Source organism: Rosa chinensis, chromosome 4 (assembly GCF_002994745.2).
Source record: "Rosa chinensis cultivar Old Blush chromosome 4, RchiOBHm-V2, whole genome shotgun sequence".
In the NCBI taxonomy this organism is placed as follows: Eukaryota; Viridiplantae; Streptophyta; class Magnoliopsida; order Rosales; family Rosaceae; genus Rosa; species Rosa chinensis.
This window is the reverse complement of record NC_037091.1, coordinates 44,656,219-44,798,474: the sequence shown is the minus strand read 5'-3', so window position 1 is coordinate 44,798,474 and position 142,256 is coordinate 44,656,219. Positions and strand designations below refer to the sequence as shown.

Below are 142,256 nucleotides of genomic sequence, written 5' to 3'. Positions count from 1 at the left end.
AACATGTTCTTAATTCTTTTAAGACTTGTTTCCTGTTCTGTGATAGGAACAAGCTAGGTTTCACATGATACATTGTAATGCCTCCCAATTTCTTTTGAAAGGAGAGAATGCAAATACATATCCCATTATGACCCAAGGTTGGTCATTAACAGGCCTGAATTTTAAAAGTTAATTAAGTGCCAAATAGCAAGTTGCATTTCTTTTTGCTGAACTATATAAAGAAAAATTCTGAACCATTCATCAGCATAAACCAAGTTCCTAGAAGAACAACGTAAAAACCAATTTACTGGTTCAAAAAAAAAAAAACTAAAAATCAATCGAAATAAAACAAATGTATTGAACGGTGTGTGTTGCTAACTTTCTAACGCTAACCTCCCCCAATCAAAAAAAAAAAAAAAAACAGATATATTGGAGTTCTTTCCATTCCATAATTAGATATTAGACCTCCACATTGAACAATCACAGTACAACTTCAGCATTTCAATAAGGAAACCAATTTAATACTCTATTAATTAGCTGCAGCTGCCTCTTCAACCAGCCTGGTGCCCAGAGACAAAACGAAAAACAAATTGTGACTTTTAACAAGGCGTTCGACTATGAATGTAATTTTATTCATGCGAAATGACAAAACTCTCTTACTCTTGTAAACATTTATTTCGATTTACAAACAAGGAACATATGTAATCCAAAGAAAGAGAGAGAGGAAAAATAAAAAACAAGAAATATAATTTATACAGAAAACCAAGCAAGGTTACTCTTATACTTAGGAGACAAGGATTTGGCTCCAGATGTCTTCTACATATCGTCCTGTTCTTGTTCTGGATTCAGCAAGCCAGCTTCAGTGGACTTATATAACTGGAAGTGGACTTTACAGGTCCACACAAAGATAAGGAATTATAGAGCCAGCCCTCCTTTTGGTCCTCTGGCTAACCTAGCTTCCACTTCTCAACCAGGACTTTCTTTATGTTGGGACAGCTTGAAACCACGGTGGCTACTCCAGCAGAAGTTATACCTTGGCAATAAACCATGTGACAGGATGCAAGCATTGTGCAGTTTTTGACAAGATGGTTTAAACCAACATCTGTTATTTGACGGCAATGTGACAGCACAATGTCCTTGAGGTTTGCTAGTCATCGATGAAATTATTCATTAATGGCTAGTTATTTTAGCCTAATGCCACGAGTAATTACTTATTTCCTACTAGAGGTGGCAAACGGGCCGGCCCGGCCCATTTTAAGCTGGCCTAGTCGTGTTTCGTGCCGTGCTTGGACCGGCCCATTTATTATCGTGCCGGCCCATTTACTTAAACATTAAGCCCGGCCCGGCCCATGGCCTGAGCCCATATCTTACCGGGCCGTGCTCGTGCCTACCCACTATAAAGCACGATTTTAAAATCTTAATTTGAACAAATAGAAATTAATTTTATTTAACTATTTAGAAAATTAAAATAAATTAAGTTCTACAACGTTTTTCTTAATCTTAGTTTTTTAAGATTAGATTTCTAATAATTTTTTATATTTCACTATAAGAAGGAAAGAAGAAAAAAAAACTCAAAATATATTGTTTTTAGTATATTATTGTGAGATTAATCTTTATTAATATAATGAAGATTTAGTATCTATTATTCTTTCCTTCATTCTATAATTGTATTATTATGAGATTAGTCTTTATTAATAAATATTAGAAAAAATACTTATGTCAAAACAAGGATATAATGTTTTGTTTCATTATTTTGACAATATAAAAGAAAGTATTGATGTGGTTACGAGATGTTTGGAATTTCTTAATGGGCAGGGCTCTATTAAGGAGCTTAACCACACTTTGATTGCTCTGATTCCGAAAGTTGCAGGTCCAAAAAAGGTGGCGGAGTTTAGACCGATCAGTCTATGTAATGTGATGTATAAGTTGGTGTCGAAGACTTTGGCAAACAGATTGAAGTTGGTGCTTCCGGATGTCATCTCGGAATACCAGAGTGCGTTCATACCCAATAGGTCTATTCATGACAATGTGATCGCAGCTTTTGAGGTGATTCATAATTTGAAGAGACGTGGTAAAAAGAGTCGACAAAAGGTAGCAGTGAAGTTGGATATGGCCAAGGCCTATGATAGAGTGGAATGGAATTTCATTAAGAAGATGATGGAGGTATTGGGGTTCCCCAGTAGATTTGTGGGTCTGATTATGGAGTGTATTGAGACTGTTACCTATTCTATTCTGCTCAAGGGTAGACCTTTTGGTAAAGTGACACCTGGGCGTGGTCTTAGGCAAGGTGATCCAATCTCCCCGTACCTATTTATTATTGTGGCAGAGGGTTTCTCTTCCTTGATACGTAAAGCGGAGGTTGACAATCATCTTCATGGGGTTGCTATTGCTAGAGGGGCTCCTTCCATTTCGCATTTGTTCTTCGCAGATGATAGTTTATTATTCTGTGATGCTTCAAAGGAGGATTGTATTAGGTTGAAGGAGATCTTTGGGAGGTATGAATTAGCCTCGGGGCAAAAGATTAACACAGACAAATCTGCTATTTCCTTTAGTCCGAGGACGTCGACTTGGGTGAAGGAGGAATGTAGTGGTGTGCTTAACATGAAGGTTGTCCCTTGCCATGAAAAATATTTGGGTCTGCCTACGATTACCGGTAGAGATAAGAAACGTACGTTCCGTGGCCTAGCAGATAGAGTTTGGAAACGAGTACAGGGTTGGGAAGGTAAGATCCTGTCAAAGGGTGGTAAGGAAATACTCATTAAGGCTGTCGCTCAGGCGATTCCTACGTATACTATGAGTGTTTTTCAGCTACCAATTGGTACTTGTGAGGAAATTAATAAACACTTAGCCCGCTTCTGGTGGAGTAAGCCGGGTGGTAAAGGAATGCATTGGCGAAGTTGGGATCGTATGTGTTTGAATAAGAATGAGGGGGGTCTGGGGTTCAGGGAGTTCCAACAGTTTAACAAAGCCCTTGTGGCAAAGCAAGGATGGAGGTTATTGCGTAGTCGGGATTCTCTAGTTGGCAGAATGCTCAAAGCTCGTTATTTTCCAAAAACCAGCTTTCTTGAGGCTGAGGTGGGTAAGAATCCTTCTTCTATATGGCGTGCCATTGTTTGGGGTGGTGAGTTACTGAAGCAAGGATTGAGATGGAGAGTAGGTAGTGGTGAAGACATTAGGGTTTTCCTTGATCCGTGGGTTCCTAATGTGGACGGCTTTAGTGTAAGTTACAAAAGTGGTTTGGATATGTCTATGAAGGTTTCAGAACTGATCTCGGATTCAGGAGTGTGGGATATTTCAAAACTGGAGCAGATTGGTACGGCTCATGAAGTTGATGCAATTCTAAGTATTCCACTTGTGAGATTGGGAGGCCGAGCTCAGCTTATCTGGAATCAAAATCGGCATGGTAAGTATTCAGTGAAGAGTGGGTACTGGTTGGCCCTTAAGGATGTACGAGATCGTAGTGGGTATCAAAACCCGGCACCAGTAGCTTCTGATTACTGGCGCCATCTCTGGAAGCTCAAACTCCCTCCGAAGATGCTGCATTTCATTTGGAGGTGCTCAACCGGAACTATACCATGTATGAGTGCTTTGTGTACGAGGCGTATTGTGTATACTCCTCTATGTACTAGATGCCAACAAGCAAATGAAACGCCTTTACACGCAACATATTGGTGTCCTTCAAGTGTTGCGGTGTTGGAAAAGGTGAGTTTTTTCTCTAAGTTGGGTCATGGTGCATGGGGAAGTTTTGTGGATTTTCTAGAAGATGCTAGAAGGAAGTTAACAGTGGATGAGGTATGTTTCTTAATTGTACTTCTTTGGCTTAATTGGAAAGAACGAAATGCTGTTCAACATGGTGAGCAAGTCAAACCCACTATGGTGATATATGAAATGGGTATTTCCATATGGGAGAGTATAAAGCATGCTCGGGGTCGCAACCTTGAGGGTCAGGTGGATGATTGCGTCATAGCTGGGAATGATGTACATTGGGCTCCACCCCCAGGTGGAAGTCTAAAGTTAAATTGTGACGCATCGGTGGCTGCAAATGGAGAACAGGTTGGGATCGGCAGTGTATGCCGCGATAGCGATGGGAATATGGTAGCAGCTATGGGAGAGAGGGTCACTGGAAGATTAAAGCCATGTGCAGCTGAGTTGTTCTCTGTGATGAGGGGTGTTGAATGGGCTATGGAACGAGGCTGGACTGGACTCGTGGTTGAAACAGATTGTTTGGAGGCTGTGAGAATGGTAAATGGAAGTGATGAATGCCTTGCAAGTGAGGGTACTATTGTGGAGCGAATCAGAGAGATACTAGGGGCATTGGATATCCACAATATTCAGTATGTTCCTAGAGCGGCAAATATGGCGGCTCATGCTGTTGCTGGAGTTGTAGCCCGGGGTAATGGGCGGAGTAGTTGGTTAGGGGTTGGGCCTTCTTGGCTCATGGATGTCATTGGTAATGACGGACCCGTAACTGGTTCTTTTTATAGGGAGGAGAGTGGGGAGTTCTTGTCCACCACCGGTCATTCCCATGTTTTGTAGTTTTGGTCAAGTTGAATAAAACTTTTTCATTCTCAAAAAAAAAGAAAGTATTGGTAGAATTGCCATGACTTTGGAACTAATTTGGATCAGTTCCACCACATTTTAGATGTTAAAAGACCTTAATTATATTGATCGAAAAGATGAAATCCGGCCCATGCCATTATTTAGATGACAGTGTCAATCACTTTACGACCTCTTTATTATTTCCAATTAGTTTTGCTACTTTTATATTAATTTTAGAGTTAATTTGATCTAAGTCAACAACTCACAACCTGTATTGAATGTAGTCCGAATGAATTTTTTTGTTAATCGCGGTCCTATGACTCAGCTGCCACATTGAATTTATTTCATTTTCTATCTTGCTGACTCAACACCGAAATTTTTCATTCCTAATAAACCCTTATTTAATATCTATTACACAAGAGTTAGTAAAAATCAATATATTAATTGTAATCCTAAATACTTTTGATCTTCTTTAGAAAAAGAAGATGGGTGAAACAACCCTATTCTCTCTCGCTACACTTATTCTAGCACTCACTCTAACGCCGTCTCCTATCGGCGATGCATACGGTGGTTCCAACCGGCTCCCCAAGCCCAAAACTTTTGGGTCGGATCTATGCTACCTTTGCAGGTGGTGGTAATAATCCTTCTTGGAAGAGCAGATTTCTTCTTGATGAAAGCCTGAAGTGGTGGCCTAATCTCCGGGGCTATGGTAGGGGCGGCGGCAAAACAGTATGTTTGCTAAAGACTTCCCAATCTCTCTCTATGTCTTCAATGGCGTCATCGTCAGTGACTGAGGCGCAGATGACAGGGGGCGCTGAACGAAGTTGCAACGCAGAGGTTATAGATCTGGAATGGTTGGCTTGGGTGTCGCTGGGGACGTGGTCAGAATTTCCGATGACTTGCCAATGGATTTAGGAGTCCAAATCAATAGGGCAGGACTGTTTTTTGGCTCATACCCGAGCCCAGTTCTTGCTAATTATGATGATGGTGGTGTACTCTAAAATTTGCGTTGGTCTCAGGTGGTGGTCCATGTGGCTGGGTAACTCCCTGCGACAAAGATGGCGGGGCCTGTAGCAGAGAGGCTACAACCTTCGTGAGATTGGGTTTGTGCTCAAATGAGCTAGGGTAAACTTTTGGGCTCTTGCTTAAGGCTGTTGTGGGCTAGAAAATGAAGATGCAAAAAGAGGGTGATGGGCTCAAGCTTTTCCTTTCAATTCGGATCTTTAAGAGTTTGGGCAGTTGTGGGGCCCACTTCACCCTGTTGTTAGGTCCAATCTCTCTACGGACCAAACAACTTTTGTGTTCGAAAAAACTCCTAGCCCGAGCTTGATGGGCAAGGAAAAAATATAGATAGGTGTGGTAGGGGCCTATTTACTATGTCTTACTATTCTCTATAGTTTATAGGCTCACTTTAAATAAGTGAGCGGTTAGTTCGAATATAGGTGGTATGTTTCTATGTATCATAGTAATTCTCTTACTACAACTTCTTGATCTGTCTAGTCAAAGACAGCAGAAGGATATGTAGTGGGCATCATGGCATGCGTTAATGAAATCTAAATTTCTTTTTAAAATTTTGATCTTCTTTAATGTAAAATTAACAAACTTAATATGGTCACTTTATATTGTATTATTAGTTTCTTGATTTTTGAATCAAGGAAATAGTATATTCATCACAAGCCAGAATAGGCTGTTACATACCCTTCTGCTGTCATTTAAGGACATAGACAAACAAGAAGATAGTGGCAGTACCCACAAATGATACATAGAAATAGACCTACTCATTTTATATTCAAATACGTAGAAGTAGCGGAAATCCTCCTTTGGTACTACTCTAGAGGCGCTAGAGAGACATTGGGTGCACATCAGTGCTTAGGTTCCTAAGTACAAGGAAATTATTGTAAAAGACAAAGCTAAAACATATTAAAGGCCTAGGGCAACAAGCCCAGCCTAAAATAGTAAGCCTAAGAGCATCCAAAGGAGTAGTCCAACTCTAGAGCCCATCAAGCCAGCCTGATCTCAGCCCATCCTCCCCTGATGACATGTCGAACGCAACAAACCTAGCTGCTCCACCCAACCCGCTCTGCTCCGACCCGTGCCTCCTCCCCCCCCCCCCCCCCCCCGATCTACGCCGCCGCGACCTCCTGCCACTTGGACCCAAACCGTGCCACCGCACACGTCGGTCTGAAGCATGTCGGTCCACCGCCTCACCCTCTGCCCACCTTCGATGTAGAACCCATGTTGTCGATCTTGATAAGGACAACCACATTACCAGTCGAGATGCGGCCAGAAAACACAAGACGAAGCTTTCTGCGACTACTTCGAGCACAACCACCCATCGAATGCCCTCGAACCATATTGGATCGAATACCTGTCCTACAGCAAGACCCCAAGATGTCAGTGAGGCCGGAGGTCAGCACAGGTCGGGCGCCGCCGGACGAGATCGAATACTCAAACTGAAAAGAAACCGGTCTTTGGGTTTTAAGGGTTTCTCTCGAGGAAGAGAGAAAACTATAGGGGTTATTAGTTTCTTCAGACGTCGAATAGAGGGTAACCTTCTATCAAGATGTCAAATAGACATTATTCTTCCTTGATCTTGTCTATTACATATTTCCTTCTTCTCTTTCCTCTTCTTCTTCTGCTCCATCTTCTTCTTTCTCTCATCTCCTATGAATCTTGTCTCATCTTTCTTATCACCATCACTTTTCTTTTCACCACCATTGAGGTAAATATTATTATTCCATATTTGGAATGATAGAGGTAAATGCTACATGTGTCTTTTCATTTTAATTCGATGAACCATTTCTATCTTATCAATGGATTGATGCTTTGTTGTTGTGTAAATATAATTTATGTTTATGTATCTTCATATGAGTTATAGTACATGGTTAAACTCTTACCTTTGTTTTAGACATATATGGTGAAAAACTTACCTCTTTATAAGGTGAAAATAGTTATACCTCTATATGAGGTTAAACATTCTAGTATGTATTTTGTTTTTTATGTTCATTTCGTATTCTATAATTATATATGAGATATTTTAAATACACACCCCTAGCTAATTAAAACACATCCATATTATTTTATATTTCAAATCAGATAAGAAAGTAATAATCCCTATAGTTTTCTCTCTTCCTCGAGAGAAACCCTAAAAACCCAAAGACCGGTTTCTTTTCCCTTTGAGTATTCGATCTTGTCTGGCGGCGCCTGACTGGTGCTGGCCTCCAGCCTCACCAACGTCTTAGGGTCTTGCTGCTGGACGAGTATTTGATCCAATATGATTCGAGGGCATTCCATGGGTGGTTGTGCTCGAAGTAATCACATAAAGCTTTGGATTGTGTTTTCTGGCCGCATCTCGACGGGCGATGTGGTTGTGTTGATCGAGACTGACGACATGGGTTCTACATTGACTGTGGGCGGAGGGTGAGGTGGTAGACCGACGTGCTTCAGGCCGTCGTGTGAGGTGGAGTGGTTTGGGTCCAAGTGGCAGGAGGTCGCGGCAGCGCAGATCAAGAGGGCACGGGTAGGAGCAGAGCGGGTTGGGTGAAGCCACTGGGCTTGTGGCGTATGACATGTCATCAGGGGAGGATGGGCTGAGACCAGGCTGGCTTGATGGTCTCTGAAGTTGGACTACTCCTTTGGATGCTTTTGGGCTTACTATTTTGGGCCGGGGTTGTTGCCCTAGGCCTTTACTGTGTTTAGGTTTGTCTTTTACGATAATTTCCTTGTATTTAGCAACCTAAGCACTGTTGTGCACCCAATGTCTCTTTAGCGCCTCTAAAGTAGTACCGAATGAGGATTTCCGTTACTTCTACATATTTGAATGTAAAATGAGTAGGTCTATTTCTATGTACCACTTGTGGATACTACCACTATCTTCTTGCCTGTCTATGTCCTTAAATGACAGTGGAAGGGTATGTGACGGCCTATTCTGGCTTGTGATGAATATACTTTTTCCTTGATTAAAAAAATATAAATAAATAAAATAATATTTCAAATCAGATTTTAATGGTAGGTTAAATGACGAAAAAAACATCTATGTATTAGAAGAAGAAGAAAAAAAGTCATATTTCCTTTTATTATTCATAATTATGTATAAATAGTTAGATAAACACAACAAATTTTCTATACATGGCCTCCCCATTTAATACAAGAAGTCAAGAATAAAATTATACACCATCTAGTTTAAGTTTTCCTTAAATAAATTGTAATTAAATGGGGTGAGAAACCATTTAATTTAGAATTTAAAATTCAATAGCATTAAATATTTTTAAAACATATTTTTTTACACTCATTTTTTAGTTAACTTCCTTTTTTTTTTTGTTCTAAAAGTCATGATTAGTCAATTTTGTTGTCTAATACAAAACATCATAAGTATAAGACTTTATAATTGTTAATTTTTTTGGCCCTTCCAAAGACAACTTTGTAGTTCCGTCACAGTGAAGAAACTACTGATATAGCTAATTTTGGCATCTATTGAACGGAACAATAAATCTTTATGAATTTTCTAATAACTAACACAAGTGATCAATATGGTCATTTACAAAACGTCAATATACTAATCATATTAATTATAGATTTAATATAGTCATATTTTAATGGTTTTTTGAGATTAAGGATATTTTAGGTTGTGTATTTAGCAAATGGGTAGTGTATTAAGTAATTAGGGGTGTGTATTTAAAACTTCTCTTTATATGTACCTTGTAGTTAGGTTGATTTAATGTTCTTCACTTTCTGCCTTTTGGTTAGGTTCATACTAGACATACCGTAATTTATCTTTGAGGTGAAAATATAATCTCTTTATAAGGTGAAAATAATTATACCTCTATATGAGGTAAAACACTCATGCATGCTTGCATGCTTTTTGGTTAGGGAAAATGTCCATTTACCTAAATTTGAGCTACACTAACCTCATTTACCCAAACATCTTATAAGATTGTCCACTTATCCAACAAATTACATATTTTTTGTCCTAATACCAAATTAAGTTATTTTTTTAATTAATTTTTGTTTATTTTTGGGATAATTTTGCCCTCTCTCCATTTGTCACGTAGAGAGAGAGAAAGAGACTTCACGGGACTTCGGTTGCTGGAATCCGGTGACTGGCCACCGGAATTGGATCACTAGTTGCCGAAATCTGGTGACTTGTTATAGTGTCTTTTGTAAATTTAGGGATCAATCACGCCTTGGTTTGTTGGAACTCTATGATTAAAGACTGCACCTTGAGCCTCGGATCTCGGGCTCTAAGCACTTGAGCATTTTCTTTTGTTTCAAATAAATACGACAGCAATTACAAAGAACACTTCTGTTCAAAATTCAAATAAAAAAGTTATAAATTCTCATACAACGGTTCAATCTGAACTCTATAAAGGCACACAAAGACCAATACCCAAAATACATCTGTTTTGAGACTCATCTTCCGTGAAATCATTTGAGAGTGACCACAGATTGATGTATGCAATAGATTCTAAGGCAATAATACTTACCTTGGGAGAGTTGTATCCTATAGGACAGACGTCCACAAAGATCTACAGTAAGTGTGTAGGGACGTATTTCTTTCACTACTACACAAAGTGAATTAAACAACAGTCAAAAGTCTATTGTTTGAATGAAAATGGAGTTGTTGTCTAGTAGCCTGCCATCTGATCTCCCCCATCAGACAACATTCTTTTTCAATTGTCTCTCTGGTCATTCACACAACATATGTACCAAAATATGTGTTGTCTAAATTTACCAAATTTCTCTTCATGATAGTAGTCTGTTATCGGGTATAAACTCAGACAACAGCTTATTGGTTAGGTGTTAAGTGAAATTTATCAAACAGAACAATCTATCCAAAGCTGTGTTGTCTGTCAAATATCTTCAACGACAATAATGTAAGAAACTTGATGTGTGAAGTAAACCTCAAACAAGCATTTTTCATTACCAGATGTTCTGCTAAATGCATTATAAATATCAATTTGCTCGAAATGGTGTTGTCTTGAATGAACCCCATACTACACTTTCAGTTACCTTATGTTGTCTAACTCTTATCTAAGATAACAGTTAGATGGATTCCGGTGTTGTCTGAAATAGAATTAATATAACAATCTTTTGGATACATGTGTTGTGCGGGATAAATTTCATATCACACATTTTATTTTTCTTGTTTTCTGAATCTAACATAAATGGTGTCTAAATGTTATTTACGATAGCATTGACGTTGATGCATTTGTTGTCTTGAATGAACCTCAGACCACACTTATTTTTTCCTTCTTGTTGTCTGTGTTCCTCTTAGATGACAAATTGATGGACGCCATTATTGTCTGAACTAGCTTTAAGATGACAAGTTCATAGATGCCATGTTGTCTAAATAGCATTAAGATGACAAGTTGTTAAATAAAAGTGTTGTCTGTATTTTCCTTAGACAATACACTTTATTTTGACCTTTTGTGTTGTGTGATAGTTAGCACTACAACAGTTACTAGCTAATCCTATATATGTTGTTGGAATTGAGTTTGCACAATTGATCTGGAAATAGGCAGATATGAAATTCAAAGTTCCAATGTCATTTACTTCATCATTCTCACAAATCTTATATTATCAATTCAAAGTACAAACATCACTCATGTCCAACTAAATCCATAGAACAAAGTTTCAACTGAACTGAAAAAAATACATCTCCACAAGTACCAAGCACAATGCTTACATATGTGTCTTGACCATATATAAACTTTGCCCACTCATTTCTGACCACATCAATATCTTCCTAAGTATATGATGCTTTGCCTCTTCTCTCCCACTGAAATAAATTGGTTTGCAGTTAGTAATGGACAAAATTGCAGAAAAGAATCTATAGTTGTCATTGAGCATTATGTATTCTGCACAACCTTGATAAAGTTTTGTAATTTGAGCATTACATATATGCCACTTAGTAATTGACAATCAAATTTTCAATAACCATAATTCAAGCAACCAACAACAACCAAAATTATATATATGACATATTCACCAAAACATATTCAAAACAACAGCAACCAAAATTTCCAGCAACCAAAATTTCAAGGATTTTGGACTTTCTTGACATAATCCAAGCAACCGACAATAATCAAAATTACATATATATGTCATCATTCAACAAAAGACATGTAAAACAACAACAACCAAAATTTCAAGCATTCTGGACAACCTTGTTATAATCGAAGCAACCAACAGTGTGTGGACCATTTTAGAAATTTGTACGGTACTGCGTGAGCAATATCCATTACTATTATCTTTTCAAAACCAAAAATTAGTTTGCACAGTTATCTACTGTACCTTCTTCCCTGGTTGTCTTGTGTCCGAAACAGCCTCTTAACCAAAGAATGCCAAAACTTAAGAAGATGAGGCAGAAAGCTGAAACAACTCCAACCACAATATAAATCTTCCTTTTGCTGTCAGCAGGGGTAGTGAAATCTAGAAGCCAAGATAAGGGATCATAAGATTGTAGTTCACAAAAGGTACTGCAATATAGCTTAAGAATACTTCTTGTATGGCAATAGGTGAGATAAAAAAGTTTACAAAAGGTAGTACCACAGAACTTAAGAACATTTCTTATATGGCAATATATGAGATATAAAAGTGTTAAGATCAAGAATTTAAGATAGTCGTTGAGATACAAATAAGGCACAAAGAAAGCAAAGGTTAACGTAAGGAAGTTGTGGAGTCGATCTGTTTGTCTCCCAACTCCTCTAAGCGAAAAGGCATGGGATATGCCGTTTGAAAAACTAATTAAACATATGCCTACTGACTCTTTACCAATATATAGAGAGGTCATCTTTTATTTAAACTTCAGAAATTTAATTTTCAATTGAAAAAAAAAAAAAAAACAAAGTTTGCAGATTATAGTAAAATATTCACACCACAACAAAGTGTTCATGGGTAAAACCTTGCAAGAGAAGAAAAATGATGATACAAGGAAAAAAGAACATATAATTGTTAAAATAAGAACTCCAACAAGTTGCAATATCAATTGATTCAATTTTGCATTTCAAAATCCCAGCTATGCAAATCAAGGAAAACAATTTGCTCCAGTTGGACAACCACTGAACCCAAAAAAATTGACCAATAATGTATATATATATCAAGTTAAATTAATCCTCGTTTTTTCACTATTAATCTTTTTAGTTTACATGTAATTATGATCACATGGCCATGATTAATTGAAAGGCTTCTCCCAGAATTTTAGAGCATCTCCAACAGATTCCGTATAATTTCTCTATTATAGGGAAGCAAAAATTAAAATCTCTAAAAAAAATTATGCTCCAACTCCAACAGATTCTTTCTTTTACAAATTCCATAATTCTTCCATAAATCCTTCCCTAAAATTTTACAGATTGCTGTAAATATAGGGAATTTTGTTTTCTCTTTCATCACTCTCTCATCACTATCTCTATTTTAGGGATAATTATAGGGAATCTGTTAGAGCAAAATAGCTAAATTTTTCCCTAAAATAGAGAAAAATCAAGATATGGAGAACCTGTTGGAGTTGCTCTAATACAACGCAGTACGTATAAAGAGAAAACTCATAACTAATTACACCTGACCAGCAGGCCCGCTCACCTGCGGGACTACTTTTAAGAGACAAAAAGGGACAGATGGTTTATAGCCATTAGATTTAAATGAACCAGATCCGAGGGGTGAAAGAAACTTTACAAACCTTCATGGATTCCACCCAATCCGTTGCCCATCTTCATTCGCTGCTCTCTCTCTCTCTCTCTCTCTCTCTCTCTCTCTCTCTCTCTCTCTCTCTCTCTATTTCCCTCCCTCCCTCTATTCTTTCTGGCTCACTCGATCACTGGGGTTGGTCTCGTTTGAGACTAATGAACAATTAAACATTTATGAATAATAAAATTCATTGGAATTTGAGTTTGAGTCAAGGGTGCAAACTATTATGAATTCAAGATTTCTAATACTTTTTGTATTTTGAGTTGAACCAAAATCTAGGATTCATTCTTTTCTAATTTACGAATATCCAAAATTATTGCTTTTTTATTTTAAGACTAAATTCTGCTTACTACCCTGTATTTTCAAGGGTTCATCAGTTCAGTCCCTACATTTCTAATTTAATCAAAAAAGTCCTTGCACTCTCCAATTTCATCAAATTGATCCAATCGGTCACTATTCCGTCAATTTTTGGGGAAAATTTCCAAAACTACCCTCTGTATTCACAACACTTACGCGTCTACGGGCTGCCTAGCGATGGGTAGTTTGAGAATTTTCCCTGTGAGAAGGTCTCACGTCAGCATTTTAACAGCGAAAATTAACGAAATAGTGACGGATTGGATCGATCGATTTGATGAAATTAGAGAGTGCAAGGACTTTTTTGATTAAATTAGAAGTGCAGAGACTAAACTGATGAACCCTTGAAAGTACAAGGTAGTAAGCAGAATTTAATCCTTTATTTTAACTTATGCAAACTATGGTATGATTCTTTGAGGTTTCTTCAATTTGAACAGTAAAGATCCAAAATTTTCAATTCTCTAGTTTGATTCTCTAAATGATATCGAAGTTTAATCATGACTTTTGCTGAATGAGTTTTCAATTGAGCAAGAGACTAAATAAGCAGGAGTTAAGAGAGAAAGAGAAAGAAAACAAGCAGTAAGGCGAGAGTTTACCCTTCAAAAGTAGAGAACTGGGTTTTTTTTTAGTAGAAGTAGAGAACTAGGTTGAAATGATGAACATACACCGAGTTCTATGTAAATGATTGAGAGCCATTGGATCTAAAGTGACAAAATTATAAGGTTGATATTGTTTTGTCCCTGAAAAGTAGTCCTGCAGATGAGCAGGCCTGTACTTACCTGACTGCACTGAGATGGCTGATATAAGAGAACCATATTATCCTCCTAGTGGAACATTAGTTGTCCCTTTCCCAGCCCACTGAAAGCGGATCAGTAAAGTCTTAACATTAAAAACTGCTTTAAATACCTTGATCACGTCCTTATCAACCCCTAATGCTTCCTTTGTAATATCAAAATCCTTCGATACCAGTTTGTCCTGCAATAAGTTGGCGGATAATAAGACAGACCAACAGTGATTATGAAAAACTAGGTAAATTAAAGAATGTATAGGAAGTTAGGTTATGACATAATAACTTCGGAGAACAGTTAGATTTATCCAAGTGATTAGACAGTAAGTAATATAGATATAAGATTTACCTATTATGACATTTTGGTGGATAAATGGGCTTTATATATATAGAATAATCCTACTTTTCACATCTCTACTTTATTCAAATGATGCATGCGTTACTCATTCCATATGAAATGTGATATTATATACATAAGTGTAAAATACTACAAATGGATACCTGGATATTAGGGCTGGGCATCCAAAACTGAAGTCCCGGTACAGTTCCGAAACCGTCCCGAAATCCACCGATATGGGCCGGGATCAAAATCTGAAATTTACTATTTGGGCCCGTCCCGTCCCGTAGAAACGGGCCCGGTACTGGTACTAGCCCAGTGGATCCCGAATGATCCCGTCCCGTCCCGTTTAAATTAATTAAATTAAATCTTTAATATTTTATATTACTTGGTTGATTTTGATTAGGTGGTTTAGGCAAATATGTGAGAACACAGAGGAATGACCACACCTGATCAAAACATTTTGACCTAAACTAAATGGCCTAAGGTCCTAACCTGCTAAACGAACTAACGAAGACCTCGATCGAGAGCTTAGAACTCTTCTCCACTCTCCAGATCTTTTTATGTTCTTCATCTAAATCCCCGATCCCCCTCGATCAGTCGATCCCCAATTCACTAACCCTAGTTCTAAGCTCTCTTCTCCACTCTCCAAATCTTCTTCTACATGTTCCTCATCTAAAATTCTAAATCCCCGATCCCAAATTTCTTTCCAATTTCCCTTCATACAACAAGCATGATGAGATGAGAGTGGAAGTAGCCTCAAGCCCTCAACTTACTTTATTGTGAGGATTTGATTTTCAGCTTAAGCTTGTTCAAGCACCATCCAAGACTCTAACTCTCTTAGTAAGTAGCCTTAACCATACTTTGTTGTGTTTCTTGTTGGGTTTGATGGATATTGAAATTCACAAAAAAAATCAGAAATTTCCTGTTCTTAATCATCTGTTTCTATCGAATTTTATTTTGAATCATATGATAGGAGCGATGGTTGTTGCTATTGTATCATATAAAATTATAAATGGTAGATTGGTAGGAGCGATGGTTGTTGCTTCCAGATTTAGTTTGCTGTGTGCTGCGTAAATTACCCTTGCTTATGTATCCGTTGATTGGATTGTGTTTATAGTCGAAGAGGAAGGTCAGATAGCCGAAGGAGAAGCATGTCACTCTTGGACAGTTGGACCTGCTGTTCGTGATGGAGAGCATGTTTTTGGTGTCGCTCACATAATTGCCTCATTAAATGATACCTTCATTGTAAGTTATGCATCCACTTGAATTGAACTGTCATTCGTAATTTGCAAAGTTTGGAGTTGTAAATGAGTTTTGTGTATTCTAATTGCAGCATGTGACTGATTTGTCTGGGAGGGAAACTCTTGTTCGCATCACTGGTACAGTGTTCTACTCATCTCTTTGTTGATAATGGAATAATATTGGGTACAATTTTACTGAATGGTGTTGAATTGCCTAGTAAATTTAAAGACTGACTGATTCGAGTGCTCTTTGTTATGATGGATGTTTATCAATTATATTTTTGGGTTAAATACTTGTTACTCCCTGTACTTTTCTAGTTCAGTCCCTCACCTTTTAAATTAAACAAGTTAGTCATTATTCTCTGGAATTCTCACACAACAGGTCCAAAAAGACTATTATACCCCTCACTTCCTTTTTATTTTATTTTTCCTCACTCTTTTTCTAATTTCTTCCTCTTTTTTTCTCTCTTTCTATTTTTTTAATCCTTTTTTATTTATTTTTTCTCTCTCTCTCTCTCTCTCTCTTATTTTGACGAGACTCTGTCTCTCTCTCTGAGCCCAGATCCATGATCCCTGCCGATCATCCTCGATGATGTCGTCACCAGTAGACAAGACATTCGATCACGCCTTGATCGAAGGCAACCCTAACCATAGCTCTCGCCTCGTTCACTCTCTCAAATTCTCATGGAGATTTCCAGAAGCCTCGCTTTTCCAGATGCCCATCCCATCGTCGCCCTCCTTCAATTGTATTCCTTCTTCTTCTTCTTCTTCTTTTTCTTCTCTGAGAACGAAACTATATCAGACATGAACACACATCCCCGCCTTCTTCTTCTCTTTTAGACTTTTCAATTTTCTTCACCAAATCAATCTCCTTCAAAAATCAAAAACCCTCTTCGTCTTCTTTGTGATTTTGTCTCTGATCTTCGATCAACGAATTACGATTATCGGAAAACCTCATCCTACGGCCCCCAGATCCAGCCCTATCACCTAGCCGCGTCATCACAGCTGATGTACGGACCGCCAAAGCAGTCGCCGGCATCAACTGGAACTAGTTGAAATGTGTTCCGAGTCAAGAGGCTGTTGAAGCATCTCAGTACTTGGGGCATTAGTGGCCCTTGTAATAATTTCATCCAAGTATTCGATCAGACCCAACTTGTTTATGTTTTTAGGTTCTCTTCTGCATTTCATTTCTAGTTAATGTTAAGTTTTGGAAACTGATTTCTGGGTTTTGGAAAAGTGTTAGAGACATAGCTTTGTCAAGAACTATGACCCTAAACAGTTTCTGAAAATGGGCAAGACATTAGCTATTGATAAAGACATAGACTTGGCTTTGAATCATGAACTAATTCAGTAAAATGCTCTTGCGTTTTTGAAAACAATGTAGATACTGTGATAAGCATTCAATCCGGTTCATTGTCATTGGCAAAGGCTCAAATTGTTTGTTTGATTACTTGGGTATTGGGTATGATCCAGAGTGAGATGGCAGCGGCTTTGGAGATGGACAAGTTTCTCGTCTATGCCATGCAACCTTCAATTTCATTTTTCAATTATCAATTATTTTAATCTGGGAAATTTGCATTGCTTTCGTGATTGGATCTTGGTTTCGATTCAAGGATCTGGGTTTTAGGGTCTCGTAATTGTTTATGTAATCATGTGAATTTGAAAGTTTGAAGTTTTGTTTGATGGGTTCGATGGATTATGGTTGTTCTTTTTGGGTTTGTAGCTATTTTGTTGCTGAAGGGCTTGGAAGAGGAAGTAGATAGGGGAGAATCTGGCCAGGTGGAGGCGGAAGACGCATGAGGTGCAGAGGCCGCGGAGGGTGGCTTGGTAGAGAGAGACAGAGAGGAAGAGGAGGAGGAGGAGGAGAATAAGAAGAAGAAGAAATAAAAAAGAAAGGAAAATTAAAAAAGACAGAGAACAATTAAAAAAATTGAAAAAAAAAGATGAATGAGGGTATAATAGTCAATTTAGGTCTGTTGAGGACTTGTTGTGTGAGAATTAGAGAGAATAAGGACTATCCAGTTTAATTTAAAAGGCGAGGGACTAAACTGTTTTTCAGGCAAAAGTTTGAGGAGTAACAAGTATTTAATCCTATATTTTTCTTTGTTGATTGAACTGTATATTATTTATCAACTTTGATGTTTATCAATTATATTATTGTTGATATGAGAGAATGGATTGGCCATGTTGCTGTGATATAGAGAAAAGTACTTGTTGGGCTGAGAAAGGTACCTTGATCAGTTTCAATTTTAATTTTTGTTTTCTGTTTTCTTACATGTAGTTTCTCTATTACCGACTTTAAATGCTTGCTTAGATCATGAGAGCACTACCTCTTGTAGAAATATGCGTTCAACAATCCCGAAAGCAAAGGGGAAGGGAAAGGCTGCAGTGGTAAATGTTGACTAATGAGTTTATGACGTTGTGAGACTGAGTGTGATGAACTAATGAAGGTTTTTTCAAATGTGTTTAATACTTCAAGACTTATAGTTAACTAGTTTTTATCATGTAATGGTTTCTAGACTTTAAATTTCTTATTTCAGACTTTAATTTCTTGGTTAAGACCTACTGGACTTATTGTTGAATTCATGAATTGGTTTCTGTGTTTATTCATTTATTGAACTTATTGTCGGTCTATTGAATTGGCTATTTGTTGTGTTGCAGTGTTGCACATTGCATTTGTTTTCTGTCATAATATGCAATTTGCATTACTGCATTACAGCCATTACTGCAATCTGCAATTTGCATTACTGCAATCTACAAATTGCATTACTGCATTTGTTTCCTGTCATAATCTGCAAATTGCATTACTGCACCTCTTTCCTATCATAAACTCATAATATGCATTACTGCACTTTGAATTCATAATCTGCAATCTGCAGTTTTGCACATATTGTATTATTGTCCATCTTCACTAGTTCATTTCTTCTTTTCAACAATTCTTCAATTCATTTTAGTATTTTACATTGTTTGATTTGGTTTAAAGCAAAATTGATTGTGTAGATTTATAAGTTGCAGTGCTAAGAGGGCAGTTGCATCCTAGAATGATTGAAATCTAGAAATTTTGGATAGCTGTTAAAGTACTTAAGTGTGGGGAAAAAAAAAAAAAAAATGGGGCCCGAGCCCGACCTGATCCCTATCGGTTTCAGTACCTTCGGTACTAATAAGTTTGAAAAAACGTTGTCCCGTCCCGTCCCGTCCCATATAAAATTTTCAATACCGGGCTTGGTATCAATCAATAACCGGCCCGTCCTGGCCCATGCCCAGCCCTACTGGATATAAACATCAAACATTCGTCTTCCAACACCATAATAAGACATGTTGTCTCTGAGAACTATCTCTGCGAAGTGTAGTTTTAGTGTAATTTCCATTTACTAAGCAATGGGCATAGTAGGTGAGAGAAAGAGGAAAAAGTCGTGCAGTTCTGTACAATTTGGAGTTGTTCATTTTGAGTATGGAAACATTATTGGCAATATAGTCCTTGTCAGAACTCCAAGCATCTACGAAATCACCAGTGCTACTAAATCCCCAATTGGATGTGGCCTGAACAAATGTTGCTGCATCTCCAGAGGCTTCATCTCCTTCATACTTGATGCTTCCGATGGTGGTTTGTTTTCCATGCCACCACAATTTATATGCAATGAGTACTGATCTATTCAAAGGAAATGACATATACAATAAGACAAATCAACAATATGTTATGTGTTCAAGTAAATCCAGAATATGTGTCTAGCCCAACTCTAGGTTACTTGCTCTAATTGTATACGGTTTATGTTAAAGATATTCTAAGAGATATTCGTAGATGTCCAATCATTGTACCATTATGTTTCCATATACAACTCTATATCTATACTTGTAATCCTATATATAAAGAGACATCTATTATCAATGAACGCACGACTCAATTATCTCCCAATTCCAGTTTTCCTAAAACACTTTATCAGCATGAAACCCTAACTCTAAAACCCTAAAATCGTAGCCTTCAAACCCTAGCAACCACCGCTTCATAAATTGAAGCCCTCAATCCTAGGAGTCCAGAACCGGCGGTACCACCCCCAGAACCAGCCAGAAAAATACAGAACCGGCCCCTAGAAGAAACAAAAGGTTCCCTACCTGGTTCGCATTCTTCCAGCCCGCCCCCAATAGTCATTTTTCATCCTCGTCGATGCCTTTACCCCAGATTCTAGGAACAGGAAAAATAATTACCAAAACCTGCCTTTAAGATCCCGAGCCGGCTAGCAGAGAGGTTGACATCCTTGAACTGCTGGTCTCGTCCTTCCACTGATCCCTGCACCTGCATGCCACTAAGCCCAGCCATTATCCAGACGAGCCCAACGCTAAAAGTGAGTGCTGCCCAGAAAAGAGAAAGAAAAAGGCACGGCCCAAGCCAGAAGAGAGAGAGAGAGAGAGAGAGAGAGAGAGAGAGAGAGAGAGAGAGAGAGAGAGAGAGAGAGAGAGAAGGAGGAGGAAGACCCACAGCCCATAAGGAGAAAGAGGAAAGCTTGGCCTAGAAAAAAAATAAAAAGGGCTGGCGCAACCCAAGTCAGGAAAAAAGAAGAAGAAGAAAAAAAGAGAAGCAGGCCTAGGCTGAGAAACAAACAAAAAAGGGGCTAAAGAGACAAAAAAAAAAAAAAAGGGCAGTCCACCAATGAAACAATTCCGGCCAAACACAGCCAAGCTCCGGCCACCTCCGGCAACCAAATTCAGGTGACGATCTCCGGCCACCTCCGATGACCAAATTCCATCCACTTTTTCTTGCAATTTTCTAAACTTTTCAAGGTATGTTTTAAAGGTTCTATTAGTTCCCATTTTTATAGTTTTTTTTATTGTTTTACTCTTCTTTTTCCTCAGGAACTTGCAACCTCCCTTCTTCTACCCCTCTTTCTTCTTCATAGAGGAGACCAAAAGCTGAACTATGGGGGTTCGTGCTGACTCCAAGCTTGGATCTTGTAGAGTCCTCCAAACTTAGAGTTTGTTGAGAAGTTATGATTGACCACAGAAGCATCATTGTTTCGATCTAATCCAATACCTCTTGGAATCGGATTTCTTGGAAGCGACTATGCTCAGAAATCCCTAATTTCTTGGGAGTAATTACGCTCAGAAATTTTATATGTTTTCGTGGTAGCCTTTTTCACTCCGAAACTAACCTTTTTTCTTGTTCTCTTTCAAGATGAGTAACCTGAACAAACTGGACTTCGCACCATTGGGAACAACTGGCTCTGGATATCACAATTGGGTTCGTGATGTCCGCCAGAATCTCAAGGCCGATGGAATTCTGGATACAATTTTCGATTCTAGCCAGGACGTGCTAATTGTTGAGCAACCTGAAGCTTTGGAAGTAAATAGAGCAGCCTTGGAGGCAAATAAGGGAAACCCATTATCTTAATGATTCGTCATATGGATGATTCACTCCAATCGAGTATATGAATGAAGAAGACCCCAGAAGGCTGTGGGTCTCACTCGAAGAAAGATTTGGCAACGTCTGTGACTCCCTGCTTCCTAAAGTAGTAGTGAGATGGCATAGTCTCCGCTTCTGTGATTTCAAGTCAGTTATTGACTACAACTCAGAAGCATTTTGCATTAAATTCTTAATGAAATTTTGTGGAAAAGTTATCATAAATGTGATGTTGATTGAGAGGACTCTCTCTACCTTCCCCGTCTCTACATTGATGGCTGCTAAGAACTATCGAATCAATGTTACTACAGGACAGATCACAAGGTTTCATGAGCTTATTGGAGCTATGAATGTCGCTAAAAAGCATGACAACATCCTTGTGAAGAATTATAATTCGAGCCCATGGAAACATAGCATATTCCGGAGTCTGATTATAGTCGCGGCCCTAGGTCGCGCCCATAAGGGGGGGCGCCAAGAGCGAAACCCTAAATTTAGGGACAATTTTGGACGTTGTGGTTCATATTCTCACTCTAATAAGGAAGGTAACAGCCAAAACAGGCGGACATGGAACCAAAGAGGTCAACGTGGAAAGAGAGAGAGAGAGGCAATGCCTCTGGCCATGTTGGTGGCGCCACCAACACTAAGAGCCATCCAAATGACATTTTCAAAGCGCCTCAATCAATGGAGTCTGAGCACAGAGATGAATGTTCTCGATGTGGAGTATCCGGTCATTAGGTACATATTTGTAGAGCTCGTGAAGATATTGTCACTGCCTACAAAGCATATTGTGAAGCAAGAGAAGCTCGCTATATGGAACAAGAAGATCAAGAAAATGATCTAGAATGAAGGGTTGAAGACTTCAAATCTGGTTGGGATTAATAGATCGTCAATTCTGTTTAAGTCTTTATTCCTCTAAGAGATGTTCTAATTTTCTGGTTTTATAGATTCAAATACACCAAATATTTCAGTTAAAATCTTACTAGAAATGATGGATTCAAAGGGACTCAAATGATCACTGAACTCATATTTTTCTTCCATGTCTCGATGACAAATCAGATATAAAATTTTCTCCAAAGATGGGTCTAAAGTTTTATTGATCAACCATGATTGAACTTCAAAACTTCATATTAGAGGGATAGAATAACTATGCTAGAGGAGTTTTTGATAGAATTGAAAAGAGAGGATCAAAAAGAGTTTTGAAGTCCTCTATGTCTGTGGGAAAATAAGGGTTTAGGATTTGTGGATGATTGACTTGCCAAATAGGAAAAAAAAAAAAAAAAAAAACATAATTATAAGGAAGGGTAGCCTAGTACCATTTGGTCTAGTGGCATAGTCTCCCCTTTGAAAGTGGGAGGTTGTGAGTTCGACTCATGAAAGAGTAGTTGTAGCATTCGAGTTGTTTATCTGATAAAAAAATTTATAAGGAAGGGTATTTAGGGTAATTTATGAAAAGAATTAAATTAAAGTAATAGAAAAATAGATGGGTGTGTGAATAGAGAAAAATGGTGTGTGAATAACACCACCATATATGTGTGTGTGTGTGTGTGCGTGTAATGTTTTGTTCCTTGAGGATTGATCTGTTAATTACTACCCCAATTTCTAACAGGTCCAAACCTCATAATCTTTTAGCTGAAGCAACAAAACAGACCTCATTGTGCCACAATGACTCGCCTGCTTGAGCTCTCACAGACTCACACCATCATTCACCTCACATGAAATGATGTAGAGTGACAAGAAATTTTGTGTGCTTGACCTTTTTTTTTTTCTTTTAATAAATAGAGGACTAGCCTGGACTCGACTCGTTCCTTATTGAGTTTTATTTCGAAGAAAAAGAAAGGGAAAAAAATACAAGAGAAAGGATGTGATATAAAAACAAACTCCTCGAGAAAAAGCAACCGGAAAAGAAAACAAATGACAATTACAAGAAGAAAGTGAACTTAACGAAATTGAAAATTAAGTAGCTCCAAGTAATCCCTCCTACAAAAGTGCCAAAATAAAAAATTAGTAAACAACATGAAAAACAATTGACATCACTAAATATCATACATTAGGAACAAGTAACCAATGAAATTCATAGCATAAAAAATTAAAAATTAAATAGAAAGGCAGTAGGCATTAAATTTTTAGAACATGGAAGTCACACCTACTACTTTATAGTCATGACTTAAACATATCTTATAGCCATAACATTAAATAATATACCTCTAGAATAGTTAACCACATAGCAATGAGATATCTACAACTATATACCTCTTGTCAGAAGAAAAAAAAAAAAAAAACTCATAGTATAATACAACCTACCTCATAACCGTGAACATCACTAAATATCAAATATTTAAAGTAAGTAACTAATGAAACACATAGTAAAAAAAAACATAAAGTAAAATAAAAAAGTTAGTACGCATTAAGTATTTAGAACTTGAAACTAACTCCTACTACCTTTTTTTTTTTTCTTTGAAATGCGCCTACTACCTTGTAGCCATGATGTTAAACAAACCTTATAGCTATGACATTGTGATGCCCCAGAAATTCATATTTATTTTTCGAGGATTTTCTCGAATTTAAATAGTGGGTATCGGACGGTTTCGTCGCTCGTGGATGGAGCGGAAGTGTCTCGGGCGAATAATAATTTAGGAAGCGTCATTTGGGGGGGGGGGGGGGTGGGGCGCAAAGGTTGATTTTTTATTCGTTGGGATTCTCTGAAAACTTCCTTCACGAAAGTTGTAGAGCGCGTTGATACGAGTTCATGGACATACGGAATGCGAGAATCGGAGTTTGTATGAAGAAGTTATGGGCTTCGGAAAAACTTTCCATTTTGGTATAAAATGACAAAAATTTCAGAAATTGCAAAAGAGGCCAGATTTCCCAAAATGGAAACCCGAGCTCGGTCTCTACCTCCCGAGCCCGTGCGTAGCATCCATTTTCACCGGCGTCGTTCTCCTTCATCCGGCCACCTTTGGATGCCATTCAAAATGGGTTCTTGTTGCCTCAATCCCCTCTTGAGGTCTGTGGAAGAATTGGAGCATGAAACAAGCTGTGGAGGGCGGTGTACGGCCGAAAAGTTTGGCGGCAGTGATGCTTCGAACCCAGATAGGAACTTCCGATTCTGGCCACCTTTGCCGGTGATTCTTGAGGGCTTTTGAAGCCCATAGGATGTTGATGCTTCTCCCAAAGCGGCTTGGGACGATTTCACTTGTGGAGGAGGAATTGAAGCTTTGAAATTCTACGGTTCATCGAATTTCAGATGTTGTGAGGTAAATTCCGGCCAAATGGCTGTGATTTAGAATTTGTGTTAGTTATGAAAGTTTAAATTGGAGTTGAGATGAAGAACTTTGGTGTTGGGAGTTTTGTCAAATTCCGACTATGGTCCGACGGCGGTGCCGCCACTGTGGTGGTGTTTTCCGGTGGTTTTGGGCCACCTCAGGGATAGTTTCTGTTCCTGAGTTCGATCTACTCGTCGATACGAGCATTTCGATATATTGTTTGTAATTTTTGGAGATCGTATGAGCATGTTAGGGTTTTTACTGTTTCGGACCGTTTGATGTTTTGATCCATGAGGATCTGACTATCCGATCGACTTGTGGTTTTAGCATATCGATCGTAGAAGTATTTGGAGACATTGGGTGGTCTCGGATGTGGTTTCACCTCAATTGGCATCACTTTGGGGATTTTAGTTCAAAACAGGGGTTTCAGATTTAAATCGTTTGTAGATTGTTGCTAAGTTGAAACTGTATGTGATTAGGTACTTGACGAGGTATCCTTGGATGGTTGTTTTCTGGTGTGGCTGCCTTGTTCTGTATTGAAGACGCAGTGGGAGTTTCGAGGTGAGTAATCTCACGATGTTCATTCACGAACGGGTTTACCATATTGTTTTAAGAGTTATTTAGTTAACTACAAACTATTGTTGGTATTAGTGGTATTCCTGAGTGAATGACCATGCGTGTGTGTATATATATATATATATATTTACGTGAAATATGTATATTCTTGTGGGTTGACGGGTGATTTATGCAATAGGGATTGAGGGGTTTCATTCTATTGCTTGAGGCTTGACTTTCGGGAGATAATTGTTAGGAATTGGGAATTCCTACTGTTTGGGAAGTGTCAAGATTTGTGTGGGTTGGTTAATATTTTGATCTGATGACCTGGGGAGGTCTGAGGATTCGGGGTTGCTGGGAGTAATCTGTGTCATGATTTGTGATGATCTGTGTAGTTATCTATGTGATGATATGTGTTGTGTGTCTTGATTAGACTAATTTGTTATTGGTACATCATGGGGGGTAGCGGGGAGCTATCTGATGCTCATGAGTACGTGTTTTAAAATAGAGTTTCGGGGATTCTTTCTTTTAAATGTCCGGGGAGGACTTGTGTATCATATTTTATTGTCAGAGTTTCAATTAATATGATTTCCGTCACGGGGTGATTTGAGTTGTTTTCTTTTGGAAAAAGAATGTGTTGTTTTGGGAAAACAGGGTGTGTGTCCCTTTTTACGAGTTGATGGGTTTCCTCGTTGGGCGAGTTGTGCATGTGTGGTTTTGAGTTACTCATACTGGCTTGCAAAAGCTTACCGGGTTTGTTGTGTGGCAACCCTGTACACCATTCCAACGGTGTAGGGGTTATTTCTGCAAGTCAGGTTAGTCGTCGCTGATGCTGAGGTAGCGTGCTTACAGCTTAACGATAAGAAGTCAATTTTGTGACTTTACCGTTATAAAGACTTCTGCTTGTGGTGAGCTCTGAGGAGCATTTACGTTTTATTTTGTTGTTGACAATTTAATTCGTAAGCTTGTGTAATATATATGTGACTCTGTGGAGCGACTCAATATTGAAATTGTGGGTTCAGGGCATCAATATGTACTTGGGTTAAAAAGGGAATAAGTTTCTAAGTATTTTGTATTGATGGCTGAACGTTTCATGCATATATAATTATGGGGTTATATATTGATTTTTATTGTGTATAAAATCAGGGGCGTGATAGTTTGGTATCAGAGCGTAAGGTACATATTTGGTGATAATCAGTACTACTCGAGTGATGGCCAGTCTGCAGCGGATCCCCGTTTGATACCTTGTCAAGAGTTATACCCTCACTTGTGGTTTTGTCAAGAGTTATACCCTCACTTATCTCCATCACTTACACCCTCACTTATACCCTCAAGTTATACCCTCATAGTCTATTACCTTTAGTGATGTCAATGAGTATAATGTAGGTTGTTATATGCTATGAGTTTTTTCCGATACCTTGTCAAGAGATATTTAGTAGATACCTTGTTGCTTTGTAATTTATTATTTACCTATTCTATATGTAAGTATTTAATGTTATGGCTATAATAGATATGTTTAATGTTGCGGCTATAAGGTAATAGACTATGAGGTAGGTTGTTTTATATATGCTATGAGTTTTTTCCGATACCTTGTCAAGAGGTATATAGTTTTAGATACCTACATTGCTATGTGATTTATTAGTTACTATTCTAGATGTATGTTATTTAAGGGCTATAAGGTATGTTAATCTTATTTAATGTCATAGCTATAAGACATGTTTAACGTCATGGCTATAAGGTACAAGGCGTGTTTCAAAAAAAAAATGTAGTAGAAGTGAGTTTCAAGTTCTAAAAATTTAATGTGTATTGACTTTTTTATTTAAATTTATGTTTTCTATGCTATAAGTTTTATTGGTTACTTACTCTAAATGTATGATATTTAGTGATTGTCACGCCCTGAATTTTTGATAAAGAAATTCAAAATCAGAAACGCGATAACTCAATCATATGCCCAGAAAACATATGAACTTTTTTCAATTTAATCTAAGCAATAAACAGTGAGGGACTAAAATGTCGAGACATAGGAAGTATAGAGTATAAATAGTATTTAGTCATTTGGAAAAATAACCAATGAAATTCAAAGCACAAAAAATAAAATAAAATAGAAAGTTAGTAGACATTAAATTTTTAAAACATGGAAGTCACGCCAACTACTTTATAGCCATGATGACTTAAACATATCTTATAGCCATAACATTAAATAATACACCTCTAGAATAGTTAACCAATAAATCACATAGCAATGAGATATCATAAATTATATACCTCTTTACAAGGTAGTGGAAAAAACGCATAGCATAAAACAACCTACCTCATATCCATAAACAACACTAAATATAATCCCTTTGGAATAGGTAACAAATGAAACTAATAACATAAAAAGATAAATAAATAAATAAAAAGTTGGTAGGTGAGACATAAAAGGAAATTAAATGAGATGGAGATAAACAAAAAGAGGGAAGAGAGTTGGAAAAAGAAGAGGTAAAAAGAAAAAATAAAAAAAGAGAGAGAGAAAAATATCAAAAAAAAAAAAAAGTGAGGGTATAATAGATATTTTGGCATGGAAGGGATGTCATGTCAGAGATTTAACTGAGATTTTGGCGGAGAATTAACGGCTATGACCTATTGCATGAGATTTGAGAGTCCGATGAGTATTTTGTTGAAACTAGAAAGTGAGTGTTAACATTTAAAGTTCAGCGGTGGCTAAACCTTTGCTAACGCTGGTCCGATGGGCGGACCGCTATCAACGATACTTGGAATTCCCGCTACCTGTCAAGTAAAATACAGAGGGCATCAGAGGGAGATCGCGTTGGGTGGTCTTCTCTTCTCCGATGCCTAAGTTAGTCAATGTATTTATGTTGACAAAGTAACAATAGGTAAGTATTAATTGCGTAATCAATGAGGAGAGAGGAGAGAACCTTTTATAGGTAGGGAGGGAACTGATCTTCTCCATGTTTTTGATGTGGAACTGATGTGCTTCATTCCCCAGCTTCTGAAGCTACTGATGCAGACTTGGCGTGGCACGTGGCGGCGCGTCAGCTGCGTTCTGGAGGCGAGCCAGGGCTCAGACGATAGCCTGTTTGGCTGTGTTTCTGTGGGTCACTCCTTTGGCAGGAGGTGGTACCGCTAGTTGTAGCATAAGCGTGGCTCATTGTAGCTAATTATTCTTGCGAATGCTTTTGTAAGTACAGTGAGGGACTGAATTGTCAAGACATAGGAAGTATAGGGTATAAACAGTATTTAGTCATTTGGAAAAATAACCAATGAAATTCAAAGCACAAAAAAAAAAAAAATAGAAAGTCAGTAGACATTAAATTTTTAAAACATGGAAGTCACGCCTACTACTTTATAGCCATGATGACTTAAAACATATCTTATAGCCATAACATTAAATAATACACCTCTAGAATAGTTAACCAATAAATCACATAGCAATGAGATATCATAAACTATATACCTCTTTACAAGGTATTGGTAAAAACGCATAGTATAAAACAACCTACCTCATATCCATAAACATCACTAAATATCATACCTTTGGAATAGGTAATAAATGAAACTGATAGCATAAAAGATAAATAAATAAAAAGTTGGCAGGTGAGGCATAAAAGGAAAATGAGATGGAGATAAACAAAAAGAGGGGAGAGAGTTGGAAAAAGAAGAGGTAAAAAGAAAAAATAAAAAAAGAGAGAGAAAAATATATTAAAAAAAATAATAATAAGTGAGGGTGTAATAGATATTTTGGCATGCAAGGGATGTCATGTCAGCAATTTAACAAAGATTTTGGCGGAGAATTAACGGCTATGACCTATTGCATGAGATCTGAGAGTCCGATGAGTATTTGGTTGAAACTAGAAAGTGAGAGTCACGCCTACTACTTTATAGCCATGATGACTTAAACATATCTTATAGCAATAACATTAAATAATACACCTCTAGAATAGTTAACCAATAAATCACATAGCAATGAGATATCATAAACTATATACCTCTTTATTACAAGGTATTGGTAAAAACACATAGCATAAAACAACTTACCTCATATCCATAAACATCACTAAATATCATACCTTTGGAATAGGTAACAAATGAAACTGATAGCATAAAAGATAAATAAATAAAAAGTTGGCAGGTGAGACATAAAAGGAAAATGAGATGGAGCTAAACAAAAAGAGGGGAGAGATCTTGAAAAAGAAGAGGCAAAAAGAAAAAATAAAAAAAGAGAGAGAAAAATATATTTGAAAAAAAAAGTAAGTGAGGGTGTAATAGATATTTTGGCATGGAAGGGATGCCATGTCAGCGATTTAACAGAGATTTTGGCAGAGAATTAACGGCTATGACCTATTGCATGAGATCTGAGAGTCCGATGAGTATTTGGTTGAAACTAGAAAGTGAGGGACTGAAATGTCGAGACATAGGAAGTATAGTGTATAAACAGTATTTAGTCATTTGGAAAAATAACCAATGAAATTCAAAGCACAACAAATAAAATAAAATAGAAAGTCAGTAGACATTAAATTTTTAAAACATGGAAGTCACGCCTACTACTTTATAGTCATGATGACTTTAACATATCTTATAGCTATAACATTAAATAATACACCTCTAGAATAGGTAACCAATAAATCACATAGCAATGAGATATCATAAACTATATACCTCTTTACAAGGTATTGGAAAAAAACGCATAGCATAAAACAACCTACCTCATATCCATAAACATCACTAAACATCATACCTTTGGAATAAGTAACAAATGAAACTGATAGCATAAAAGATAAATAAGTAAAAAGTTGGCAGCTGATACATAAAAGGAAAATGAGATGGAGATAAACAAAAAGAGGGGAGAGAGTTGGAAAAAGAAGAGGTAAAAAGAAAAATTAAAAAAGAGAGAGAAAAATATATTAAAAAAAAAAAAAAGTAAGTGAGGGTGTAATATATATTTTGGCATGGAAGGGATGCCATGTCTACGATTTAACTGAGATTTGGGCGGAGAATTAACGGCTATGACCTATTGCATGAGATCTGAGAGTCCGATGAGTATTTGATTGAAACTAGAAAGTGAGGGACTTAAATGTCGAGACATAGAAAGTATAGGGTATAAACAGTATTTAGTCATTTGGAAAAATAACCAATGAAATTCAAAGCACAAAAAATGGGGTAAGTGGGATTATTTTTCCCACCCCATTAAGTTTTTTTAATTTGCCCTTACCCAAAACACTCTAAGGAGGTCTTCCTTAATACCCCATTAAGTCTTTTTTTTTTTTTTGAGACTATTTTACCCTCACCCCTTTGTTACATAGAGAGAGAGAGAGAGAGAGAGAGAGAATGGAAGAGAGAGAAACTATAGGAGACTTCGCCGGAGTCCGGTCACCAGCCGTCGGAATCCCATGACCGGCAGCCGCCCACTGGATTTATCTGAAAACCTCGCTGGAGATCCCTAAAGAGGTTGTCGGAAATCTCTTAGGTCACCAGTAAGATTTATTGTCCGCAATAGACCTTTATTGCCCCCAATAGACATTTATTGCACCTCAATAGACCTCTATTGCCCTCCAATAGAACTTTCGGTCCCCGGAATGGGAACTAATATTCCTTGAATCAGACAAATAAAATTTTTATTAAAGAAAAAAGGAGATTACATCAATTCAAAACATCTATTGCCCCCCCAATAGAACTTTCGATCGCCGGAATGGGAATTAATCTCCCTAAATTCAGACAAATAAAACTTTGATGAAAGAAAAAAATGAGGAGATTACATCAATTCAAAACGTCTATTACCCCCCAATAGACGTCTATTGCCTCCCTAATAGTTTTTTATTGTCCCCCGATAAAACTTTTTTTTTCTTTTCTTCTGGGCTTCTACCCCCATTTTGAAAAAAAAAATGGGCACCCAGATGCATACTCAATCGCAAAATTGTAAACAAGAAACAAGGTTGTTGGGAATATGATCATGTCTTTGCATCATGGCCAACATGCAAGCCCCTTCTGAATTCTCAAATATGTAAAAAGACACAACTTGTAGGCAAATTATAAAGGTCACAGAATGAGACTTCCATACTTTGCAGACATGTAGATTTACTCAAATTATTCATTCACTGCCTATGATACAACGAATAGAAAAGCTAAAGCTAAGGCTAGCCATCATATTGCTGAAAGAAGGAAAGTCTAGAGAGATCAAGCTGAAATCTTTCTGAAGCAGCACAGCAGCAGCAATCTCATGACAAGTACCAACTAATGAAAAACCTAGGGGTGGGCGCGGTGCGGTTCGGTTCTGTTTGAGGCTCAAACCACAACCAAACCACTTTTTTCGGTTGGCCTATATATCAAACCGCAACCGCATTACAAAAGGGCTGAACCTATTATTTCGGTTACACCATTTTTCGGTGCTGTGCGGGTCGGTTTCGGTTTGGAGCGATTTATTAATTTTAACTATAACGAGAGGGCCAAAATCAGGCTTATTTTTACCTAACAATTTTAATAAGGCATAAATAAATTTTGAATGCATTTAGAGTCCACACAAATCAGTAAATGTCACCCAAATATCAAGCAACTTGCAGAAAGACTATAGCAACTTATTACACACACAGATATATATATATATATATATATATGTATATATATATCAATGATCAAGCAAACATAGCAACTTATTACAAACTGAAAACCTAATCAAAAATGGATTTCTTATATATTGAAAACCAACATTTCCACCAATAGAGAAATAATAAATACATAAAATGTAATTAAAATAAATTCGGTGTGGGTCGGTTTAAATTAGGCGGTTTATGACTCGAAACCACAGCCGAACCGCTTTTATACGGTTCGGTGCGGTGTGATCATAAAATGACACCGTTTTAGTTCGGTGCGGTTGTCGAACTGTTTTTCGGTGCGGTTCGGATCGGTAACCGCATTTTCTGTACAAAATGCCCACCCCTAGAAAAACAAAAACCATAATTGTAGAAAGAATGTCCAAACAACAGCAATTGTTGGTGAGAGGCCACTAGAATAACAATCTCAAAATTAGACCAATATATCCCATTATTACTTGAAAACTGAACCCATTATTCCCTCCCCCTGTATCTCCTTCATGATCATATGCTTAAAAATTATTCCCATATCTGGGGAATCGATTATTGTCAATAGTGGTGCCAGGTATCCAACATGATGGGCCCTGCAATCTTGAAACAAAGCAACTCCAAAACTGCAACAAAGCCAATACATAATAATTCAATGGTAGCCAGATCACTGGAGGCGAGAAATCAAACCACTGCAATGAAGAACTCAACCCCAGATCTCCACCACAGAACCACCAAAACCCTTATTATCAACACAATTGAAGTCGTCGCAATCAGCACCGCCGTGTCCGTCATTGAGCCTCCGACCGAAACCGCAAGAGCCAACTCCAGCTTCCGCACCAAATCTGAATTCGAACTCATCGTGATCTTCGTCGGAAAATCTCTGGCTTCCTACGATGCTTCAATTCCGACGAAGAGAGAGAGAGAGAGAGAGAGAGAGAGAGAGAGAGAGAGAGAGAGAGAGAGAGAGAGAGAGAGAGAGAGAGAGAGAGAGAGAGAGAGTGTGTGTGCGCGCGCGCGCAGATCGGAGGAATGAGAGACACATGGGTAATTGTTTAATTTGGTTGAAGATAAAATTATCTTTTTACATTATATTGGATTGGTGAGAATAAAAATCTGTTGCTGGAGTAAGTGAGATAATTTTAGCTCATTTTTGTACTTTGGGTCAAAGACCCTTATTTGTTCTTTAGTTGATAGGTTTTTACTCTATTGTTGTATAATTAGATCTTTTCAATTCCCAAAGATCTATGTCTTCTTAATTTTCTTCAAGTTTTCTTGCAAGTGGTTAAGAATTTTGAATATAACAAAATGGATTATGAATATAACAACAACCATATCGACCAATTCAATAAACTTCGTGCGCAACTCTTCACCTGTATTAAGCAGTACCAGTCGTTATTTCTCAGTTATTTAAGAAGTCTTCACAACAAGAAATCAGATTTGATACTGCAAGATAATGTGACTACAAATAATTTTCACCCACTCATAATTTCCAATTTCCCATAGTGAAATTCGCAAGTCTTATATGTGGGTCACATACTTGGACAAAAATAAAATAGTAATTCAATTATGAATTAGGCAGATGGTGTGCTTGCTCAGTTAGGACTTGGGAGCAGCAGCTCTTATATATACAAGACCGACATAGAAATTAAGAGACATCAAGGTAATCACTAAAGCTCCGTTAATGGCTGACAAGACCCTCCTACTAGTCTTATGGATTCCATTTCTTCTCTTGCTCCCTTTACTACTGCTTTTACTGAGAAAGCAGATCAATAAGCCACAAAAGCACTTCCCACCAAGCCCTCCTAAGCTTCCCATTATAGGCAACCTCCACCAGTTTACTCAATCTGGTTCATCACTTCATCAAAACCTATGGAGACTATCACAAAAATACGGACCACTCATGCTCTTACACATGGGTCGCAGACCGACCCTCATAATCTCATCAGCTGAAGCAGCAAAACAGACCTTGAAAGATAATGATCTCCACTGTTGCAGCAGACCGGCCTCCTCGGGATCTCGCAGAATCACATTTAACTATCTAGACATAGGATTTGCGCCTTACGATGAATATTGGCGAGAGATAAGAAAGATATGTGTGCTTGAGATTTTCAGTGCCAAAAGGGTTCAGTCGTATAGGTCTATTAGAGAAGAAGAAGTCGTGAAGATGATTGATTCAATCTCTGACGCATCAGCTTCATCTTCTCCTGTTAACCTTACTGAGAAGTTGTTTGCTCTCATGGGCAGTATAATTTTCAGGATTGTTTTCGGGATAAGTTTCCAAGGGAGCAATTTGGAGCATGAAAGATTTCTTCGAGTGCTTCATGATAGTCGAGATATGGTTATAGGCTTCTCATCATGCGCAGCTGATTTCTTTCCTCCATGTATAGGGTGGATCATAGACAGGATCTCCGGTAAACATAGAGAGTTTGACAGAGTTTCCAGGGAAGTTCATCGCTTTTTTCAGCAGGCGATTGATGATCATCTCAGGCCTGGGAGGACACAACAGGAGCATGAAGATATAGTTGATGTGCTGCTTAAAATGGTCAAGAAGAAAACTGGAATTGGAGCTGCTCAGCTTGGTCATAATAACATCAAGGCAGTTCTCTTGGTAAGCTACGAACTAATTCAAATCACGGCCTCTTAATTTTTAATTAATGACGAAATAAGATTAGCTAGGTAGAAAATGTAGAATCATCTGTGTGTTGTCATGTGTAATCCAAAACTAAATGATTTTGTTTTAAACATCGTACCAGTGCGGACAAGTATTTGCGTCATAATTAGATCCAATTTGAACCAATATGCCCAATATAACTCACTTTGTACTATATAAAACTTGGGCATCCCAATCGAATTTATTTGATTATCTAAAAAATAAAAATCGAATCTACTTGTTTGCCTTAGCTATTTGTCCATAAGTATACTGAACTCAAGATCACACTAGACCAATATGATTATGAACCCTCAACCCTTAAATGTTGATCACTAAGAGCATGTATACTTTTCAATAAATATTTTACTCAGCTGAACTTAATTGGTATTATATTTTAATTCAAAATTAGGGAATAATGAGGAAGTTGGAATGAGTTTAACTGAGAATGTGAACGAGATTTTATCACTAATGATCTATATATAGTTATATGCAGGGAAAATTTCGCAAACAGTACACCAAGTAAAGGCCACTAATAATTCTTATACATAAAGTTCCAAACCAAACATTTCGGTACACGAAATCTGAAACTTGACCCACTATCAGTACACGACGTCAATTTTTGACACCAAAATGTCCATTTTTCCCTCAGTTCTTTTTTTTTTAATGAATTTTTTTTCTGTTATTTTTTTCCTTCGTTTTTATCTCTTTCTTCTTCCTTCTTCCGGACTCACTCCCCCACTTCCAACGCCGCCTTCCTCACCTCCACGCTCACTCCCTCGCTTCCAACGCCACCCTTGCCCTCCAATTTGTGAGATTTATGGTCCTACAACTTATATTTGTAACTCAGCCAATATTTAGTCATGTGAAAAGAAAGAAAGAAGAAAAAAAATAATAGAAAAAATAACAGAAAAAACGAAGGAAAAAAAATAACAGAAAAAAAAAATTTATTAAAAAAAAAAAGAACTGAGGGCATAATGGACATTTTGGTGTCAAAAATTGACGTCGTGTACTGATAGTGGGTCGAGTTTCAGATTTCGCGTACCGAAATGTTTGGTTGGAACTTTATGTATAAGAATTATTAGTGTCCTTTACTTGATGTACTGTTTGCGAAATTTTCCCTTATATGCATGATGGTTTTTCTAGTCCGACCAAACCATGCCATACTCTATGAGTCTATGTTAAAAGTTGTCTTCATGTTATATTGCCGATTGATTTTGAGTTGAATGTTATTTCAACTTTAATAGATTTAAAATTTTAATAATTAGTATGGGCTTTATTTTGTTTATGCTGGGTCTATGTGCTTCTTTTTACTGGGGTCTTTTGTACCTCTTGTATTTGGATGTATCATTTGGACCATCTAATACATATATCTTTCATTGACCAAAAAAAAAAAGGTTAATTACTATGGTATTTGTGAATCAGGATTTGTTTATAGGAGGAGTAGATTCCCCTGCAACTGCCGTGGTTTGGGCAATGGCAGAGCTAGCTACGAATACAAGAGTGATGAAGAAAGCACAGGAAGAAATTAGAAACTGTATTGGAAATAAAGGAAAAGCCACTGAAATTGATACAGAGCAGCTGCAGTACCTCAAGATGATAGTGAAAGAAACACTTCGACTACATCCACCAGGTCCCCTACTTCTTCCAAGAGAAACCATGTCCCACTTCAAAGTCCTTAGCTATGATGTTGACCCCAAAACAACAATTCTCGTTAATGATTGGGCAATCTCACGAGATCCAGAATTTTGGAACGACCCAGAAAAGTTCATTCCGGAAAGATTTGATGATAGTTCTGTTAATTTTAAAGGGCAACACTTTGACTTCTTGCCGTTTGGAGCTGGTCGAAGAATCTGTCCAGGGATTTATATGGCAACGACGACAATGGAGCTTGTACTTGCCGAATTGTTGTGCTGCTTTGATTGGAAAGTGCCTGATGGAATGAATGAGGAAGATATGAAGATGGAAGAAACAACCCATGGGGCAGTTATTTCCTTAAAATATCCTCTCAATCTTGTCCCTATGAGATATTCTTGTTAGGAATTATGATCGTGAAATAAACGTTTTCGATCCACCCACATCCTCTCCTACCACCCACGTCCATGTCTTTTGCCTCCCTCCTTTCCAAATGCCCCCTCACCCTCACCCATAATAATTAGCCCCTTGTACACCCTCTGTGGTGGTTGCACACCCAATGTGGTGTTCATATATGGACGATCTAATTTCTATTTGCTTGATTTCTTGTCTTTTCCTTATTGTTTAAGAATAAAGAATTCGAGAGAAATTGATGAGAGAATTGTGTATTTCATTATTGAGAATAGGAGCCCTATATATAGGGATTATAAAGTACATGTTCTAATGATACAAGGAAACCTATTTTGAATGCGACTAGGAATTCTAGAACCTTCTCTCATATTACAAACATGAAACTAATCCTAGTTTGATTAGGCACACATAAGTCAATTTCCTTCAACACTCCCCCATGTGCCGCTCAAACTTGGTGGTGACACTTCATCTGTTACCTCGTTAAAAACCTTGCTCAAGTGAAAAACCCTGTGGGATAAAAACAAGCTCGAAGAGGAGAAAAAGAGTACAACATGTCCTTCACTCTTCAAGGTAGAACATGTAGACATCATAACTCCCCCTGATGTCGATATCTCCCCCTGATTGCTACAATCGTGGGAGTTCGGATAACTTTCTCAATCCGATGCTCTTCACATGTTTCTCGAAGGTGGATTTAGGTAACGACTTAGTGAATAAGTCCACTAGATTATCCTCTGATCGGATTTGATTAACTTCAATCTTTAAAAGTGATTGTTGTTGCTGATTATAAAATAACTTAGGCGATATATTCTTGGTGTTGTCGCCCTTGATGAAACCTAACTTCATTTGCTCGATACAAGCTGAATTATCTTCATAAATGCCTGTAGGTTCATCCGTGGTAGAATTCAAACCACAACTTCCTCGAATATGTCTAATTACAAACCTTAGCCATATACATTCACGCACGGCTTCATATAGAGCAAAATTCTGCATGATTTGAAGAAGTAGCAACAAGGGTCTATTTTGTAGACCTCCAAGATATCGCAGTGGTTCCCATGGTAAAGACATAACCCGTTTGGGAGCAATCTTTGTGAGGGTCAGAGAGGTACCCTGCATTAGCAAAACCTATCAAAACATCATTGTCGTTTTGATGGAGGGAAGGAGGAGGAGGGCTTCGCCCACCATAGACCGCGCCGGAGCCGGCGCCTGCAACTTGGCCAACGGTTACTCCATTGACGGCAGCAACTTGCCTTATGGGTTCCGATCCCAATTTTCAGTCATTCTTTTTCTCTCTGTAGGGATAAAATAGGCCCATATAAATCGTACCTCTTAAGTATCGAAAAATTGTCTTTACACCAATCCAATGATGGCGTGTTGGCACAGAGTTATGTCGAGCTAACAAGTTCACTGCGAATGAGATGCCCGTTCTTGTGCATTGAGCTAATTAAGTATAATAATGCGCCTATTGCACTTAAATAGGGCACTTCAGCCTCTAATAATTCTTCGTCCTCATCCTTTCAATGAAACGGATCTTTTCTGGGTTGAAGACCTCCGGCCAATCATGGGAGTACTCATAGGCTTTACTTTATCTTCATTAAAGCACCTTAGAATTTTCTGGGTATATGCAGATTGATGGATCAAAATCCCATCACTACGGTGCTCGAGTTCTAAACCGAGATAAAACCGTGTTTTCCCAAGATCTTTCATCTCAAATTCAGATTTCAAATATTTAGTAGTTTCCTTTAACTCATCTAGAGTTCCAATTAGGTTCATGTCATCGACATAAACTGCTACAATTGCAAATCCAGAACTTGTTCTTTTAATGAACACGCATGGGCATATTTCATTGTTAATATATCCCTTCCCAATCAAGTAGTCACTTAGACGATTATACCACATTCGTCCGGATTGTTTTAATCCATATAGTGAGCGTTCTAATCTTATTGAAAACGCTCTCCGTGGTTTAGAACCACTTGATTTGGGTAATTGAAGTCCATCTGGAACCTTCATATATATCTCCGAAGATCCCCATAGGGATATGCTGTAACCACATCCATAAGCTGCATGTCAAGTTTTTTGGAAACTACCAAACTGATAAGGTGGCAGAACATTATAACGTCCATTACGGGAGAGTATGTCTCCTCGTAGTTGATTCCAGGGCGTTGTGAGAAACCTTGCGCCACGAGGCGGGCTTTATATCTAACCACCTCATTTTTCTCATTACGTTTTCTAACAAAGACCCATTTATGACCAACAGGTTTTATATCTGGGGGTGCCTGTGTTATAGGCTCAAATACTTGTCTCTTTGCTAGTGAATCTAATTCAGCCTGGATTGCTTCTTTCCATTAAGGCCAATCCTCTCTTCGTTGACATTCTTCGACAGAGTGAGGTTCGATATCATCATATTCTATAATTCCTTTTGCAACATAATATGCAAATGCATCATCAATAGCAATAGAATTTCTATCCATCATCTCATGTACACTAGTGTAATTCATGGAGATCTCCCTATTCTCTGGAATTGGTTCTAACATTGGAGCGTCCCCCAATGATGTCTCTTGGACATAACCATAATCCGGAATATTCTCATGAGATGGATTATTTACATCGATGATTAATGGATTATTTTGAGCCAAACTCGCTTTCTTTCTTAGGCGAGAATCCATTGAACTTATGGGCTTCCCGAGCTTCCTGGCAGGAGCCGTGGGCCTAGCCACAACGTCACCAAGGGAGGGGACGTTGGCGCCATGCTCAGGTATCTTTGAGATGGCGTCGTGTCCTCTAATTTTAGGGACATTGATTTGATGCCTAAAATGCAACTTACGCGCAACAAGAACACGGTCATCAAAGAATTGGGAAATATTTAAACCTGGGAATATCGTACCTCGGGGATCTTGGGCTAACTCAAATCCAATGGTTTATGGGTCACAAAAGTCACTTGCTAAACTAAAAAAAATATTGTAAAATGGCTAAGTGAGACACCAAGTCTCACACATCCATGGCTTAGGTCTCCCGAAGCTAAAAAGTAGTCAAGAACTCACCAAAATAAATTAGTGGGTTCAAGGCCTTATGGTACTTACAATGAGGCCTTATGGTACTTACAATGAAAAACGTGAGCAAATATTTGGGGGAATTGATTTTTGACATGTAAATTAAAAACTAGGAAGTTAAAATTTGCAAAAAGTAAAGTGTTGGAAATTTAAAGGTTTGGAAAACAATGGAAGGAATTTGGGTACTAAGGCATCCACTCTAGCAATCGTACGTTTACCATAACAACACAATTTTGGCACACAACAAAAGGGAAATGGCGCAATCCCTAACTCTAAGCCGCACTAGGGCCTTAGAGTGATGATGCAAATCTAGACTAGGGCATTCACATTCTCATAGTACAAAAATAAAGTAAATCTGGGCTAGGGCATTCACATTCTCATCACACACACATTAAGACCGGACTAGGGCTCCTAACATGCATAAAATGGCATTAAGTCAAATTTTAGAGACTAACAATTTGCTCAAGACAACATGCTCATTCATAAAATCAAGCCACTAATTAAATGAATTTCATGATGAGGACAAGAACTAGTCATAAAATTGGCTAATTTCTATAATAAATTCCCATCGAAAATTACGCAAAGTCATGAACAAAAACCACAACACACTTTCATTAAGCACAAAAAATTAATGTCATTACATGGTAAAAATTGCTAGGGCTTCAAGCCCTAAACCCAAATAAGAAACTACTCACAATCCATCAACATACCCACAAAGAAATTCATCAATTATAAAAAAATTAAAGCAAGAAGAGAGTTAGAAAAGAGGAAGAGACCAAGACTAATCACAACTACACTAGAGAGTGAGCATGACTAGCTTGGACTTATACTCTCTCTTGTACCTAAACCCGGATCCTTGCAAAAATGTTGGAATTTAATTGAGGAATGGTGATGAACTAGTGATAAAAAAATGGGTTGTGGTTATAGAGATAGAGAGAAGAGGAGGAGGTCGGCTGTAAGGAAGAGAAAGAAGAACGGAATCTATAGATGGGTCGGCTACTGTTCGTCTCTAAGAGAGCAAAATGGGAGAGTAGGATAAGCGCGACACGTGGCAGCAAGACAGAGGAAGAGAGGAAGAAAAGGAAAAGAAAGAAAAAGATAAAGAAGAGGACGTGCTGCACAAGGATCAGTGACAACATTAATCGACGAAAAGGGCATTGTCAAAGGGGTGATTTACAAGAACAAGGCTGGAGAGGAGATGAGAACATATGCTCCACTAACAATCGTGTGTGATGGTTGCTTTTCAAATTTGCGCAAGTCTCTCAGTGCACCAAAGGTAACAATGGGGTACCAACCTTGGGAAAATCAATAATTTTGAACTCAGATTTATCACGCACAGGAGTGTTTGTTCTTTCGTGAGACCAACAGATTTATTTGTTACTGTTGCAGGTTGAAAGTCCCTCTTGTTTTGTTGGTTTGATCTTGGAGAACTGTGACCTTCCACACGCAAATCATGGACATGTGATTTTGGGCGACCCTTCACCCATCCTCTTTTACCCTATCAGTAGCACCGAGGTTCGTTGTTTGGTGGATGTACCTGGAACAAAAGTACCTTCAGTAGCTAGTGGTGAAATGGCTAACTATTTGAAAACCGTGGTGGCTCCTCAGGTATCTTTCAATAACTTTCTTGACTTGATTAGTTTACACTTGATAGTTGATACACATACCCACCTGGACTGAACTAATCTGAGGACTACTTGTATTTTAGATTCCCCCACAGCTGCACAATGCTTTTATGGCCGCAGTAGAGAAGAGAAACATCAGAACAATGCAAAACAAAAGCATGGCTGCTAATCCTGTCCCTACTCCTGGTGCAATTTTATTAGGGGATGCATTCAACATGAGGCACCCTTTAACAGGAGGAGGAATGACCGTTGCTCTTTCAGACATTGTTCTTCTCCATGATCTTCTTAGACCCCTACATGATCTCAATGATGCACCTGCTTTGTGCAATTACCTTGAATCATTCTACACACTGCGCAAGGTAACTAAAGTGTCTTTTTTTATGCCATTGTTTGTTACAATGTGACATTGTTTTTGATTTCTTCTTTGCTGATAGTGTGCTTGGTTTTGCAGCCTGTATCATCTACCATAAACACATTGGCAGGTGCTCTGTACAAAGTGTTTTGTGCATCACCGGATCCAGCAAGACAGGAAATGCGTGAAGCATGTTTTGGCTATTTGAGCTTTGGAGGCATCTGTTCATACGGACCAGTATCTCCTCTCTGGTCTTAACCCTCAGCCACTGCACTTGTTTCTCCATTTCTTTGCTGTTGCCATCTATGGTGTCGGCCGCTTAATGCTTCCATTCCCTTCACCTAAACGCATGTGGCTTGGGATTCGATTGATCTTGGTATGGCAATGAAAATAATTTCCACCACTTTCTTATAAACATGTTTGTCAATTACACATTTTCATGTACACATAACTGGCTGCTTATACAAATCTTTCTGGTCTTCTACTTTCAGAGTGCAGCTGGCATCATATTCCCCATTATTAAAGGTGAAGGAGTTAGACAGATGTTCTTTCCTGCCACAGTACCAGCATATTACAGATCTCCTCCTGTTCATTAACGAAATGGAAACTAGTATTGTGATTATATCTAAAGAAAGAAAAATTGTTAGCCAGATCTTTTTATTTTATTGCAGCACTAGTTCCACCCAAAAAGTATAGATCAAGATGGGGGGTCAATGCTAATATTAGAAGATAGCCAAACATGTTCTTGATTCATTTAGGGTAATAGGAATTAGCTGGGTCTCACATGGTACTTTGTAATCCCTCCCAATTTCTGTTTAAAAAGTAGAATGCAAATACAAGATCCCATCATGACCCAAGATTGGTCATTAACAGGCTTGAATTTTAAAAGTTGACTTTACATAGCAAGTTGCACTTCTTTTTGCCGAATCATGTAAAGAAAAATTCTGAACCATTCATCAGCATAAACCAAGTTCTAACGAAAACAATGTAAAAACCGATGTATTCAAGTTCTTCCCATTCCATAGAGATATTAAGTCTCCACATTGAGGAATGGACAGTACAACTACAGCATTTCAAAAAGAAACGAAAAGAAAAACAAAAGAAAGAAAAAATTGTGTTTTTGAACAAGGTGTTTGACTTTCATAGCTGAAGAAGATATAATGTTATTCATGCCAACTGACAAAATTCTCTTATACTTGCAAACATTTATTTCGATTTACAAACAAGGAACATATGTAATCGAAAGAAATTAACAAAAAGGAAAAAAGAAAAGAAATATAATTTATACAGAACACCCAAGCAAGGTTACTCTTATACTTGGGAAACGAGGATTTGGCTCCAGATGTCTTATACACGTCTTCCTGTTCCATGTTCTGGATTCAGCAAGCCAGCTTCAGTGAATGTAGATAACTGTAAGTGGACTTTACATGGACTTTACAGGTCCACACAAAGATAAGAAATTATAGAGCCGGCCCTCCTTTTGGTCCTCTGGCTAACCTTCCACTTCTCAACCAGGACTTTCTTTATGTTGGGACAGCTTGAAACCACGGTGGCTACTCCAGCAGAAGTTATACCTTGGCAATAAACCATGTGACAGGATGCAAGCATTGTGCAGTTTTTGACAAGATGGTTTAAACCAACATCTGTTATTTGACGACAATGTGACAGCACAATCTCCTTGAGGTTTGGACAGCCTTCACCTAATTCAGCCAATGACATATCCCCCAAATTCTTGCAAATAAAGAAATAATACAACAGGATGAAATAAATGCCCAAAATACATATCTTGCATAGATACTACGTGCATCAATACATAAATGCAAGACTTCTACTGTTACTATCAAACTAAAGATGCCTCCAGGGCTTCACAAACAAGTAAATTAAATAATACTTCTCCTCCACAAGAAATGGTAAGGAGCATATCATTGGGAATTTCAAACCACTAGTAGCACAAAGAGCAAAAAGACTACTAGCCAAAATAGAATGTATGAAAGAGAATAATATAGTTGCCGTGTGTGCATGTGGCGCATGCAGAAAATGAGCAGGGTGAAGAGAGAGAGAAAGAAAGGGAACACACCTGCAGGACACTTACATCTAGGTAAGTGAGTTCTGCACAACCTCTTGCAATAGCTATCAATCCAGCATCACCAATTTGGTGGCAGCCACTGACATTTAGGTATTGTAGGGAGCTACACTGACTAACAGCAATGAGGGCCTCATCCCCCACTCTAGTAGTAGAAAGAAAGAATATGATATGTTAGAGACACTAATATTCAATAAATGGATACACAGAGACTTTGAAACAGCGAATTCCCAATTAACAGACTAAACAAGCATCAACTTGAGGTTAAAGAAATAGTATGTTAACAAGAACTAAAGAAAGAATATACAAACGTTGCGAAGAAAATTTTACCTGTCACAAAATCGGAGGCTAAGGTCGGTTAGAGACCTACAATGCTCTCCAATTGCTACAACTCCCTTGTTTCCAATCTAGACCAGAAAAAAAAAATGTCAAATGTGACCGATCAGTCAAAGAAGTCCCGAAGAAAATATATCAGAAGTAAATAACTCAAAAGTTTCCATACAATATCTTTAAAAAGAATTGATTACACAAACCCTTCTCAGAAAATTATTACATTTTTGAAAAGGAAATATTATTCGAAAACAGAACCAAACTTATGTTCTAAACTTTCAAATTTTTTAGCACACCCTCAACCTAAAGTGCAAGAAAATTAACTAAATCTACATTGAGTAACCAGGAAATCTTGGCAAGATGGTTAATAGCATATGTGGTAAATGAATGGTTAATAGCTTCTGTATGGATATGAACATACAGAAAGTGAATGGGGGAGAGTACCTCATAACATCGACGAATATGAAGTTTCTTCAAATTCCTGCAGCCTTTAGCAATACTGCAAATGGCTTCATCTCCGATACTTGAGCAATCTACCAAGTGAAGAACTTGCAAGAACTTACAGCCACGTCCAATCTCACTAAGCGCAAAGTTGCCTATCCTCTGGCAGTACAACAATGCTAATTCAGTAAGACGCCTGCACACATTAAAGAGTTGTGGATTAACCAGTCATTTCAGAAGGAACCAACAAAAGTGTAACTAAGTATGACCATTGGATTGCATGAAATTACTCTGATGATGAAGCAGAATATTGCAGAATCTAACGGAAAATTCAAGAACATATGACTGAGTTTATGAAACCCTTGCTAATGGAAGACGTGGTATGGCAATTTACTCGGCATAGTTGAAACCATGTTTACCTCATTGTACTTAAAAACATAACCATTAAATCCCCCAACCGAAATGAACATATAGTATTAACTTTGCAGGATATAACTGCTGGACGTAGATAATTTTCCAGCACGAGGATTACCAACTGTTGAATGTTCACGCAAAACATATCCATACGACATCATCAATGAAAACTACTCAAAGCATCTATGTATTACCACCTAAAATACCAATTTGAGTTCAGTTGTGAGGGGAACATACGGGCAAGATTTCCCTATGGATTCTAGACCCAAAGTGCCGATATTGTGGCAACCGTTCACTTCAAGATGTGTAAGTTCCTTGCAGCCAATTGCAATTGATTCCAAAGCCTTGTCACTCAGGAAGTAGCAGTCACTTAGAGTAAGATTTTTTAGCTTCTTACATCCATTCCCAATAGCACGTAACCCTCTGCATTGTAGCATATGCAAAATAAATAAAAAAGAAATAGAGTTACTTAACTGTATCAGCTGAACTGATAAAATGAAAAAGACATAAGAACTCCATCATGTTCCGTTCATGTTGGTTCTTATCGCATGCATTTAGGTGGAATTAGTGTAAACCTAAGCAGGGGTTCAGCACTCTTTTGAAAAACAACTTATTTTAAACTCAGAACAGAAAGAAAATAACAAACTCATGTCTGATTTTCAAAGTAAGTTCCATTTCTATCCAAATGAACGACTAAATTTGAAAACATCATCACGAGGAATAATAAGTACTAACTTATCGGTAAACCGCTGGAAGGTATACAGAGCCAAAAACTCCAAAGACGAACAACAATTTCCCACAGCTATCAAAACCTCATCCGTGACATTTATACATTGTAGCTTCAAAACTTTCAAAGCAGGACATCCTCGGACCACAGCAAGCACCCCTTTGTTGTGAATGGACTCTGCATCCAACGACATGCTCTCGAGAGACTTGCAGTGCAACCCCACTGCTTCCAATGCAGTATCAGTTATCTTTACACAAGCTGCAATGCCAAGTGACTTCAATGACTTCCCAACACCACTGGCTAACTCTACCAAACAAACGTCAGTCAATCCCTCACAAAACCGCAAATTCAAATCTTCAAGCTGCTTGCAACACTGCCCAACAGCAGCCACACCCTGATTTCCCACATAGCAACCCTGCCCGATAAAAAGTACATAAAAAACTCAGCTTCTGCCGCATTTAGTTCTCTAAATGTACATCAAATACAAAGCGTCAAGCAAGAATTGATCCTTAATACAATGAGAAGCCGAAAGCATTGGAATTGAACTCTAAAACTAAATACAGAACAATGCCAAGAAATATTTACCTGCAAATCCAATGATTTCAACAGCCTACACTTATCAGCCAGCGAGGTCAATCCGACGCTGGAAACATTAGAGCACCAGATAAGGCTCAACTTTTCGAGCTTCGGAAAGCCTTCACCGAGAGCAACCATCCCGGCGTCGGATAAGCTATGAGTCTCAATCCCATCGTCCTCACTCTTACTATAACTCGAAGAACTCCCGCGCCTCCTCGCCAGGCTCCCCTTCAGAAACAAAACCAAAACCAAAACGTTTCGTCAGAAAGAAACGATTTCCAGATTGAAACTCGAAATTAGGGATTCGATTGGGTAAGAGCCAATAATTACGAGGTGAACGGGGAGAGAAATGTTGAGGCGCTCGTCAATGTGGACGTGGCGGACGTTGACGAAGCGGCGGGAGAGGAGGTTGACGAAGAGGTCGGGGTTGCCGGTGGCGCCGATTCGGAGGGTGGTGCGGCTCAGCCGCTCGAGTCCCAGCCAGCGCTTGCAGACGAGAGAGCAGGAGTCGCGGCTGGGCTTGGAGTCAAGGCGCCGGAAGATCTCGACGACGAGCTCGTCGGGAAGATACGTGTTGATCCGATCACGGCCTCGGCCTCGCATCGGTCGCATTTGATCGGAATTATTTTCCGGGTTTCCGATTTTGATTTTGATTGATTTTGGAATGAAGAAAGTGAAAAATGCGCTTTATATATTGATGGGTCGAGGGGGTATTCGGCGGAGTCGGCGGTTAAGCTGGGGGAGTGAATTGTCGGGAATGCCCTTGCGGTTTCGGAGTAAACTGCCATTTTCTGTGAAGCCAACGACCTTTTCACTTTTGACCTTCTTTGCTTTGGCACCATTAATTGGCAAGGTACTTTTGTTACTCTCCGGATTTAAGGCAGCTGTGGAAACGGGTCGGGTTTCCTTTCCTATTATCTTGGTGGCAGATTTCTTATCTAGGAAAGCTATTTGAATGAAGTTATGAAAGAAGAAAGTGCACGTGTCAGATGGATATAAAAGTTTCAATTTTTGTAAATATTCAAGAACTCAAAAGTTGACTAACTAACATTTCAAAAAAAAAAAAAAATTTTCCTAAATAAATAATGAGAAAAATTTAGCAACCGTCTCCAAATTATTGTGTCAAGACCAATTTGATACTCAAACTCTCAAATGTATCAATGTGATACCCAAAGATTTATATTGACATCAACATGATATCTCCGTCCAAATTCTGTAACGGCTCCAACTATTTTCTGACGTAGCAAGTACGTGTCACGTATGTGATATTTTTATCAAAGGCAGAATAGTCTTTCACTACTGACTAATTAAAAAAAAAAAAGACGAAGCGCATAATCTCTCTCTCTCTCTCTCTCTCTCTCTCGGTGAGACCCATCAACATATTTCAAAAAACCATGGCCACGAAGGTCGTGATGCATCTGAAAAACCCAAATGTGATAATTGGTTTCATCGAGTCGAACGGAAACAGCAGTATAGGCTTTGATTTGGAGACGCCATTGATGAAAAGCTTGAAGATTGAATCTTGAGAAAGAATTGCTACGAAAAACTGGTATGAACAAAACTTGAATCTTGAAAAGAAACTGCTACAGATTGTGAACAAATCTTCAATTGCCCGATTCTTGTGGAGAAGTCGAGCGGCGGCGATGGATTGGATTACGATGAGGATGATGTGTTTGATATTGGGAGGGTTGAAATTGATGGGTCCAACTCATTCTTGGTTTGCTTTGCAGTTTCTCTTTTCTAGTTTTACAGTTTCTTTCTTGAACTAGGTCACTGCTCTTTCAGTCATCGGACTTGACCCGTTTCCGATAATCAGAGTTCAAACAAACTAATCGATCAGCTTTTCTTTAGTAGCCATTCAAGTTGCACGAGTTGTCCCGGAATCTCAAGTTCAGTGTAGATCTTGTGCATAGCAGCAACTATTGCTAGTCAGTAGGCTGTGATCTATATTTCAGAACCCCTCCTTACATGTATTTTTCGAAAGTTTACATGTTTGTTGCATGGTCTGCAAGTATGTTTTTACTTGTTAGTGAATATTCATTTGCTGTCTATCAAGAATGTATATATTCCTTTCACCAAGTAAAGAATCTGTAGCAAACATGATATCGTAGTTAATGTTCACATGTATTGAATCATCATCTATATCTGTAATGTGACAAGGGATCTTTGGGTTGTAAGGTATGTGTGCACTTGATCAATCAAGGGTCTTGCTTGGCTTTGTGGAATTCTGCTAAAGTTTGTGTCTTTTTGGTTGGTTCTGGTTTTTGGGTTTTGGGTTTCTGGGTTTTGGAGGTTTTAGATGAGCTCACCAAGTCAAAGTGATCAGAAGATCCTTAGCTTCGTTAAGGATGACGAATCCCAATCCCTAGCGCCCGTCCCAACTATGTAGTAGATGGACAATTATAGCTTCCGTTTACAAATGAACAACAAAACCCAAAAAAGCAAAAAAAAAAAAAAACAATAGAAAGAGCCAAATCCCCAAATCCCTCCTCTTATGGTTTTCACATACCGCCTGATTCAGGGCTGTGTTTGTATTCAATCTCCATCTGTTTGCTTGTTTGGTTTTTGCGGCTATCAGTCTCTAAACCCCTTATTACAATAAGCATAATTCTGAAATAATGTCATGCGTCTCTACGTACCAAACAATTGTATTCAACTAGACACCAACTAGCAAAGAGCGCACTACTGGCTGCTTTATTTTCTTTGACATAGCGGTGACATAACGGAAAGATAACTCGAATGTAACTCAATTACAACATAGCATAATTACCGTACGCACAACTTTCCTACTATGTTGCCGCCGGAGGATAAATCCGACGACACTTAGTCTCACCCTGCCACTAGGAGGCAGCGACCATTTGACAAAGCAAGGTACTCGCCACCTACTTAGAGCAGACAAGGCACATTGAGTGCATACATAGACATATAGCCCAACTTGCCCTACATGAAAACAGTAAGGACTTATTGCTCGCAAAAAGCGCCACCAAATTAAACAACATAAAAGAAAGGGAAAATTCCATAAATAGTTACTCAACTATGACTCATTCGACACTTTGATCACTCAAGTTTTAAATATATCACTTTGGCCACTCAACTATTACACTGTCAATTACTTTAGTCACTTTGTTAATTTTTTTTAAGAAAAAAAAATTATTTGCCACAATATTAATGATATTTTCATCCAACCAATTGTGAAAAATTGAGAAATATGTATTAGAATGATTGGGAGAAGTGATTAAAATGAGGAAAAAAACTCCTTGGGTGACTAAAGTGATTGACAGTGTAATAGTTGAGTGACCAAAGTGATATATTTGAAACTTGAGTGACCAAAGTGTCGAATGAGTCATAGTTGAGTGACCATTTGTGGAATTTTCCCTAAAAGAAATAACAGCATTTAAGTAAAAATAAAAAAACTGCCAGGTCAAAGCCCAAGAGATGAGCCCAAACCCACAGACCAGCCCTGATTGGGCCCAAATTCTAAACTTAGGCCCAAACCCGAGCACCAGCCATTCTGCCAAGAAAGTGAGAAGACCACAGCCCACCATCGAAGCCTGTCTCCAACCCAGCACGGCCACCCCCGACCTGCCATCTTCTCCGCCACACGACCACCTCAGCCAAATCAAATCCAGATCACGCCAGATCCTTCCCCATATCAGAATCTTTCCTAGATTGAAACCGATTCCAACCCAGATTGAGCCACCAGGAGCACTCCAGATCAGACACCAAAGAGATCGGATCAGCCACGGTCGCCGGTCCAAACCTAGTTACGCCACGCCACGCCACCACCCCCGATAGCCGCTGTGATCTCTCCCATTCCTCAACTCACACACCGCCGCAATCTCCTCAATTTAGATGATCAATCGAGGAGGCCGGCCTCAAACCCAAGCAGGGACGACAAAGACCCGTCCAACGAAGGCAAAAAGGCTCGCCGCCGGACAAGGATGAAGATCTCTTTGTTTTCTTCAGGCGCGTGCAAGCGCGTTCTTTATTGAGAGATATATTTCATGGTTTTAGATTTAATAAACCCTGAAATTTGGCCTTATATGGCTTGATTTAGAAAAGAAAAGAGTTAATTACTGGTTACTCCCTATACTTATAGAATTTTGTCGTTTCAGTCTCTAATCTTTGAATTTCACCTAAAAAGTCCCTGAACTCTCAATTTCCTCCCATTTCGTCCCTGCCATCAAACTCCATCCAAATTAACCGTTAAATTGCTGATTTAGCATCCATTTCACGCCAAAATGTCTATTTTACCCTCAATTACCTTTTTTTTTTTTGCCCTTTTTCCTTTTTACCTCTTCTTCTTCCAGGCTCTCTCTCTCTCTCTCTCTCTCTCTTCCCTAAACTAATGTTAACGTCCCATGTGGGTAGTCCTCGGCGGCGTGACGCTATTTTGGTGGATCTGAAGTGCTTCTGAAGTACTTGGTTCCATTCCAATCAGTACAACAGTACATAAACTATGCTTCTCAAAATCATAACAACTCAATTTTGCATGTTATAACTAGTTATCCAAGATTGAAACCAAGTCCAATTCCTCAATCTCATAACACGAATTACAGTAAGCATCAACATGAACAACCAGAATTTCAAACACTCTCATGATCCTCAAAATTTCCAAACATAACCCAACTGACCTTAATACTAAATGAAAGCCAAGCAGTACTTCAATTTACCTTCAATTTCAAACACAAACTCATAGCAAAAGCATCATAACCAGAAATCAAAAGCTCGGCTACTCTTCCACTACCCAAATCGTGAGATTAATTGGACCAAGCACCGATTAGTGTTTTAGGACGAGAACCATCATCAAAAACAAAGCCCAGACGTTCCAGAATTCGTTGTCGTGCACGGCAACGCCAACGAGGCCGAAGACACCCAAAACATCAGTCCATCAAACCCAACCAAAATCGAAAACTAATTATACACAGATGCAGAAATCGTCGAGAGGATTTCGTTTCGTACCTCAGACAACCTAGAAGAAGGTGGCCGGAGTCGCCGGAAAGTCAGAAATTGCCGGAAGAGCTTCGCACCTTCTGAGCTTTGAAACTCCCTTCACGAATCGTGCATGGATGATCCATCACCATAGGCACGTCGGCGATGACGAGCCGAGAAGAATGCCAGTGGTCCGGCGTGGAGAGGTGGCCGGACGAAGGAGTTTTGTCTGGGTCGTGGCTTCGGGTATTCGAGGTGCAGAAACTGGTCAAGAGCTCTGATCGTTTCTGGAATGGGTAGTCCGCCGAGACAAGAATGGGTCGGGATTGGTTTTGAGGCAGGACAACACCAGGAGTTCTCGAGAGAGACAATCGTTGGCGGGTCGAACTTTCGGGTCAGGTTGTTATTGTTGTTGTTGTTGTTGCAGCGTCTGGGTTTGGTGGTTGGCTGTTGATGGGGGTGAGCTTTGAGAGTAGTAGTAGTAGATATGGTTGTTGCCATGAAATTGAATAAATTAATGCGAGAAAAACATAGTGAAATCCGGCAATGTTTGTCAGGCATATTCATCTCCAAAGAAGAAGAGATAGAGAGAGAAAGACATAGCTGAGTTTGGGTTTGCTTTTAGAAGAAGAAGATGGAGATAAACAGAGGAGGAAAGACAGCCTGGAGGAAGAAGAAGAGGTAAAAAGGAAAGAGAGAGAGAGAGAGAGAGAGATAGAGTTTAAAAAAAAAAAAAACAATTGAGGGTAAAATAGACATTTTGAAGTGAAATAGATGCCACGTCAGCAATTTAACGGTTAATTTGGACGAAGCTTGACAACAGGGACTAATTGTGAGAAAATTGAGAGTTTGAGGAGTTTTTAGGTGAAATTCGAACGTCAGGGATTGAAACGACAAAACTCTATAAGTATAGGGAGTAACTAGTATTTAATACAAAAGAAAAGTATAAGAGGAAGAAGGAAGAAAAGAAAGAAAAAATGAATTAACAAAAGAAAAGGGTAAATTGGTCATTTTATCCTTTTTTGGGGGCTTACGTGCTTGCCACGTCAGCAAATAGATGGAGCCGTCACGGAATTTATATGGAAATATCACATCGTTGTCAATATAAGACTTTAGGTATTACATTGGTATGTTTGAGAGTTTGGATATCAAATTGGTCTTTTTTTTTTTTGAAGGACGTCAAGCCTTTTAATAATCAAAAGTAGGTAATTACAATTCATGACTTGCCCGTAAGGGCCACGCCAAAATCAAGCCATGGTTACCATACAACAACCTAAATGTGAATACCCTAGGAAAACGCGCTAGTAACCCAAGTAACCAAGACAATGTTAGGAGTAAAGAAGAAACCCATCCTAACATATCTAGAGAGTAACCAGAACCCCTCTGTGGAGAGGGGACTCCCCCAGGATCCCAAATGCGAGCCCAATGGTGAATAGGCCTAATAATCACAGCTCGCAGCAGGACCATTAAAGACAACACAATGATCCAAGCCAGGCATAATCTGCTCTGGGCACCCAAACAGGCTGCAACTTGCCGCCACCCATTACTCCGCGCTGCTGCCTCCTCCAGCATCCAACCACTCGGAACCGCCATTCCACCTCTGTAGGGTGTCGCCACCCCGCTGACTGGAAGTCCCAATGTTGGGAACAGAAGAGAACCATCGAGATAGGCTTGAAAACTGGAACATTACCCAATGCAGTCACACCGGAGCCGCGTCCCCACTCCGCTGAACAACAATCCCGCATCATCGACGTAGCATGGCATATTCCAGATCGGGAAGGGTTTGACCATTCCATAAATCGCCGGAACAACTCAGAGGCAATCTCGCTGCAACCCAGTTCTCCCTGCCGACCCAAAGATTGTTGTGGAGTCCACCCCACGGATCCGGGATCCCAAAGTCGATTTGGATCCACCAATACATGGAGTAGCAGCCTCCTTCTGCGACCTGCCGGAGTACAAACCACAACACGCCAAACAGTAGTGATGAAATCCCATCGACGAATCGACGAGATCTGGGTGCAACAACCAAGAGGTTGGACAGAGGAGATCCACGAGTTCGGAGAACTCGACAGCCAGGTACCATGAGCACCATCATTGATCGGAAGACGCAACCCTAGGGTTGGCAGCCGCCGTAGAGAAGAGAGAGCGAGAGCTCTCATTGTTCTTGCTAGGGTTAAGACTTATCATTAATAAATCTTTGAAAAATAATTATGCGCATGAATCATTTGAACTTTATGTGCTCTCTGATATCAAATTGGTCTTGAAACAATAGTTTATGGACAATTGCTAAATTTTTTCTCATAAATAATTTGAAAATTACTATTTTAACCTAATAACTTTTTAGGACAAACAGAAGCAGTTCACATGTGCAAAATGTCATTTCTAATGTGATGATGCAAATGCATATTTTTTTTTTGATTGAATAGATGAAAATGCATACGTTGCGACATTTTTTCTTGCTGGGTTTTCATCGATTTTATATAAAAAGGAAAAGTAAATCTGGTAAATTAACAAAGAAATTTACTATATACTAAAGGTGGGTTACTGTTCATAGGCACTATTCCTAAGCATTGTTGAAGTGACGGCTCTAGCCGAGCCGGTCATGGATGAAAAGCCGATTTTGTCCCTGCTTCATCTCTGTTGCCCGACACCTGTTTACCGTCTCAAAACTCCCGCGTCTTTCTTCTCGACACCTGAGATAGCGAAGGAGATGGTACTGTTTGTTGGCATCTACAATTCGGATTCGATCTTCCCTGTGTAAATCTGGAAGTCTCTATCTACACGGAGAGAGGTGTCTATCTACAGTAATATTTGCTGAGCCAGATTATTGGGTTTACTGATCGATCAAAGCTAGATAGAGTTTGGGTTCTTCTTGATAACGTTCAGCCTTCCAGATTATCAGGTTTGGTTATCGATCAAAGCTTGATAGAGTTACAGTTTCTTTTGATAGAGTTTGGGTTTCTATTTCATATTAGACCTGATGAATTTTTTTTTCTTTTGGGATTTTGTTGTTCGTTGAGCACACAGAAAAAGAGAGGGAGAAGAGGACGGGGGAAGAAGGAAAAGAAGCAGAAGAGAGAGACCAGAAACTTTAGCTTGCTTGCTTGAGAGAAAACAAGTGGAAAATATTTTTTTAATCTTAAATTTTCTGATTGAAATTGTTTCTGGATTTGATTGTAGTGTGTTTCAAACAAGGAAAAGTTAAGTTTTTGTAGTTTGTTTGCTTTTGATTGTTCACTTTTGATCTGTGAATTTGGGTTTGATTTATTGTTTTCTTATCAGCATCTTTTGTCATTTTGATTTTGTGATTGCTTTTTGATGTAATTTTTGTTGCATCTTTTAGATAAGTTTCTTTATGATCAGTTCGTTATAGTTTGAAAAAGAGTGAGAGGGTTTCTGACTATTTGATTTCTCTAAATGAATTTTGGTTTATGGTGTTTAATTGAACTGATTTGCAGAAAGTGCTGGATTATTCAGTTTTGTTTTGTTGGTCAGGAAGCTGGATAAGCAACATGTCCACTGCTTTATCGTTTCCGGAAGCCAACATCACCCTTTTCTCTTCGCCGACATCAGGATTACCCATCAACATCAGCACTGATCAAAACTTGGTAAGATTTTAACTTGATACAATCAGCACAAATATGTACTTACTGACGCGTATGCTTACACTTGCAATTGTGTTATAAGCACAGAGCATTACATGTTCATGGTCTTGGCTGGGTGGATCTATAATTATACGTCATCAAAGAAGAGAAAGTGACCCCTTGATATATGCTGGTCCAATTTAAAGTTACGAGGTTGTCTTTTTGAAGCGGTTTTCTTCTGCCATACCTTTGATCACTGGTGAGTTTTGTTCATGTGTCTTTTTGAGCTATTTGATGTACTGATCTGTGTATTTAGTGCGGTTATGATGTGGATTTTGATATATTGGTAACATGATGTTTAATCTAGCAGGTTATTTTTGTTTATGAGAGGATAAGTGCTTATCATTCACCAATTGCAAGAGTGGGTTTTTATTTGCATTTGAGGATTTTCGGCAACATTACTTGCAACCGATTTGCGGCTAATTCCATTTCTGATGTTGCATGTCATGATTGTGTCTGTGTTCCTTTGATTTACGGTTTCTTTGTTAGGTGGTTTTTGGATTTACATGTGCTGTTGTGTTCAATTTCTGTCTACATTTTCAAGTTATGTAGATATCTGGGTTTCTTGATTAAATTCATCCATGATGGTTGCAGATGTTCTTCAAAGGTTGATGAGTCCATGCACAATAAGTGACATGTCTTCTTCGTGGTAATAGGTGCGAAACACCGAGGCAATTTTTTTCCCTTTTCCTCTGTTTTTAGTTGATTCGTTTTTCACTTTAGATTAATTGTTTAAAGCTTCAATTTTTGTTTTGATTTGTTTGTAGTATTCTTTGCCTCCTCAAGTGGGAAGGAGTTGGGAAAGTGGAAATCCCCATGAGGCTGTAGACTTCTGGGGTTTGACCAAAACCTAGGTGAGCAAAACTTCCCAAAGTTTGATTCTTTATCTCTCATATTTTCATTTGGTTGTGGAAACAGTTTGTTGGCATTTGATTCAATTGGTCTGTTTTGGGTTTGATTGTTGTGTGTGAGTGGATTGATTGTCACAATACTTCAGGATCTGAATTGGGTGTTTTGGTAAGAGAAAGTTTGAAAATTCGGTTTATAGAAAGGGAAAGATTACATTTTTATGCCATATAATTGAGAGCTTAGAGCTTCATTGAGGGTCTGAATTTGTTTTGTTTTGCTATTTCTTTTGTCTTACTTTTTGTTTTGTGGAATTTCTGAAGTGCAAGGTGTAGCAGATCAGATTAGTTTATAGGTGTCTTCAGATTAAGCTACTCTGGTACAAGGACTAGGACTACCCTGAGAATAAGTTAATGTGTTGAAACCATTATAGATTAATGTGTTGAAACAAGGTCTATGTTGAGAATTTGTTTTCAAAGATAGTGATATGTGTGTGTGTCTGTGTGCTGTACTTTTGTTGGAAATTAAAGGTTATAATTTAGAGATAAGTTAGCTAGGTATATATATATATATATATATATATATATATATATATATATATATATATGCCTTGAGAATTAAGACGCATATTTTTAGAACAGTAATTAGCTCTACATATTTGAGTAGAATTATGGAGAAATCAGGTAGAATTGGGTGGGGCATATATGTCATTCAGATCGATCATCCTCTTGATCGAACATATAATTATGCAGTTTCCTACCACAAAGCTAGAATACTGGACTGTTCAAAAGAAAAAGCATGTGAATTTGATTCAGTAAATCTGTGCATGATCCAATTATATTATGGTCAATTTGTCCAATTAACTCTACAGCTATCACTATGATCATTATGATTGAGTCTGCCAAAAATTGCATGTGATCAGATTATTGCTATCACCATATAGTTATACACATTACTCATGACTAGCTTAACAATAATCATCGAACCAGTACTACTTGAAGCTCAAGTTCATATGCCATATGATTCCTGTGTATACATTCACTACACACACACATATATATATGCTGCATCATACATATATCTCATATATAAATAATTGTAAGTAACTCTACGTGAACATTAGAACCTATGTTTTTCATATTAATTATCATGGAAAACATGTTTATCATAGTATCAAAGAGTGGTTTGGGTTGATGAGAATATTCAAGATGGCTCCGTCATCCTAACAGAGATACCAAAGCCTCGATGTATGAAAATTATATATATTTGCATCAACATATTAGATGCTATTACCCATCTAAATTCCGTTTTTTTTTTTTAGCCTAATAAAGATAAGATCAAAAGAATCACTGTTAATTCATATCTAAATATTTGGGGCAGCATGTATTATACAGCTTTGCTTAATTATCATGAAAAACCATTTAACTTTCTGCCAACATATTAACTGTCTGTGTTGATTTGCTTCTGTATTTTCAGTTTAAATGAATTCTAGCCTTGCTATTTAATGTAGATAGGCTACATACATTTCAACTCCATTTTTCCACTCATAAATTCTTTCACACCTTTTATAACTTCTTGCTTTCACAGTGATAGAGAGACAAGCATTGAATCAGCAGCCTCAACACCAGACACTCTGAATTTATTTACTATATACTAGAGCTCCTGTAACTGTACTGTTCTTAGGAACATTACATATCAGCAGTGGAATGACGGTTTTGCCCCCGAAGAATGTAGCGAGAGAGAGAGAGAGAGGCTCTAAGATACAGGTGTGGCGGCCATCAAGCTGTCCGATAGAAGTGAGTATCGACTGCATCAATCAGGATCTGAGATACGTAGGAGAGGTTGGTTTTCTATGCTTATTTGCCAGATTTGAGATTTTCAATTTTTGATTTGATGTCGTCGTAGGTTGCTGGGGGGTGGGAAAAAGAAGAGGAGGGATTCAAGATTGTGGTGGACTTCGGGGGAAGAGTTTGGGTTTGTTTCAGGAGAGGTGGATTCGAAAATTTAGATCGAGTTTGGGGGATAACTTTTAGCAGGAAAAGAGGTGTGTGTTTGTATGTGTTTGGCTTCCCTTGCTTATGTGTCTACATCCATGATCATAAGTAAGACAGAGACACCCTTCAGTAATTCACATCTTCAGTGTAGTGAGGCTGGCATACTTTTAATTAGTTAAAGCACCATGTAGCATCACTCATTGTCTTAGGGACTGGCCTTATTTCTTATGCTTCCTTTTTGGCTGATAACCATGTTGTGCATTAGTGAAATATCTCTTACGTATTGAACTATATGTACGTGTACCTAAATTACTTCGTAGTAATGAAGATTGTGCTCCCCATCACCCTATCACTGATCACAAACGTTGTGATTGTTGTTGCAGGCTTCGTTACCTTGATAACGATTGATTCAATTATTGACCAAATTGAGTCGGATTTGGTTAAAGCAGTGTTTTCCATTTTGAATGCTTGATATTGTCAATTGTGTGCTTTGCAGGAAGTTCATAATAGGAAGTTGCGATACAAAGCTCCTAGAACTGCTGGATTGTAAAAATTGCTCAGCTCTTGGACGTTGTATGCTTATGTAAGGTAGCTTTTTTTTCCTTCTCCGACTATGTTTGAACTATCAAAAGTTATACGATGTTTTGCTATTGCATACAAGTCATGAATGTGATCTGTACACAAATGGTAAAAAGCAATTAGAGGCTCAGAACAGTTAGTATGAAGCTTATGATTACACTGCTGAGTGGATAAATTACTGTTAGGTTTGAGGAAAAGATTTATACTGCTGCTACTAGCAATAGATTTATGTATATCTATGATTTCTTGATACTTCCAGGTCCATTATTTTTTTTCATTCTGTGGTTAGTTAGCAGAAATGAAGATTAATTCGTCAGTCCGATGAGCTAATATGGTGACAATTCCAGAAATTGTCTGTTGGAAAGTTTAGAATATTGAAGTTCATTTCTTGATTAACTGAATTGAAATTAGCTGTTTTCTACGTAACTTGGTGGTAGCCTATGAGATGGCTGGTCAGTTAGTCTATTGTTTAACTGGCTTTCTGCCTCAAAAGGCAATATTTCTCAAACTAGGTGGCAGAAAAGAGAGCTGTATTCTTACCATTGTTGCATTTTGGATTGCAGGACCCTTTGCTTTATGGTCAGTTAGGATATTTTTGCTCAAGTTTGTGATCACCTTTGAATTATGCTATAAATTGTTTTGAATGGTATCTTATGGTAAGTGAGCTAGTGTTTGGCCAGTTCAAATTTGTTTGATATTTTTTTTGTTAGTTCAGCTTTTAGGGATAATGAATTCTATTTTTGTATTTCCTGTTGTAAATTTTTGAAACTACTTTGAAATCTTTCATATGTTACAATGTTCACAGTGTGTGCACAGTGATCAAGCCCTTCATTGATGTGGGACGATAGATTTTCTTTTTGTGGGTTTTTAGGTTTGTAATAGTCATCTTCACTTTTTCAGGGAAAGTGATAGTTCGTGCTCTTGAAGAAAATGCTAGAGCTTCCTACAATTTGGACAATCTTTGAACTACAGAGCCGTTTGAGAAAGAACCAATTCAGGTAAAGTTGAAGTGGACAAATTTTTTTTATAGTTTTTTTTTTTTACACAATAAGCATCACATACTAATCCTTTTGCATGGATACGATGCTCCCTTGAAAAGTCATGCTATATATGAAGTAGCTACACATGTTACTGTCATGAATTTGTTATTTGATGGTAAGTCCTCAGAAAGCATGCTCCTATTCAGTTCCACATGCCATAATAAGCACACTTGATCTTCTTGATATCTTAAAATTTAAACAGTCCTGTAGTACAATTGCTTTCTGATGTTTTAGATTGTACAGTGCATATTATTTCTGCTTCATAATTGTTAGTTTATTACATAGAACAAGAACCTGTAGGTTGTTTTGTTTAGCATTATTACTAAAAGGCATTTCCAAATCAAAACACTGCTGATGACAAACTTATGCTGAAGGAATATTAAGCCTATTATATGTCAACAGGTGAATTGAAAGTATAAATAAAACTACATTTGTTCCTTTTATTTAGGTTGAGTTAAATGGAGCACTGAAACCCCGTGTTAGCAAGGATTTAGTGCATGGTCATATAGAATGTTGGGATTTTATCTGCAAGCCTTTTCCATCATATCTGCTTTCCTTATTCTACAGAGTACATCATTCCAGGGTTGTATACAGGATTACAGATCAAATTAAAATATGTTCGTGAACACACCAAGTCAGAGATAATAATATGTGCCATTAAGTAACCTCAATGCAATATCTCTGTAACCTAAATGTACTAATACATATTATAACTTTTCCAGATGCTGATGAAAAAAGTTGATGCATTGATGAAAGCCATGGAGTGGAGTCTATGAAAATAAAGAAAGAAAGAAGCCGTAGCTAAAGATAGAGAAGTTGCAGCAGCTAAGGTGGATGCTAACAAAAAGAACATAATTATAAACTCATCTAAGAGGTTGTAATTACTTTTCAACAGCCTCAATACCATTCTTTCCTTTTGTATTTTGCTTCTGTAGCAGCATCCCTTTCAAACATTAAAAATTTTCAAATCTGATCACCTGAATACATGATTGATTTTATGATTTACTTCTAATTGCTGGGGGTAACAAAAGCAACTTGAATGTTTGCTTACACGAGATTTATTGAAGATCATGTGGAGATTTAGTCATTATGAGCAATGTGTTCTATTTTTTATATTAAGAACAATCCAACTGTTGTATACCACTACAGCTAAATTAATCAACTACAAAACCCGCAGCATAGCGCGGGCAAAAATTGTTAGTATTATGCTAGATTAGGGGTTCGATACTTCGATTCTCCTCCAACGTAACTAAAAAATAAGAAGATAACATATTGACATAATTTTTTTTTTTTTTTTTCACATGATTGTGTCTTGCTATGCATCTAATACAACTGTACAAGCGTGCTCTAACATGTAACAACTACAAAGAAGAAAAGAAAACATACGACCTTTAATCTATATAAAATTTAATCCCCCAATTGCTTGCAATATAAAAAGTCATTTGATGCCCAATACTAGTTGGTTTAATGGCATAGTCTCTCCTTTGTAAGTTGGAGGTTGTGAGTTCGACTTACAAAAGAAAGACTTGTTGTCAAGGGCGTAGGCACATTAGGGCCAGAAGGGTCAAATGACCCTTCTCAGCTTTTGGAAATAGTCGCTGATTGGTTGAAATTTTAGATGTTTTTATGTAAAATATTATATTTTAATATGTAATTTGACATTTTAGATGTTTTTATGTAAAATATTATATTTCCCTCACGACATAAGATTGAAAGATCTAAACCTTCCTCTTCGGAGCGGAAACGGACATGGCCAAAACATATAAAGATTGGCTCGCTCATAGGGGCATATCTATCCGTTGGATGCTCTTTACCCTCCCCACAAATGATGGCTCTGTTGTCTTGGGGAACGTTGAAGCCCCATTAATTCTTCAGATCGGGCCGGCAGGCCGGGCGGACGGGGACCATCGAATAAGTACCTGAGGGGAATGTAATTTAGAGAATAGCTAGCTAGAGATATAGTAAATAACAATTGATTTTGAACAATAGATGTCTTTCACATCCAACCGATGAACTGATTATAATTTAAAAATGGCAGTGTCAAAAGAGCGCACCTCTAGTTAAAAAAAACGTATTCGTAAAAATATTTGGAAAAGGAAAGGATATTGGGCAGCATTGAAAACTGTACTTACATAGGCATTTGCAAGCATAATTAGCTATAATGAGCCACGCTCATGCTACCGCCAGCTCTACCAAAACCCGCCAAATGAGTGACCTACGGGAACACAGCCAAGCAGGCTACCGCCTGAGTCCCGACTTACCCCCAGATCACAGTTGACGCGTCGCCACCCGCCGCACTAAGATAGCATTAGAAGCTCTAGAAGCTGGGAACTGAAGCATGTCAGTCCCGCATCGAAAACATGGAGAAGATCAGCTCCCTCCTCACCCATAAAAGGTGTTCTCCTCTCTCCTCATTCCCAACGCGGTCTCGCCCTGTGTATTTTACTTGACAGGTAGCGGAAGCTCTGAGAATATCACAAGTAGCGATCCATCCATCGGATCAGCGTTAACCAAGGTTTAGCCATCGCTAAATCTTAGACATTAACAAAAGCTTTTTCGTTAGCAAAATCTCTTTCTAGCGGTAGCTCAAATTTTTTTTTTTTTGTGACAAATAAATAATCAAACAATAGACTAAATAATGTGAATCGGTCTAATTCAAAAAAAGAATCTCATTTTTGTTATAATTTATTTATAAGTTTTTTTTCTTCTAAAGTTTAGAAGTTATCAAGATTATAAATAATATTTGCAATATAAAAAACCATGTGATCAAGCCTTCCCTTTGGCTGCGAATGGAGTCCATAACGCATTGATAGGGACAGCCGGACAGCCGGACAGCCAAAGCGGTTGACAAACTAATCCATCTTTTTCGTTTTAGAACACTACTACTTCTAACCTAATGTAATATTTTCTTTCTTGTGCCTGAAAAAGGTCTTAACAAAACAAAGACCCCCGGACTGAGTTGAAGTTTCTGCAGCTTATACTGCTTGCTTTTGTTTTGCTTTCTTTGTTTCTGTCCCTTGTCTTGTTTTTTAGTCTGGTTGTACTTTTGGACTTTGTCCTCTTTAATGAATTTCTCTATTTGACCAAAAAACAAAAAAACAAAAACAAAGACCCTCTTCTTCATTTCGACCGGGTTCATCCCCTTGTAACCATGGATGATTATATTAGTAAAAAAATCCACCTGTTCTTCATTACTTTATTATTATCCCAAGTTCATTTTGATAAAAACATTCTTTGTATTTCTAGTTTCCTTTTTGTTCGAAAGAAAATGAATATATATTCAAGGAAACACCGAAAACAAAATTTACCATATCCGTCACCTCCACATTTTTACAACACAGGTGTGTAAAAAGTGAGAAGCTGCATGCTGTTAACGGATCCGCACTGGCACGAAAAAGACCGGGGCTCTTTTCACAATCGTCCTTCTTCACCAAACTCACAGCTAGCAGCTGTAAATTTCTTCCACAGAGAGACAAAGAGCTAGAGAGAGGGAATTTGATTCCCCATCGATCATGTCGTTCTCGTTCTTCAAGCCGTCGAGGCCCAAAACCCCTCAGGAGGTCTCCAAGGCCATTCACGACAGCCTCACTGCCCTCGACACCCAGACCGTCGCCGAAGTTAAAGCCCTCGAAAAGGTCTTCCTTTATTTCTCACCCTCTTTCCCTCTCGCTGTTTTCCTTCCCAATTTCAATTCTTTCATCTCAATTTACGTTTCTGATGCCTAAAGTTATGTTCTTGCTGTGAATTTGCTTCTTCCATTGTATATAATTGATGTATTCTACTGTGTGGGGAAGTGCGTGCTTGCTTGGTTTGTGCGGTAATGTGGTTTAGCATTTATCAGTTGGGATTGTCAAGCAAGTTAGTTTAGTCTTGAGTGTTGACATTTATGCTTAGTGAGTGCTTTTGCAAGTCCAGAGTTGTGCACACATTGTGGGATTACTAATGACATGTTACGAAGCTCGATAAAGAGAGCTAATGCCTGGTTGTTCTCTAAGAATTTCGAAGGTTGGTTCGTTTACGAAGATGATTTACTTTTTGTGACAGGCGTTGGAAGAGGTTGAAAAGAATTTCGGGATTATGAGATGTATGCTTGTCGGGGATGCGGAGACGGAACCTAATATGGAACAAGTTTCGCAGCTTGTGCTCGAGATATGTAAGGAGGATGTTCTTGCTCTTCTAGTTCACAAGTTACCTATACTGGGATGGGAAGTAAGTTATGGTCATTTGTCTCATAGTATCTGGCATATGAAACATTTATTGCACAAGATGACATAGTCTCTTCAATACAGGCAAGAAAAGATTTGGTCCATTGTTGGTCCGTGTTATTGAAGCAAAAGGTTGAGGATACTTATTGCTGCGAACAATACATTGAGGACCATACTGAGTTGCTAGACTTTCTGGTCGTGAGGTGAGTTTTGTAATGTTTTTGTCAGTACTACTGTAAAAAGTATAAAGCTTTTTCTTTCCTTCCATGTGTTTGTTCAGGTTTGAGCTGTATATATTAGGTTGATTTCTCTCTCTCTCTCTCTCTCTCTCTCTCTCTATCTCTCTCAAATATGTGGAGAATTGGTGTGGCTATGTTTAATTTAGAGTTGTCCTGAGGGAAGGTGATCAGAATGCCACTGTGTGAGCTGTGTAGCAATTATATTGTTGTTTGTATAAGAAAGAAGGGATAATGATGATGATGTCCTTGCAAGAAAGCTGATGGAATAGGAGTTCTCAAGTATAGAATACTGAAAGTACATATTACAATACTAAGCAACACACAGTTCTATCGGCACAACTAGAGTGATCTTGTCCAAATTCTAGAATCTTGTCCCTATTAACTTCATTGCTTTTTTTTTTTTTTTACTAGAAGTTTGATGCTTTCATTAGTTTTAAGTAAAAATGATGGACTGATGCATGCAGCTTATTATAGTGACCAGCAGCTATGACAAACAGAAAATTGATTTAGTGCTGTATACTTGTCATCATCCCTTTTCATTTGGTTTAACTTTGCGCGCACTTATTGATTCTTTTTCAAACAGCTATGATAACAAGGAAATTGCCTTAAATTGTGGAGCTATGTTGAGGGATTGCATCAGATTCCCTATTCTTGCAAAGTAAGACAATTCATCATTTTTCCTCCCCTCACCCATATTGGTTGTTGCTTGTTGGATGTCAGTTCATTCTACTTTGTAAAGAACCCATTCTGTTACTCCTCGTAAGAGAAGAAAATTTTGAATGATTGCCGAGTACATGTTTTGTTTTGCAAAGATGTTGAAATCATCCAAGTCAACCTAAACACAGCATTTGGATGGGGGTTCATTCAAATCTGACCAGCCACCCAACTCCCGTTTTGAATTTGCGTTTCTGTCACTAAACAGATATAACAATAGCTGATACTGTCCTCTGCTCTTTTTTAGTTTACGCTTGTTCCAGATGGTGAGCAAGTTTCTTTTATTCACACTTTTTGATTTTTGTAGTATTTTTCAGATACATATTGGAGTCTGCAAGCTTTGTTTTGTTCTTCAAATTTGTGGAGTTGCCTAACTTTGATGTAGCTTCTGATGCATTTTCTACCTTTAAGGTAAGAATTTTGAGCTTCTTTGATGTTGCACCTATCTGAATGTCACTCACTTTTAGGTCCCAATCTTTCTTTCATACGTCCCTGAGCTAGTTCTTGGCAGGACTTACTTACTAAACATGGAATGGTGGTATCTGAATTTTTGACTGCACACTATGATGAGGTTTGCTCGAACTTTGTCTTAATATATTTTTCTGTAATAGTCTAGCCAGTGGCAAGTATTGCTGCATGGTTTTTAATATGATTATCTTGATTGAATATTCTAAACCTAGGATTTTCCTTGGCCAATATGCATCTTGGAGGACAGTTTGATAATCTGAATGTGTTATTCTGGGGACAAACTAAATCTAAGACCCTGATTTTTACACCTGCATGGCGTAGGCAGTGAAGATAGCTTTCTTCACTATTGTGTAGGTAAATATGTAGTGCTTTTAATTTTCAGCTTGTCTGATAGGAACTTCTTGTTCCAGTTCTTCGATCTGTATGAAAAACTGTTAACATCTCCTAACTACGTGACTAGGAGGCAATCTTTAAAGGTCAGTTATGGTCATGCAACTTTTTGAGTTTGGTTTGTTATTCTTTTAATCTATTACATTTGCTAATGATAGAAATTGGTTGTTGATTTAGCTTCTTACGGATTTCCTATTGGAACCTCCAAATTCTCATATAATGAAACGCTACATTTTAGAAGTTCGGTTCTTGAAAGTCATGATGATGCTGCTGAAGGTATTGACTTTCTTTTAGTCCTTATCACTGTGCTATTTACATTTCCAACCACTGGGTGATACTATACAATCAGTTGTTGCTAGTTGGGGTTTTGTTTACACCCCATAAATTTAACCAGCTTTTAACGTGTGATGTGTGCTTGGACAATGAAGTTTTTGATATTGCTTCTTTTTTGTGCTCTCACATTTTGTTATCATTGTTGCTATTCAATACGAGCAGGATTCAAGCAAAAACATCCAGATTGCTGCCTTCCACATTTTCAAGGTGCTGGCCCCTCTCATTCTAACTTTCTTGCCACTCTTTTGGTGTATTTTGTATGTCTGAATGGGTGTGGTTAGAATATGGAGTTCTTTGTGGAGGCTATCAGTTGAACCACCATGAGAATGGCATGTTTGAGTTGAATGTCAAGATTCATACCGTCTCTTAGTTCTTCATATTTCTCATTTTTTTTTATTTACTTGTTTTTGCAGGTCTTTGTTGCTAATCCTAATAAGCCTCGAGAAGTCAAGGTTATTCTGGCTAAGAACCATGCAAAATTGACGGAGTTGCTCCAGAATCTTTCTGCTGGAAAAGGTGATGCTTTTCTTGGCCATGTAAATCAAATGTAGTTGAATGTGGTTGAGCTCCAATTATGAAAATCTCATCTCTGTATTTTTCTTTTTGGGTCAGTAAATCTCATGTTCTTGTTATTGTTTCTGATTTATGGTTTTCTAGCAGGTGATGAAGATGACCAATTTGAAGAGGAAAAGGAGCTAATCATCAAGGAAATTGAATTAGTAACCCAACAACCTAATCTTGGATACTAGTTTGTGTCTGATAGTTGCCTTTCTTCCCAAGTCCTATATTCGAATTTTAATGCTTTTATTGTGATGATCTTCTGACAAACGCTGTTTGCCAACAAAAAAGGAGATAAAAAGGAATTCATAGAACAGGTTGGTTTCAATGCACTAGCAGGAGTGGATGTATCAAGAACTGTATCCCCTTGTGATCTTGTTGAATTAAAAAAGAAAAGAAGGAAATTCTTTTCGATACACACATTATTGTAAAAGTGGTTGTTATCCAGTGATTTTGAGCACTGTATGAGTCATACTCAATAGTTATTTGTTCTACAGGTTTCCGTTTTGAAGATTTGTCATTACTTGATTAATCAAACACATCCATCAGATCGGAGAATTTCCACTTGATGTGAGACGGACTACACCAAAGGTTGGTTACTGCAGTTGGCCACAATCTATCCGAGTATGATTCTCAGAAACCTGCAAAAAATCAGATTTACTGACTGAAGATGGAAGGTTTATCAGCAAAGGTACTCTTCGGATGAAAGGTTCATTGGTAGAATGCGCCATTTTTTTCGGTGAATTGGTCTCTAAAAGTGCTTAATAGCGTTTAAAAATGTCATCAAAAGTTGATGGCTTTTTCAAAATGCCATTGAACGCCTGAAGCGACGATTGTCCGCCGCTAAAAGGCGACTGGTTTGCCAGATTCAGCTTACAATGGAGATGTTATGAATTTTCTTTTTGTTTTGTTTTGTTTGATGTAGTAACTTTGCTCTAACATAACAACCCTTATCGGCTAACAAATATTTTTTTGCATTGATCACAAGATACTATTCCATGTGACAGTAACTTCGATGTGAATAGCCAAAAAAAAAAAAAAAACTTTGGAGCCTCAACGCAACGTTCTAAGGTTCGGTTGTAGATCTAAATATTACTCCCTGACACAAAAACTTGGATGTCAATAACTTAAGTATTTGGAAATTTATGAGTAGCAATTCCAACTTAGTTTGAAGTATTATGAGAAGTCATTACCAAAAAAAATAATAATATGAGAAGTCATTAAATCATACAAAAATTGAGAATTTAACGCATTGCGGTTCTTATGTGAAAATAATCTTGATTGCCTCTCAGAGACACGGTTTGTACGAGTCGTTGACTAAAGAACCTTGATATCGACCCCAGCAGGTGGGCAGAGTTAATGTCGTTAGTCGGTACAATTGGCCTAGACGCCTGGTGGGTACCTTCCTGTGATGGTTTGGTGCCATGGGTTCCGCAAGGTCCTTTTCTCCTACCATGGTTGTTGGTAGGGTTGTGTTCATGATTATTGAGTTGGGTTGGTTTGGGCATTGGTAAATGAGTGGGACTGCTCGAAACAGGACATCCGTACCGGTCGTCGGAATAATGGTAATAACAAACCCCATAGACCATAGGTGACTCTTTTAACAATGTAACAACTCATTGCTTATCCAATGTTCCTCTTGATCACTGACAATCACATCGACTAACAGAACGCTTATTCATTTGCCTAAATGACACTAATTAAATCGATGACAAACTGTAGTGCTCGATCCTTTACTTTTTAGAAATTAAGAACTTTATTTCATTGAACTGAGATTACAACTAGTTTTTTATCAAAGAAATATTCCTACATTTACATATGTATTAAATTCTTAGCCCCAAGGAAAGGAAAGGTCGTATTGACACGAATATGGACTACATGTATTAAACATGTATGACAAAGATGGGTGCAATTACCTTAATTCTTTCGACTCTATGCATTAAATGTGTTCTTAACTTAAATCGCAATTTAGGATATTTATTATGAAAAGTCATCAATCTAATATTGGTAAATAAAAATAAGAAATAAGAAATAAAAAGAAATATTTATTCTGGTTACGCCACCAAAAAATAACTCCCTATTTATATTTGATAAGGAGAGCGAGGACTCCCGACTCATCTTGGACTCTAATATATAAAAATCTCAATTCTCTCCCTCACTTCCCACCGCCGGCCTTATTCTGATATATTCAGGTTTCACCAAATATCAAAAACCCCCCTCCCATGGATTTCTTCAAGTCCGTCTTCTCCGACGATCCCGATCCCTCCGACGACGACTCAAACTCACTCACCCAAAACGACGCCGTCGCCGCGAGCCCCGAACCGGAGCAAAGTCCGCAACCGAACTCCGGTACCGGCGCGTGGAGCTTCGGGGGTCTGATGACGACCCTGGCGACGAGGTCCGAGTCGGTGCTGCAGACCTACCGCCGCGATCTGGCGGAGCTCGGGTCGGGGCTGAAGAAGGAGACGGCGGTGATCCGGGAGGTGGCGTCACGCGCCGTGAAGGAGCTCCCTGCTAAGCTGGATGTCGGCGCGTCTGTGGCGCAGGTGTCGCTGGAGTCGGTCGGGCAGGCGATCGACGACATCGGAAGCAGCGTGTGGAAGTCGACGGCGGAGATCATCTCTCACGGTAGGGAAGCTATGGCTGATGATATTGAATCTGATTATAATTCTGAAAATAATGCTAGTGAGAGGAGATTGAGTAGCAGTGGTAGTGATTTGAGGAGGTATAGTAGGTTTGAAGTTCAGGTTAAGGCAATTCAGAGTAATGTGAATACTTACTTGGAGGAACCGGAGGATTTGGAGAGCTATGGAGAGTGGAAATTAGGGTTTGTGTTGGAGGAGAAAGCAGAGGAAATTGAGAATTTGATGAAGGAAAATGGAGTGATTGGTGAGATTCATGAGGAAATTGTGCCTGGTGAGGTTGACAATGGGAGTTTCTGGAGTAGGTACTTTTATAAGGTGCATAAGTTGAAGGAAGTGGAGGATGCTAGAGCTAAGCTTGTGAAGCGAGCGATTTCCGGTGAAGAAGAGGATTTGAGTTGGGATTTCGATGACGATGAAGATGAGGAGGAGAAGAAGGAAGAGGGAGATGGGTTGGACTCGAAGGCTGGTCCTAGTGGGAGTGTGGAGTTGGAGAAGGGAAACCAGAGTTCTGATGATGCTGTGGGTGTTGAAAGTGTGCCGAGGCAATCTGTTAGCAGTGACAAGTCGGAGGCGAAATCGGAGGGGAAGACGGATAGTGGCGATTCTTGCAAAGAGAGTGATATTTCGATTGTTTCGAGCCAGCCGTCAATGCCAGGGGAAGAAGATCTAGGGTGGGATGAGATTGAAGATATTGGAAGCAGTGATGAGAAGAAAGGGGAGGCTGTTGGGAGCACAAGTAGAGTAGATTTGAATAAGAGGCTTAGTGCTGCAGAGGAAGAGGAGGATTTGAGCTGGGATATTGAAGATGATGATGAAGATGATGCTGTTAAATCATGATAAGACCATGTTCTCTATGATAATTGTTCATTTGGCTCATATAGTTTATCACGTACATAATTGTTCTCAACATATGTTCTTTACAGTACATAAGTGATTGCATTCACATCAATGCCACATTTTATAGTTCAATATAGAAAATTTGGTTTCGTGTCAATTCACCTTAATGCATTCCTTGCACCCTTTTGAATTTCTTCTCTAACATGTTGGTTTTATGATTCTCAATCTAAATTTAGATGGTTTGCCTTTGTTCCACTGTGATTAACAGAGAGCAAAGGAAAAAGACCATGTCGATTGATTCTTTGCTCGTTGATATATGTTAAAAATACTTCTAGTTTGTGGATGAGTATTTCTGCCATATTCAGCTAAGCTCATTTAATTTTCCTGGGATCCTTCGATAATGAATTATGATGAGCGTAGTAAATGAATTACTCAAAACTATTTTTTGTTGTAGAAATGTCGCAAGTGGGTCATGCTTAAAACGAGAAAGTTTTGCCATTTTCAATCTCTAGTTTTCAGAACACAACAAGTTTGGTAACAGCTTTCTGGGAAGAAAACTAATCTATTTAAAAACAAAAAAATTCAGGCCAAGTGAATGACAAGAAACTTTCAAATAAAGTTACTCTTGAAACTATCCTCGCCGGTTTCGTTCTCTCGCATTCCTCTCTAGGAAACCCACTACCTGTAATCTTCCTCACTCAATGCATCAAGAGGGAAACATTCTATTTAAATCAAGAAATCAATTGGCATGTTGCCAGGTCCATGAATAATTTGCTGCAGGAAGTAAATCAACTGAGATCTGGTGCCCTGAGACATCGGAATATGTAGGTCTTGGTACAGTTAGTGGTATCCATGATAGGATTATAATGAAAAGCAACCTCTCTCTTTAGACTGATTGACACATCAACTTGCACAAAGAATGCTCTTTCGTGTATGGACTCCCCAGGTAAATTGGACTACAGAGAACCACAGTTTATCGACGATATCGATCTTTGGTTTTCGGAACAGAGACAATGTGCATATGAAGACCTGTCATGATTCCGGCGTAGGAAATTAGGTGAATCAGACCACACAAGAAGAAGAGTCACCCCCTAGCTCCAGCTGTTTATCGGCATAAACCACATGAAGAACACCTTCCATAATATAGGAAAGTCATTTAAATCAGCATCTTCATTTGCTTCTCTTGATAACTACTACTTGCAGAAATCTAACACCCTAAACAGTGTTTTTCTCTTTGAACATCAAGTTGAAAAGCTCATGAACATGTTGATGCTCCCTCCTCAGAGACTCAGAGAGTGCTGAAGATAAGCATGCATTATGCTGCCTTTACCAGGATTTTGACTTGGGAAATGAAATGGATATAAAGGGGTTTTGGATGATGAGATTTCAACTATGCGCTGCAAGCTCCTTTTATTATATCCCTGTGGCCATTTAGAGAGGAAGTAATGCACTAATGCAGGAGTTTTGTAGAATTAGATGGTATTCGGGAGTAAGGTTGAATCCAACTGTTGGTATATTCGTTGGTCGAGCTCCAAAGCAATGATCAGACCTCCGTTCCTCCATAGTTTTATAAAGAAAAGTGAATCCATTAACACATAGTAGGACAAGAGTTTTGGTTCTCTGATGTGTGACTGAATTTTCTCAACGGGCAATGAGCATGAAATTTTGGAGAGAGACGAAGCATCTACTAGGAGGGAGGACCTTGATCTAATACCATAACTGCTTTACAAGTGATAATTTCGATATCACTTGTGGACCTGTGTACCAGATCAAGTACGTGGAAGTCATATGAAGATGACCCTTTCCATTGCATAATCCAACAGAAGAATTCTTAATCTTATTGGAGTACTAGTACAATAAACGTGCAATGTACATTTCCATGCTCTGTAAATATTAACTGCAAAAGTACCTCAAGCCCTCAAAAGCAAATTGCAAAAGAGCAGCAACAAACTGATCGAGTTTCCCATGTGCTTCATGTCCTCTATATGACATACCCAGAAGACCACAAACATAGCTCAGGACATAGCCGTTCGCTTCTGAAGAGGATCTAAAAGGAGAGGAGGTGGTAAGGTACTAAATTTACTTTGGGATATGCATATGCATAAGTTTAGCTACATTTCTGTGTCGCAACTTTAGTTTTCTTTCTACCTCTGGTAGTGGATGATTTGTAGGCAAATGTGGCCTATCTCTTGCATTTCTCGAACATTAACTACTCTTCAGTCATACTTAAGGCTAGAGTACTTTGAGCCTTACCCTGCCCTTCCATCTTTCCTTTGAATTGGTTGCCTTTGTTACAAAAATAAAAACACAATACTTATGCAAAGTTTGCATAAGTACTGTGTTTTGTACGTACGCACTGATTTGTGAAAAGCAGAAGAAGATAAAACAACATTATCTGAACATCAAGATAATGACATTACAGAAGGGGTCCGAATGGTATGTGACCTTGCATAAGCTGATGGCATATAACTCTGAATAATATGTCATCTTAGTTACTTTTTTTTTTTGGATACATCTGAGGGTGCGAAAAACTTGGACTACAAAGTTGTGCAGGAAACAAATTTGTACAGCTGGGGAAAAATCTAAAGCTGGAGCTGGAGAAACAGCATTTGCATTTTAGAAGAACTTGCTCTTGAGCCAGAACACCTACCAATCACACGATCAGTCTCAAATGTTTACCGATACTTTTAAAGCATAAAACATCATGAAGGCACGTTCTACCAGTGACATTCCTGCTAAAACTAAAAATATATTTTATAGTCGAAGCCAACAATTGCGGAAAATTCTATAATACGTACCCGTATGTCATATACACATCAAAGTAGTAACGTGAGTCTTATGTTGTGTAATTACACCACCTACGACGTTATTATAAGTTTTTGAACAAATTTGTTGTCAATGTTGTAATTTTGGTTTAATTATATGTAAATAGTGTGAATGAATATGGTAACTTTCTTCTCAATGTTGTAATTTTAATTCATATAAATTATAATTTTTGTTTAAATAGATGTAAAATGAGTGTATGATAAAAATCACAGTACCATAACTTGTCCCAACAATTGCATCCTTTGCAAGGCAGTCATCCGTGTTGTAGGAGAATAGAATTGTGTTTATTATTGATAATAGGAGCCCTTTATATAGGGAGTTTACAAAGTACACAAAAGGTAACAGAATCGGAATACAATTAGTATACCTAGGGTACTTTCCTATTACAACTCTAAACCCTAGTTTGTAGAGGCACACATTATGTCGATATCCTTCAACACTCCCCCTTGTGCCGCTCAAACTTGGTGATGACGCTTTGATTGTTGCCTCGTTAAAAACCTTGCCAGGTAACAAAAACCCTGTGGGACAAAAATAACCCTGGTCGAAGGACAAAAAGAGCACAACACGTCCTTCACTCTTCGAGATCGAACATGTAGACATCATGCCTCCCCCTGATGTCAATATCTCACCCTGATTGCTACAATCATGGGAGTTCGGATAACTTTCTCAATCCGATGCTCTTCACATGTTTCTCGAAAGTGGATTTTGGTAACGACTTAGTAAATAAGTCCGCTACATTATCCTCTGATCGGATTTGGTTCACTTCAGTATTTAGAAGTGCTTGTTGTCATTTTGATAGAGAAGAGGAGGAGCACGGAAGGTGGCATTTTGCCTTGTGGAGTCCGATCCCATACTTCCGTCGTCTCTTTTCTATGTAGGGATAGAACAAGCCCATATCAATCGTACCTCTCAAGTATCGAAAGATTGTCTTTATACCAATCTAAATGGTGTTGCGTTGGCGCGGGGCTATATCTAGCCAACAAGTTCATAATAATTGAGGTGTCCGGTCTTGTATTGTGCTAAGTACAATAATGCGCCTATTGTACATAAGTAAGCACTTTCGCTATTAACACGTCTTCGTCATCATCCCTGGGACGAAGCGGATCCCTTTTAAGGCTAAGACTACGGACGACCATGGTGCATCTTTGACTTTATCAAAAATGTCTATTGACACGGTATACAAGTTCTGGATCTAGACAAAACCGTGTTCTCCCAAGGTCCTTCCTCTCAAACTCGGATTTCAGGTGTTCAGCGGTTTCCCTTAACTCTCAAGGGTTCCAATTATGTTTATCAACATAAACCGCGACAATTGCAAATCAGGAACTTGTCATGGAAACGCGTGGGCATAGTTCATCATATCCCTTCCCAATCAAGTAGTCATTTTAGTGAGCATTTCAACCTCGTTGCAAATGCGCTCCGTGGTCTAGAGCCACTTGACTTGGGTAAATAAAGTCCACAAGAACCTTCATTATATTCCGTATCTAGATCCCCATAGAGATACGTAGTGACCACATTCGTAAGCTGCATGTTCAGTTATTTGGAAGCTACCAAACTGACAAGGTAGTGGAGTGCAATGACATCCATTACGAAAGAATATGTCTTCTCGTAGTCGATTCCAGGGTGTTGTGAGAAACCTTGCGCCATAAGGCGAGATTACCATCTCTTTTTCTCATCACGCTATCTAACGAAGACCTATTAATGTCAATAGGTTTTATATTAGGAGGTGTTGGCATCTCAGGCCCTAATCCTTCCTCTTCGTTAGTGAATCCAATTCAACCTGGATCGCATCTTTCCATTTAGGCCAATTTTCTCTACGTTGACATTCTTCAACGGAGTAAGGTTCGATGTCATTGGTCTCAATAATTCCACGTCCTCATGTACACTAGTGTAGTTCGCAAAGATCTCTATATTTTCAGGAATTGGTTCTAACATTGAGGCGTCCCCCAACGATGTCTCTTGGACATAACCACAATCCAAAATATTCTCATGAGACAGATTATGAGTATCAATGATCAATGGATCAAGTTGTGCCAAACTCGCTCTCTTCTTAGGCCGAGAAACCATCGAACCTATGGGTCTCCTACTCTCTCTAGCGGAACCCATGGCCTATGACACCATTATGCCACCTTTGTGGCGTCACCATACTACCATCCATGGTAGTGGTGCAGTACCCATCTTCTCTGGGTGGCACCATGTCCTCTTGTGGGGACATCAATCCTTGCAGGCATGTTTGCAGCAGGTATATGTGATCTCGTCACTTTTAGGGGATCAAGATGAGACATAGTGGGGACAGACCACGACAATTCCTGTCGTTCCTGTTGAACATTGACGTTCTAATCTCCCCATAACGACGGGAAGACTGTCTCATCAGAGTGACAATTCGCAAATCCAGCGAAATAGAGATCGCCTGTCAAGGGTTCTACATAGCGGACTTATAGTTGGAGACTCATGTCCAACAAATATATATATGCATTCGTTGCAATGACTCATGTTGATGCGCTGTGGCGACGCAATTGGCACATGAACCGCACACTCAAATATGCATAAATACGAGATATTAAACTCGAACCCAGTCACTAGCTGTAACGCAAATGAAAGTTGAGTGGCTGCTATGAGTCGTAGACGAATTAGCATAGCTGCATGTGTTATTGCATAACCCAAGCGGAAATATTGGTGCACATTACCAATGTCCGGGCTACCATTGTAGTCGTTTAATGGTGGCTTTTCCGCAAGACCAATTGGGTGTGTACATGGGAATATGATACTTGATATCAATACCCAATGATATGCAATAGTCATCGAAAACTGTCGATGTAAACTCTCTAGCATTATCAAGTCAAATTGACTGAATGGGATGATCTGGGTAGTGAGCCCGTAGCCATATGTTATGTGCTAGGAGTATAGTATAAGCAGCATTACGAGTGGATAATGGCACAACACGTGACCAGCGTGTTTGCGTATCAACCAACACCATAAAACATCTATATGGTCCGCAAGTTGGTTGATCAAATCCATAGAATTCCCTTAGATTCTTTGTGAGAATGGAATTATTTCCTCAATCTCCTTTGCATAGGATGGTCTCAATCCTAAATAACAGGCTTTATAGAACGAAACATGGGCTTTATAATCAACCAATAAAGGTTTTGGTGAAGCCATAGTGTCACAATAGACTTGAGAAGTAGATAGAGGAGTTTATGGCGTCAATGCCATGTATTTGCCGCAGGGGGTAGGCGGCACTGGCCATGTATGGCCTGTCTTTGCACAATCATGGCGCCATGAGGCACATGTGCAGCTCCTCGAACCAATTCTTGGTTCTTACTTTTCTTCGTTCTGAAAATGGATGTCCGTGTAAAGTCTTTAATACACGGATCATCATGTCAAAGCCTATATGTGTCAAAATCCCATAAGTCGTCTCTCATGACATAGTTGGATTCAATAACTCAAATAGTGGTTGCATACAACCCACTAGAGCGACACATAAGTTTCTCTAATACTCGTTTATGTCCGTAGTCATTAGATGTGATGCAAAGGAACTCTGTCCATTCTTATAATGTGTTTCCACATGAAAGCCATTGGCTCTATAAAGTTCGAATTAAGGTATGTCCAAGACATTAAGTAAAAGAATTGACACTTTATTAATAGCCAATGATTACATCAAAGTTTCCAGAGTCTAATCCAAAATAAAATCAAAGTAAGACACATTGTAGTCACTCTATCCATTTGGTAACTCCAATCAAATATGACCAGGAAAGTAGAGAGAGATGTTGGTGGAGCAAGACTCTCTTAAGTACCAATAATCTCAATGACTTTCCTAGACATCACATTTTATTGGGTCCGCCACATAAGAAAGAGTTTAAGACAATTGTCATTTATTGACTAAGGCAAATTGCCATTACAAAAGTTCTTGGAAAAATAAAAAGGACTAATCTAATCAAAGTCTGTTGCATCCATGTGCATTTCATCTTCAGCTTTGAAGTCCTCTATGGTGAGATTGACATCTCCACCATCTTCTTCTTCTTCTGCAAGGTACACTTCTTGCTCTCTCAGGTCCCTATATGCCCTGTAGCTTGCAGCTAGTTCCTCGCTTGCCTTGCATTGCTTGAACCAATGCTCAATTGATCCACATCGATGACACTCATCATTGTGGTTGCCTCCCTTTAATTGAGGTGCACGTTGTGCACGTTGCGGGCGTTCCCTAGGAGGGTTGTTCCCTAGGAGGGTCGTGCTGATAACGTGTTGTAGGAGAATAGAATTGTGTTTATTATTGATAATAGGAGCCCTTTATATAGGGAGTTTACAAAGTACACAAAAGGTAACAGAATCGGAATACAATTAGTATACCTAGGGTACTTTCCTATTACAACTCTAAACCCTAGTTTGTAGAGGCACACATTATGTCGATATCCTTCAACAATCCGTTCAATTTTAATTTTCCTTTTCCCTCCAACCAATATTAGAAAGAAAGCTCAAAGAGCTCAAACTAGTACTAGGAAAATCCTGATCAACATGAAAGCATAATCAAACTAGGAAAAGGAAACCTAATATCATTAATTAAATAAAGAAACTTCCGTACGTGTCATACAATTCATTGAGTTTGAACATCCCTCTCTCGGATTATAGAAGAAAGGTCAAGAAAAACAAGCAGCAATGGCGAACGAAAAGTCGGTGATGGCGGTGATCAGAGTGGCGAGGCCATCCTTCCGCAACAAAAACGACAAGGTAGCTTTTGCCGTTCACGCCTTCTTCCTTGCCTCTGGCTACGTGCTTATCGCTACCGGGCCTCCTGCTTTCTCCGACTCTGCCCTCTTGTCGTCGTTCTCCACTTGCGATGAAGAAGTAGGAACCGACCAATGGAACGAGCTGGACGAGGAGTACGCGTTCCTTTACGCCATCCCAGAAAACAAGAAGTTGGTGCTGGTCAAGTGCCTTGTAATAAACCATAAACTGTTGGTTGATGCTTTAGCTCAAGGCAGTAGTTCCGAAACGGTTCATCTCCAAATCAACGTTGATGACTATGTTGGAGAGAGTAATAATAATGGCAGCAGCAATTTAAAGAATTTGGAGACATTGGTGAAGAGCCTGGACACTCAGGTTCTGTGTAAATTAGATACTTGTTCCTCAAGTAATAGCAACAAGGCCTCAAGTTCAATAACAAGTACAACAACGGAGCCTGGTGGTACTGGAAGAATCTATCTTTCTTGGCCGGGTGCTGGAATGTACACTGCTAGAGGCGATTATGGAGCACCACCCCCAGCTCCTGGTTTTTTTGCCGACCGGTTCGCGTGGAATGGTTCAGCTTTCATGTAGACGTGATTCGAAAAGAAAGATGTTGCGCTGTAATCAATGTTCTTAAATTACTTATTCTTCTCCTTCCGATCTCATTAAAATAAGAATGCATCTACGTTTTTTTGACATGATATTATCAGACCTGCTGGAAATTTTACAATTGAAACAATTGGCCAAACTTTTGGTGTATATATGTGAATTGCTTTATCAATTTCCTTTGTGTTACCGTGAGGGTCAGATGTGAATTGCTTTACATTATTATTTGCATTCATTCATTCAACATCAAAGACAGTTATTGCTTGTACAATCAGCTACAGTTCTCTATCTCTTTCTCTTTCTAAATCTAATTTCATGAACATATCTCAATCCCCCCTATGAAATTGTAAGGTTGATTTGATCTTGATGTACAAAACTACACACAAAGGAGTTGGTTTTGGAGACTATGATGCCCATGGCCGGCATGATCGGAGGATAACGTTGGAGTGCACATACCGCTGCCTGTGGTGACCAGGTTGACGTTGCTGGATGGTGTCGAAATGGAGGTAGTGATTTGTAGGAAGTCCTCAAAAATAAAAAATTTGAAGCTAAAGTTTTAAAGTTGTGCTTCACATATCAAGGTTGTGTTTGATATGGCTGTGCTTTTCAGAAAAGCTGGCTTCTGCTTATTTCTGAGAAAAAGTAGCTGAAAAGCAAAGTAACTGAGTGTTTGGTAAACTGGCTTTTTTAAAGTGCTGTCAGTGGCAAAGTGTTTGGTAAACTCAAATTGGCTTGTGCTTTTTTTTTTGTGGAATGACCAAATTGGACATGAGAGATTATTTTACCTTGATTATTTGGTAATACAATGTTGATCAAATGCTTTTGTTATTATTTTTAATCTTCATTATGTCCTTATTCATTTTTGTCAACCACTCACTTCCACAACTCATCCCATTCTCACCCTCAGGCCAGCCTCATTGGCATAAAAACCCTTTGCTCCCAAACCCGGTTCACTCTCTTCTGAGGAGCCATTGCAACTTGCATTGAAATGACTCAATACAGGTATATATAGCACCAGACAACTTGAATTTGGGGAAAACAGATTCATGCCCATGTTGTCAAACTTGGGTCTGAATCACCTTCGGTGACTCTGGCTAACACCTTTGACAATGTGTGTGGCAAATGTGGAGATAGTGTTTTGATGGAAAGATTGAGAGAGACAGAGTTTCTTGGAATTCACAGGTTGCTGCATCGTGTCGGTTTGAGGATTGGGAACTTGCTCTAGAGGCATTTACAGGACTTTTAGGTTCATAAATGACTTTTCATTACAAGCACAACTAAGTAAACTATGAAGCAAGCATAAGTAATATCCAAGCATTACATATCCCTTCAAATGTCTCATACAGTCATACTTGAATGTGTTTGCATTCTCTTCTTTTATTGAAGTACCTGGAACTCTCAACTGTGTATGAAGCTATCATTAACAACTAACTGCTTTTGTTATTCCTAATATAGACAGCAGTTCTTAGTATCATCTAACAGCATGGATAAAGTAATTCACAAAATTCAAGCTGCTGCTGAAGCAGCAGAAGAGACCATCTTGAGGACATAAACAAGATCTCCAACCTTCACGACATTTCCCTTCACACCTCCTGCAACAGAGTCTCTCCAAACAAGATGCTGCCCAAAGTAGACCTGAAAAATCACTCACATCTTAAATGTAATCATCTGTATATATGAAGGATTATGGTGGAAAGTCTTGAACTAGTTACTCACCCTTCCCTGCTGTTTTCCTGTTGGACGTAAAATTACATCAGACCGGATTTTCTTAAGAGTGTCGGTTGGCTCAGTTCCTGCAATGCCAGTAGCTTGATTGATTGTAGGTACCTGACATACATGAAAGTGTCTTAGTAACGATATCAGGATTCACCATAGATGTCTTGAAAATGTTCACATGATTTAAAAGTTATGGCAAGTCTGTTTTAGTCTTTTAGAAGCAGATTTCATAAACTTCCATAAAACATGAGTGTCTGAAGTCTAGAAGAGTTCTCCCAAGATGTCGGGCACTATGGCAGCCTAGCAACAACATGGGGTTAAATAGGAAGTGTAATTTCTATAGCCAAAATTGTTATATGACTACAGAAACATACAACCCTTACATGCAAGACTTTCCTTAATCCTTGCAATTTTAGCTGTGGAAATAAACTCCATCATATAACAACTAGACTTCTAAGGACTTCTAAGTTATGATAAAGTAATCAGGGGTTCACATCCAAAACCAATTGGTAATGGATGGAGTGGCCCAAACCCTTATAAACCCATAGGCAAGGTCCCATTTTCCCCATGTGGGATGTGTATATTCTCAACACGCCCCCGCACGTGTGACGAATTTTCAAGCCATACACGTGGACAACTTTGGGTTACGTGGAGCCCGTGTGGCCATGAGACATGCACACGTGGGTAACCCGCTCTGATACCATGATAAAGTAATCTGGAGTTTACATCCAAAACCAATTGGCAATGGATGGAGTGGCCCAAACCCTTATAAACCCATAGGCAATGTCCCATTTTTCCCATGTGGGATGTGTATATTCTCAACAAGTTCTAATACACATGGTTGCAAATAAGATATCCACACAAATGTTTAATGACTCCCAGCCATGACTCTAAGTTAGAAAAATTGACGAGGTGAGATTTTACACCGTCAACTTTTCAAATCAGACCTTCAAGAGAAAAAGTGAAAAAGAAAACTGTTAAAATTGTTAGAAATGGTAGGCCTTGTTAGCTCCCCTGCCTGTTAAATGACCGATTTTTTTACCAAGTGGCTCAATGTTTACAATACACAACACCATTTAGTAAAAGCATTTAGACTCAACTGTAACTACTACCACATATGAGTTTGAGACACGCATCTATTGATTGTTTTTTGAAAATAGAAAAGTCATCAGACGGGCAAAAATTGCATAAGGGATATAGCCTCACCTTACAGCGGGAGCATAGCTTGACACCTTGAAATGTTAGCTTGTCTATCCTGATATCTGTCCATAGGTCTTCGGAAAATGGTTCACATCCGTTAACAAGAATGCTGTGACATCAAAGTAAAAGTTCCAAGATTTAGAATTATGCATAGTCATATTGATCATAAAACTGACAAGACTTTGTCTATAGTTAATCTCTTTAGATTAACAAATTTTTATTACCAAAAGAAGTGAAGTACAAATTTAATTATTACAGAAGGAATATGATATAAAAAAAAGAAAAATTACTTGGGTCTAAATCGGTTAACTTGTATGGGTTCCTTCAGAAGCTCATTTAGCGCATCCAGTGATCCCTAAGTTACAATGACAAGATCCAGGTCAGAGTTCCCATCTTAAAAACAACTTACGTTTCTGTTTTGACTTTGACTAACCTGAGACAATAGCATGTATGGATACATATCGGAGAACATTATTTGGTGTCCAAGAGCATATTCAGTATCTACAGGCCTAGTTTCTGAAGCTGCATTATAATGGAACACGGCCAATTTATTTATCCATCCCCTAGTTCAAGTGTGAAAATGTGATGATATCTAAGTATCTAACCACATAAATAACAGCATAAAATGCCATTGCATCTTTGAATTGAAGTTTGTCTGAAATACTATCAACTTCTAATTAATTTCCCTAGGTGGTGCACTCAGTGCCTGATTCTTTGAAAGCACCACGATAAACTCTACCTGCATTAAAGCAGACAAGTCGACTAGGTTTCCCTAGATACTCTGAAAACCATTTCGATGCATCAGCTCCCTCATCTAAGGCAGCACCAGACCATTCCCATACTGAAACCCCATCTGCTATTTCTTGTGGTGTACTCAAGGAAACCTTCAGCACATCCATCCCAGGTGCTTTTAATACTGCAAAGTGAATGCTAGGTGGTTCTAAGTACACTCCATGTGTTGAAGGCATTGACTACAAACGTGACTACTTCTAAGTACATGAAGGATGTGAAAAGCAAGAAAGAGTACAAATCCATTAAAACATGGCACTAAACTCCAGAACCAAATAAGCATGACAGGGCAAAGTGATAATCAGTAAACCAGAAAAAAGTACGAGTGAACCACAACATCTCCAGCTTCGTTATAAATTTCTGCTGCAGAAAGCATATTTTTGGTCTTTGGTGTCTAAAAGGAAAACAAACTTCATAGCAGGAAGAAAAGAGGATTGATGTTCTCACCTAGATAAGAGCTTTTAGTAGGTTCCCAATTCTCTAGGAATGCCTCATTTGGCAGTTGTACCTCAACCAAAGCAAGCTTTGGCCCAACTCTTTGAGTATATACCCTCCCTTTGTAGTTTACTACTAACCATTGTCAATCCCAACGAAAACCTGTACATCCAAAACAGACAGGAAAAATCCTCATTTAAAAAAACTACCCAATATTGTAGATATTAATCCCTCCTGGAAAATCAATCTGTATAGACAAAGTTCTGATCATGCCAGTAAAATAACCACACAAAATAATATATCAAAAGAACATTAAAAGATGAATATGATGCAAAACTAACAAAATAGTGATCATACTGAACGGAGTCAAAAGAAAATATTGATCCTTGATTTAAATTAATCATGCAAACAATATGGTTCAATAATCTGAACTCAACAAGAAGGAACAAACTTGCCAGTAGTTAAAGCTAAAGAACTCAACTGGGTCTAAAGCAATATGAATGGAAAGTAAAACAAATAAGGGGAGAAATGGTGAGGTTGGTTATACCAGTAGGAGTAACAGGAGCTTCAGAAACTGAAATTCCACGGCATGATTTTACTGGGTATATGAAGATTGATGCAACTTTGACTTCTGAAACTGCCTTCTCCAGTTTCTCTTCCGTCTTGTTCTGGTTTGGTTTAGAGGAAGAGAAGGGTTTGATGGCAGTGTGGTGTAATTGCTCAAAGGAAGAGAGGACACAACCCGGTATTTCGAAATGTTCATTAAACTACAGTAACTCCCGCTACAGTGGAAAAGCCAGTGCCTGCTTCTAAAAGCATGGGGTTGCTGGCTTCAGCTTTTCGACCAAAAGAAGCAGTGGCTTCTGCCAAAAGCTAGGCAAAAGCAGGTTTACCAAACGCACACAGGTCAGGTGCTCTTACCAAACCCACACAGGTCGGGTGCTTATGAGCAGGGGAGCGAAAAAACCCCCTAAACGCACCCCAAATGTGGACGTCTGAAGCCTACCACGTGTGGTAATTAACAGGCTCATACTAGGCAGTAAATTGGAGGAAGCCTACCACGTTATTAACAGGGACATACTGTTACATGACAACTTGTCATCAAATATTTATACTGCGAATGACAACCAATTTGGCTGAAATATTAATATTACCAGCTTTATTTTCATAGTTTCTCTTTCAAGACCAATATATCACTTTAGATTCTTAAACAATATAGCCTTAACATTGCAGTCCTAAAAGGAAATGTAGGAACAAAAACAAATTAGAAAACGGTTAACATAATTGCCTTGCTGCAAGCACATTTAAGTCGGGCAAGTACTGTAATACTAAGAAATTCCAAGACATCCCACAGCAAACTCAGCCGAAACAACTATTAAGCGGTAGAAGGGTGGAAAAGAAATCATATACTACATCCACAATGGTATGTTCAGCCTTGGACAACATATACTATGTCCACAATGAGTTTTTTTTGCCAAAACCAGACTGCAGCGAGTTTGGGTTGGCCCAGACTAATTGTTGCTCGACCTCAGCATCCTCAGGATCGTAAGGAACAGGTTCAGAATGTCCAGATAAAGCGTGATGGAGGCCCAGATGTACTCATCATAGGTGAAGCGCTTGATGAGGTTCTCGGTATCATAGACTATGTACCCAGAGAAGAGAATAGCACCCACGCCACCAATAACGGCATTAGATGTAGGACCAAGAGGGAAGAACATCTACATAAGAGCAGAAGATCACCAAGTCAGATAAATAGTTCCAAGTATTTAGAGTATGGTAAATGTTTAAGTTGAACAAACTAATAAACAGGACTAATTTATGGCAAGAAATCTGACCTGCATGAAGCTGGTTAAGAGGAGAACCATGAGGCCAGTGAACAAGACTGGTCCAAGGAAGCTGAAGTCCTTGCCCTTCTTTGAAGCCCAGAAGGTGTAAGCGGTCAAGGATGCAACCACACCAGAGGTTAGAATCAATGCTTCAAGCACTATTGCTCCTGCAAGCAACCAATGCACATAATATAATCAGATGACAAATATGTCAAGAATAAGAAATTCACCAAAACATAGAAATCAATAGATAGCCTACAGCGTTGAAATAAAAATAAAGCCTACAACTTTAAGCAAATTGTAACATAACCCAAAAACATTCCAAATGTAGAGTAATGAGACTCACCATCAGTATTCGCCACCGCTACACCAACAGTGACACTGAGACTCACAGTGAAAAGTCCAAGGAAGACAAAGTTCAGGGGATGCCTTTGCTGGTAAACATGCAGGGGCCACAACACTGCAAAGAATCCAAACACAGTAGTAAGATAGTGCAAAAATATCAAAGCCAGAAAACAATGCAAATCCATTTCACTTCAATTCACTGCAATAACATAAATCCATCCTGAAGTAGCCATTCTTAAGTTTCATATTCCTATCAAACCAAGCGTTTTCCCAGGCATATAACTATCATGCTTTTTCAGAATACTATACCTTAACCACAAAATTTTATCCTACAGAACCAAACAAGCAAAGTATCAATCCCTTCAAAGAATTAAATTCTTTATAAAAGAAACCAATACCATCGATCTTGCAGTATAATCTAATCAGACCAAATCAAAAGACTTGTAGACACCAATTGAAATCGCAAATCCTAAAAACCTAGACATCCAGATCTGGATTTCTTTCTTCAACCAAACAATATTTCGATCCACAACCTCCAATCTCAAATTCGAACAATCCAGAACCAATATTTACACAGAGAATCGTTAAATCACCAATTAGACACCACAAATCGGAAATAAAATTAGGGTTTGGAGGGCACGTACAGACGAAAGGAAGGAAGGCGAAGAACATGAGAAGGCCGGGGCTGCCCTTGAGGAGATCGTTGACGGGAGTGTAGAGGACGGTGACGAAGGAGATGGCGGTGGTGAGAAGAATCTGAGCGGATAAGATTCCGTAGACCTTGCGAATGAAACCCCAACGGAGCTGGTTCTCGCCTTTGCTGAGGCCCGGGTACAAGAGCTCGCCGGACTCGATGTCGACCTCGTCGAGCTTGCCGCCGGCGCCGGTGGTGCTCACCTCCGCGTAGTGCATCGTGCTCATGGTTTCTCTCTCTTTTTCTCTCTGGAGAATTTTCAGAGCGGAATTTGGGGGAGAATGAAAATTTTCTAAGAGAGCAAATGCGGGTTTGGTTTTGTTGTGGTTGGAGGGTGTAATTGGGAATTGGCCTTTTATGGCGGTAGTGCTAGAATGACGGGTATTTCTGGGTACGACTGTCACGTCACAGCTTTACGGCCGTTGGATCTGAATACCCACGTGTAAAGTCAACTTACTATAGGGTTTTTTTTTTTTTTGCCCCCTTCTTTATTACTGAAATCTTCTCAATGGTATAATGGATTTTTGTTTTCTTTGTTTTGAGGGGGAAGAATTTGACTCGATCCGGACCGGATAATAGGTGGCTAAATTAGCGTAAGAAACAAAGTCTTTTAACCAATACCATCGATCAGAGAGACGATAAATATTCTGATCTAATAAACAAAAAACTTGACTTCTAGTGTAATTTTTTTTATTCTCGATGAAATGAATGATAAATAGAATGATTTATTGTTGCTTAGGAAAAATTAGAGAACCAATCACATTCGTCATAGAAAGAAAATTATTCTACCTTCAATCTTTACCTCACTCACCCATGAGAAAATAATGAACCTCTTCCCCACCCCCAACAGAGTTTATAATTTTGGAAATGTAAAAATGTTCTCATTACATATAATTTGGCAACATTTACTCAAAATTACCCGGTTTGCTATTTGAGTAATTGTGATTTAAGTAGTCTTGATAATGAAGTGTCCATGTTAAACACAAAAGCTAATAAGATCTTCTCTTGTCAAGAACTAAAGACAACATGCTCACTCCACAAGCTTCCACATGCTAGCCTAAGGTACAAAAGAAATAAGTGAATAGGTATGCATTGCCTATTATATCATATGTATCATCAAGTGGTCACTATACATGTACCATTCTTCTGGATTTTTCAAGGACTCACTAACCACCATAATAAGACTCACCAACAAAAATTGATTCAATTCCAATCCGCCTACTAGGTCCACACACAAATAGCAAAGCCAAAAAGGAATACAGTCCAAACCAATTCTATTTTCTATTCCACTATGCAATACAAGCAGCACTCTTTCCACTAATATTTGATACCTGAACCTCCCTAGACTAGCAGCAGTGTCCACCATGTGAAATAGTTGCTGGAGTAATTAAGACTCGTTTACACTTTCCAATTCTATCTGCTCAAGCAGCAAACTTGAACCATAACGTACAGAACAGAAAATGATATCAGGACAGTCCCATAAGCTAACAACAATAGTCTCTTAGAACAACTGATTCTTACTTGTAAGACTATGGTTGCATTTTGTTTAAACGCAGCGAAGTCTAAGCAGAAAGTAAGTTATCTTCTTCATATGGTCAGTACTTTCGATCTGGTTCTCTTCTCTCCATATTAGCTAGATGTCAGAGGATCATAAAAATAAAAGGTCGATTTTTATTAGGGACGATTAAGAAGGACAAACCTAGTTCCTACTGTAGAGAACGAAAGTATACAGGTGCAAATCTCCATATACATGAACAAACATACAACAACTTGCATCGCAAGCACAGAATTAATTGTTCTATATATAATATATCAATTTAAGATTCAAAGCCAATGAACAAAAAAAATTAAGTGAAAGACCAACCAAACTAAACATAATTGTAACAACTCAGTACTCGATATTTGAACAGTGAAACTATATTCCACAATCATTGTATTTGACAATTTGAAGGTGGTATATACATGTTCAACTGGCAAAAAGATTAAAATACAAACCTGTTAATTCGCATAAAACACGAAAACCAGAGCAATGAAGATTTTGAAATGATTGGTAAGATCACAATTACATGGTGGTAAAAACTATCATAAAACTTCGCTCAAGTTAAAATGAGATAATCGAAGTAGAAGGAAACACAACAGGTACAAGAAAATATGAACTCCTTTCAAAATGACTCATAACTGGGAATTATACCCAAAAAGGATGGCCAATTCCCATAAGCACAAGTAGACAGTAGTGTAGATAACCTATAGAGATTCTTCCACTCATTGCATCAACAGTCTTATACACATCTCATCAAAAGTAAAGTCTAACCCAACATGTATAAATCTACACCAAATCGACCAAATTAACTTCCATTTCCAAGCGTAAATCACTACTGTTTTCAGCATTCAAGACAACAAAGCTGTGTTTAACATCCACGCTGCCACCAACCTAATCAATAAAACCCTGCAATAATAGAAAAGTGAAAGAATTTAAACTTGTCCTTATCAAGATAACAATGTAAATAAGATTAAGTTTAAAGAAGAAACAAAAAAAAAAGAAGCTAGCAAACATCTTACTCGGTTACTTGTATCAATTTCACAGGATTCAACCTTTACACATGACACAATGGAGACACAAACAAAACAATGCTGTAAAATGATCAAAAGCCATAGAACAATTGAAAGAAAGCTAAAAATCCTTTGTGCACTTCTCACCATTATTAACTTACAGAAGTTGCAAGGAGCATATCATGAACAGACTGAAACATCACTTTCCTTCTAAGATAAACCCCATAACATGATTAAACAGAAAAGGGTATTCTCCAAGCAAAGCATATTGATCAAAGAATAATATGTTCCATTTCTGCAGTAATAGACCAAGTCCAAAATAAGTAATGAATCGTCCAAGAATGGTGATTTTTCAACTGGTCACTATCAATAGGATATGCTTATGCAATTTATCTGGATTTTTCAAGGACCTGCGTGCTAGCAACAAAGAAACACATTTCTTATAATGTACCTAGCTACTTGGTCACTCAACCAAACAGCAGATCTAAAGAATTCCCAAAGTCTTACCATGCAAAACAAGCACAGTTTCCTCTTATAATCGATACTATTCAGAATGTGAAACAGTCGCTTCTATTATTTTCTGAGTAAGATTTGATTTCCACTTTCCAATTCAACATTTTGATGAATATAAGCATTCATCATATCTTCAAGAAAATTTATGGCTCTTCTCCACAAGGTCAAGCACCAAACTGCATGCAAAAATGTCTTCTTCTTCTTTTTTTTTTTTCGGTCTGAGCATACAAAAATGTCTTTAACAATAACAGAAAGAAATATACGAATAGCTAATAATCACTTGGAACAACTAACTCTTACTTGTAAGGCTGTGGTTGCATTTTGTTTAGACTAAGTGAAGTATAAGCAGAATGCAATCATATCTTTTTCAAATAAGTTCTTTTGTTTCTTGCGTCTCCTTTCATGTATGTAGAAGTTGTTATGAGTCTTCTTCACTCCTAGGAGCTGCTACATATTTCTTTCAATGTAGCAATTGCTATATTTCTTCTTCATCCCTATAAGCTCCTATACCTCTGCTTCATCCAGGGTTTAACAATTGTTTTCTATTTCCATCCAACAGATGAATTAAGAGACAACATATTCTTTCATTAACACCATTATGAATCGAAGTACAATTCATGTTTGGTACTTGTAGATTTAAGCAAGGGTACCATAGTTTCCACTCCATAACAACGTCACATCAAATAATCTGCTTCTCCGCCATTTTGATCCTTATGATACCAGAGACAGATTGTATTGAAAATAACAAATAAAAAAGCTAAGTCCACTGTTTTTATTATTAAGTACATGTGAGCATTTTGGTATGCATATACAAGCATACGGACAACTAAGCATAACGAGCACAGAATAATTTAACAAAATTCAAATAGAAATCAGCACCAGAAAGTAGAAAGTGAAAGACAACCAGAACTAAATTTATTGGTAAATGAATCCATATTACTACAGTGAACCATGTTACTACAATCATTCCTATCAACAATTTGAAAGTGATATCAAAATTCAACGAGCAAGGATTTGTTTGTACCCATATTTGCATGGCCACTCGGACATAGCTAATGTGCATATAGTTATTGAGTGATTTATAATTACAATGAGCCACTCTACAAGTAATTTGGGCCGGTAGCTAGAAAAATAGTGGCCGGTGAATAAATGGACACTTCAGTTGGTCCAAGATGAGTCAAACGAAGCTAGGCCATTGGTTATCGGCCGGCCCATAGTCATTGGTTTATTGTCTAAAAGCCCATTGGCCAATACTCTAATTGGTTTCCAATCCGAACTCAACTTAGAAAGATAATGGCTGATTGTCAGAGAGGCCGATAAGCGATAAAGATGAAATTTGATCAAGTAGTATTTCAATCGACTTGAAGTTCATGTCAGCCGATGAGGAGAGTTCAGTCCAAGATAGCCTACTTCAAGATTAATTGCAGCCGTTGATGACGTCCATCAAAGCCAATCCGGATAGAGTCCAGCGTCAAGTCAGCCGACGATAAGTATTGAAGCTGAATCAAGATAGAGTCACTGAGCCAAGAGGAGGCCGAATTCCTCTCAACTTCAAAGAGTCAAGAGATCAGTCAAGTCACAAAGCAGCCGATATAAATAGAAGCATCGACAGAAGACAACACACACAACTCCAGAAACTCAAGCCATCAAGCTTTTCTTATTTCGTTTTACCTTTTGCTTAGGTAGAATTTCCGTCTGTTACTTTAGTTTATTTGCTCTGCTAGTTACAATCTCAGTTACTTTATCTTTCTTGTAGCCTAGTATCGATTTTGAATTGTTCTCTTTGTTTTCTTTCAAACAACAGTTAATAATTTGCAGTCATTCTAGTTTTCAGTTTCGTTGCTATTATCTTTTATTTGCTCCTTATTGTCTTTATGCTTTACTTGTTTAATCGTGTTATTCATAGTAGCTATTAATCTTATATTTACTCATACTCTCACAACCACACCTAACTCACCCGACCTTCAGCCACCAAGTCCTTAATCTAGAGGCATCGAACCGCAGCCGAGAATAAGTTCCTTCCTCGGCTAACGATTGCTTGATAAGTCAGATCTACATCCACTACACCTACAGTTGCACACTTGGCTTTCTGGCCGTGTGCTGGCACGCTCCGCATCTATTCATCAAGAAGGACATTTGTTCCTTGATCCCTCGGCTTTATAGGCCGAGGTGATTTTCAGAGGCAACATCTTTTGGCACGCCCAGTGGGACACAAGATTACTATTTTCTTAGTAAGGTTGAATGCAAGGGAAGGAGGTTAGTCAACAAAAACAAGACAACCCGTACAGTGTAAACAGGGGAAAGAAGTGTCTTCGGTGTGGAGAGTCAGGACATAATTCAACTTTTTGTCCATCACGGCCGAAGCTCGATCTTACTCCAATCAGAATGTCACTTGAGTCAAGTGGGAATGGGACCTCAGACGCTTCGTCGGTAGAGCAATCAGCCGATGAACGTAGAGCTCAAGAAGCAGCAAAGACTGCAGCAGCCGAACTAGCCGCAAGACAGGAGGCTACACAAGCAGCGGCAGCCGACGCCGCTGCAAGGCAAGAAGACATGAGACGAGCAGCCGCTGACGCAGCCTTGGCCAGGCAATCTACTGAAAGTCCGTCTAGAGGCTTGCCACTTAATGCTTTTCAGAGTGCCTCGAATAGTGTAACCACTCCCGGTGCTATCATCCATGCAGCACGAGATGGTAGAGTTAGAGATACTGTGGAAGATGATTATTTAGGTCCGGCCGGAGTGTCAGCCGAGTATATGTACAAAGCATTGAATGAAGTTTTTAAATTGCAGACGAATGAACTCGCTACTCGAGGAGAAATCAACAATAGAACGTTGGTAGATCAGTTAGCTACTGTTTTGGGAGAGAATACTAACCGATCAATCGGAGGATTGCAAACATCTCTTGAGCAACTGAACCAAACAATGGCGGCTATGGTGAATGGTCAGAACACTTTGCAAACCTTGCTGATACAAAATCAACAAGGCCAACTCAACCAAGCACTTCAACCTCCATGGCAGCAAGCTCATGCTTATGTTCCACAGCCACTAGCCCAGTTTCCTATTGGTGGACAGCCGTTTCAAGCTCAACCCCAATTTGGAATGGCCAATAATTACGTGCAACAGCCGATAAATAACAACAACGGTTTAGGAGGAAAAAATCCACCTAGGAATGGGTTAACAGTCGAAGAAATAAGGAGAATCTGTGAAGAAACTGTAGGGCCGGCTCCTAGAAGAACGGCCAGGCCAAGATACACCAAACCATATCCGGAAAGGGTTGAAAACAGAGACTATCCGAGGGGATTCAAATTTCCCGACTTTCCTTTATTCAGTGGAGATGATTACCAATCAACTATAGCACATATTTCTCGGTTCACCGCGCGATGTGCTGAGCATTCTAGAGATGACGATTTGAAGTTGAAGTGGTTTGAGAACTCACTGACCGGCCCTGCTCATGCTTGGTATGTCAACTTGGCTCCTAATTCTATTCAAAACTGGGCCGACATGGAAAGAGCTTTCCATGAGCAATTCTATAGAGCCGAACCAGAAGTCACAATCGCTGATTTAGCAAAAATGTATCAAGCAGCACATGAGTCGGCCCAAGATTTCTTGGATAGATTTAAGGCCGCAAGAAACAAGTGCAGAGTTAACTTGGGGGAGCTAGAATTTGTCCGAATAGCTCAACAAGGTCTAAATTACGAGTTGCGCAAGAAATATGAGGGAGTTGATATTAGAGACATCTTTGAATTAACCACTAGTGTGGCTAGATATGAGGCAATCATTAGAGAAGAGACTCAAGCCAGATCAGCCTCAAAGGGAACTTATTATAAGAACCCTACTGTTCATGCTGTGGAGGCCAATTTCCAAGGTTTGAAGGTCGAGGAAGAAGATTCGGCCGAGATCAATGCTGCCGAACTATTTGTAAACAAGCCAGTGGTTTGTAAAGCCCTTGCAAAGCCAACAAACCCAATCAAGGATAAACCTCAGCCGATAACCTACCATACCAAAGATGGCACACCTTTAAGATTGACACCTACCCGCACTTACACTTTTGATATCACAAAGGCTGACATAATTTTTGATCAACTTCTTGCTGAGAAAGTAATTAAATTGCCAAACGGCCATGTTATACCTAAGGCCGATGAAACTAGAAATAAGTCTTATTGTAAATTTCACAATTCTTGGAAGCATTCTACTAACAATTGTGTGGTTTACCGTGATGCTTTGCAGGATCTCATCGAAAAAGGAAAGCTGAAGTTTCCAGAGACGAGCAAACCAGCTCAGCTTGTCGATACCGACCCTTTTCCAGTCAACATGGTGTACGTCAACTTCCCAAGAGGCCACAGGAGGAATTGGCCAAATATGAACTTGTCTGATCCTAGGGCCCGAATGAGGTATATGTTTCGTGACCAGAGGAGGGAGCCAGTTTATGATAGTCAGGATGAGGATGCATACGATATGACAATGCCACCGGCTTTGAAGACCTCATCGTCATCTACTTCAAAAGTACCGCCGGCCAGTGCTGTGATTCTGTGCAGCCGTTGCAACTGTGAGGTAACTCTCAATAATCTTCTGCAAATCAAGAATCAACAGGTAAAGCCTGGGTTAAAAGCCTCAACTAATTGTGAAGAAAGTAAGAAGAAAGACTCAGGAGGGAAACATGCTGGCAATGAATTGGGGACTCCCACGGCCAATTTGGCCGAGGATGAAGTACTTAAGCTCTTTGGCCCTCACAGTCCCAAGGGATATTATCAGGGACAACAAACTTCCCAAAGTGTGTTTAAGAGAATAAAGGAATCTGAAAACGCCGAAAGCGGACGACTTTCGGTGAGGAGAAGGTTGACTTTTGAAGATGATGATCTTGAGGGAAATTTTGCTGATGGTTTCAATGGCCGACGACGATCAGGTTTTGACCAAGATGATCGATTTTATGACCAAGATTACTTTGCTAGAAATAGAGGCCGAAGACCTTATAGGACATATCGGCCACCAGTTACTCATGATAATAGGTGGTATGGCCGAGCGGCCAGAGATCAGCCATTTTCCCCTTTGACAAAAACTCAAAAGAGGCGTATGCAAAGGGAAGTGGCTGCTGCAAGGCAGCAAGGGTCAGAAGGGCAGGAAGTCAGACGCTCTACTGAAGCAGATAACAAAGAAGCCCCTATAATAAGAGAGGACTTTCATAAGGATTCAGGAGAACCTATGGAACTTGAGACCATCGGTGACCATTTTGAAAATGTCCTTAGCTTCCCAAAGCTACCCCATCTGCGATTTACTGAAGGAGGGGTTAAGGTCTTCAAACATCTCAATCCTCCATTTAAGTTGGCTGAATTAGAAACAATGAGAAAGTTTCACCAGAAACATTCAGCCCTTGCAATTTATGGGCTTCCAAGGAGTCAAGACTATATTCTCAATACAATAGTAGCAAATTCTGATGCCGATCATGCTCTGATTCGGCAGGGTTTCCATAGCCGATTCATTACACCTGGTTTAAAAGCTTTGTATCAAGCACATCGCAAAGGAATCCAAAAGAAGGATATAGTCGCTCAAATTCCAGTTTCAGAAGCCGACCTTCATTTCCTTAGATGTTTTCATAGAAGCCACTCGGCTGAGGAAACTTATGGCATAACGCCAGAAGAGGTCCAGCTCGCAAGGGAACTTGATAATTATTTAGAAAAGAAAGACTTCGCAATTGAAGAGCAAGCGAAAGCCGATACCAAAGCTAAGGATATTGAACAACAGAAGGAAGTGCAAAAGGCGGCTATGGATAAGACGCCAAATGGAAAAGTCCCTACCATAAGAGTACTGAGAGGACAGGATCCGCCGTTCTCAAATCAAGATCTAGGGATGATGAAAAAATATCATAGGATGTATTCAGCATTGGCCACTTATGGCTTAACTGAGGAGGAAAGCGCAATGATGAAAATGTTAGAAAAGGATATGTCTTCAGAGTCATACCTCATCACTGAGGATTCTAGCATCGGCTTAAAAATCAGTTATCAGGCAATGATGGAGAATTATAAACTGGAAGCCAATACTGATAACTTACCTATTTCTGACGCTGACCTGACTTACCTCCGCACCTACCATAAACAACATCCAGCTGTTGAGATTTATGGATTCACGTCTGCCGAGAGCAAATTACTAGATAATTTGTCTAAATACCTGCGGGCTCGTGCAATCGAGTGGCAAGCAGAGACAGAGAAGGCATCCACCAAGCTGACAACTGGGGCCATTGAAGAATTGAAGAAGGAGCAAGCCAGTCTCAATCAGCAGTTGAAGGATGAAGAAATGGTAGAAGGTGCTGCCACGAACAATGGTAAGCAAGACGATTATGGAGACGAGGGTGATGAGGAAGTCGATTATGGGGAAGAAGAGGAACAAGGTGACTATGACAATGAGAATGGACTTGATTACGACATTGGGGATGACACAGCTTTTGACATAGAAACCTTATCTCCATTTTATAAGGGCGAGGCCGCCTTTGGAAAAGGAGAAGGTAACACAATGGACATCAACATGGTTTATGTCCTACCTTCAGAACTCAAAGCTCAACCAGGTCAGTCAAATGAACTGATCGGTGACTTTGTTGCCGATCGACAACCTCGATTTGAGATTGATGAAGTCGATGCCCAATTGAAGGATGAAGAAGGCCGTGTGGTACTCACAAAACCAACGGCCAAAATGGCTCAACATTTGAAGCCGTTATACATCACGGCTTACATAGAGGGATATCCAATAACGAAAGTTTTGGTGGACAATGGTGCAGCAGTTAATGTGTTACCTACAGCCGTCATGAAGAAATTACGCAGGACTGAATCCGATTTGCTCCCTTCAGACATTACAGTGAGCAACTTCTCTGGAGGTAAGAGTAGGCCAAGAGGTATCCTCCCCCTCGATGTCACAGTGGGGGAAAAGACAAACATGACGGCTTTCTTCGTGGTCGATTCATCTGCAAATTAACATGTGCATAAATGAAAGTACACTTGGGGGGGGGGGGGGGGGGGGGGGGCAACAACTTACTTATAGTTGGGATTGCTCTAGCAACTTTACTTGTTATTTTACCACGCCTTACAGCTTTCGGCTTCTCTTGTGCCCATGGATTTCCTGCAAAGGCCGATTGTCTAGCCGACACCAACCCATCTTTAAAGCGGCTACCTACTCGTTTCGCCCACCACTCTCTGAATTGGGAGGAACTCTTGCTAGTTGCTACTCTTGTCTTCATGGGAAAGCTCATGTTGTACACAAACGCCTTGTTATTCTGCTCAATGTCGTCCTTATTGGAGAAAACAGCTCGCGATGAACTATATCGGTTTGACGATTCTGGCACCGGAGCCGGTATAGCTTGATAATATCCCAACTGACGACTGACATAAGATGGTGAATATAACTCCACTCCACACTTGAGTGTTTTACCAGACAAGGCACCCCAGAAGAGATCCCTCATACCTATTGCACTCTTCCAAGCTGAACACGCAGTCTCCCATCTCGTCTCACTTTCTGAAGCGTGTTGGCTGATATCCATTGCAAGGTAGGATGGATACTTCCTACTGAAACAAACGGCAAACTGTTCTGCAGAAAACTCTGGACACTTGAACAACACCTCAAAACACTCTTCTGCCAAATGAGGAAGTAAATCAAGAGGAGCCAATTGTTGTCCAAGAGTGGTGTCTACGGCCAATGCTAAACCCGGCTGTCTGAAAGTGGGAAAGTAAGTGTGCAGCCACAACTGAAAAATCCACAATGGCCCAGACCAATTTGGGTTCAGTCCTTCGGTCACACAATGGTGAAGACATCTGTATAAGTGGGCAAGCACAAATGGACCAAGAGCTAATGGCTGATCGCTCTCTTGTACTTCTTTACTTGCTAATGCTTCAGCCAACTTGTAGTACTCCACATTCACTTTTTTAGAAGTTGTGCACACTAAGTACTTACATATCCAAAAGGCAAGAAACGCAGCATGCTCTACATGAGTTACTTCCATTGTCTCCTGCTGGTTTTCCTCTTTCTCTTCTGGACTGCCAATACTATCAAGTGATTTATTTCCCAAGCCGCTGTTAAACACCTCAATCCATGTATTATAATTGGCAACGGCTGGTCTGCCCTTACTTCGATCTCTTAGCTCACCACCAAGATCAATGTCAAACTTTCCTTCTGCAAATACAATGTCCACCACTTGCCCATGTGGCGGCAGGCCTATAATGGCCGCTATATCAATCAAGGTCGGACTAAGTGCACCAAACTGAAGCTCCAGAGAGTTTGTTTGTGAACTCCAAAAACACATAGCGGCAGCCAGCAAGGAGCGGTCACAAGGAATAGTAATGGTGGACAGCTTGATGGCGTCATAGATCCCAAGCCGTTTCCATATTTCCCCAAATCGCTTCTCGACTCGTTCTACCCATGGAATCCAGTTGGCCGTTTCACCAGGCCATTTTCCTGGTTTTGTTCCCCATGCTCCCCATGCTTTTCCTTCACTGAAATAGCTAGAATCATCCACTTCATGCTGGCTCAAAATTTTTTCCACATCAGCCGGTATATCACTCTGGAAACTTGGGCCAAGTTGACGTACCCCACCTTCATTCTGGACTCGTTGTGTTATTCTATTCATGAAGGCCGAGGCATTCTTTTCAGTGGCTTGACTTAGTGCTTCCGCCAATGCAAATGAGCGTTTGGTGATACTTTTTTGCTTGCCTTCATAATTGTCTTCTCCGGTCCCTTTCGAAGCCATTGCTTGGACAACCAAGTCCTGCATGATATAGAGCATAATTGGTTAGCACACCATGTTTCTCAAAGTACACCAAGTTTCTAGTTATTCGGTGCTACTCGCCGAAAACCACGAAACTTGGGGAGGGGCAAAGGCATATAATTACATGCATATGAGCTAAGATATTATTGATAAAAAGATGATGTGTAGTACAAATGCAGAATGAAACAAGCAATAAATTGATAGGGAAAATGAAGCTGATCATATACTATTATAAGCAATATGAACGGCACGAGAACCATCACGTGATGCCGACTTTAAAAAAAAAAAAAAAAAAAGTCAACACACCTATTCGGCAATATAATAGCATATGCCTTTAGATAAATATTTATGCCGAAATAAGAACATCAGCGCAAAGTCCATTTTGTTTGACTTTTCAAACGATTTATACCAGGATGACAAGGTCAATTAAAGTGCAATTTCAGCTTCATACATTGCTAAAATATGTGCCGCGAATCGGTCCCATTGGGAATTAATATATGTGTATATATGTACAAATTGCAACATCATACATGGAAAAGAGAAATGGCTGACACGAAATGGGTTGATGAATTGAAATATTGAATTGATCATGCATTGAATTAAGTTGGTCAAAAGATTCATTGTTGACATTAAATAACTTGATGGCTGCAAAAAAAAAAAAAAAAAAAAAAAAAAAAAAAAAAAGGGGTTGATGGCTGCACAACACACGAAATGGTATTTGTAGTGGACATGAGACCACAATTATCAATTAATGTCATTCATGATTGATGGCTGCAGATTAAAAAAAAAAAAAAGTTGATGGCTGCACAACACACGAAATGGTGTTTGGCTGCACAACACACGAAATGGTGTTTGTAGTGGACATGAGACCACAATTATCAATTAATGCCATTCATGATTGATGGCTGCAGACCTTTAAAAAGGAAAGGGGTTAGAAAACAAAATAATAAAAAATTGGTGTTTGGTTAATTGCATCAGATCAAATCTGGGGAATGTGCAGCGCATTTAATGGCATAAATGGGCTTCATATAATTTCAATATGTAATTGGATTTTGGTTTGAACTACGCTGACGAAATTACAACTTACAAGCAGAGAACAAGCTTTTAAGAGGGGTTTTAAAGACATCTGCCATCTAGTGTTTTATTGCAGCAATTTTAATTCATGGCATGTACTTTAAATTTCTGGGAACTTAAGAACTCAAGTGCAGAATGCAATAATTGAGCAACTAGCTAGCTCCAAAATATGAAACTTCATTTCAAAAGCAAGAAATATACCTGCAATTCAAGATTACCCAGTCACTATTTAGCCCTGATAGAATTGGATTTGCTCAAAATCAAGAGGTACCCAGCTATGATTTCAGCTCTGAAATAACGGAAGAGATAACTACACAAAGCAAAGTTCGAAATCTGCATAGGGAGATTCGTCAGATCTGTCAGATCTGCGTTTTCTGTTTCCAATGACAAAAAAAAAAAAGAACGCAGAAAATGAAATTCAAAATTTTCATACATTCCGTGGTGATGATGATCTGTTTGCCTCCTTACCCAGTTCACATAATGAAGGAATTGCTGAGTTTGAGGGAAATAGGAAGTGCAAATTCGAAGTCTTTAGTTCACAGAGGCTGTTTCATGGTTTTGAGAGGAGGAGAGGAGCTTCATGTGTGGTCGTAGGAAGCTGAGAAGGGATAAAATGATTAATATAAGAAGAAGATGGGTCAGCACATGATGAATGATGCAAAGGCATTTAAAAAAAAAATAAATAAATAAATAAAGGGAATGGGACCATCTTTTCTTTTAATTGGCTGACAACTTTTCTCTAAGTTGGCTTGCCAACTTTTCTTTCCAACTTGCAGTTTTCTTGTGTTGGCTGCCTCTTTCTCATGTTGGTCAACTTGCAATTTTCTCACTTGTGTTGGCCCTCTTTCTCATGTTGGCCAACTTGCAATTTTCTCACTTGTGTTGGCTGACCCTCTCTCTTTGATGGCCAACTCAAAATTTGTTTTTGTTGGCTTGCTTTCTTTTAGTTGGCCAACTTAAAATTTGAACTCTTGAGTTGGCTGCCACTTTCAATTTGGGTTGGTTGCCATTCTCACTTGTGTTGGCTGACTTGAATTTCCTCATGCCTTTGGCCAACTTAAAATTTGAAGTCATTTGTTGACCTACTCTCCCTCACTTGAATTTAATGGCCAACTTAAAGTTTTCCATGTGTTGGCCAATATGAGCTGCACATTGGATTCCTTGCGATATTTTTTGTTTGTTGGTTGATACTTAGCATTTTTCACTTGTTGGCTTCCCTAAGCCACTCTCACTTGTTGGCCAACTCTAGTTCTATCAATCGGCTAAACTCGAGTAAATTAATTGATGGCATTCGTTGGCCGATTTGCCTACTCGCTCTTCTGTTGGCCGATTTAAAAATTAATAGTCATTGGCTTCCATGTCTCTATTAAATTGTTGGCCACCAAAAGTTATATTCCCGTGTTGTCCTACTTAACGTGGTTTGGCTTACTAGCGAGCAACTCCCTTCCCTACTCAAATATCATTTTCTCAAGTTGTCTGGTTTCTTACTTACTAGAGCATAGGTATAGCGGCCAACTTCTCAACTTGGATTTCGGCCATTAAATTTGGTTCGCCAATTTAGCCGATTTTCCGAAATCTCATTCGGCCAATACGTTTGGTTCGTTAAATTATTGAGAGAGGGCGTAAATTATCAAGTTGATGTGGGTCATGGAGAATGTATATACTTGCGTTTTTTGGAAGTCGATCGGGGGGCCAAGCTGGCTCAAATTTCTCAACCACTCAGCGACATTCACTGATGCTTAAGAAACTTGGGGGGGCAATGTTTGTACCCATATTTGCATGGCCACTCGGACATAGCTAATGTGCATATAGTTATTGAGTGATTTATAATTACAATGAGCCACTCTACAAGTAATTTGGGCCGGTAGCTAGAAAAATAGTGGCCGGTGAATAAATGGACACTTCAGTTGGTCCAAGATGAGTCAAACGAAGCTAGGCCATTGGTTATCGGCCGGCCCATAGTCATTGGTTTATTGTCTAAAAGCCCATTGGCCAATACTCTAATTGGTTTCCAATCCGAACTCAACTTAGAAAGATAATGGCTGATTGTCAGAGAGGCCGATAAGCGATAAAGATGAAATTTGATCAAGTAGTATTTCAATCGACTTGAAGTTCATGTCAGCCGATGAGGAGAGTTCAGTCCAAGATAGCCTACTTCAAGATTAATTGCAGCCGTTGATGACGTCCATCAAAGCCAATCCGGATAGAGTCCAGCGTCAAGTCAGCCGACGATAAGTATTGAAGCCGAATCAAGATAGAGTCACTGAGCCAAGAGGAGGCCGAATTCCACTCAACTTCAAAGAGTCAAGAGATCAGTCAAGTCACAAAGCAGCCGATATAAATAGAAGCATCGACAGAAGACAACACACACAACTCCAGAAACTCAAGCCATCAAGCTTTTCTTATTTCGTTTTACCTTTTGCTTAGGTAGAATTTCCGTCTGTTACTTTAGTTTATTTGCTCTGCTAGTTACAATCTCAGTTACTTTATCTTTCTTGTAGCCTAGTATCGATTTTGAATTGTTCTCTTTGTTTTCTTTCAAACAACAGTTAATAATTTGCAGTCATTCTAGTTTTCAGTTTCGTTGCTATTATCTTTTATTTGCTCCTTATTGTCTTTATGCTTTACTTGTTTAATCGTGTTATTCATAGTAGCTATTAATCTTATATTTACTCATACTCTCACAACCACACCTAACTCACCCGACCTTCAGCCACCAAGTCCTTAATCTAGAGGCATCGAACCGCAGCCGAGAATAAGTTCCTTCCTCGGCTAACGATTGCTTGATAAGTCAGATCTACATCCACTACACCTACAGTTGCACACTTGGCTTTCTGGCCGTGTGCTGGCACGCTCCGCATCTATTCATCAAGAAGGACATTTGTTCCTTGATCCCTCGGCTTTATAGGCCGAGGTGATTTTCAGAGGCAACATCTTTTAGAAAAGCTTGATGGCTTGAGTTTCTGGAGTTGTGTGTGTTGTCTTCTGTCGATGCTTCTATTTATATCGGCTGCTTTGTGACTTGACTGATCTCTTGACTCTTTGAAGTTGAGTGGAATTCGGCCTCCTCTTGGCTCAGTGACTCTATCTTGATTTGGCTTCAATACTTATCGTCGGCTGACTTGACGCTGGACTCTATCCGGATTGGCTTTGATGGACGTCATCAACGGCTGCAATTAATCTTGAAGTAGGCTATCTTGGACTGAACTCTCCTCATCGGCTGACATGAACTTCAAGTCGATTGAAATACTACTTGATCAAATTTCATCTTTATCGCTTATCGGCCTCTCTGACAATCAGCCATTATCTTTCTAAGTTGAGTTCGGATTGGAAACCAATTAGAGTATTGGCCAATGGGCTTTTAGACAATAAACCAATGACTATGGGCCGGCCGATAACCAATGGCCTAGCTTCGTTTGACTCATCTTGGACCAACTGAAGTATCCATTTATTCACCGGCCACTATTTTTCTAGCTACCGGCCCAAATTACTTGTAGAGTGGCTCATTGTAATTATAAATCACTCAATAACTATATGCACATTAGCTATGTCCGAGTGGCCATGCAAATATGGGTACAAACAGGATTCTTTTAATTCACATAAAACATGCACCAGATCAATGAGAATTTTGAAATTGGTAATATCACAGTTATATGGTACTAATCAGTACCAGAAATTTTCTTTAGATTATAGAAACTGGCAAAAAGATACTACATACAACACAATAAGAACTACTTTAGAAAACTGTTGACTGGTGATTGTTATTATTCCATTTCGACATGTATTAACAAGAGTTTAAGGGGAAAATATTGAAAAACTAGAGCAACTGGTATGTTTCAGTCAAAATAACAAAGTAACAGAATGTGAACAGAGGGTTCATACATCTCAAAATTTGAGGTTGTAACGATGGAAAAGGAAACAATAGTAGTATAGGACGAAACCAACAAGCAATAATGACAACATCAGCCATCATATACTAACATACCAAAAAGTACAAGCTTGGAACAGAAAAATCTGATCCATATTTTATTAATGTCAAATTCTGAAAACTTGAAGAAGATAAAGAAGTTACAGTTTAAGATATGCATGATGCATGTGCAAAGGTTTATAAACGTGTACACTGAAAAGTAAACGATAGAGAGATAAAATGCAAGTTTAATTTAGAAAGTATATAGAATAGTAATTAAAAAATCCAAGTACACACAGCAAGTTTTAAATTAATGTATGAAGACCTGCAGAAAGAACTAAACATGTCACTTTAAAAACCTCGAAGTAGACAGCAAATGTTTACAGAAGAAACATCCAATTAGAAACCCAACACATGCATTAATAAAAGACCGATTTTGACTACATATATATGCCCTATGTAGATTGTGATGTACAATTGAGTGGTATATACACATACATAATTAATATACTTGTCTTCCGTTAAATGACTTGGATGAATATTTCAAATTACAATCCCGAGAAGGAAAATACTGTGTGAACAATGCCAGTGAAGAAAGAAACATTATAATTCATTGATTGGTATCACATTACAATCACAAACTTACATACAACCAAACGAGCCTTCAACAACAGATTTTTAGCTTAGCAGTCAGCGTTAAGACACTAAGTAACCACTCAACTATAACTAAAATCAAAAGAATATATACTAATATATATACCGCGACTTTTACTCCCCCCTCTCTCTCGCTCTGCTAGGGTTAGGGTTTTGAGTTTTTTCGAGTTGTGCGGCGTCCCAATTTCATGGCTGCTACTATTGCATCCATGACTGCTAGACTAGTGACCAAATTGTCGCTCAAGGAAGGAGAACACTACCGGAAAATATGTCTTTCACGACGTGCAAAGCGCACCGTAAATTACAATTTACGACGCGCAAAGTCGTGCAAAAGTGCGCCTTTATAGACAGCGTCGTGAAATTGGGTTCAATTTTTGAATTTTACGGCGCGCAAAAAGCACGTCATAAATGAACCCAAAAGAACGTTGTGAATCTCTTCCCGCCAATTAGAAAATGTTAAACTCATGACATCAGTGCACGCCGTAAATCAACAAATGCACATCATAAGTTTACATTTTGCACGTCGTAAATAAACATTTATGCACGCCGTACATGGACAAATGCGTGCCGTAAATTTGTTCGTTTTTCCTGGATATTTTCCCCATTTCAATGAGCTATTATGTTAGCTTTTCTTTACATTTTCACAGTACATTAACTCAAGCACCCAAAAGTAAAGTAGACAAATTAAGAAAATGTGCATTTTATAAAATTATCCATTATATTCAACAACTCAAATTAATCCAATGTTGAGAAACTATTCTTCAAGCCATAACAAAAGAGGCCTTCAAGATGAAATAAGAGGCAATAACGAAAGAGAGGTCTAAAACTTGCCAATCCTCGAATTTCATATATGCTCTTCCTATCTTGTTTTTGAAATTATCAAACATCTTATCGGTGATGTTCTTGATTTGTCTTCGGCTCAATTGCTTACCTGCAAGGAGGGAACAATCATATAACTTACACTTCACAAAGTATACAAATAGATAAAGAATGCTAGCCAGCAATATTCCAGTGTCGAGAGCATCCAAGTTCAAAACCTAGACAAGTATAATATAAAATATAATAGATATTCATGACTGGAAAACTAAAACTTCATATTGGTATCAACATATAAATTGGTTTCAACCAGATAATGAAAACATCTCAAAAGATTTTACACCGCCGCAGTGCTGCATTGAGTGACCATACTGTTGCATTTTAATTTCATAACAGTCCATAAACTAGAACATCGATCTATTCCCTTAGAGATAAGTTCTATGTTCTCAAAATGCTACTATATATCTTTGCCTTATATTGAACCGTAATGCACTCAAAGTCTAAAAGTTTACCTCAAATAGCGCATATTAAAGTAGCTTGATGAAGTTGATGGGCCAAGCCACTATGCTTCCTTTAGCTGCACCAAGTGTACTGAACTCTTGGGTTGGCTGAAACAAAGGTATGTCATGAGAGACTTCACGCACCCAAACTTTCCAACAACCAAGACCAAGAGGAACACAATGTACTTTCTCGTTTCGATCCTCTGAGTGAAGGTCAGCAGTTGCAACAATCTTTTCCTCTTTATCCAACCAACTTAACAAGTGTAATTTCTTCATCTTTACTTCATTCCCACATTCCTTTTCTTTGGTTGTTGGCCGAATACTTGCATGTGTCATCTGCTTGCTTTGTTTGCTTCCTTTTTGTTCAGAACCTCCAACTCTACGATCTTTTTCTTTTCTTTTCTTGCCCTCTGCAGTGTCATTTCCTTTTTTCCTTTGTGCAAGATAAAAATATCATTGAGGGAAGAAGAAAAGGTTGCTGAAGAGGAAGAGGACAACCATTTTTGGTTTAGTAGATCCACACTAGGATTCTAAGAAGATCGACATTAAGAATTCCACTCTGTGTGAGGAAATGAAAGAGGAAACTCTGAGGGCTTTCCGCAAGATGGAGCAGGTAATTTGCATTTTTACTTATTTTTGGTGAAAAATTATTTGCATATTTATGGATTTTAATGATTGATCGAAGGAAGAGGAGGAAAAAACGGAGGGCAAGAAGCTGAAAAGGAAAAAGATTGGGTGAGGAATTCGACGGAGTGGAGAACAAGAGGCAAAAGGCTGCTAAAGAGGAAGTGGAAGAGGAAAAGGTTGCTGGAGAGGAAGAGGACAACCATTATTAGAATGACGTTCTCAGTGTAGAAGAGACTCTACTGTCCGAAAACCTATTCCATAAAACCTTTATAGTCGCCGGTGAAGTTCTTTCATCCTAATTTGGTTTCTCTATTATACCAGTAGTTTGTTAAATTTAGGATTTAGAGTTTAACAAATTTTTTTGGTTTAGTAGATCCACACGAGGTTTCTGAGGAGATCGACATTGAGAATCTCACTCTGAGTGAGGAAATGAATGAGGAAACTCAGAGGGTTTTACGCGAAATGGAGCAGGTAATTTGCATTTTTATTTATTTTCGGTGAAAAATCATTTGCATATTTATGGATTTTAATTATTGATCGAAGGAAGAGGAGGAAAAAGCAGACGGCAAGAAGCTGAATAAGAAAGAGAGATTGGGTGAGGAGTTGGAAGGAGTGGAGAACAAGAGGCAAAAGGTTGCTGAAGATGAAAAGGTTGCTGAAGAGGAAGAGGAAGAGGACAACCATTAAAGGAATGACATTCTTAGTGTACGTAGTAGAGACTCTACTATCCGAAAACCTATTCCATAACACCTCTACAGTCGCCGGTGAAGTTCTTTCATCCTAATTTGGTTTCTCTATTATACAATAGTTTGTTAAGTTTAGGATTTAACAAAAAAAAAATTTTGTTTTGTTTTAGTATATCCACACAAGGTTTATGAGGATATCGACATTGAAAATCTCACTCTGAGTGAGAAAATAAATGAGGAACTCGGAGGGTTTTCTGTGAGATAGAGCAGGTAATTTGCATTTTTATTTATTTTTAGTGAAAAATTATTTGCATATTTATAAATTTTAATTATTGATCGAAGGAAGAGGAGGAAAAAGTGGAGGGCAAGAAGTTGAAAAGGAAAGAGAGATTGGGTGAGGAGTTCCACTCCAAGAGGCAAAAGGATGCTGAAGAGGAAGAGGAAGAGTTAAATGTGAGACAGTTTTCGTGTATGTTGCATCTTTGTCAAATTGTCTAGGGTTAGACATAGTTAGATGTGAATCCTCGAGCAATAGGAATATTAACAAGAATATCTTGAGTGGTCTTGTTGTCATCATCATTAATAGTGATACCCCTCTATCTTATCCAATGTCGGTGTGAAAGTCTTAGTAAAGGGATTTGAATCTCCTTATACGTACCGGTAGCAATAAATGTCATCCAAAAGAGTGTATCCCTAAACTAGCAGAGAATATGGTTAAGACTTGCTTAATTAACCAACAATATGAACATGTCATTGAGGGTTGCTCAAGAGTTCAGTCGTTATTGTAGGCGTTTGTATATATGTTGATATTTTGATTATTTTCATTCTATAACCATTCAAACTCTTCATTTGAAAAAAAAAAAAAAAAATCCCATTCCCTCCAAATATACCTGCTTGGAGAAATCCTCCGAAATTTCCATGAACTCTCAAAATTCATCTATACATTATTTTAAAAACAATTTCTTAAATCATTGAGCAACAAAAGAATATACCTCGAGTGCTTATGAGGCCGGCCCACTCGGGTAAAAGAAATATAATCAGGTCGGCCTACATTACAGTTTAGAGGCCTAAAATCAATAGCAAGTATTTCATTTAGATCGGCCCATTCCATCCTCTATAAAATTAAAAATACAACGAACAATTATGATGACGGAGAACAGCAATGCAACGATGATGGAGAACAGCGATCAAATGGTTACCACCGAAACAGCCGCTCTTTCCGTCCGATCACTAATAAAAACCGAGGTACCCCTTCTTCTATCTGGTTCTCTTTTCTCTTTTTCTCTGTTAGGCTTCTTGCTCGTTATAACCTACTTTTTCATCGTATGGAGGCTCGCAGTTGTTCGTTTCAGCTTCCGGTTAAAAACCCTAATAACATGTGCAGGAGTCAACTTTTCAGTAGTGCAGAATTTCAAAACCTTCCTGACCCAGGGTAATCTAGGAGATGGACCACAGCTGTAAGAGTGCTCTTCTGTTTATTAAAAGAAACCATTAGATTCATTGTCGCTTCACCTGGAGGCGGGAAGACTATCAAAGCCAAAATCACCATCAAAACCAGAAGTAGTAAAACTTACGTTCAGAAAAGAGTACAGTGGGTCAGATCACCAAGTTCCTGCACCACAATTATATTGCAAAGAATTAAAGAAACACCTATGAGAAAGAAGCAAGCACTGGGACATGATTTAGATCACGTTACACACCTTTAAGGAGCGTTTGAGACGTATCCGCAGTTTATCAAATTTCTCCTGCACACAATATTAGAATATCAGAAAAGGCTGAAACATTTTGTATCAACCTGTAGCATATCAGATCAATGGATGTTAAGTCCAACACCCTAGCTGTCCATCTAGCAGCTAGCTGTGTTGCAGGCTGCAGAACACCTACACTACAGTTCATATTCCTAGCATGATTACCCCAGATTAACTAATTCTTGTTTCCCGGCCTAACAGCTAACTCTTTTAATTAAGTTCAAATAGACACTGTGTTTGAAAGATGAAGCTTAAACCAGAGGCTCACACATGACAATTACATAGAATGCTCCAGAAGGCATAAAGAATGCAAAATTTAGAATGCTCCTGAAGGCATAAAGAATGCAAATTTTTGTATATGTTCCAACCCCACCCCCCCCCCCCCCCCCCCCCCCCCCCCCCCCCCCCCCCCCCCCCCCCCCCCCCCCCAACTCCCCACCCTCCCTCCTCCTTTTCTGACAAAAGTTAGGAGATACAAGGAACTAAATATATGAATACGTACACACCTTCTTGATCCCATATTTTTTGCATAGCCCACCCTTTTGAGTGCCAAGAGCTTGATATGATCATGTTGCCTGCCATGGAGTGCCGACTCTATTGCCTGGAATCACATGTTCATCACCGATATAAGTATATGAACAAAATATTTACGATAAAAGAAACCAGTTGTATTGAAAAAATGCCAGTGAGAAAACAAATAATAGATATCGGACACACACATCATACATCTGAATTGGAAATAAAGGATATCATTTAGGAGAAGCAAAAACTGATGGACCATCGCAAAACAAATTTTAACTTGGTACATTGTAGCAGCCAAGCTCAAATCATTCATTTCGTAAAAAAAAAATAACAATGGTCTGCGATGTGTACCAGAGGTGCCGGAACAGGAGTCTTGAACAAAAGTTTGAAAAGATAATCAGCCTTAAGCATGATTTCTGGCTCTAGTGCCACTAAGACTGTGGAATCAACCTGAGTACAATTTAACACTCAAAAATTTCAATTTTTCATGCATATAGCTATAGGTGCGTCAATTTCAATTCCATAATTTGAAAGATAAGTAGGTAATTCACATGCACATACTTAAACATACCGTAATCATTGTGCATGAATACCCGAGTTATTCTAAGGACGATTTGACCATCGGCCAAGCTTCTGTCAACTTTGCTGCTCCATAATATGTGTGACATTATCTGTCTAGAATTCATATTCAAAGTAATGATAATTCAGACAAATTGGATTAAGACAGGAAGTGCATGCCTCGCGGCCACAGGGGCTCCACGTCACTCAAAGTTGTCTACGTGCATGGCTTGAAAATTCGTCACACATGCGGGGGCGTGTTGAGAATATATACATCCCACATGGGAAAAATGGGACCTTGCCTATGAGTTTATAAGGGTTTGGGCCACTCCATCCATTGCCAATTGATTTTGGATGTGAACCTCAGATTACTTTATCAATTTTGACAGTGCCCTGATGGAAGGAACTGTCATGTAACTGCAAAATATCAGTTTATAAAACTGAGGCCTTCACCAATTTTGATCCCTGCTAGAACACATCACCATTCTCATACTGATTTGTCCCATCAAACAAATCCGAGAAGATATATATAGTGTGGATCTATGAGAAAATCAAATGGATTCCAACACCAGCCAACAAGTCAGTTCACTTAATCCATTTCAGTTCATATCTACATTTGATTTATTTTCTGAGATAGATTTCTTCATTTATAAGACATATATTTGTTTATGTTTTCTAACAAAAACTAGATGTAAGGAGTAAATACCATAGTGCTTGTGGCCTTGTGGATGAATGGATGTACATTAAAAACTCCCTCTGTTGTCTAGGATTGGATTACCTATATAGGATTTCGATAGGTAAAACTCACTACATTGGAGATGTATTGAAGGAAGAAATGAAGGCCAAATTCCAACTTTTTTTAAGTTGTGGGGTTTTTTGTCTCCTCATGAATTAACCCATCTTCATCCAACTTGCACAAAAGTTGGAAGTTGACCTTCGTTTATCCCTTCAAACTTCTAAGCTACCTGACTTTGAGTTTCCAATTAAACATTGCAACTTTAAGCTCAACTCATAGCGATGTTGAGACTATAAGATGACTTCCTTTGAAGAAAGTGTAGTAGTGTACAATGACACGATTTGTAGTTTGATTTACCCAACTAACACAACTAGCAAATGGGCGACTAGTCACACACCCTCCCTATTATACACACTTTTATAACAATATTTTTTTCTTTCTTTCTTGATCAGATATAACAATATCTTTTGATAGAGCAAATGATACCTTTGTTATTTTCTGTTTTATTTGTTTAAGAGAGATGCATAATTGTGACAAAAGTGAGGATAAAATTTATGGATACATAATTGATATACACATTCTCGAATATTTGCATGAGCCGCTCAAAAAAAAAAAAATATACATGTTTGTATTTTTTCGGGGATATTTAATTATTTTTCTAAGACTCATTATAAGAATAATTAAAGATTATAAAGCGTAACAAAATTATCTAAACAAAATATTTGGAAAACCTTAAATTCACCAAACACAATTCAAAAATAGAATAAAAAGAGAAAGATTGCATATCGAACTCAAGCTATTAAGTATTAACAACGATATCAAAACTGAAATTATATATGTACTATAGCAATACTTGCCGAGTTTGTATAAATGCATGAAAAATTTATACTTTAGGCTTTAATTGGAGAAAGGAAAGTCCATATACTTGGTCTTTTGAAAGACCAAGTTGCTGAGTTAGTATGGATGCATGAAAAGTTTAGATTTTAATGCTAGCTTTAATCGAAGAGGAAAAGTCGATATACTTACAATCTTTTTGAAAGACCAAGTTGTTTTGTTTAAAGCTAATACTTGAGTTACTAGTATGAAAGACTAAGTTGCTGATTTGGTATGAAGGCATAAAAAGTTTAAGACTTCAAGGCTTTAATTAGAGAGGGGAAGTCCGTATAGTCTTTCTTTAAAGATCAAGTTGTTTAGTCTAAAACTAATACTTGAGTTGATCGAGCTTGTCTAAAACTACACACACACACAGACGTTCTAAAGAGGACGTCCGCACTTTAGCGATAGTGCGGACGTCCGGGATTTCTACTCTATCAAGAGTCGATGGCGCAGCGTCTCTTGCTGGACAGAGGCCAGGGGCATCCCGGACCAGTTCGCAGTCGGGTGGAGTCGCCAGCGACTAATTTGTAGTGCTGCCCATAACCTTGAAGTTGCAGGTGAGGTCGCTGCCCAGAACCTTCGACCTCAATCGCTGTCCAGAAGCAGTTTGGAATGCCTCTGGCCTCCGTCTGCCACGATTTGCGCTGTTGTCGCCGCCTGAACGTTGCTGCAGCGTCGACGTCAGCACTTTAGCGACAGTGCGGACGTCCGCCCCTATAACAGAAAATATAGAGCTTCTTTGGGATACTCAGCCTTAGAACTCAAATAGACTTGTTCCTGCTTTAATCCTACTGCGGATATCTCTTTGTTCTTGCTTGTTTTCGCTGAGATCTTCGCTCTCTAGTGTTCGTTGTCCTACTCTAGCCGCAAGACATAAATCATTAACAGTGAAAAAATTGGAATAAGTAGGTTGAAATCTTTGTGAGAATTAGCTCGCCAACTTGGTAAGATGAATTGACATTGGCAAACTTCAAGCACTGAACCAAACGAATTTCATTCCAGCTACATGTCATTCCTGTAAAAAGAAAACTAGACATAAGGAGTATATACTTGTTTATCCGAGGACTGAGGCTTGTGCTTGTGGGTGAATGATAAGGCCGCCTTTGTTGTATAGGATTGGATTATGGATAGGTAAAACTCATTAAATTCAAGATGTATTGAAGAAAGAAATGGAAGCCAAATTCCAACTTTTCTAAGTCGAAGGCGTTCATACAACACCAAAAAGGAGAAGTTTCCTCATGAACTAATCCATCTTCCTCCAACTTGCACAAAAGTTGGAAGCCGTTTCTCCCTTCAAAGATCTAAGTTAACCTGACTTTGAGTTTACAATAAAACATTGCAAATTCAAGCTCAACTCATAGCGATGCTAAGACTATAAGATGACTTCCTTTGAAGAAACTCTATAATGACACATTTTGTAGCTCTCACAACTAAGGATAGTTCTCTGTAATCTGTTACAGGTAACTGGTAACACATTACCATATGATCTCAGCTATGAGCGATTAACACCATCTCCAATGGCTGGAAGGCGAGGAACAACTACAGTCCCTCCCCGAAGTCTTTCGAGAGCAAAACTAATCCTCAGTGGCCGACCCATCAACGCCTACGAGCAAAGCTACCTCATTCAGAAGACATTTCCAAACAGCAAACTTTGGTATGTGAAAAGAAACTTCAAGTCCCACTCACCTTTCCATCCATAGCATCTTTTGCAGACTTGGCATCATCGTCCTTGGAGAAATTAACAAATCCAAAGCCTCTAGACCTGCCTGAGTCCTTGTCATACACTATAGTCACTACAATACAAACATGCACGATTGAGATTATATAAGAGATTAAATATTACTGTGCAGCAAGTAAGCTCAGCAGGCATTTTGTCAAACACATAGATGGCAAAACGAATAAGAAGTAAATGAGCGACCAAACCACCAAAGTTGGTTCGATAAAGTGAGAGACTTTACCTTCAGTGACCTCCCCATAGGAAGAGAAAGCGTCTTTCAGGGACTTCTCGTCCAAGGACCATGACAAGCCTGCAAGATGCAAAACCCATGTCACATTAGAAACACGCTTTACTGAAGAAAAGTTGAGGTCCTTCAACTTGTTTGAAAACTGAGGCAGACCTCCGACGAAGAGCTTATTGTTTGAAGAAGAAGACAGTGGTGAACAGAAGCATCGCTGAAGTAAAATTGGGTTTTGATTTACTCCTGTTGATGCTCTTCTAGCAAGGAGCGTTAACAGAGTGTTGTTCAGCATTGCGACTCTTTTGCGCGCTTCCGCTATTTAAACGCGAAGTTTTGACCAGTAAGCGTAAACCCAATGTTTTGACCCAAAGTTTTGGTCAACCATTTAACTTAAACCTAAACCCCCCAAATTTGGGCGCGCAAATATTTCTCCAGCACAGCTTAAACATTTTGTCATTTTCAGAGTGTCTGCTACTTTTTCCGAGTTTATGTCGCCGATATGGTCACAGTTTGTACTAAAGATCAAAGCTTTGCAAATCATACAACAGCTTGAATAGAAATTTATTAATTACTCTTCCTACTAATGAGGTTTCGGAAATAGTCGGGTACAACGAGGATGAATAAAGAAGCCAACAGAAACAGCTAAAACTACATTGCAAGAAGGAAACTAAATCTATTCAGTAACTATAAGTCATATTGATCCTTATTATTTGATTGCTGGCCAAAAAGAAAATTGCACGTTTATATCAATGGAGTCTTCCAAATCTGCCGGATGAGCACTATCGAAATTTACATCTTGACCATGACTTGTCGATGCTTTACTTCCTGCGCTTATGCTCCGAGTTCCAGCAGCAGAGTATTGTTGATAGCAGTTGATCTTGGTCCAAGGAATTGAACAGGACCTGATCAAAAGTGAACATGGCCATTAGAAAAAGAACTGGTAGAATCCATCAACCTCCATCAATGTCAGAAAAATAGACCTCCATGGCCAAGGCAAGGAAATAAAGATTATAGTTAACATACCTGGGTTAACATAATGATTCTTAAGAGCCCACTCATCCCTCAAAGATGCAAACTTTTTGAATGGTGCACCTGATATTCCACCATGAAAGAAAGAAAGAAAGAGGAGTCAAGCACAGCACCGTTTTACTATTGCAGACCAGACAGACAACTCTAGCAGGAGACCTCTTCAATTTATCATTTTATTGTAATGGCAATAAGATACTAAAAAGTTAGGACAAATATTACCTTCGAGTTCCACCATTGCCTTCTTAATTACAGGCTTGAACTTCCCTGCCAAAATTTAGAAAGAGATAACTGGGTTAATTAAGAATAGTAAGGAATAACTCAATAGAGAATGATCAGCTATTCAGCTGAACTATGTTTCTACAATCTTATGTGAGCTCTAGTATCATGTTTTTTCACTCAGCATGTTGGGTTCGTTCTGTCGCATGAATATTGGGGTAAAGATTCTTGTAACAAGTGTTATAAAGAAGATAACAAGTTCTTGGAGGAGTAGCTGGCTATAAGTAACAATTGAAGAGGTAAGTGGTGGTGTTACCATGTCTCCGCTCCACATCCATTAAAGAAGTCAATGCGGTTCCACCAACTGTCCATTGTTCAACTGGAGCACCCAAATTTCCCACCTGGATATAAAACTCACGTTAGTAAAACACTTGCAAGTTCAAACAAAGAATCAAATTTGATGAACTAAGAGAAATAATGAATAAGGATTTAGTACAAGAATTGTATTAAAATAACATCTTACAGAGGAAATCAACCCTGTCTTTCCAGAATGAAGGAGAGCTCCAGCACCATAACCCAATGCATAGCAGTAGTTTGCATCAAAGTTCGTGGGCAAACCGCATCTACCTTCATAACTGCAAAGTGAAAATCAAGTACCATATAATGTCTAATACCAGGACTTAAACATGCATCAATAGGAGTATAGGACACACATTGTCTCTTTTATTATAAATGATCATAGTCATAATAAACCAGATGAACAAAGATGTTGGTACCCAAAGAAATGGCACTGTCCTGAGAAGTTCCGCTTATATTTACCCTCCTGCTTCCGTTTGGTCAATTCAGTGTCTACCATTTGAAGGAGCATTTTTTCTGTCTCGATTTTGGCAACCTGAATGTTTAACATAGTGTAAGGGTTAACAAATTAATACCATCAAAAAGTCGAACTACATAAGAAAAAATATAATTTACCTGCACATTGCCATGTGGATCTCTTTCAAGCAATAGTTGCTCTTGAATTGCTCGAGGTAGAAACTCAAAAAGCTCATGAGATTGAGGCTGAAGTTTCTTTTTCCATTCCCCCGCTTCATCAACAGCACCATGAGCTAAGATTTCATTAAGCTCTGCAATTAGTTGCTGTACCTGCAAGAAAACAAAAAACATAAACTTTTAAGAAATGCAGAGCACCCAAAAAAATAATGAGAATGGAGAAAGTTGGATAGCTGTTCAAAATCATACCTCTGGAATGAAATCAATCAGGCCTTCCGGTATAAGTACAATACCATAATTATAACCCTGTTCTGCACGTTTGCAGACAATATCTGTTATGTAATCTGTGACATTCTTGAGAGTCTGCTTCTTGGCAGCAACCTGCAGCCAAAAGAAACATTGTCAAGCCACAGAAGTAAATACATGCATTATATATATACATACATGTGTCTAGAGGGCTCTTCCAGTAAGGTGTTGAAGTCCCCTTGGTGGAAGAAAAGGATAAAAGAAAATACCTCCTCCCCAATAATCGTAATGTTTGGGCGAGTCTCCAGAGCACACTCCAATGTGATATGAGAAGCTGCACGCCCCATAAGCCTTACAACTGTGCAAATAGACAAGTAGGAGGACGATCAAGAATAGACATTAATCAAAGACTCACTTCATATCAGTGGGGCACTTTAAGTTACAGACATCAGGTAGTTGATAGAGTCCATGCTTCTATAAACCAAGATTCTATGGTACTCGAGATAGATAGTTTAATTAAAGAACGATACTTTTCGTTATCATTTTCCTCAATTATTAGCAATGGTTTACTGATGAAAGTAGAACTTGAAGGTCACAACTTTCAGGATTGGCTGGGAGAAGAGGAAGCATACTTGCAATTTCGTGCAATGAACTCAAAAGTCGGTTACTTAAATGTTGACTATCAATTATCTTTTCCTGATACACACCCTTAATCTATCAAAACATACATGTAGACTGTAAGGTTTTACAACCAGAGCACTTACAATGGTAGTACTTCCCAGTTGAACGAGCATCTGTCATTAGATTACCGATCATTTCTGAATATAGCTGCATGTTTAGAGAAAGGGAAGATCATCACTGAGTAATCCAAATTCATAAGTAAAGAACAGTTCTTCTCATAATGTTGAACAGATATTTGCTCATGCTAGATTAATAAAGAATATAGATCAATCCACACTGTATTGGCTATATTTGGAGACTTTTAAAACATAGAAAACAAGAGCTCAAAGTACATGAATACACTATACTCTGCTTCTGCCTTCCGAGTAAAAAGAAAAATATGAGAAAGAGGAAATAAAAAAAATAAAAAAGACGAAATGTGGACTCCTATAATAAGGCTACAAATATTTGAGGAAGGACTGATGAGATCCCATTAGAATCACCAAGATACAATGCCAATATTTCGCACATGACTGCAATCACTACCATGCTAAGACACATTCCACAAGGACAAGTGTGGAAGACATGCATGGCATTGAGATAAACTAAAGAATGCTCGACAAAGCGTAAATTTGGTTTTGTTGTACAATTCCCAGTGTCAGAACTTCGTTACAAACAGTGAAAATAATCAAAATATGACTAAAGAGATCATAGGAATTACCCTGCATGCTGTGTCAAATCCAAAACTTGTAGGCACCTCTTTGCATTTCAGATCACCATCAATGGTTTTTGGACATCCAATAACCCGTGTCTTCAAATTTTTACCCCTGTTATAAAAGGATAAAAATGATTTCTACATGATTGCTTAAGCTTAAGAATAGGAGCATAATCTCTTGAAACCTAAGGCATTGCACACAGACAGCAGCACTTTTGATGTCACAGAAACATATTTCATACCTGAAGTTCTCAGCAAGAAGGCAAGCATTAGTATTTGAGTCATCCCCACCAATGACCACAAGCCCATCTAAATCAAGCTTGTTCGCTGTATCTGCAGCTTGCTGAAACTGGAATGCACATGCTCAAAATTCAGTTTCCATATAACTATGGTATGACATCAAATAAACAAAAAATCTCATGAATTTTCTAAACTTGTGAAAGATATATATGCTGGTGAAATTAAGTAAACCTGTTCTGGAGTTTCAATCTTGTCTCTGCCGCTAGCAATCATGTCAAAGCCGCCCTGCATGTCAAGAGAGTCTACCTTAATTGGCTACGGAGAACAATTATATCTCTAAATTTTATTTTTCAACAAATTAATAAAGTATACAAGAGCAATCCACAGGGCCAGCAAACATTTCTTGCCACACAAGAAACAAACTAAACACAAAATTGATTGAAAAATCGTAACAGAGATACCTGATTTCTGTATGGATACACATACTCGGTTGACAATTCGACATACTTTCCCTTCATCACTCCGGCCGGACCGCCCCTAAATCCATACATTGTGCTTCCAGTAGTACGCTGCTGCAAGTAATCTAACACACACATAATTGGAAAAGAAAAAAAAATTATTATACAAACTCTTCAATGCCAATATTTGAAACTGACGTAAGAAGCCACAGGGTCACCCTCACCGAAAATCCCAGAAATCACATTGTGTCCACCGGGTGCTTGTCCACCGGAGAGAACAACTCCGATCTTCAAACTCTTATCCTTGGACAGAGCCGATGAAGCATCACCGGCGTTTAGCGAAGCCGAGGGCTGGCCGAATAGGTTAGGGAACAACTTGGCAATCTCATCTGCAACCACATATTTCACAGTTGAATAACCACAGTAATATATTTCAGAGAAACAATCATGAATCATATTAAGTACGTGATTGTTGATCAAGTGTTTTATGATATGAAGTGGTGGTGACCTGGATTTCCGGCGGAGGAGCTTTTCGGGCCATCGACGACGGAGAAGGGGGCTTTGAGGACGGAGGGGAGGGGAAGGAGAACGTCGAGGCGGCTGGTTTGGACTTCGCTGTAGACGGAGGCGGAGCGGCCAGGCACGGCCTTGGCATTGGCTGTGGAGGAGGACATGGTCGCCGTCAAAGTTGTGTGGGAGAGGGAGAGAGAGAGAGAAGAGAGAAGAGGTAGAATGTGTGTGGAGTGGCGGTTTTGGCTTTTGAAGCGGAGAGTTCGTTATGCAAAGCATTGCGGATCCGCCAAGTCAGGGTCAGGTCCTTTATTAGTTACTCGTTTGGGTTATAAACTTTAAAAGCTGTTCATTCTTTTAATTTAAATAATGTTTTTAACTCTTCATTTACCAAGAGATGGTTCTTCACTTACTCAAACACATACGCCATGCATGTACAACCGGTAACAGTTCTACTTTTTCCAATTATGATGTGTGAATTTTGTCCCTTCAATGATTTTTTTTGAAATAGAAGTTGAATGCATTAGATTAACAGCCAAAGGCTAGAGTCTACAAGAACTTACATAAGAAATCAGGCAAGAAAATCCGAACTACCTACCTAAGCTAGAGCAGATCATTAAAATCTCTGAGACACTCACATTTAAGCGAGCCTATACAAGAAGTCTGATTGCAACATAAGACACCAACAGAGAGAGGACAATCATGGTATTAGGAAAGGAGAGAAGTCTGGTTCAGCAATATTAAACAGAAGTGTTTTGGTAGCATCCTCACTATAAAGTATACTGTTCCAGATTGCATATCTCATTCACTCAGTGTAGCCGGTCATGTTCCAGATTCTTTTTATATTTACAAACGTTAAAGATCCAATTAATTTGAAATTACAGTCCACAGAGCAATGGCTAGCCAAAAAGAATTTAATGTTCGTCTTTGCTTTCTGTTTAACTAGTGCTCAACATTCTTATATTATGCAATGTACGTATATTTCCATTTTATTGGAAAGAAAAGATGTTCGATCCATAAATAGTAGGCTATGTCTTACCGAAGGACTTTAGAGCTTTGGCTGCCTTAGCATATGCTTTATGTGATCCCAATTTCTTATGATTATCCTCTTTCTGTTGGTGTCTTATGTCTATTGCACTCATATATCAAATAAGTTTACATATGTGAAATCTATTGCTTACGTATCATTTGTGGATGTGTAGGTTTGAACATGAATGCTTTCAAGGCTTTTAAAACCAATGTTCCAATTGCATGGAGCCCTAATCTGTATATAACTCTGGTGAGGGGAATCCCAGGAACTAGGAGGCTTCACAGGCGTACTTTAGAGGCATTACGTCTTTGAAAATGCAACCGAACTGTCATGCGATGGAACACTCCTACTGTTAGGGAAAATGATCCAACAGGTTTGATATAAGCTCAGAGTGCAGGCATTTCTAGATTAGGTCACCTGGTCTGTCTATAGGTGATAATTTGAGCATGTAAATTTTCTATACAGGTCAAGAGATTGGTTGTGGTTGAGACAGAAGAGATGCATAAGGCCCGAAAACAAAAGGAGGCAGACCACCGAGCTCCTCGTCCCCCATTGATTATAAATCACCTCCCTGCTTCTGCAAATGGTTCTTCTTCATAGCCTATGTAATTGACTAGAGGTCAGCTCTCGGTTTCTTAGACGTGGGTCTCCTGAGTGAGGAGACGAATTTCTCTAGTAGTGTATTTTGTTATAAGCTACCAAATCTGGATCCAGTTGTTCATCAACTTTTATCTTTGGTCTTTTGTCTGAAATTTTGCACTGGTTCTGAACTAGGTGGAGAACACTGATCGAAACGAGTAATCTTGCAATTAAATAGGCCTTTTGTTTGCATATGCATTATTAGAAGGTTTGATTTGGTGAAATGCCTGATTTTCAGACGAGCAAATGAGCAATTCATGCATCTGTTGTGTTGTAAAGTTATTTTTGGTTGAATAAAGATCTATTATTCCATTGCATTCTAAATACAAACAGTATTTAATTTATCATGGGACAGATTATAGACAAAAATAATAATGAAATGTCTAAAGCATGGAACACACTGCTTTCTGTTCTTTTTAATTGCTGAGGACCAATATTACAGAATAGTCTCTATACCTACTAGGGTCCCTCTTTTGCCTCGATTCTTATCTTCTCCATATCCTCAACTATCATGTCATTAGAGTTCTTCAGCTCTTTGCTACTGTCATCAGTGTTATTGTGCTGCTGGCCTTTGTACTGGTGTCTCATCGCAAAGGCAAGGAAAAATAGGAAATTTAAAGTTCTTAGAGCTGCAAGCAGCAAATAGAAGTTATCTAGCCTTGCATTGTTCAGATCACTTCTCAGCCAGCTTTTATGAGTTACTTTATCCACCACGGTCACCAACTGACTGCTTACATAGAACCCCATTGAGATGGTGCTTAAGAAAAGCCCTGTGCTCATAGACTTCATCCTCTCTGGTGCCTCTCTGATGAAAAATTCAAGTTGTCCTACATAGGCAAAAGCTTCCCCAGCACCCACTAGGAAGTATTGTGGAACAAGCCAAAAGGCACGTATTTTTGTATTTTGGTCAACACCTATCTCCCTTCTCTGTTTCTCTACTATTGCGGAAGCGATCATAGCAGCCACTGAAAACATTAGTCCAATTCCTACTCTCTGAAGGCTTGTGAGTCCTTGGGGACTCTTGGTGAGTTTTCGAGCAAGGGGGACGAAAAGTTTCTCATTTAGGGAGGTGAAGAGGAGAATGGTGATGAAGAGAAAGGCCGAGAAGGAACCAGAAGGGATTTCAAAGGAACCGACTTTCCGGTTCATGAAGGTCGCTTGTTCAATGGTGAAGCTAGTCATTTGAGGGTAGACCGTCCAAAAGAGAATACATGTTGACCAGATTGGCAAGAGCTTGAAAACCAGTTTCACCTCTTCAACTTGAGTCACTGTGGCTACTATCCAAGGGTTGCTTCTTTTTTCTTCACTAGCGGCATATTCATCTAGTATTGCAGCTTTGTCGAGACACCTAACATAGGAAGAATATTAGTGAATGGATAAAGGAGATACCCTCTTCCTGAATGCAATGGCTTTATATGTAAACTTACTTGAGTTTCTCTGTGTGTGGAATCTTGGCTTCTTGGTATTGATTCAAAAGGCTTGGATGAGAAGGATAAGGATGAACCCTCTTCTTCCATGCCAAAAATATCACCCTCCACATCATAGTCAAAGGGCTGCCTCAAGGCTTTTTGAATCGATGAATGGTGTTCCCAAGAGTAACACGATGAGAGCAATCACCACTGTCCCTGCTGATATTCCATAACCGAGTCATCGGCCAATATTGTCTTGTATATACACCAGGACGAGTACCGCAAACAGAGAACCAATGCTGATGCCAAAATAGAACCTGTTGAAGAAAAAGATCAAGGACTTCTCTTCCTTTGGGTCTGAGGAATCAAATTGATCAGAGCCAAAACCTGAGACGTTGGATTTTATTCCACCGCCACCTAGTGCTGTAAGGTATAAGGCAGCATAGAGCAGGGCTAATTGGCTGCCTGTGGCCTCAATGCATTCTTGGTTGCCTTCACACGCAGGGGGTCTCATTCTCAGAACGGATGTGGCTATTGTTAACAAAGTTATCCCCTGAAGCAAGAAAAACCGGTATTATTGGACTTACCATGAAAATGTATCTTGTTGATTGTGTGAAATCATGTCAGAAAGAACAGTCTTGAATCACAGCTTAGCAACATGTAACATGCCAGATCATTGACAAGAGATCGTTTCTTTGGAGTTGTAATCCGAAAAACTTACCAGAGCAGTTAAGGTTGCAGAGAGTAGAACAGTCAGGTAGCGTCCAAGTTTGGCATCTGCAACGAAACCACCAAGAAGGCCAAGGAGATTCAAAGTGCCCATGAAATTGGTGACTATGGTTTCAGACTTTGCCGAAGTTAAATGTAAATTGCCAACCAAGTAAGCCACTAAATACATGGATATGCACATCACACAGATCCTCTCAGAGAGCTCAGTTACTGCACCATAGTAATTCAAGATATTTGAAACTGGTTAATATACATACATGGTATTAGGAAAAGAGAGAAGTCTGGTTCAGCAATATTAAACAGAAGTGTTTTGGTAGCATCCTCACTATAAAGTATACTGTTCCAGATTGCATATCTCATTCACTCAGTGTAGCCGGTCATGTTCCAGATTCTTTTTATATTTACAAACGTTAAAGATCCAATTAATTTGAAATTATAGTCCACAGAGCAATGGCTAGCCAAAAAGAAAGGTATAAATAAGGATATGCAAACTTTATGTTTCAATAACATCATGATATGTGAACTGGCATTGAACCAAAAACTAGGTATTTCAATTGAGAATGATTGCAACCAATACAGTAAACTAACTAGTGAACATGTAGGACTGTCCAATGCAATATCATTCTAGAATCACTTCTACCTCTACAATAGCACAAAAACAAACTCATCTATAGTTACATAATATCAACCAACGTTTAAAACTCCTCTAATCCTCCTAATAAATTAGCTTTACTGAAAGTGTGAAAAAGTGGCCAGCAAGATCTGACCCTTATGAAAATGAAACTCAATTGGATTACTTAATAAGTATGCTTGTTTTTTCTCTCATAAAAAATGAAATGAAACAAGTGAATTTTTGTCACGACAACTAGCCATGCAATTTTTCTCACTAAGGAAAAAGGCATACAAGCACGACTACCTGTACTAAAAACAAAGCATTTATATTTCATTGGGTGCACTAGCCTGCCCTGAATCATTATATATATGTTTTGGGCAATACAGTTGGAAGGTTATGAACATCTTACTGCATACCATTATAACTGAGCTACAATGTATTTGTTAGCATACAATACGCTGACATATAGCCAAACTAAAACTGAGCTATTTTTTGTCAAAAAAAAAAAAGGAAAATATAAAAAAGATGAAAACAGAGTCTCAATGAGAATTTGTGTTGTCATGAATTAAATAGCTAGTCACCAACTAGGGAATCATGATATTGCCTAGTTGACACAATCATTAGCATACTACAACTAAGGAATATATCGTACCTGTGGTTCACACTTTACAGCGTATACAGTAGCACCATCACGCGATCATCATACTCTTTGGTACTCGTGGGAGGAAACAAAAAGTACCTGCCACCATATAGCTCCATGAGAAATACTGAAAAGTGATAGCAAATCATGTAAGAAGGCTAAGGAATTATGTCAGTTAAACTAATTCACTCTATATATACTCTATATCCATATATTCAACGCCCTCCTATCAAAAGCAGATACCAAATTCTAAAACACTTTCGAGTCCATGTATCCCAAGTATATCATGCTTCAAACCCAAATACCATCAAGCATATAAAATTGTCCAGAAAACTCACTAAATTGTCCAGAAAACTCAAAAGGGATGAAGCTTAATGAACATTGCTCAGCTCTTAGTCCTAACTCCTAACCATGCTTAACATTACATTATATCCAATGTGATGACAATTTCAACTCAATACAAAGTTCCAAACTTATAGCAAAGTTTCAATTTTCTTCTTTTAGCTATTCATGAGTTGATTCAGTTAATAAATATGAAAATTTGAACTAGGAAGTGTTCACAAGGCTGGCCACAATGAAGAAAGGTTCAGTATTATGATATCCTCCAGTCCTCCTAATAAATTAGCTATACTGAAAGTGCGAAGATGAGCTGATCTGATTTGGATTTTGTGCATTTCAAAAGGTTCAAACAATCAATCCTATATATACACACAAGGAGACTAGCTATTATTTGCAGAAGCACAAATACGAATGTACCAAGAACTGAAACAAATTGAGAGGAAAACAGCATGACCTATCAAACAAAATCATAGAAGAACGAAATCCAGAAATGCATAGAAGAAGTGAACCCTTACACTCGACGAACAAAATCAAAAGAGAAATAGTCGAGCTAGCTGAGCGAAAATCAAGAACGCACACCAAGTGTTCGACGAAATGACTATAACAAAACTTCAAGAATCAACCGCAATTACTTGTAGAAAACCACAATCGAACACATAAGAGTTGTGGATGGGAGAGAAGAAAGTACCTACTGTGAAGTGCCTGAGCAATGGGAGAGCGGAGGAGGCTGGAGAAATGGGAGTTAGGAGGAGCTCACTGCGTTTTGAGAGACGAGGCCGGAGCAATGTACGTTCTGAGGAGAGTGAGAGAGAGACGAGGGAGAAGTCTGAGTTTTGTAACGGGCCAATTTTATAAATGTGATAATTTTTTGTGGGCTGAATTCACAGCGTGGAACGGGAAAACTCTGTAAATTTTAATAAAAGTGTGATTTTATAGCGTTCTTTACAAGCATGCCGTAATTTTCTTGAAAATTTTGCAAGATTTACTGTGTGCATCGAATACACGACGTAAATGATACTCATTCACAGCACGCAATTTCTATTTGGTGGGGAGGCTGAATACTTGCGGAGCGGTGGTGATGGACTCATTCCGAGGTGCTGTGAGATTGATGTGGAGGTTGTCTGGGACCGTGGAGGTCCAACCACGGGGTGAACGTTTCATTTTCACGTTCACTCATGAGAGGGATGTCTCTCGTGTGAAGAAAGGTGGGCCGTGGGGTTTTCAACGAGCTATGATCCTTTTGAATGATTATGATGGCTTCTCGAACATCTCTACCGTGAAGCTAGACTTTGTTTGGATCTGGGTTACGCTGCAGGGTATTCCTCCGAGCATCTTGATGGAACCTACTATCCAGTTGTTGGTGGGACAATCAAAGAGGTCCTGGAGGTGGACATACGGCGCTACGCAGGGGAAAAGCTCGAGTAAGGCTGGTTCTTTCCATCAATGATCTGGTGCGTCTTTATTGTAGGGTTAGGGTTTCTCCTGTTGATGTCCTAACCCTTCAATTCAGGTATGAAAGGCTCCTAGGGCGCTGTCGCTCCTATGCTATGCTAAATCATGGCAACCAGAGATGCCTTAGGGAGGAAGAATCGAAGACTGACACCGTGGCTGAGGCGGGGTCACAGCCGGCGATGGGGCCAATCATTCTAGCCCTGGTTTTTAGGGCAAACATCCAGCCTTCTATTTCTTCCTCACTGCTTTCTGCTTTCAAGGTTCCCAACTTGTTGAAGAAGAAATCAGTGCAGATCCGATCGCTTCCGAAGCTTGTGACATCTTCCGAAATTGAAGGAACCTTTGCTCAAGCACCAGTGGTGGGGGTGCGTCGTCCCAGGGAAGAGGATGATCATGAGGATGGTAAGCGTGCCAAACTGCTCTTGTTCCGGTCAACTTGCAGTTAGAAAACCTTGGCCTCAAGTTTTCTTCCGAAGGTCTGGTCAATGTGAAGGTGACTTAGGCTCCCAAAGTTTACAAGAAGAAGGGCAAGCCTCGTGATCAGAGATTCAAAGCAAAAGGTTCACCGGTGGCGTCCACCTGTGGCGGCTCTGAGTCCATGGTGTCGGGGTCCCTTGATGGAGGGTTTGTTGGTGTGCATGATGGGTTGACATCTTTGGAGACCGTCTCCCATTCCGGGTAGGAGATGAACCCCTACATCATGTAGGGTGCGATGTGTCTTGCTTGATGATGGCGACATACACCAGGAAGGTCTTAGGCATCAAAGTGATCAAGGAAGTGTCTCATGTTAGGAGACGTAAGGTTTCATATTTTATTTTATTGCTTTTGGCTAGTAGTTTTCTCTTTCGAACTTTAATTTTTTTTTGGATTTCCCTTTGGTCATTAGTACTCTATGAGCTTGCATTGTTATATGAGGGGTATATGTACCCTTCATGATTCACCGAGTGAGGATCATCATAATTTCTATCAACGGATTAGTCTTCTGTTGCCCTCAACAACAACAAACAAACAAAAAAACTATAACTAAAATCTCAATTAAATTCAAATTTCTCCAAAAAGATGTTCACATCTGGTAAATCGTTGACTTTGAAATATATATATATATATATATATATATATATATTGGGGGAGAGAGAATGAGAGAGAGAGAGTGGCTTGCCCTCCACAAGCTTGCATCAATATTTGAATAGGCAATCTGAATAGACACGGGTAAACAGTGAGTTGTCCGGTTGTCCAGCTTATTGTAACCAACTCTATATCATCTATAAATGCAACAAGTCACTTGTAACTAACTCTATATCATCTATAAATGCAACAAGTCACAGTAGTGATAGTGCCTATATTCCACGGATGTTGCTTAGGGCATCTGATTACAGTACTCTGCCTTGACCACAACATATCATCTATAGCGTGTACTTGAACTTGGTGAAAGTCTGAAACATATTCTGTAATTCAAAAGTAAATTTACAAACTCCTCACTTTAGAGGAGCCGGATCCGAGTTGAATAGTTAGACCTTAATTCAATGAGAATATTAATATAACTGGTATTATAAATGGGGGCGGATCCGTGGCATTACAAATTATAGTTAAAATTATACTTCAATTACCAACCATTAGATTAAAAGGTTATCAATGGATGAGATTAGTCATAAAGAATATATCATTACCTATTATTTTTCTTTTCTTTTCTTTTCTCTTTAATTAATTAATCAAATCTATTTATTATGACTTAATAAAAATCAATAATTGCTATTCTGATTTGGAATACAATTAAGGAATCAAATCTTTCAATTGTTTTCCTATTGAAACTCATCTACTGAAAAGAAAAAGAAATCGATCAGATGAGGCCTTTGACGAAGCATGATGAAAACTGATTGGTTCTTTCTCACCGTTTCCTCATCAAGATGACAGAGCAAAATCAAGATTCATCATATTTTCATTGCATATCTCCAATAGGTTACCCTTAATTCTTTTCTTTTTCTTTCTGTTTGCTCTAAATATTGTACAGTTCATGCCATTTGTTGATGATAAACATCAGGTCTCATGATATCTAGTTGAGTAGTTGACGTTGTGTAAAATTCTTTCATGTTCATTTATTTGTTAAAGTTTTCATTTAGTTCATCAAAGGCCTCATCTGATCGATTTCTTTTTCTTTTTTGAGGAGTAGATGAGTTTCAATAGGAAAACAATTGAAAGATTTGATTCCTTAATTGTATTCCAAATCAGAATAGCAATTATTGATTTTATTAAATCATAATAAATAGATTTGATTAATTAATTAAAAAGAAAAGAAAAGAAAAGAAAAATAATAGGTAATGATATATTCTTTATGACTAATCTCATCCATTGATAATCTTTTAATCTAATGGTTTGTAATTGAAGTATAATTTTAACTATAATTTATGATGTCACGGATCCGTCCCCATTATAAATTTATAAGAATGAAAGATAAGCATATTCAGTAACTCCTAGCTCCCAATATATTTTAGGGAAAATGGCCATTTACCCTAAATTGAGCTACATTAACCCCATTTACCCAAGCATCTTATAAGATTCCCACTTACCCAACAAATTATATATTTTTTGCCCTAATGCCTAATTAAGTATTCTTTTATTATTTTTTGTATATTATTGAGACAATTTTGCCCTCCCTGCCATTGTCACTTAGAGAGAAGTCAAAGAAGACTTGATCGGAGTCCTGTCAATGCTCGCGGGAGTCTGGTCACCAAAATTCCTCAAAACACTAGTCGGATATCTCATAAGTCACGGAAGAATATTATTGCCCCCTAAGAAAAACAGTATCCCTAATAAAAACATTATTGCCCCTCAATAATATTATTATTGCCTCCCATTAATATCATTATTTCCCTTGAACAACAGCTTCTGCTCCTCCGGCTCCAGCCTCGGCTTCCCTGAAACAAGTTCCTTCAATTCCCGTATCAATCATCAAAAATCTAACGCAATCAAACACCTATGCACTTTCATAACAGTCACAACTATAGCGAACACTATAATCATTAATTAATCATCATAACCATTCACAAAACCCTAACAATCTCACTATATTCCTATGCCTCACGATCCCCAACACCTCCACCTCCGCCAGAACCCCTCAGACAAAAAAAAAAATTGTTGAATTGATTGGCAACAACCAAGAGAGGTCGGAATTATCTGCGATGATGCTTGGCAACAGAAATCAGGAAGTGTAGATGTTGAATTGATCGGCGACGGAAATCGGGAATTGAGGTCGGAAAGGACAACTTTGGCGATGAGGTTGATGGACTGGCCAGATCGACACTAAAGTGGCCGGCCTGAGGTCTTAGACAGACGAATCCGGTGACAGCCCTGACCCGGAACAAAACCCGATTCCGAACTCCAGGACTTGCAGAGGCTGCAATTGTGACGATCCTCTTCTTCTTGAATCTTCTTCGCGTGGCGGTGGTCTTGGAATTGGAGATGCAGTCGAGGTCGACGGCGACAGCAACCGATCCAGCACGTCACCGATCTGAGATTGAGGGGCAGAGGGACAATGGAGAAAGATAAAAGAAGAGGAAGTAATTGGACTTGGAGGTGGCAGAGGATGTAACCGGACTTGGTGGCCGAGTAGTTCAACCAGAGGGCCTCGGCGAAGTTCCTGCAATGAACTGAGTGTGTGTGTGTGTGTGTGTGTGTGTGTGTGTGTGTGTGTGTGTGTGTGTGTGTGTGTGTGTGTGTGTGTGTGTGAGAGAGAGAGAGAGAGAGTCTGAGAGTGTAATTTGTTAATTAAAGTGAGGACAAAACTGTCATTGATGTTTAAATTAGATAAATGAGATTAAAAACTTCTTAGTGGAGTAAGTGGACAATTTTTAGGTTCAAATTGTGTAAATGGTCAATATCCCTATATTTTAATACCCAGACCTAAATTTATTGGGAGTATTAATATAAACTGGTATTATAAGAATAAATGAAGAAAGAAATACCAAGCTTTGCCAATAAGAAGATAATTACTGTACTTTCGTGAGGGAATAATCGACACACTACTATAATAGGAAAGGAAACTTAATTGACCCACGACAGTTGTTGAAGCAACCGTTGTTAAGACATTTTTCATTCAGCTTTGTGCAAATGCGCAACAGATGCCAAACTTGTCTCGTCACAAATACACAAAACCAAAAAGTAGCTTATTATCATTCAATAACAAATTAAGACTTCCCTACACAGTCCTCAGCTGAAAATCCTAAAATATAAATTCATTTGCTATACAACAAAATGCCCAATCAGGCACAAAGAGCTAAGTACCAAAGATGTAGGCATTAAGCTTAACATTGGTCTTATATATTTTTTTTTATCAAATAAGAACTTCATTAATAATGAACTGCTTACAACGAGTTTTAGGTGACATCTCTTACTCAGAAATGGCCACTAGACTTCACACTGGAACTCTATAATGACTGACTCTAAACTTGCACTACAACTGTATGGCAAAGACAATAAGCGCAAGAGCAGTGAATCCCTGACATCTTACCTCTCATCCAGCCAGTAAGAACTCTAAGACTAGACAACTCACTTGTGTCGACGCTAACTCACCAACCAGAGTCCGCCTGACCAGTTTTTGATCGACCAAGCCAACACTCGTTGTGACCTAACCTCGACCAAAAGGATTGCCGGACATTCAGACCTGAGACTAAAGAAAACCCAACACCATCACCACCCTATTGTCAACACCATTAATCCACCACTGCTCCAAATCGCCATCACCTCCAACCCAACCCAAACAGGAACGTCCCACTAGAAGGCCAAGGATGATTGTCTATGCAATTGCCAGACATTTTTGCCACCGCTGCTGACCCAACTCCAGAATAGGAACGACCCTCTAGACGGCGAAAGAGAAGATTGTCTCTGGCACACACTTAGTAGCGTCTTATTACCAACAACACACTACTTGCCAAACAAAAACTAAAAGCTTTTTTAAAAAAAAAAAATAGCAGCACCTAATGGACCTAGAAAAGTACCCGACTCCCAAATACCACCAGGCCCAGGCCTGGCCCACACTTGCTTAAGGCCCAGACCGCCACCACCTTCAGACCCCGACTACCGTCAACCAAGCATCGCCGGCCAAGCCCCGACAGAACACATCACCCAGCCCACCACCTCCACCTCTATCCTCGCAAGCCCAACAAACCAGCGCCGAAGCACTCGCCGCCACCTCTGCTGCGCAATCTTAGACACTCGCCACCGGAGACTGACCGCCACCAACATCATGCCATCCTCCCTTTCGCACCGCAGATCCACACCAGCCCAGCCAACCAAAACCCATTCCCAGGTCAGGTCGAAGAGACCCAATCCTGGACAGAACAGATCAGCACCCCTATGACCACGACGTGCCCCTTGCCATGGAACTGCACGACCACCAAGCCTCGCCACCACAGACACAGCATAAGCCAGCATGCTCTGACTACGCTCCGTCCAGATTGGCGAAACACTATAAAACTAAGAAAAACTAAGAAAGCAAAGACCCCTCCCGGACCGAGATGCAGTAGCAGATTCGCCCGCTACGGTCGGCCGGGAGAGCCAACCCACGAGATCTGGTTTTCTTGTTCTTTGGCACGTGAGGTGCGTTCTTTCGGTTTAGGGTTTTATGTCCATAAACCTGATTTTTGGGTTGTAAATTTCCGTTGGTCTTATATTTGATGATTTAAATCAAATAGGAAGGGATGCACTAAGATCTTGAGAGATCCTCTACTTGGTCAGACTAGGATAATTATCCAAATGATAAATGCCAAAACTTCAAATATACTTGGCATAAATAATAGTAACTAAAGCAGGAGAGATATAATACTCACTAGAAATAAGGCTGTCTATGTAGGTAAAGCCTACATGAGACTCAATATCAAGTTCGTCTTCTATTCTTGGCGAAAGTAAAGAGTTGAATGATACTTGAAAAACTAGTGCAAACAGAGATAGGGAAAGTGTTGTGCGAACAATAGCAGAAAGAAAACTTAACTTCATTAATTAGTTATCAGACTACAATCACATACTTATATAAAACAAAGTGAGCCTTCAACAACAGGAGATTTAAGACTCAGCACTAACCAACCTAAAATCTATAGTTAAATTATTTTCCTTTAGTTCAGATTTGCCTCTGGTAAATCGTTGATTCGTTGCATAGGGCCTAGAATTGAGTTTCTTCCATTGTATTAGATGATGCATCTGAAATGATTGGACCTTGACTTCGACCCTTTTGTAATGATCCACTCCACCATTTCGGTTCCTCTTTGTATGTACAACCTTGTATAGCCCATTGCGACGCTTCAAATATCAAGACACTCCTATGGTGTTCTAGAGGCATATAAGATTATAAGCGACAGAACCCTATTAAAATTCTTTGTATCCTCCTTCTAATCAGGAGGATGCAGATCTGAACTGGCCGAGGACCTCCTCGTTTCTGGTAGCTTTAAAATCATTTTCCTCATCTTCCAATCCTACCGAGCCAATACATACTACTCCAATCTCCACCCCTTATAGGATCCATCACGAAAATTGAAAATATAAATAAATAAATAAATGTAATTTGATATCAAATCGAAAAGAAAAATAATGGACACAAAATTGATATTGGATGCAGATATGTATTCGGTTATGCAATCTCTCGATCTTTCTCAAGACGTTGACAACAAAGTTCTATACTGCAAACTTCAACAAAGAGTAGTAATCAATAAAAATGAATCATCAAAAACCCTGTCAACACATATATTTTACGAGATTGTTGGCGAGAGATTATTTTAGAAAGAGATCTACCTCTGGTAAATCGATGAATCGATGAATAAGCCTCTCTGGCATCGTCAATATCTCTTGATCTCCGCATTCGACTTCTAGAGATCTCATGACCAACCTCCACCATGGGAGAAGATGCCGGCTATAAAAGGGAAAAGAGAAGAGGAAGAAGTCAGTAGTTTGCTACTTTGGTTTGTGTACACCAATGAACATCGTTGGTCGACCTCTCCTATGTCGATGATACATATCGGTATACCCTAATAATTTGGATCCTTAAACAAGCCCAACTTGGAATTAGATCATTGATCTCTCATTCTTATATAAAAAGAGCCTACATAAATATTTATTATCTCATCAAATAAAAATAGATAGTTACAAATTATTGTACATAGTAAATATCATATGAACTCACTAGCTAAAGGATCTTATGTGTTAACTCAGTGGTTAGAGCACCCACTACCTAAGATCCATGTCATAGGTTCGAGTCACCATGGGGGTAGGAGTGAAATCATTTGATCCTCTTTAATTTAATAAGAAAAATAAATAAATAAATAAATAACTCACTAGCTAAAGATCAGAGATCAATACCTAAGTAATATTGGAAGAACCAGGTGCATTGATGAGCTGAGGAACTTAAGGATGATCGATGTTGTGATCATCCTGGGTAGACGGTAAACTAAGTTTGAGTGTTAAGTCCATCAATCTTCTGAAGTTGGTCAGCACAAATAATATGAAATGAATAATTAAAGCTAGCAAAAGTAAAACTTAACCAACAGCTCGAGAGGGAAATAAATGAAGAAAGTATTTGTAAACAAAAATTTTAAATAAATTGTGTAGGGAAAGGATTGTTGATAAGGGTATATACCCAGTTTGGTAAATCATTGATTCGATGAAAGAATCATGCATCAGACTAGCATATTCATCATCTTCATCCTTGGCCTGAGAATCATCAGAATCTTTCACCATTTTGCCTCTCTACATAACCAAAATTTGATCAAAAGGAGATGATGAGGGATAGTTTTATGCCTATATGAAGTTGTTAGGTTATGCTTTTATGGGTGTGGATGAGTTTCTAGAAAGGCTGGTTTAGAAGAAACAATGGGCAGTCATATTACTGCTTTAGGATTTTCGGTCTTCCTCAGAATCTGTTGAGCAAATGCACTCATATTCTGTGTTTGCATAAATTAGGAAAGAAATATTCATATTCTGTGTTTGCATAAATTAGGAAAGAAATATTATGTATGTGGGATATTTTTTGTACCAAATACGAAGGTTTTAATGTACAAAGGGAAACTATTCTTTTTGGAAAGTTATATTAGTAATTTGGATATGTTCATGAACGTACACCAAAGATTAATTTTAACATAATTAGTAAGGGTTAAAATCATAATGAAAGAATCTCTTATGCAAGAAAGCTCGTAAAGATTATGGAAATTTAATTTTTTAAATTGTAAGGCAACTGCATAGTAGAAATTAATACATGTAACTCTGATCTCAAAATAAATAATTACCTACTCGTGAAGATAAATAAATAGCACTCGTTGTACAACTGTTATATTGACATTATATTTCACGATCCCTTAGTGTTTAGATTTTCTCTTTCTATAATATATAATTTAGCTAGGGCGACATAGATAGAATGCCTTTTTGCTCCTTCTGCAACATCTCCTAGCTTGATCACATAATCAATAATGATATAATTATAAGTGCTCAAAATTGGTTGCAAACCTATATTTTCAATCCCCAAATTTTTGCTTCTTCTACTCTTCCAATGTCACCTGGCTAAGCACTTCAATAAGTTGGGCGTAAGAGAAACCTGATGGCTGTAATCTCTTCAATAATATAAAACATTCATCATCTCTTCAAGAAAAAGTGGTTACTGCAGAGCTAGCTGAAGCATACTATCATTAAGGATAATGTAGTGATTAAGACGCATGAATATGGTAATGAAAGCATGCACAATCCTAAACCATTCTCAGTACGGATAATATTGTTTTCATGGGACATATGAATATGGAACTGTAATGACAGCACAATAATTTTCTTGGCCGCTACCTACAACGACCCATCAAGGTCATGATTCCATCATCTAGCAAAAACAACGACGTCCTTTGAGACCTTGACGGTTTGTCCATATATTGTTGCCTTGGTCGCCAGTAGTGTAGTTACTTCATGGCATCAGATCTTTCATGTTTTCTCCTCTGTTTCTTCTTTATTCCATTGTTAGAAGCAGGTTGGCCTTTCGAGACCAATATTTGTTTGGATCGGCCTAGGTTTGATCCCAAGTTTATGAGTTTTGCTGACGGAATCTGTTTGCAGTCTCTCACCAGAGATGAACTATGGTGTTGTAGACACTATTAGTTCGAGGAATGGGTATGAGGCCTACGACGCTTGATTCGTCGCAGCTCCACGTATAATTAGCCAAAACTGACCATACCCACAAATAGTGTCCATTTACAATATCTTTTTATTTAATTGCTGACGGAGAAATTAACTAACGTCGAGGACTTCATTCAAATTCAAGCATCCCCTTTACTTGCAAATCCAAGCCTCCCCTTTCCCTTCCGATTCGAATCCAAACTCCACGAATATGGAAAGAGAAGCAACGGAGACACTAATTCATGTGGCAGGCTCAGAAAGGTCGAACCAGAATAGCTCAGACTGGTCGGGACCAGCTTGCTCGGTGGCCGTGACCCCCGTAAAGAAGTTTTTTTTCCGGTGAACTGGTTGGGATAAAAAAAAATGAGCGCTTTTTCTTGCAGACCTTATCCAAATTTAGATTTTCAATTCACCCAAAAAAGACCCTTTTAGTTTTCCCTAGTTTCCTCATTACGCAAACACAAGATTACCCTTTTCATTTTCCCTGGAAACAAACATAGTCGACCCATCAAAAATCAACCTAGAGAAGCTCACCAACTAAGAACACAGATCGAATCTTAAATCAGAAGAAAGCAACCCATCAAGCCACAGAGCAAATAGACCAAGATTTAGATACACCCACATAAAGATAAAAGCCAGAAAAAAGCAGGAAACCATATACATTGCTTAGAAAGAAAAAAAGAAGAAGAAAGAAGGGTCCTTCACCAGCCAGTTGGAAGAACGAAGGGAGTGGATTGTGCATGAATGGAGATGAAGGACTAGGACGACGATTCTGGTGGCTTATGATCTGAAATCAAATCAAAAGGAGGAGAATTTCTGATTGAAAAATTTTTCTTTACAGCTACTAGCCTACTACTATTTGGAAGAGAAGAGGATGCTTGGATAAGGTCTTCCTAAACTCTTCTCCGTCAGTTAAATGGACATAATCCACTTACCAGTGGATCTGGTCACCTTTGGCTAACCATGTATGGTTTTGTCCCAGTTTATAAGCATAATTTTGTCCTAGGGATTTGCCACAAGAATCACTTACTAGAGCAGCGGGACAGTGTTAAACAATTTTCAATTTAGCCAGGCGTCTATTTATTATTAGGCTATTAGACCAAGTGATAAGTCCACGTGGACAGACAGTCCCTTGAAAAAATTCTCCTTCCCATTTGCTCTATTCTGAAAGACGTAGAAAAAGGTAATGAGAGAGTCACCATAATTGGAAATACAATATATTTACTATGCTACTGAAGGAAAATTGCATTTATTTGATTAATTATGATTTAAAATTAAAGCTTATACACAATCAATCAAGTGAGCATCGTACAACTTCAAACATGTCTATAGCTACCAATTAAAAACAATGATCTCATTTGTTGTGTATTTGTTTTTGGTAAATTGTTGATCCGCTTCATCTTATTGATCTTGTGCATTGCTCTAGAAATTTTCACAAATGGGCATCTTCCTTCAGGGCTATAAAGAATATGCAGCGGGTGCATTGAAGAGCTGAGGAAATTGAGGATGCTCGTTGTTGTGATCATCCTGGGAAGAAGGTAAATCAAGTCTGAGAGTCAAGTCGAGAGAAAACATCGATCTTCTGCAGTTGGTAAGCACATACAATATAAATTAAATAATTAAAGCTAGGAAAAGTAAAACCTAGCCAACAGTTCAGAAGGCTAGGAAAATAAATGGAAGAAAGTATTGGTAAACCAAAATTTTAAATAAATTGAGTACAAAAATGATTTTTTGTGAGGGTGTATACCAATCTGGTAAATCATTGATTCGATGAAAGAATCATACATCAAGCTATAGCATCTTCATCATCTTCATCTTTGGCCTGTGACTCGTCAGAATCCTTCACCATTCTACCTCTCTAGAAAACCAAAATTTGATCAAAAGGAGATGATGGCTAGCTTTATGCTGATATAGAGTTGTTAGGTTATGTTTTTACAGGGCCGGTCCTGACATTGTAGAGGTCTGAGGCGAATAATTAAAATGAGGCCTCATGAATAGTGTTCGATCAACCAAATTTGTTTTATTCAATAATAAAATTTGATTTTCATATAGTATTTTGTTACGTATATATTATTTTCTTAAATTATAATGGGCAAAATAAATTAAACTCATATACGTTTGCAATAAAGAAAAGGAATTAAACGTGATTATTCCAAAAGAAACCAAAAAAATAAAATAAAAGAGTTGTAAAGTAAACCAGAAAAAAGAAATTTTTTTTTAAAAAAAAAAAAAAGCAAAGTGAATTGAACAAGCTCAAAAATGGAACCTGGGTGGGGTGGCTCTTAAATGCAGGCCACCACATTCCCCACCAACTGAACTACAACAGTCCATCAAACAAGTAGCGCGAAGAAAAATATATAACCGATTGTTAAATCTATATTTATATAAAAAAAATATTAAAAAAAATGACAGAGGCCAGCCGGAGTCCAGTGGCCTGAGGCGGCTGCCTTCAGGGCCAGCCTTGTGTTTTTATAGGTGAAATGGATGAGTTTCTAGAAAGAGTATTTTAGAAGAAACAATGGGCAGTTATCATACTGCTCTAGTGTTTTCGGTCTTCCTTAGGATCTGTTGAGCAAGTGCATTCAAATTCTATTTTTGCAAAAAGTAGGAAAGAAGCATATTGTGTACATGGTACATTTTTTGTACCAAATACAATTTTAAATACAAAGGGAAATTATTCTTTTTGGAAGGTTCACATCAATAATTTGGATATATTCATGAACATACACTAAAGATTAATTTTTAAATAACTAAAAAGGCTTAAAATCATTAGAACATAATCTACTTTACAAGAAAGCTAGTAAAGGTTATGAAAATTGAAGTTTTAAAATTGTAAGGCAACTACGTACTAGAAATTAATACATGTACCTCTGATATGAGAATTATTTATTACCTACTCATGAAGACAAAGAAATAGTACTCGTTGTACAGCTGTTATGTTGACATTTAATTGCATGATAAATTGAAAGCGACATCCCTTAGGGTTGGGATTTGCTCTTTATATAATATATAATTTAGCTAAGGCGACATAGATAGAAGGAATTTTTGCTCCTTCTTCTTGGGCATCCTTAGGAGTGCTTTTAGAGCCGCAAGGGCAACTCAAACGATTTATGCTCTTTTGGGTTCTTGTCTATTCTTGTGAAAAACCATTTTGCTGATGTACTAATGCAAAAGGAAGAGTTTGACATGAAAAATAGGCGTAATGAAATAAATATTATAAGCAATTTTGAAGCCTACAGAGTTTTGCAGCCAATGCCTAAGGGGAGAGGATCCTCTCCTGAGCTCAGTTCTCACCTGAGCTGCCTAAGCTTTCAGGGAGATGAAGACACATGGCTCATATCACAACCAATGGTCCAAATATTCTCTGGTTACTAATTTTACAATAATACCCTTTCCAGATCAATCTCTTCTCTCTTCTTTCCTTGTTCTTCTCTCTTCCTGTCAGCGTTCTTCTCTACCATACATATCCATGGCTTAACCCCAGATGCAATTGGTTGAAAGAACCGAAGGGATCATACATATCTTGTTGGGCTCAAGGGTTTTTTTATTCAATGACTCTCTAGTGCAGGTGCTATTATCTCAATTGGATTCTCTTAATAAGAACAAGAGATCATTCATGACAGGACCTGCCCCAGATTTCACCCTGAAATCCGAAGTGGCCCTGCGGGACCCACCTTAGAAGAAATTCTACCAAAAATTTGGCAGAACTTCCCCCAAAAATGGACTACCCAAAACCTGTAGAAAGACTTTTACACTTCTCAATCATGAAAATTATTCTATGCACCGACGGTGTAAGTGACCCAACCCTTATAAAATAATCTCAACCCTTGATATTTATTATCAACTTTATTTTTAATAAATAAAAAGTGTATTTAATGCAATCTAACCATTCATTTATGTTGGTGCAAGTGCACGGCGGTGCTCTGAATAATCTCTCTCTAAATCATTCATCCTTATTCTCCTAGAGCCACCATGCTCCCCAAATCACAACATTGTCCAATTCACATTACACAATTCCCAACTTAATAACATTAATTCCACAGTTATCAGAGCAATTCTAAAACAAAAGGTATAATAGAATAAAAAGTAAAGAGGGTAAATGATCACTATATCCTACAATGCGGAAGCAGTGACAACTATGACTCAGCTCCATGTACGCCTGACCTCAACTAATCTAGCCTGCAAACTGGGCATTTGAAACCGAAGGGCTCGGGGGAAAAGTATTGAAAAACACGTTAGTGTGAGTGGACAAAAATAAATAATTAAGATGATTTAAAAGTAGCAAACTTGAATACTTTCCCACTTATTTAAATTTATTAAACCTCGATGCATGCATCGTTTATAAAACATATTTCTTTAAACTCAAAATCTCGTGAAAACATACCAGTTCCGCTGGTTAAGATACATCGGACTAGGCCCCACTAGTCAAGTAATAATAGGATATGGGGAAGAGATATCACCATACGGGTAAAGGAGCCCCTTAGGTTCTACCTACCCTCTACTGCCACTCACACATAGATTGTGTGAGGAGAATAACTAATAACCTCGACTACCACTCACGTGAGGAGGAGAATCCTTGACTGCCACTCACAAACACAAAGTAAGTGAGGAGGAGACACTAATCGAATGATCTGAGTATATATGGTGAGGAAAAACAATCGAAAACCAGTAAATCAATAAAGCTTCCCCAATATCTCACGAGAAAACAATTAAGTATATTCTAGTGACGTGGACCCGCACGCCAAAATATTCTCAAATTCAAAACCAAACCTGGAAATTAGTACGAGCACAAATTCCTTCGGAAAATCTCATTTCCAAAAATATTCTAGAATATCTCAAAATTGACTACTAAATATAATATGTAATCCGGAAATCATCTCGGTAAAATAAATCATCAAAAAATCACGTAAATCATAAACCAATTCCGAATCTCTCTTGAAATCTCAAGAATTGATAATTAATTATAATAAAATTTTCTGGAAATTACCACGGAATAATAATAAGGTAAATATCATATAAATCAAAATTTTCAAATCGAGCATGATGAATCTTAATTCAAAAGTTCAAACCAAAAAATCAATTAATAATCCAAACCAAAATAAAATGCTCGATAATTAAATTGATAAATCAATAAACTCAAAATTTGCGGAAATTAATTTGCATGCATCAATTAAAATCAAAAGTCCACTCACGGTACTATTTAGGTGATCAAGCGTACGAGTTCCTTCGTCGAGCAATAGCTCTGTACGCCGCCCTGTATATAAATATAATTCGTGAATAACGATTCGGCAATTAAATACGATTCTAATATCCTCCTAAATCAAACTTCCAATTTCTTTTCCAATTTAATCCAACTTCACCCCTAATACCAACTCATTAGTTTAAAGGTTCTAGGGCAGAACCGAGAGAAATCCGATGGTCGGATTCTCGTAATTCAATTATCGACATCCCAAACTTCGGAATTACACAATCGATACAAAACTCCTTCAATTTCCACCAAACTTCACATACAAGCTCCACAACATTTATAGGATTTAATTGGGCTAAAAAACCTACCCTACTCACCTCCACGCGCCACCAACAGTGGCAGCGCGTGGGCCCCACACGCCGGCTGCCACCTCACCTCCGGCCACCAAATTCCATGTACAACAACATCTCAACAAGCCCAACACTTTTCTAAACTACAACAAGTTTCAATTTTACCTTAAACCACTTGAAATCGGCCGGTGAAGAAAACCCAGAAAATTCCTCAAACCCTAGGATCGAAAATTCTTCGATTCGATCTCCACACTGAGAATTGGAGCTGGAAACTTGAGGGGGAATGTTCCATGGCTCGAGCCGCTCGTATTGCACTTGGTTTTATTGTCGAAGATTGCCGGAATCGGAAGAATTGCCGGAAAACCCTAATCTGCTACAGTTTTCTTCAAGCTGTCGATTCCCACTTTTCTGGCCAAATCGCCGTGACCCACTGCTGCTAGCATGTGGAGGAGGATGAGGCACGCCGATGATGACCTGTGACTCGTCCCCAGGTGGCTGGAAGGCGGGGAATCGAGAGAAAAAAGGTGAGAGATAGACGCGGGGGAGAGAAGGAGAGGAAGAGAGAGAAAGTCGGGGTAGTGGGTATGTTTCCCGAAATGGAAACTTACCCTGGTAACTCTCTATATATATATATATAGAAAGTTACCGTGAACAGTAACATTATTATTTTTGGCCATAACTTTTGCATACAAACTCCGATTTTTACGCACCACATATGCACGCTCTCGGTTTAATATCCTCTACGATATTCATGTAGAAAGTTTCCTCAAATTCTGACCCAAACAAAAAGTCATCTTTTAGGCCCCCCCCCCCCCTAAAAGTACCGAAACGACAGTAAAAATGAAAGTAAAGGCCGTTTACCGTCCAAATGACTAATAAATCGGTAAATTCAGATTTGGTACGTTATAATTCAATCACTTCCCCTGAGCCTGACGTCGACATGACTCATCTCAAATCAATATTGTTCTTAATTCTTCAAAAAAGGGTATGTAATAATCTGGGATAGCAACTTGAGATTTGTGTTTTTGCACCTTTTATTGTTTTGGGGCTGAATTTCGGATTGCAATTGGTTTGATTTGGGGCTGGGTGTTCCATTGATGTTCTTCCCTGTAAAGTTTCAGTCTTATCTCTTCAAGCAATACGGGATACACTTTCAACTACCCAAATTCGCCATTTGGGACATTTCAGATATTGGCCAACCTTGTCGAAATTTAGGGACTTAACAGTGTGAGGAATCCAACTTCCACAGTTCTGGATATGCCCTTTAAACACTGCTTGTTCTTTTTCTTTTTTCTTTTCAGAAAATCGAATCTCTTTCCGTATGAAATTAATTGAAACCCACTTGATTTGTCATTGTTTGTTTTGGTGCTAAGTGAAGAAGAAGAAAAACTGGAAGGAGAGATTGAGAGAGATAGAGGCACTTAGGCAGGCGTGAATGAACAGATGAAAAAAGACAAACTAGAATAGTTTGTAAACCGTTAGATTTATTATATCCACGTGTTGAAATATAATGAAAAGCTCAGGCAGCTCAGGAGGGGAATGAGCTCAGGAGAGGATCCTCTCCCATGCCTAAGACATTAATGTAACTTGCAAAGGGCACCTCGTGAAAGCTGCTTTTTTTGATTGAAAAGGAACTTTTATTAAATCAACTGATAATACTTCAATGAGGAAAGGTTGTTCTCAAAGAGAACGCCCAGAAACTAAAACAATAGCTTTCATCAAACAATTAATTCATGAAGCCAAGGAGGCCCAACTTCTTGGCAAAACATAGTGTGCACCATCTTCAGACTTCTTCGAGCAATGGCATGAGCAATTGCATTGTTCCTCTTACGTACATGCTTCCAGGTAACTACCTCAAACTCTAGCATCAATCGTCGAACTGCATCAAGTACTCCTCCAATGTCACTTAAATCAAGTCCCTTGTTCCGTAGTGCATTAATCACATTTGCAGCATCACCAAAAATTGCCAACCTGCTTACACCTAAATGCTTACACTATTTAAGGCCATGCCATAACGCTAAAGCCTCAATAGCTAGCATGAGGTTTGTAAAAAGCAATCATGGGTACTGCAATTGCCCCCTTCAACCACTTTCCTTCATCAATCACTACTGCTCCCAACCCCACACGTCCTGCATCCATGTCAGAAGCCCCATCAAAATACAATTTTACGCCCTGCGCATTAGTCCCCTCTCCAATAGACTCATCCTGAGCATCCAAACCTATGCTGCGACCTGCCAGTCCTCCATTTTTCTTCAAGGCTACACTAACAAATTCACGCTGCAGCCACTCTACACTTCTATCCACAATCTGCTGCGGTTCTAATATATCCCTTTTTACCATGAAACACCTCATTCCTATCCCTCCATATCCACCAACAAATTAAAGTAAACAACTCCAGTTCTCGTGGCTCTCCACAATCAGCCACAAGGGAAAACAAGTCTGTAAAGCATGCCACTCTCCAGGTTTTAACAACCCCCTTTAACCAACTAACCTTCCATACCTTCCTAACTACAGGACAATCCCACAGACAATGAATAATGGATTCCTCCACACCGCCGACAACCTCTATGAGGGCTAATCTTGCGTTTAAACAAACGCTCAGCACAAGGTAGAAAAGCATGGCAAGCCCTCCACAAGAAAAGCTTGACCTTGTTCGGAATCGAAAGATTCCACATGAGACTCCAAATATTAATGGAGTTTGAATTAGCATGCCCACTACCACTATTTCTAAGAATCATATTTTAAATATTAGTATATGTATAATTAATTAGCAACTCTAATAATTTCCATGTTTTAATATATGAAGTTGTAAATCCTAAAAATCCACCTAAAAAGAAAAGGTCATGATGTTGCATGTAAATTTGCAACTAATATGTTACACTTGACACAGTAATACAAGAACCAAAGGAAACATTAATTAAGACTTTCTTATTATCTAATATCCATGGAAGTATAGAAAAGTTGAAACCTTTCAAAAAAAAAAAAGTTGAAAGAAAAAAAAGGTTAAAAGTCCATTCTGCATTTCTCACTATTATTAAACTACAGAAGTTACAAGGAGCATAGCACAAACTGGCCTAATCATCACTTTCCTTCTATTTTCTGTTCCCTACCTACTTTTTTTAACATTACAATTTTTTCATTTCTGTAAAATGATTTGCCTTCAACTCTAATATGAATCAACAAGAACCCAAGTCTATTTAACTTTCGCTTCCCAATTCATCGTTATAAAAATTCTTGGAATCCCCAACAAGGGGAGAAGTTGATAGCCCATGAGTTCAAAGGTTCTAAAACCTTCCATGTACTCAAATTTGATTGATTACGAGGTTGTTTAGTATGGATAACTTTATGATTAAAGTATTGCGGATCCATGAGGAATAAGAAAAAATAACATTAATTAAGATTGTTTATTATCTAATAGCCATGGAAATATAGAAAATTTGAAAGAATTAAAGAAGGCTAAAACTCCATAATCCATATTGCATTTTTCACTATCAGTAGACTACAGAAGTTGCAAGGAGCACAGCACAAACTGGCCGAAACATCATTTTCTTTCTGTTTTTTGTTCCCTACCTACTTTGTTTCAACATTACAATTTTTTTCATTTCTCCATTGATTTGCCTTCAGCTGTGATATGAATCAACAAGGAAAATACTATGCACCGATGCCTACGAAGAAAGAAAAAATGCACTTCATTGATTAATTACATATTACAATCACGTACTCGTATACAAAAAGATCCTTCAACTACATAATAGCTCAGCACCTACAAACCCTCTTAAATATAACTATTTTTTGCTACAACTCTTAAATATAACTATGAACTAATATTTACAATTATATTCATTTTCCTAATTTTTGCTTTTGGTAAATCATTAATTAGTTGCTTGGCCAGCCCTTCATGATCCCATTCCAAATCCGATTTAAGCTCCTCTCCACCCCGCGCCGTCATGAAATCCAGACTCTCCGACCTCCTCCAATGGCGCAGAACTTGGAGGATCCGATTTGGGCAACACACGGCCGGGCCCCAAGCTTCAAAGTTGCCAACATTCTTTGTTGCTTGACTTACTTCTATAACAAAATATAACATTCTTTGCCAGATATAGAATTACAACTTGTACAAACCCCTTGCTTTTGTCTGAGATCTGTACTCGAAAGTTTTGTCCTCCGCTGTTTTGCAGTACTAGTTACTGAGAAAGCAACATATGTTTGATAACAATTTTAAGGTTTTGGCTGGTAGCTTCAACTGTTTGGCTAGTCTATGGTCATGAACAGAGAATCAAGTAAAACTCTAGGAAACTGAACCGCAATAGCGTGAACTTCTGTTACAGAAAACCAAAATAAGCTGCCCACATCTTTGAATTTCAGGTTTCTCATTGTCTTGTCAGTATGGATGATGCAAATAAGCAAATCAAAGTCTGTCTAGTATGCCCCAAGGTAAATTTGATTTCTAAGTTGAGGAAGATCATATATAACTTTTTTCTTTCGCTGCTTTGCATTATCAATTCCTCCGGAGAATACGAAGATGACAGTTCAAGATGTGGAGTTTGATAATGCCTTGTTTCCATTTTTCCATTATTAAATTCATAGTAGTACAATAGACCAAAAGTCATTGAATACAGTAGACAACC

At 38.7% G+C, this 142,256-nt stretch overlaps 11 protein-coding genes, 4 long non-coding RNA genes and 3 pseudogenes across 25 annotated transcripts in view; 10 read left to right on the top strand and 8 right to left on the bottom strand.

Annotated features, from left to right (window-relative positions):
• The first annotated feature begins 15,201 nt into the window (after nucleotides 1-15,201).
• LOC121052415 lies at nucleotides 15,202-18,292 on the top strand. Its single transcript, XR_005808995.1, has 4 exons — nucleotides 15,202-15,521; nucleotides 15,799-15,926; nucleotides 16,015-16,060; nucleotides 18,204-18,292. It is a non-coding gene; the product is annotated as an uncharacterized LOC121052415 (long non-coding RNA).
• Nucleotides 18,293-33,381: 15,089 nt separating this feature from the next.
• Nucleotides 33,382-36,653, top strand: LOC112197444 (cytochrome P450 71B26). The gene is made up of 2 exons (XM_024338119.2): nucleotides 33,382-34,318; nucleotides 35,783-36,653. The coding sequence occupies exons 1-2, from the start codon at nucleotides 33,392-33,394 to the stop codon at nucleotides 36,395-36,397; spliced, it is 1,542 nt and encodes a 513-aa protein (XP_024193887.1). The 5' UTR covers nucleotides 33,382-33,391; the 3' UTR covers nucleotides 36,398-36,653.
• A 3,920-nt stretch (nucleotides 36,654-40,573) lies between these two features.
• Nucleotides 40,574-42,294, top strand: LOC112197445 (squalene monooxygenase SE1-like). The gene is given in 6 exon segments (XM_024338120.2): nucleotides 40,574-40,726; nucleotides 40,840-41,058; nucleotides 41,159-41,434; nucleotides 41,527-41,666; nucleotides 41,668-41,803; nucleotides 41,919-42,294. Coding segments are annotated over 6 exon segments (954 nt in total). The 5' UTR covers nucleotides 40,574-40,648; the 3' UTR covers nucleotides 42,024-42,294.
• Nucleotides 42,295-42,546: 252 nt separating this feature from the next.
• Nucleotides 42,547-46,663, bottom strand: LOC112197443 (F-box/LRR-repeat protein 4). The gene is made up of 8 exons (XM_024338118.2): nucleotides 46,329-46,663; nucleotides 46,008-46,226; nucleotides 45,431-45,837; nucleotides 44,933-45,118; nucleotides 44,285-44,477; nucleotides 43,841-43,917; nucleotides 43,505-43,655; nucleotides 42,547-43,158 (listed from the first exon to the last, which is right to left on the bottom strand). Exons 1-8 carry the CDS (start codon nucleotides 46,608-46,610, stop codon nucleotides 42,862-42,864), a joined length of 1,812 nt encoding a protein of 603 aa, XP_024193886.1. The 5' UTR covers nucleotides 46,611-46,663; the 3' UTR covers nucleotides 42,547-42,861.
• A 7,830-nt stretch (nucleotides 46,664-54,493) lies between these two features.
• On the top strand, nucleotides 54,494-54,993 carry LOC112196125. Its single transcript, XR_002934995.2, has 3 exons — nucleotides 54,494-54,538; nucleotides 54,623-54,773; nucleotides 54,885-54,993. It is a non-coding gene; the product is annotated as an uncharacterized LOC112196125 (long non-coding RNA).
• Nucleotides 54,994-57,908: 2,915 nt separating this feature from the next.
• LOC112195734 lies at nucleotides 57,909-59,849 on the top strand. The gene is made up of 3 exons (XR_002934747.2): nucleotides 57,909-57,997; nucleotides 58,894-58,991; nucleotides 59,756-59,849. It is a non-coding gene; the product is annotated as an uncharacterized LOC112195734 (long non-coding RNA).
• Nucleotides 59,850-62,402: 2,553 nt separating this feature from the next.
• Nucleotides 62,403-66,848, top strand: LOC112195719 (calcium-binding protein 39). Of its 3 annotated transcripts, XR_005809174.1 has the most exons (12): nucleotides 62,406-62,668; nucleotides 63,078-63,242; nucleotides 63,323-63,441; nucleotides 64,061-64,135; nucleotides 64,509-64,602; nucleotides 64,703-64,762; nucleotides 65,070-65,135; nucleotides 65,227-65,325; nucleotides 65,545-65,589; nucleotides 65,796-65,898; nucleotides 66,043-66,257; nucleotides 66,438-66,848. XR_005809174.1 is itself a non-coding variant. In XM_024335913.2 (11 exons), the coding sequence occupies exons 1-11, from the start codon at nucleotides 62,546-62,548 to the stop codon at nucleotides 66,129-66,131; spliced, it is 1,038 nt and encodes a 345-aa protein (XP_024191681.1). In that variant the 5' UTR covers nucleotides 62,407-62,545; the 3' UTR covers nucleotides 66,132-66,419. The 3 variants fall into 3 exon arrangements, 2 of the variants coding, with proteins under 2 accessions (XP_024191682.1, XP_024191681.1); XM_024335913.2 differs by lacking the exon at nucleotides 66,438-66,848 and having other exon boundaries at nucleotides 62,407-62,668; nucleotides 66,043-66,419; XM_024335914.2 differs by lacking the exons at nucleotides 64,703-64,762; nucleotides 66,438-66,848 and having other exon boundaries at nucleotides 62,403-62,668; nucleotides 66,043-66,419.
• Nucleotides 66,849-68,049: 1,201 nt separating this feature from the next.
• On the top strand, nucleotides 68,050-69,612 carry LOC112198068 (protein DOS2). Its single transcript, XM_024339086.2, has one exon. The coding sequence runs from the start codon at nucleotides 68,163-68,165 to the stop codon at nucleotides 69,420-69,422; it is 1,260 nt and encodes a 419-aa protein (XP_024194854.1). The 5' UTR covers nucleotides 68,050-68,162; the 3' UTR covers nucleotides 69,423-69,612.
• A 7,283-nt stretch (nucleotides 69,613-76,895) lies between these two features.
• On the top strand, nucleotides 76,896-77,555 carry LOC112196152 (probable proteasome inhibitor). The gene has a single exon (XM_024336455.2). The coding sequence runs from the start codon at nucleotides 76,896-76,898 to the stop codon at nucleotides 77,553-77,555; it is 660 nt and encodes a 219-aa protein (XP_024192223.1).
• A 687-nt stretch (nucleotides 77,556-78,242) lies between these two features.
• On the bottom strand, nucleotides 78,243-82,879 carry LOC112199383 (annotated as a pseudogene).
• On the bottom strand, nucleotides 82,842-84,906 carry LOC112200042 (BI1-like protein). The gene is made up of 4 exons (XM_024341039.2): nucleotides 84,526-84,906; nucleotides 83,883-83,996; nucleotides 83,546-83,703; nucleotides 82,842-83,428 (listed from the first exon to the last, which is right to left on the bottom strand). Exons 1-4 carry the CDS (start codon nucleotides 84,800-84,802, stop codon nucleotides 83,222-83,224), a joined length of 756 nt encoding a protein of 251 aa, XP_024196807.1. The 5' UTR covers nucleotides 84,803-84,906; the 3' UTR covers nucleotides 82,842-83,221.
• A 1,809-nt stretch (nucleotides 84,907-86,715) lies between these two features.
• On the bottom strand, nucleotides 86,716-98,058 carry LOC121052646. Of its 7 annotated transcripts, none has more exons than XM_040518018.1 (5): nucleotides 97,924-98,058; nucleotides 97,657-97,788; nucleotides 94,659-96,381; nucleotides 94,420-94,587; nucleotides 86,716-89,187 (listed from the first exon to the last, which is right to left on the bottom strand). In XM_040518018.1, the coding sequence occupies exons 3-5, from the start codon at nucleotides 96,361-96,363 to the stop codon at nucleotides 89,045-89,047; spliced, it is 2,016 nt and encodes a 671-aa protein (XP_040373952.1). In that variant the 5' UTR covers nucleotides 96,364-96,381; nucleotides 97,657-97,788; nucleotides 97,924-98,058; the 3' UTR covers nucleotides 86,716-89,044. The 7 variants fall into 7 exon arrangements, with proteins under 7 accessions (XP_040373952.1, XP_040373951.1, XP_040373955.1 ...); XM_040518017.1 differs by having other exon boundaries at nucleotides 97,889-98,053; XM_040518021.1 differs by having other exon boundaries at nucleotides 86,716-87,021; nucleotides 97,889-98,053.
• Nucleotides 98,059-104,025: 5,967 nt separating this feature from the next.
• LOC121052557 lies at nucleotides 104,026-105,358 on the top strand. The gene is made up of 4 exons (XR_005809451.1): nucleotides 104,026-104,238; nucleotides 104,333-104,430; nucleotides 104,503-104,915; nucleotides 104,988-105,358. It is a non-coding gene; the product is annotated as an uncharacterized LOC121052557 (long non-coding RNA).
• Nucleotides 105,359-110,222: 4,864 nt separating this feature from the next.
• On the bottom strand, nucleotides 110,223-111,350 carry LOC112201027 (glycine-rich RNA-binding protein 4, mitochondrial). Its single transcript, XM_024342035.2, has 4 exons — nucleotides 111,203-111,350; nucleotides 111,044-111,112; nucleotides 110,772-110,878; nucleotides 110,223-110,688 (listed from the first exon to the last, which is right to left on the bottom strand). Exons 1-4 carry the CDS (start codon nucleotides 111,333-111,335, stop codon nucleotides 110,578-110,580), a joined length of 420 nt encoding a protein of 139 aa, XP_024197803.1. The 5' UTR covers nucleotides 111,336-111,350; the 3' UTR covers nucleotides 110,223-110,577.
• A 230-nt stretch (nucleotides 111,351-111,580) lies between these two features.
• Nucleotides 111,581-116,355, bottom strand: LOC112200784 (pyrophosphate--fructose 6-phosphate 1-phosphotransferase subunit beta). Of its 2 annotated transcripts, none has more exons than XM_040518573.1 (16): nucleotides 116,106-116,355; nucleotides 115,822-115,986; nucleotides 115,601-115,722; nucleotides 115,371-115,424; nucleotides 115,142-115,248; nucleotides 114,906-115,011; nucleotides 114,289-114,352; nucleotides 113,794-113,882; nucleotides 113,528-113,641; nucleotides 113,261-113,431; nucleotides 113,065-113,180; nucleotides 112,812-112,923; nucleotides 112,605-112,689; nucleotides 112,292-112,336; nucleotides 112,067-112,135; nucleotides 111,581-111,945 (listed from the first exon to the last, which is right to left on the bottom strand). In XM_040518573.1, exons 1-16 carry the CDS (start codon nucleotides 116,269-116,271, stop codon nucleotides 111,875-111,877), a joined length of 1,656 nt encoding a protein of 551 aa, XP_040374507.1. In that variant the 5' UTR covers nucleotides 116,272-116,355; the 3' UTR covers nucleotides 111,581-111,874. The 2 variants fall into 2 exon arrangements, with proteins under 2 accessions (XP_040374507.1, XP_024197568.1); XM_024341800.2 differs by having other exon boundaries at nucleotides 113,528-113,659; nucleotides 116,106-116,354.
• Nucleotides 116,356-117,214: 859 nt separating this feature from the next.
• LOC121052945 lies at nucleotides 117,215-118,059 on the top strand (annotated as a pseudogene).
• Nucleotides 118,060-118,065: 6 nt separating this feature from the next.
• Nucleotides 118,066-122,324, bottom strand: LOC112200411 (annotated as a pseudogene).
• A 19,044-nt stretch (nucleotides 122,325-141,368) lies between these two features.
• The window catches only part of LOC112197941 (protein FAR1-RELATED SEQUENCE 7), a 5,026-nt gene continuing 4,138 nt past the window's right edge, over nucleotides 141,369-142,256 (bottom strand). The window contains exon 2 of one of the 2 annotated variants that reach the window (XM_024338920.2): nucleotides 141,369-142,256. This exon is cut by the window's right edge and continues 3,446 nt beyond it. The gene's annotated coding sequence lies outside the window, so the exon portion shown is untranslated. The other variant, XM_024338919.2, reaches the window with a different exon arrangement.

Coding starts and splice junctions, on each gene's coding strand:
- LOC112198068 (XM_024339086.2), top strand. CDS start 68,163: ATGGATTTCTTCAAGTCCGTCTTCTCCGACGATCCCGATCCCTCCGAC.
- LOC112195719 (XM_024335913.2), top strand. CDS start 62,546: ATGTCGTTCTCGTTCTTCAAGCCGTCGAGGCCCAAAACCCCTCAGGAG. Junction 65,326..65,544: donor TCATGATGATGCTGCTGAAG/GTATTGACTTTC, acceptor CAATACGAGCAG/GATTCAAGCAAAAACATCCA. Junction 65,590..65,795: donor CTGCCTTCCACATTTTCAAG/GTGCTGGCCCCT, acceptor TTGTTTTTGCAG/GTCTTTGTTGCTAATCCTAA.
- LOC112196152 (XM_024336455.2), top strand. CDS start 76,896: ATGGCGAACGAAAAGTCGGTGATGGCGGTGATCAGAGTGGCGAGGCCA.
- LOC112201027 (XM_024342035.2), bottom strand. CDS start 111,335: ATGCTGAACAACACTCTGTTAACGCTCCTTGCTAGAAGAGCATCAACA. Junction 110,879..111,043: donor CTATGGGGAGGTCACTGAAG/GTAAAGTCTCTC, acceptor TTTGTATTGTAG/TGACTATAGTGTATGACAAG. Junction 110,689..110,771: donor AAGATGCTATGGATGGAAAG/GTGAGTGGGACT, acceptor CTTTGCTCGTAG/GCGTTGATGGGTCGGCCACT.
- LOC112197444 (XM_024338119.2), top strand. CDS start 33,392: ATGGCTGACAAGACCCTCCTACTAGTCTTATGGATTCCATTTCTTCTC. Junction 34,319..35,782: donor ACATCAAGGCAGTTCTCTTG/GTAAGCTACGAA, acceptor TTTGTGAATCAG/GATTTGTTTATAGGAGGAGT.
- LOC112197443 (XM_024338118.2), bottom strand. CDS start 46,610: ATGCGACCGATGCGAGGCCGAGGCCGTGATCGGATCAACACGTATCTT. Junction 43,656..43,840: donor AGCCTCCGATTTTGTGACAG/GTAAAATTTTCT, acceptor TTCTACTACTAG/AGTGGGGGATGAGGCCCTCA. Junction 43,159..43,504: donor TAGATGTAAGTGTCCTGCAG/GTGTGTTCCCTT, acceptor TTTATTTGCAAG/AATTTGGGGGATATGTCATT.
- LOC112200784 (XM_024341800.2), bottom strand. CDS start 116,271: ATGTCCTCCTCCACAGCCAATGCCAAGGCCGTGCCTGGCCGCTCCGCC. Junction 115,987..116,105: donor CTCCTCCGCCGGAAATCCAG/GTCACCACCACT, acceptor ATGTGGTTGCAG/ATGAGATTGCCAAGTTGTTC. Junction 112,924..113,064: donor GGACAGTGCCATTTCTTTGG/GTACCAACATCT, acceptor TTCACTTTGCAG/TTATGAAGGTAGATGCGGTT.
- LOC121052646 (XM_040518018.1), bottom strand. CDS start 96,363: ATGGCTTCGAAAGGGACCGGAGAAGACAATTATGAAGGCAAGCAAAAA. Junction 94,588..94,658: donor TAGAGCAATCCCAACTATAA/GTAAGTTGTTGC, acceptor GTTAATTTGCAG/ATGAATCGACCACGAAGAAA. Junction 89,188..94,419: donor TTTCTTCATGACGGCTGTAG/GTAACACATTAA, acceptor GACTCTTTGAAG/TTGAGAGGAATTCGGCCTCC.
- LOC112200042 (XM_024341039.2), bottom strand. CDS start 84,802: ATGAGCACGATGCACTACGCGGAGGTGAGCACCACCGGCGCCGGCGGC. Junction 83,997..84,525: donor CGCCTTCCTTCCTTTCGTCT/GTACGTGCCCTC, acceptor GATTCTTTGCAG/TGTTGTGGCCCCTGCATGTT. Junction 83,429..83,545: donor TCTTAACCAGCTTCATGCAG/GTCAGATTTCTT, acceptor GCTCTTATGTAG/ATGTTCTTCCCTCTTGGTCC.